Source organism: Trichosurus vulpecula, chromosome 6, assembly GCF_011100635.1.
Source record: "Trichosurus vulpecula isolate mTriVul1 chromosome 6, mTriVul1.pri, whole genome shotgun sequence".
Classification (NCBI taxonomy): Eukaryota; Metazoa; Chordata; class Mammalia; order Diprotodontia; family Phalangeridae; genus Trichosurus; species Trichosurus vulpecula.
This window is the reverse complement of record NC_050578.1, coordinates 203763532-203871769: the sequence shown is the minus strand read 5'-3', so window position 1 is coordinate 203871769 and position 108238 is coordinate 203763532. Positions and strand designations below refer to the sequence as shown.

The following is a 108238-nucleotide window of genomic DNA, read 5'->3' as shown; positions in this document are numbered from 1 at the left end:
AAGATTATCCTTAGCAAAGAAAACAGAGGCAATTACCTTCTCTCCTCTGTTCCTGTCCTGCCTGTCCCTAGCATCAGTCAAACTGAGACCTGGAAAAGACCTTAGCTTTAAAAAGCCAAGGTCCCCCACTGCATCCAGGGCCATCTCCAATGGTCCTCGTGAATATCAGGCCACTGGAACCAGATGGAATAAATAAGGCAGATGGAAGGAACAAGTTTAACAAGGTAGAAATTAGGTCAAGGCGCAAGAAACTAAAGATTGGGTGGTTTTATCATAGTATTAAGACTAGAGAGGGAGGAAAGTGAGGCCAGAATAAGCTTGGTAGACAGGAAGAAAGGGGAGGAATCTAGGAACTGAATGTTATGGTGAAGGGTGGAGGTGGAGCAGGTGGGTAAGGAACATATAAGGAGCAAGAAAGGAAGTATAAGATAGGTGGGATGATATGAGACTGGTTAAAGAAGAGAATTTCAGAGTCAGGATCTTAGGGATGGTGCTTTGATACTAAAATACATAAAGGGAGTCACTTTTTCAGGTTCATGGGTTAGTGTAAGAATGATTATATCTTAATAGGCTACTCAATTGTTAGTAACAAGTGAAAGCAGGGCTTTGGGCATGTTTGAATTCCAGAACCATAACACTAACATTTTAACAGCTTTACATTTGAAGTAATTATGGGGAAATTGGTCAGGTACCTTGTACTTTAACATTTAAAAAGATATCTGGTTTCATTGTTATGGATTTTCACTTTACTGATACAGATTATTGCACCTCTATGACTTAGCCAACAGTCTTCATCACCTGGTGGCAACCTTCTCCCCCAATCTTGGTTGGGTTGGTGAAGGTTAAAGAGACACACAGTCAGTTATCGGACCTTTGAAGCCTTTCCATTGGTTCAATCTGCTAGATATTATGCTCTGCTGGAATTTTGAGGAGCCAGGATCAATTCTAAGGCAGAATGAAGGATCTAAGAACTACTTTAATAAAGGCAACTTCCTTTTAAAGAGAGGAATCCTACTGAAGAGAGCTATCAGACCTTAGCAGTGTGGCCCCAGAACTCTTCCTGTATTCCATTAACACAGAGAATCATATTCATAGAACATTATTAGCTCTGGAAGGGTCTTTAGAGATCATCTAGTTCTGGTGAGAAAGCAAAGCACAAGAGGAAGGTTACACCACTGTTAAGTGGGAGAATTCAAGTGTTCTGGACCAGGACCCTTTTCATACTGCCAGCAGGAGGCCATGACTCTGATGTGTTTCTAAAAGAATAGTGTACTCTCCCAAATGAAAACATGACACTCTCCTTTTAAATTTTTATTTGGTGTTAAGTAACTCCACAAGAAAACAAAATCAGTTACTCTGGTGTACGTGAAATCAGAACAATACAACCACTTGAAGCAAAAAAGTAGAAACAAATCTCAGCCCAGGAATGGAAAACTGATACTTCAGTGCTATGGATCTGCCACGCGCTTCATCCCACAGTGCATTTCAGCATTTTGCCAACTTTTAATGCTGTTTTGTGTCTATCCATACAAATAACTAAAAATCACACTTCAACTCTCTTGCTGAAAGCTTCTGAGCCATTTAAGTATGGAAACAAGTAAAGACATAATTTGTTATTGCCCAGACCCTCCCTGTCCCACCCCCTTCCCTTTACAAGGGCTGCCTTTCTTCATCATGATGTGAGTCAAGTCAGCACCTCTGCCATTCGGAGCCCTTTCTTGTTAGAGATGCAGCTCAGTTGAAAAGAAACTGAGCTGAAGGTTGTATTTGAAATGTGTCTATTTGATCTTTGCTACCCTATTCACAATTTCTATGACAATATCCATTGTCCTAATTTGAGGAATTTACAAAGTCAATTTTTTTTTTTGCCTTCACTGTTCACAATTTTTTTTTCAGTGTAGGTGGTTAACAACCTTTTTTTTTTTTTTTTTTTTTTTTTTTTTAGGAAGCTCCAGAATAAAGTTACAGAAAAATTTATTCAAAGTTGTAAATAAATAACAACAAAAAACCCTTGAAAGTGTTAAATGATTTGCTGCAGAAATATAGACCCTCATATAATTCTGTTTATTTTTACAAGATCAAACCTAGCCAATTTAATCAGGGTTTCCAACAGCAAGGACATATATAACCTCCTCAAATGACTTTGCAACCTTAGACAGTGTTTTCCATGTTATCAATAAAAGGCAACAAAACCCAATTACTTAATCAAAATCAAATAACATTTTCAAAGCCAGTTCAGCTCACATTTCAAACAGAATTTGTATGAGTTCTTATTGCCTGTCAAAATGAATAGTTAAGCTTTCAAGTCAACATTGGACTCTCTACACTTCCTGATGTTCTAGACATGCTGCTATTGTATAGATTAGTTCTTAAAATGATAAGTTGGTAAAAACTTAGAATGTTTAGGTTTTGCAAATATTGCTCCTCCTGGCTTCAACATTTTGCATAATGTGTTAAAAGCACTAGGAGTTGATAGTCTCGTACAGATATAACTCGACGATGTATTGACTGTCTAGGTTAACAAAAGAAAATTTAAAAGCAAGTCACAGAAAGCAACCATCACTACTGCAATCACACGTGTATGTTGAAAATCATTACTCTGCACCCCACCCACCCACCCGCCACACACATAACCTGCCCCTAACATTCTCTCAGAAAACACAAAATGAACTACAAGATCTACTAAATTACAGCCACAACAGCGGCTAACTGCAGCAGCCAAAGATTTCTTTCAAGTGAAGTGTGACCTTTTTTTGCATATGAAACACTTTAAAATATGAGCATTTTAGATGAGTTAAATAGGCTCAAATTCAATACAGGATGCACTGCAGGTTACACTAAGGTAATCATTTGCAAGGAGACATAGTCCTTTTTTCTTGTTAAAAGATTTACCATCACAAATCCCTGTCCCCCGCCCCGCCCCAACCCCCATGACATTTTTTGGTGTTATATCTCAATGTTCATCAGCTTTATAATAGCAGGAAAAGGAAAGAGTGGTAGAGAGATGGAGGGAGAGAAAGGGCCTGAGAGAAGAGGTGGAAGGAAAGATGAGGAAAAGAAAAGATATAAAGGGAAAGGCAGGAGAGAGGGGAGAGGAGCAGGTACATAGAGAGAGAAGAAAGGGGGGGAGAAGATAGGGGAAGAGAGAGACTGGACTAAAAAGGAAAAGATGAGTACAAAAGAGAGGGAGAGAAGAGGAAGAAAGGGGAAAAGAAAGAAACAGAAGAGAGACTGCAACCCCCTCACATTGCCTCCACACATACCAAAAATTAAAAAAAAAAATCCTTGGCTTCTCCAGTTAGCAAGAAAATCACAAACCATAGAATCCTCTGTGGGTTTATTTAGGGGGGAAAATATCCTAAGATAGAAAACACAGTATTCTGTAAGTCTCTAAAGCACAACCTTGTTGTTCCTACTTCAAATTTACATGAGATTTTACCAAATGAAGACTAGACAAGTCATTCATGCTCTTCTCCTGCATTCAGAAAGGCACTGATAAATTACAGTGTTCAGTATTTATCTCCCAGTTCTTAGAGAACAAAGCTAAAATGTGCCAAAAGCTAAAGTCTCTGAATAGCAGAAGGAGTTATAGACACTGCAATGCTAATAAGATAATAGTGGTGAGGCTGCAATTACAAATGAAAATAACTGCAGTTAAGAGGCAAAGAGCAGTGATGCATCTAAGATAAGCACATGCACACCCATTCTTGAATTGACAACACAATCTAGTCTATTTCAAATAGCCAAGAATTGACAGGTTGGGGGAAAAAATGTTCCAAGAGGAGAGTGATCCTCAACCATAAAATAAGCAAGAAGAGAAAGATAAATACGCATCTGAATCAGTTACTTGAAGAGGAAACCCAAGTTGTTGTTTTAGAGTAACAGGTTTCACAAAAGGAGTTTTCCATCATATATTACTTTTTTAGACAATTGGTACTACTCTGCAGTTTCATAGATGAGTTCGAGAAAAAAGCTCCTCTTCACAAGGATCAACCCATTCACTACCACCTTCTGAGGCTGTGTCTTCAGAGTTGGAACTATCACTGGAATATAATTTTTTCCGGAAGCCATTTGATTTTGTTCCAGGATTTCTTTCTTCTGTACACCTTGCTTCATAAACAGAAGACACCTGAGAATAGATAAACAGTTTCTAGTAGGTCTCAAAGGCTATGGTTGAATAATCTGGTATTTTATCTGTTAATAAGGTTTGTTTGTGACATATTCCTTTTATACAGAGACACAACAATTTTCCCACCTCCCATACTCTATATAGGGAGAGAAGTCTGTGAAGAGCATAAAGCATCTTTGTTTCCACATAGAGTGCTCAGACCTTTGGGTCAAAGCTGATGGGTAGGATAAAAAATAAATGACAGAGAAGTGGTTTTGTAGAGAAAATGATTTGAATTGGCATTTTAACAGGAGTACAAAAAGTGCATGTATGGGCAAGGGGTTGGTGGTTTGGCAGCAGTGCAATTCTAAAAGTAATACTTACTCTATTAAAATCTAACAGATGCTCTCCATCGTTGGGTATTTCTTTAACATCTGGATATTCTTCCAAGCCCTTCTCTCCCTTGGTATTTGTATAACATTCTTATGAATTTTGAATGCAAGTGAACAAAAAAAGGAGGGAGAGTGAGAGGGAAAGACAAAGTTATTAAACAATTTTACATACCATTTTCATTATAATACTCATTTAAGTTACATTGGCAGCTCAGTCTTGGGAGAGTTCTGCCTGAAAAATTGAGTGGTTAATTGATTTGCTCATGGTTGTACAAATAGTAGGTACAAAAGCAGGATAGGAATCCTGGTTTTCCTTACCCCAGTGCCTGCTCACTATCCAAAATACTACACTACCTTTGGGACCATGATATATTATAGGATCATAAATTTAGAGGTGAAGAGGTCTCAAAGGATTTCTAGTCCAAACCTTCATTTTCCAGATGAGGAAACTGACTGAGGCCCAAGGGGTTTAAATAACTTCTAGTATCAAAGGTAGGATTTGAACCCAAGTCCTCAGACTTCAGAGCAAGGGCTCTTTCCACAGTACCAAATTCTAATAAGGCAATAATTTAGGCAATGTGGTAAATAAAGAAAATGAACTGTATCTATTCTTGGAATCTTTTTATTTTTAAAGATTTTTTGCCAGTATAACTATATTCCAGAGACATCAATGAAATATCAAAGTTCATTCACCTTTGCTCCCATTTTTACCATTACCTTTTCTATCTCCCCTAAAAAAAACAAAAACAAAACCTCTCTGAAAAATCATCCCCCAACAAATAGCCTTTATTTTACTGGAGTTACAGAACAGGGACAGAATTCTATTCAATTCAATAAATATCAATAAGGAATAATGGTAGTGTACAGTAATCGCCAAATCCCTTAATGGAAGGCTGTTTCAGGTATGAAAGGGGATTATAGGGACCTGACCCTATGAAGAAAAAGTCTGAGCTGTTTTTTTGTGGTCCTGGAAATAGAGCAACCAGGTTTCCTGATAGCTTTCAGGTACTATAAAAAGCACCATTATAATTTTCTGGGTTCTTATTGGGGGGAGGGGTGGCAGAGCCCTAATGACTCAACTATGTTTCATCATGGCTTTGAATAGAACTTAACTGTCCTTCATGGTCAGGACCTAGCTGCCTCATGCTGCTTCCTTAGGCATATATGGAACCACCACATTATGTCCTCCTGATGACTGGGTGCAAACATGTTTTCCTGTTCTTAGAGTCACTCCTTCTTAACCATGCCTAGTCACAGTACTCATCCACCCATTTAGGTACTGTCTGTACTGTAATAGGCGATTGTATATTTCTACAACTCTTGTAATGTATATGCTAAAAAATGAAAACAGCTGATGCTCCTTGAATTTTAGGATGTTTTAACAATACTATCTATATGTAAGAGTACTGTAACAGCATGGACATATTATAAAATGCCAATTAACTGTACAGGTGGAATAATGTTTATTTAAATATTGCAAAAACTATTTTACTAATTAAAAATATCTGTCATTTTTATTTCCCAGAGTAGCACTTCTTCCACTAATTCAAATTTACAACTTCTTCATACTTTAGTGGATGCTTTCATGGGTTGCTGTGGGAAAAAAAAATAGAATCATCCCATGGCCAACTTACTCAGCTGATGCTCAAGATAGCCACTGAAAGAATGATTCTTGAAGCCAGGCCTGAACTCAAAGCCTTCCCAGATTGGTAGGACCTGCCAGAGCTTACGTACTGTTGGCATAGCACAGCAAAAGCACAGCACCTTTATGTTTCAAAGGAGCACTTGAGAAGGACTTTGTTGCTGAACATTTTTATAAGTACCTCACTCTTCAACTCCAAAGCATCTCATAGACATCCATTAATTTAGCTTTCAATAAATTCCTGCAATTTAAATTTCCCAGAATTGGAGATGGTAAAAGTAAATGCCCAGTAACAGTAAGGAGGATTTAGGAACCTAAACAGTTGCCACGGCTAAGGGGAGACAGATAAGGTTGGGTGTATGGGAGCCTGTTATTTCATGACTACTCTAATCCAGTCCCTATTAGGAACGCCTATTTCTATAAGAATGCTTCACAATGCCAGGGTTCCAGGAATGCTTTTCCTCCCTGTCAAACATTATAGTGACTGAACTCATTATAACAAATTAAGCATAACTCATTCAAGACTATACACTATTATTAATTCAGTACAAGTTAAATTTGTATATAAGGGGTATGCTACTTTGCAGTTAACACTGCTTTAAGGATTTAATTACTACAAGCATGTACTAGAGAAATTGTATGTACAACCAGAGATGTAAGGTTAACAGGTTAATAATCAACTTCACCATGTACCGACTGGTGAAAAACCAGAATACTGGAAGAATACCAACAGAATCTTTATACATTAACATGGCGTAGGGGATAGGTTAATGGAAAAGCACTGGAAGAAGAGACAAGAACGTTGGATTCCAGTCCTATTTTTGCCAGAAATTGTGTGACTTTGGGCAAACCATGTCCTATTCTCTCAGCATCAGTTTCTCTTATTTGTAAAATGTGGGAGTTGAATACACCATCTCCAAAATCGCTTTTAGATCTTATATTCTACAGACATACTATGCATATAAAGATGGTGCTAATGACTTGCCAACAATAAAGGAATGTACTTTGAAAGTGTTGACTGAGCTATACTGTCTCACTTAGTGGTCTTTAATGGCCAAAAGCATATATTTCAAAATGCATGGCTAGGATTAAGGATGTAATGTGTGATTGCAGGCGAAAGAAAAAAAATTCAATTGTCCTACATAGGGATTAAATCTGCCTTACTAACCTGTTGCTCTCACCAACTAAATTAATCAGCTATAGCACAAACCTCCAGCTAAAGCATACAGAATTTTCAATAAAGTTATTTCTATTATACCATATGAAAGAAAAGCAACAGGTTTTTTTGCTGAATATCTATTATGTGACAGGCATAGTAGTTCATGCTACAGGAAATATCAACAATGTTAAGATATGGACTTTGCCCTCAAGGAACCTACAGTATAGGTGAAGACACATACATTAAATATGTGCAAAGTCAAATAACAACAAAAATTATAAATAACAGACAAAATAGAAGACATGTCACAAGGCAGGACACAATTACTTGCCAAATGGAGACTGTATATCCAACTTGAGCTATGTCAACCATGTTGCCAACATGCTGGATTTTGAGAAGTGGAAAAATAAGATTAACAAACTAAGACCCTGGGCTTTACTCTGATGATTAGTTCTGAACACAAGCTATACTTGTAACTTCCCTTCCTGACAGGCTAGAGATATATACAAAGGATATACAGAACCAAACTGTCAAACCAATTGTTATAGAGCAAAAATGGATGGGTCACTGGCAGAAAGACAGAAGAAACCCCATTACAATGTGCTAAGAAAAACTTAAAGGATTAAAGCACAGCCATTACCTACTGGGAACAAAGAGATAACATGATACTTTTGAAAAAGTTGCTTTATTGTGAGTAAGCTTGCAGAAAATAGCTATGGTCCTCAAGAAGAATATTTGTACAGACAGTCTTTGAGGTACAAGATCTAGATTCAAATCCTAGTTTCCCTACTTACTATGTGACCTTGGGCAAGCCATTTGAACTTTATGAATGTCAGTTTCCCCATCTGTAAAATGGGTGCGCATTTAATGCAATTTCTTTATAATATCTGTGTGAGTTAAATAATATAGCTATAGAAAAGGCTAAGTTGGGTGCTGATCTTTTCACCCTATGGCAAAAAGTGAACTCTGAGGGTGATGCACACACTATGTCTAGGGCCCATGTATGCTCTGTGTACACTCTATCTAGTTAATACTAGATGTACATTTCAGCATCAGATTTACTCATGTGCTCGCTATAAGACTGTTTACCTTCACACTCTGATCCAGGAAAAAGGGGAGAGTACAGCGCTTTTCCCCACCAGCACTGCTTCTCTTGATTGCCACTCATTCCTTGCAGATCAGTATTCAATATAGGAAACTGTTCAGATAAAAGCAAATATAGTAATGAATCAGCATCCCACAAAAGGGGCAGGAGTCTAGTATTGAAAACAAAGGAAAATCCTGGAAATTTTTCTCTGAGAAAATATTTTGGTTTATAATCACAAAATAACAAGAATAGTCATGATTGCTACCTACTGTATGAGAAAGATGTACCAGATGATAACAGATTAAGGAGAGGCAGCATGAGGTGCTGTTTATTAATAGTGTGAATGCTCATGAGTCTTTATTCCTCTTTGAACCTAGTTTAAATGTTCTCAACTATAAAATGGGCTAATAACACATGCAGATTTGTGTTAAGAAAGCACTTTGTTAACCCTAAAGTTTTAGTAAATGTTAGCTGCTAGGCATGCTTAATTAAAGGATAACTGGGGACTTCTTAGGGAGAAATAATTGGGGAAAAAGAACCTGAGGAATCGCCTGCTACTTTAATGAGTTAGGCACCTTCTAAGAACTAATGACAAGATAAGAACACTTTGAATACAAGCAAAAATTGCTCACTATAGGAAGAAATGGGTGTGTTCCAGTCACGTAAGTCCTGTCAGATTTACACAGATCACATTCACTTATAAAGCTGGGATTTGAAAATCTGCCTAGGTCAGAGATTTAGTCTTCACATGGTACACTAAAAAGCTAAGATAGAAATACTTCTTCCAATTCTGGTATGAGAGTATAGGGCACGTATAAAGTATAGGGAGAAAACTTAACCCCTGAAGCCCCTATAGTTTTAATTCTACAAACATTTATTAAAAACTTACTATTTGCAAGATATTGTAGTAATCACTGGAGACACAAAGATGAGAAACTACACAGTCCTTATCCTTAAGGAAATTATATTCTAATAGTGGGGCATGATATGCACAAAAATAAATAACACAAGGTAGATTGTAATGGAATAAAAGAGAGAGCAAGATGAAGTATTCTAGGAGAATTTAAGGAGGAAGAGATGATTTAACTTTCCATTCTTTGGCTGTGGCTGAAGAAGATGATTGAGTGCCATATTCAACTAAGTTATGAAAAAATTAAAATAAATTAAAGAAAACCTCAAAATATAATGAAATGATTTGAACCACATGATCTTATAGTTGGGAGGGACTTTAGATGTCATCCAGTTTAATCCCTACTTCAAACATGAATCTCTTCTACCTATATAATACCCACAAATAGTCATTCAATCTCACTGGAAGACTATGTTCAGCAGCCCATCCCTTACTTTGCACCAAGGTGATCTATTCATGTTCAGACAGCTCTGTTAGGAAGTTGAGAATCATAAGCGAATATCTGCATTTGTGCCTTCTTATAGTGCTTACATAAGGCTTTCTACATTAGTGTTCAATAAATGTACACTCTTTTCAAATCACAACTGTTTTCAAAAAATTTTTGAATTTCTATGTGACTTGACAAAAAGACCAAAAATATTTCAAAAACATGATAAACGTATTCTGCCTACTGAGCATGTCCAAGCTAACAGCATTTTATGTAGAGATTCTGTTTCAAATTTTAGTTATAAGTGGAAGAAAATAAAGAAGAACAAGAAATGATAAGGCATTTGGGCTTCACTAAATTTGTCAAATTTATTTGTAGCAGGAAGCTGACAAAAGAGAGGAATAAAACACTAAACAGATTAATAAAATTAAAGATAACAGATAATTGTTTAGTTTGTTCAAAGGACAAAAGAAGTATTTAAACTATTGTTACATATTCATGGGCTGATGCTATTTCACAAGTCTTCAAGTAAACTGCCTACCAAACAAGGGAATATGAGTAGTGGTTCTTAATCTGTTAGCTGTGAAGTTATTCTACAGTATCCATAAATAAGTTAATATTCCTTTTGTAGACTGAATAATATGCCATAAATGTATGTATTATTTTCAAATATGTGAAGATATCATTAAAATACAAATTCATTTAAAAGCATTACTGAATATATAATACTGAGTTCCTCATTACATAGAATTTCCCAATTACTGGATACTAATAATACAATTATCTTGTCAGAAATTTTTCATCTTAAAAAGGGATCATCCCGAGAACAGACCAGGAGAACCACTGGTATGGGACATTGGGAAGCTATTTAAGAGGTGAATTTAGTATAGTACTAGAATACGTATAAAGTATTGATTTTAAGAACTACTACATAGATGTACTACCATACTTAGGAAATTTGTGATAATAGTGGAGAGAACCTTGGCTTTGGAGAAAAATCCCACCTCTGATGTTTATGCTAGCTGTATGACCATGGGTGGTCACTTACCCTCCTTTGGATTCAGTTTCTTCTATAAAATGAAGGGATTTGATCAAATGGCCTCTGGATCTGTAAAATGAGGGGATTTCACCAAATGGCCTCTGGATCCCCTCTAGTTCTAGAACTATGTGACCTGTGGTTCCATGATACTTAATATCAGAAAACTGAGAAAAAGAAATACTATATAAAGTAAATATTTCTTTGAAAGTTCTTATACTGGAAACTGGATGCAAATATTAATACAATAAAAACCTATGGTGAAAATGTGAAAAACCAACATCCATCCATAGAATGCCTGAGTATCTGATCTCTAGTTGTAAAATAATTTGGCTCCATGGAGATTTCCACTACGAGGCCCTACTAGAAGACAGGTGTCTCTCCTTTTAAACCATAATCCATACAATCTCCTCTGAAATTCTTCTATGTTTTGTCTCCCATTCCCTTGTTGGTGCTGTACATATTCTTCATACTCTTGCCTTTCTGTTTTGTGAAAATGCACTACCTCTGTTTTGGTTTCTCTTACTTCCCTACCCAGCCTAAACTCCATGGATATTCATTTCAACAGCAGGCTTTTCACTATCAGAGGATCTTTTTTGCTCTGATGACTTTCCATCATTCTAGCCCTGCTAATTCCCAATCCTATATAACACTCACCATATGCATGTGCCTGGGTTTGCTAAGCACACTGATAAAATAAAGCAGAAAAATCAGGATTTGATCCACTATAAACTATACTGCATGGTCTTAGACTCTTAGTCCTTGCTTGATAACCCTTTCACATGCCATTTACAAGATCATCAGATCTAGAGCTTGAAGAGAATTTAAGAGATCATGGCAGAGGGTGGGGGGGCAGGGGAAGTGATCATCTAATCCAAATGAGTTATTTTACAGATCAGTAAATTGAGGCAAAGAGAGGTGAAGTGATTTGTTCCCATTAATACTAGTAAGTAGAACGGCTGGGATTCAAAACCAGATCTTTGGATTCTAAATTTGAGGTCTTTTCTACTACAGCTCATTGCCTCATGAACTCCCTATCCTATTCTCTTATAGTACCTAATCTTTTTCCCGTTGCCTCACTGAAGATGCTGAATGCTCCATAAATCTTAAAATACTACATAAATATAAGCTATCAAGGTCAGCAAGTCCTTTAACCCTCCATCTCTTTATTCTTATGTGCTTATATTAAAAAATTTCTCTGTCTTCATCCATCTTCTCTTTCCCTCTTGTCTCTGAGGAAGAAGTGGCCTTCCTGGCCGAAGCTGTCTCTTCCACCTGTACTTGATCCTATTGCCTCCCATCTCCTTTGGGATGTCACTCAATTATAACTTCCCTAGCTGTATTTTCAATACTCCTTTCTATTGGCTTCTTTCTTGTGTCATCCTCAACTTTCTTTTTTCCAGAAAACAAAAATAAAACCTTCCCTCAAGGACGACTCCCATTGCTCCTTCTTCCTTTCTCTGCCAAACTTGTTCAAAGGGTGGTCTATACTGAATGCCTCCATTTCCTCACCATCCATTTATATCTCAATTTCTTGAAATCCGGATTCTAATATTACCATTTGACTGGAAAGTGCTCTGGTATTTCCTCAGTCTTTGGCCTTATTTACTTCTCTGCATCATCTGAAATGATTTGCCATGCCCTTCTTGATATTCTCTATTTTCTTGGCTTCTGTAATATTTTCTGATTCTTTTCTTGTGCCGCTTTTCCTGCTCCACTTTTATCTCCTTTCTAACTTTTCTTTCTGTTTTAGCTCTTTGAACACAGGTGCTATCCCCTTCCCTCAAGGTTCTATCTTTGGTGCTATTCCTTTCTCTCTTCACTCTCCGTTACACATTTCATTAACCCAAATTTTCAACTATTATCTTTATGTAGGTGACTTCCAAACCTACATCTCTAGCTCTGACCTTTTTCTTGGGCCTGAGACTGCCATTTCAAAGAGCCTTGCTGTATATGCCAACTAGATATCCCAGTGGCATTTGAAATTCAACAAGTGAAACTGAATTCATGATTTTACCTTCAAAACCTATTTCTTCTTCCAAGCTTCCTTATTCTGACCAATAGTATCACTATTCATCCATGCTTATAATCTGAGTCAACTCTAATTCCTCCTACTCCCACATCTAACAAATCTAATTAGTTGTTACATCTTATTCCTTCTATGGAATTTATAACCCTTCTTGACTCATGATGAAGGTTACTGTCCGTCTCCAGAAAAAGAACTGGGGGAGGCTGAATGCAGAGCAAAGATACTTTTTATTTTTTTATGTCTGTGTTTTCTTTCACAGAATGACTTACATGGAAATGTGTTTTGAATGACTACACATACATAACCTATGTAAAATTGCTAGCCTTCTCAATTAAAAGGGGAGGAGAGGAAGGGAAGGAAAGAATTTGGAACTCAAAATTTGAAAAAAAGAATGTTAAAATTGTTTTTACATGTAATTGGGGAAAAATAAAATATTAAATTAAAAAAAGAAGATTCTATTCCTTCTTTTTCATTCTTACTACCACTGCTCTAGTTGAGGCTGCTTACCAACAGTTTCCTAATGGGTCTCCCTGACTCTAGTTTTTCCCCCTCCAATCCATCATATATATTACTGCCACATCAATTCTCCTAATGAAGCATAACTTAGTTCAACTCACTCTGCTACTCAAAAACTTTCAGTATCCCTCTTTTGTCTGCTAATTATAAAGTTGTAAGTCCATTGCTTGGCATTAAAGGCTCTTCAAAATTTAGCTCAAACCTACTTGTCCACCATATTTCAAATTCCAAGACCTAGCAAAACTCTGCTACAGGCTGACCTTTGAATATCAAACTTTCCCTCCTCCATGCTTTATTACACTGCTCTCTATAACTAAAATGCCTTCCCTCACATCTTTGCTTATGGCCAACCTAGCACAGAATCAAAGTAGCTCAGCATAGGAAGGATTTTCAAAAGACCATCTAATCTAATCCATACTTAAAACAAAAATTGCTTCCCACAACATATCTAACAAGGGGTTATCTAGCCTTGGCTGGAAGAACTCCAGTGAGAGATCATTAGGAAAGTTTTTCTTACATCAAGTCTATGTTTGCTACTTTGTAAATTCCACACTCTGTTCCTCATTCTGGACTCTGAGGCCAAAAAGAACAAGTTCAATTATTTTTCCATGTGACAGCCCTTCAAATACTTGAAGATAACTATCATGTCTCCATTAAATCTCTTCTCTAGGATAAATATTACCAATTTCTTTAATCAAACATCATCAAGTATGAACTCAAGGCCCTTCTCCAAACTGGTTGCCCTCCTTTGAGGGCACCACTTTATCAATGTCTACAACTGGGTACAATACAGTAGAACCATCACTTCCTTAGTCCTAGACACATACACATGCTTTCTCGTCTAGGACTAATACATCCGTGTAGACACACATGTACACACACACACCTACACATACTATACACTATATATACTACATAGTATAGTAATACATAGTGTAATATACATACATACAGAAATACATACATATAGTTACAGTAAAGCCCTTCCAAATCTAACTCAAACCTACTTTTGTTTTCTTGAGGGGGAGGCATTTAATTATTTTTATGCTTTTTTTTCCAAATTACATATAAAAGCAACTTTAACATTTTTTTAAATTTTGAGTTCCAAATTCTCTCCTTCCCCCCTCCCCACTGAGAAGGCAAGCAATTTGACATAGGTTATACATGTATAGTCATACAAAATACATTTCCATTCAAACCTACTTTTCCACTGTGTCTCATACTATACGACATAGGCAAAATTATATATACTACACATATTATTATATATAGTATGTATATTATATTGCACATAATTTTTATATATAGGGTGTTCATAAAGTCCATGTGCAATTTAAAATAGTTGTAACTTTGTAACTGTATGTGATAGAAAGAATCTGTAACAAGGATTAGAAAGCTTGATGTATCTAGTTTATTTTTGTCTTTAGAAATTTTATGTTTATTTTATTTTTAGAAATTCAACTTAAAAATTACTTATTTTTCAGGATTACTGTTGACCTATGGCTTCATTAGAAGAGAAAGTAAACTGTGTTCTTTGGTTGGCTGAACTAAAATCTACCACTGCTGTCCAAAATCTACCATTTTCTTGGCCTCCATGTTCGCCAGATTTGACTCCACTGGATTTCTTTTTGTGGGGGCATGTGAAAACTAATGTTTATTCAACCAAACCTTGATCTAAAGAAGACTTGCAAGCTGGGATAACTGATGTGATTGCTGGCATTACTGAAAATCAGCCTGAAAATGTTTTCCACGAACTACAGAATCGTATTACCCTTTGTATTAGTAATGATGGTGGATATGTTGAAAATTAACAAGAACAATAAAAACTTAAGTGTTTCTTCTTTCTTTTGCTTTTTACAGATTCTTTCTATCACATATAGTTACAAAGTTACAACTATTTTAAATTGCACGCTGACTTTATGGACACCCTGCATATAGTGTATGTGTGGAAGGAGAGAGGACTAAAGAAAGATGGCAGACTTAATAGAGACATGATAGTTGTCTTCAAGTATTTGAAGGGCTGTCACATGGAAAAAAGTATTAAACTTGTTCTTTTTGGCCTCAGAGTCCAGAACAAGGAGCAAAATGTAGAATTTATAAACTTACGCTTGGTATAATGAAAACCTTCCTAATATTCTAGGGGTAGCGTGTGTGTGTGTGTATGTGTGTGTATGCATGTGGCGCACGCACATGCATACACACACACCTCAGATCACCTTAGCTTTTTTGGCTGCTGACTTTTGACTACTACTGAGCTGGAAGTCCTCTATGACCGTGATGGAACAGTCCAGGATCCTGAGCCCAACAATCTTGGAAACAGCAGTTTCTCCCTCCTCTAGAACCACCACTGATTTATAAAAAGCACCTCCCAGGCACTAATTCTGCAGTACAGCTGTCATAGAGGGGAAAAATTATTATGGAGAGGGAGCTCGCCTCCCTCGTTACCATCAGCCACAACTGCTGACCAATTGCTAATAGTCAGGTAGACACAGGAGCCCTGGGAATGGCAGTACCTCCCAGACCACCAGTCTTGCTTCTAGCCCAGCCCTCACAGTCATCATATCGGGAAGTGACTGATGTGGAGAATGGGCCAGCAAGCCAGCCTAGCTGAAGCAGCAAGGCACCATATGCCAGGCACGTCAGATCACCACCACCACCACTACCTTAACCACCATCTTCCCTCAGACTCTGATGGGGACAGGCTTGGATCCTGAACTCATGAGTCCAGGGAGTAGAAATGCTTCCAGCCCAATGCCCTCAGCTAGCATACTTGGAAACAGCATCTGTGGAGATGTAGATGGCCACTGCTCCTGCTAGTGCTTATGGTCACTGGCCACAGTTGACCCAGCAATTAAAGTTCTTGCTGCCAAAGTCCTTAACACTGTCCAATGGTGCAAACATCAAAAACTGATGAGATTTTATCAGTGGAAATGATATTAAAGAAGGGGCACTAACATCTGCTTTGCTGATGCATCTGGAGGATGATGGGACTTTTCCATTCCATTTGTAGCTGAATTCTTCATTTGTGTTGTTTCCACCCCTTTAGAAAGTGAGCTCCTGGAGGGCAGGGACTGTCTTACTTTTCTATTTGAATCCCTACGGCTCAGCACAATCCATTAGCAAGCCTTTGATAAGTACTTCATTCATTCAATTGATCTATCAACAAGAATGTGTTAAACACTCATTAGGTTCCCAACACTGTAACCTGAAGATACAAGGAGAAAAGTGAAACCACTCCTGCCCTCAAGGAGCTTGTATTCCATCAGAAGACACAACATACACATATACAAATACTTACAAAATACATACAAGGTATTTTTTAGGGGAAAAGGACTAGTAACTGGGGGGTGGAGGATCAAGAAAGGCTTCATACAGAACACATGTCTGAGATGAGCTTTGAAGAAAACTAGGAATCTAAGGGGTAGAGGTGAAGAGGGAGTCTAGGCATTCTGGCTCCTATGCCAGTGCTTTCCCACTAAAGCGATGTATATATTATGCTTCATCACAATTTTAAGGGTAAACCTGGATATGCTATGACTCGTCCCACACCTTTTATGTTTTCAGAGGAACATTTTGTTTAACGGATTATCATTGGGACAGCTAGGTGGTACAGTGAGCACAGCACCAGCCTTGGAGTCAGAAGGACCTGACTTCAAATCCAGCCTCAGACACATTTACTAGCTGTGTGACCTTGGGCAAGTCACTTAACCCCAATTGCCCTGCCTTCCCCCCCTCCAAAAAAAAACACAAAGTAAAATACCATTAAAAACTTACATAAGAGATGTCACTAGAGGTGAGACTAATGGTAAATTCATTTACTATCTGATAATAGCCTTAAGAGATGGTTTATAACTTTTGTGACGTTACCACAAAAGGTTGGGAATATACTTGAAACAGGAATGGTGATTTCCTGGTCCGCAACAGATTTCAAAAGAAGAAATATAAATTAATAATTACTTGAAAAAAATGTTCAGCTGTCAATAATAGCCAAAAATACAAAATTTAAAAAAATTCTTAAGCAAAAATTCACACTCATCGAATTGGCAAAAAAGAAAGAAGCAAAAAAAATAAAAATTAAAAGTGGGGTTGTGGAAAAACAAGTATACTTACTCATTCCTGGTAGAACTGCAAACATGTAAAATCTTTTTGGAAGCAATCTGTCTGTACACAGTGAAAGTTACAAAAATAATCATGCTTTATGAGCCACCGTTACAGTGCTGCAAAGAGACTCTGAAAGTGTCATCAAAAGAGAGCTATCGACTCAACTATGTTACAGATAAAAATCATATAAACTGGGAACAATCTAAATTTTTAAAAACAGAAATAGTTCAATAAAATGAAGCCCATTAAATACAATGGAATACTATACAGCAATTAAGATAGTGAAGTATGAAAAATACAAAGACATCTGTAAAGACTTGTAATGAAATAATTTGGAGAAAAAAGGCAAAACCAGAAGAATGGCATACACACTATAAAAGTGAATGAGAATGAATGAATAAATAATCCTGATGGAAACTTAGAGTAACTGAAAAACTACTGTTATAAAGATGATACTTTGATATGGATCAAAACATAAGTAGTTACTAAGCAGCTAGATAGTTCAGTGGATAGGGGGCTGGGCCTAGAGTCAGGAAGACCTGAGTTCAAATCCAGCCTCAGATACTTATTAGCTGTGTGACCCTGGGCAAGTCTCAGTTTCCTCATCTGTAAAATAAACTGGAAGGAAATGGCAAACCACTCCAGTATCTTTGTCAAGAAAACTCCATGGACAGTATTGGCATACTTTGGTCCACAGGGTCACAGAGAGTCAGACATGACTTACAAGTTACTAAACAATTTTACTTGATGGTTTTGATGTTCAATGTCTAATATTTAATAAAATATTTAAATAAAAATAAATGTTCCAAACTGGATATGAGGGGAAAAAATTACAATCCCAGAACAGATATGACTTAGCTATTACCTGCTTTTTGTTGTTCAGTTGTTTCAGTAGTCTCACTCTTCATGACCTACATGGAGTTTTCTTGGCAAAGATACTGGAGTGGCTTGCCATTTCCTTCTTCAGTTATTATTATTGGATTAATTAATATATATTATCTGCTGGACAGCAATTACTGGTTTACTAGAAACCTTACTGAAACTATACCACCTCCTAGAAGCAATAAGTTCCCTAAGTTTGTTACCGTGTCATTTCTTTACTCCATTTTTGCCTGTTTATAATATGAATATATAATATCTTTTACAGTTTACATAATGCTTTCTTTATAACAACACTGTGAAGTAGGTAGCACAAATATTATGTCCATTGTGAAGGTGAGAAAGTGAGGGTACAAAGAGATGAACTGCAGCCCAGATCTTCTGGCTTTAAGTTCAGAGCTTTGGGCACCATTGAGAAGGAAAAGTTAGTTCTAGGTATCTGATTTGGTGAACAAGTCTGTTTTCATCCCAGACACGTACTTAAGAATCGTTCCGAAATGAGGACACACCAGCTCAGTTTCTGCCGCCCCCCACCTTTTTTAAAATCTTAGGTCAGTTCCCATATGGGTACCCCTTCATTTCCTTCATCATTCATTCTAATTGTCCTTTTTTGGACCTTCTCTAGCTTCATTTCATGTCTTCCTTCAGGTGTAGCAACCAGACTAAAGGAAGTATTCCAGGTGCAGATAAAGACAATTCTGTAAATGAGTAGGAAGTTTTATGTTGAATTTTGAATACCTTTCCTGATACCTAAGATTTTGTCTTTGAATTCCTCACTTCTTCATTCCTCAAGCCCTTACAATCTGATTTCTTTTTGACCCCAGCACTTGATTGCAACAGTTCTTTCAAAGACTGCCAAAGATATTTTGATTGCTAAATCCAGTGTCCTTTCTTCAGATCTCATTGTCCTTGACCTTTTTACAGATTTCAATGTCGCTGACCATCCTCTCCTTCTGATACTTTCTTCTCCCTTGGATTCAGTTACATTGTTTTCTCCTAGTTCTCCTATTTCTGACAGTACCTTCTTGTTCTTCTTTATTGGTTCCTCATTCTCCTCTTGCTCCCTAAGCGTCCTCCAAGGCTCTGTCCTGGACCCTTTTCTGTACTTTTATACTCTTGGCAATATTTTCTGCTCCTACTTTTCAACATTCACCTCCATACAAATGATTCACAAATTTATATACCCAACTCTAATCTTTTCTTCTAGTCCTTCATCTCCAATGCTTTTTAGACACCTATACCTTTTGGTGCCAGGAGAACATCCCACTCCCACGTCCAAAAAAGTGAAATCACTATCTTCCTCCTCAACTCCCTGTTCTATCCAACTTCCCTTTGGTTGATAGTACCACCCCATTCTCCACAGGAGAAACTTCAGTCATCTATAACCTCTCTTCCTCACCATGCACATATAATCACTGCCAAAGTCCGTGAATTTTAACCTTGACAACATTTCTCAAATTCGTCCTCTTCCCTGTAGTCACATGGGCACTGCCATGACCTCTCAGTTGGATTACTGTAATAGTCCCTGGATTATTGTATTAGTCCCTTTGCCTGATCCGACATCCCTTTTCTAGCCTCTATATGCATCTGTGCATGCTATACCTTGACCTTGTAATTCACTCCCTCTTCATCTCTACATTTTAGAATCCTTCACTTTTTTCAAGTCTCAGTTCAGGTGCCACCTATTCTTTTCCCTTTCTCCTATCCTCTATTATAATCAATCTATGTGCAAATCATACCACCCTTCCTCCCACCCCCATTGGGATGTAAGCTGCTTGAGGGGAGCAACTACGCCATAGTCTCTAGCATACAGTAGATGCTTAATAAATCCTTGAAGAATATTCTCCAGATTTTTAGCAAAATTGAGTTAAATTAAGAAGAGGCATACATTTTCCCAAACAATCGAATTCACTTAATTCTTAAAATTTCACAAAGTCCTTTAAAAAAGTCTCCTGTAATTTAGTTATAAAACAAATATAACTAAAGTACACACATACCTAACCTTGAGAGTAAGAGATGGCTCCCTGACTCAAATGTCTTCCCACTTCAGTCCATCTGCCAAACTGATCTTCCTAAACTACACTTCTGACCATGTCACTCTTCAACTCAATAAACTCCAGTGGCTCCGTCTCACCTCCACAATCAAATATAAAATCTCATATGGCTTTTAAAGCCCTTCATAACCTAGACCCTTCCTAGGTAAGTTTTCTTACACCTTACTTCTTAACAAATACTCTGCAACGCAATGATACTGGTTCCTTGAACAAGATCTTCAAGCTCTTGACTCTATGCACTTTCACTAGTTGTTCCCCATGTCTGGAATTCTCTTCTTCATCTCTACCTCATGACTTCCTTCAAGTACTAGCTAAAATTCCACCTTTACAGAAAGCCTTTCCTGATCTCCCTTAATGTTAGTGTCTTTCCTCTGCTGATTAGTTCCAATTAATCTTGTATACATCTTATCTGGACACAGTTGCTTACAAGATGTCTCCCCATTAGACTACAAGCTCCTTTAGAATAAGGATGATCATTTTGCCTTTCTGTGTATCTCCACCACTTGAAACACAGTGCTTAATAAATTCTTTTTGACTGACTGAATCCTGAATTTTCTTCCACGTATCACAGAAGAAGGGAAAGAGCTTGACATTTGAAGAAAGGTTTGCACCCTCAAAAAAATTCCCTTTATTAAGAATTTTTTAAAAAGGGGTTTATCTTTTGGGCTCTGTAAAGCTGACCAGGTTTCTTTTGTGTGACATATAGAAAAGACACTGTCCTAGGAGTAAGGAGACCTGCGTTGTTCTCTTTGCTCTGTCACTAACTGGTTTATAAGACCTCAGTGTATTTCAACTTTCCTGGGCACTGGCTTCCTCATTTATAAAATAAGGGGGTTAGGCTAGATAATCTTTGAAGGTTTCAATCAGCTCTATGATTCTGTTGTTCTAAGCTGGAGTGTCAAAGGCACCCAGAGCAATTGCTCGTAAGTCCTGTAAAGATATAAATAATTGGATGATTCCAAAATGTCTACTTGACATTTGATTGGTAGCTAAGGCCTCTTCTAGAAAAATTAGGACTTCTGACAAACTTAACACACAGATACAATGACAAACTAGAAAGTATAATGTGGGGTCTCATTCTTCTTTTCTTTCCATTGTGAAGCCAAATGAAATACTAAATCCATGAGAAGAATATGAAACATACAAAAAATGGTTGAATAAGATGAATAAAAAGAAACTAATATCACTCTATGTCCCCCATACTACTTCAAATGTCAGTTTTCCCATGCAGTTAATGTTATTTAGTTACTTTGCTTTAAAATACAGTTTTAGGAATTCTAATGATCCGATGATGGACTGAGAAGTTAAGACAAATTCAGTGAGAAAAAATTAAAATGCAGAAAAAGCAGGTAAATTATACAGGATACAAGAAAGCTAAAGATGAGCTCTAAAACAGACATGGTATAGTGGAAAAAGCACTAGATTAGTAGGCAGGAAGGCCATCATTTTAACTTCAACTTTATTACTAATTAGCCATGTGGCACAGTCAATGTCATACCCCTCTGAATCTCAGTTTTTTCATCTATCAAATAAAGGAGGTGAAGTAGATGGTCTCTCAAGTTCTTTTCAGCTCTAAAATTATATTTGATATTGTGATACTGAGGATTACCAGGGACCAATTCTTGATCTATATACTGAACTTTTAATATTGACATTTGAATTGTTACACAACATGAAATGCTTAAAAGTATAGTTTAACACAAAGGTATTGAAATTCTGATGGGATCATGATCCTTACATACTTAAATTAGATAGATTTAGGTGAATGAGCAATGAAGCATAAAATGAAAATAATACAAATTGGCTAATACTCATATACCATTCCAAGGTAATTAAAAAAGCACTCAGAATTAGTAATTTAAAAAAATAGAGCTTATAAGATCAGGTGGCAGTGAGTTAATGAACTAATTTAAGAAAGTAATTGTATTTCAAATACAAAAGATGAAAATTTTATTAGTGGACCTTAAAGGATGTTGATCTAAATTTCAAAACTCTCGGTTTTTATCTATGACAGTTCTAATTCTTAAATCATTAAGTATCCAGTATGGAAAAACACATCATGACAATAATATAAAATGTAACTTTAAAAAAGAATCAGTTTAGTATTTTAAAAATAAGGCATAAACTATGGCAAATTCCTGATGCTAAGAGTTGTCATTGGAGAGTAATATTAATAGAGATTATATTAATAATAAACATTAAGAAAGAATAATAGTAATTTATAATGGTTATGAAATTTCAAGTATTAAAATATTATTTAATCTAGATGAACAGAAAACAAAAAGTGCCTGCTTTTTCCTCTAGATTATTCTCACCTTGTTAGTACGTAAGTCCTTCTTTGGCCATGTCACTGTTGCTTAACTAGAAACTATACAAGATTTCTTTGTTTAACACCTAACAATGGCTGCATAATGAACACTCACCTATTCTCTTATTACAGCTGTGAGTATACACCCAATTATTTCTCCAAAAAACTGCCATTATGGAGGGCATAGGAATCGCCATGCTTATGGATGCTTTAAAAAGTAACATGACAATCTATCTTTTTGTAAAGCAGATTAAAGCCTATTATTAACCATTACTATGAAGAATCAATTGGATTTCAAATCATTTCTTGGTAATATATTAGTAGGAAATGAGAACTACCATTAATGAAATACAGTAAAATATATTAACAGGAATTTCTTAAAACTGATGCAAAATTTCCCAAAATAATACGCAATAAAAATATTAGTAGCATTTCCCACAAAACTTTGTACAGGTACATAAGAATACCCTGACAAACATTATTAACAGGTTCCATCAAAATAAATGGGCAAGTGAAATATTACAGGGTGGCAGCAAGCTTGGACTGTCAGTGACCATTCTACCTGTGTCACAGATGACTAGATAAAAATGCTACATTGGAATTTTACACTATTATGAAGGGGTATGGTTATAAGCTAGTTACAGTATTATTACAAAAATGATGTTAGGGAACATCAACTAGAGTTTGATCATACTTTGGCTTTACTTAAAGAATATGTTCCTGAATATGTATGAGCTTTATTTCTATACAAACTGAATGTCTTAAATGTACACAGGGCAGCTTGCTATTTAAAGAAGCCCAGTGATAAAGATTTCTTTAAAGCAAAAGTACTTTCTGTAACACTAATAACCATCCATAAATATATCTATTTAATAAATTAGTTTTTATGTGTTATACTTTAAAATTTCAAAGATCTATGATTTTATCATAATTTCTTTCAACCAATACAGATTTATAGTCCTTCTACCCTGTAGATGGTCTTCATAATGCTATAGCTAAAAAAATTTAATACCTGGTTGTCAACCCTCTGGTAAACCTTTCTGAACTTAACTAGCCGATCTTTGTACTGAAGATGTACAATCCATCACCAGGTCCTTACTCAAAGTCTCTTTTGCTTGGTAGAACCTTCTAGAGCTTATGTTATGCTGGGATAATGGTTGACAACCCAGCATCATTTCTACACAATGAAGCAACAGAGTAGAACTTTACAAATTAAGTATTCTTAAAGCGATAAAAGCTGTTGTTAAGGTAACCTGTGACCTGTTTAAAATGCTGACATTTCCAACGGGGGAAAATAAACACAAATGAAGTCTACTGATGACACAAACCATACTAAGCCTCAGGTTAATTCTAAACCCACAAGGATAAAAGTTTTACGTAAGTGGAAAGATTAAATATTTTCAAATGATTTTGCTACAATATTTCTAAGCCTGCTTTTCAGTAACTATTAGTTGCCTTTTCAATTGCCTGATATCACTGTTACTAAATCTGTCACTCTATGACCAATATGAAAATGCTAACTTTGTATCCATGTATGCATACGCAAGCACATGTGTGCTGGTGCGCGCACACACACAAATACATACCTCTTCTAGCTCTCCTGAAGAAACAGGATTATCTTCATATGCAGGGAATTGACAACCTGCCTTACAACTGCAAAAGTTATTTATTTCTTCTTCACAAGGTGCCAATATTTTGCAATTCACTTCTGAGTTTTCTATATGCTCTGTTTCTAAAGATTCTTTCATGCTACACTCCAAACACTGATCTTGCTTTCCTATTGGCAAAATCCCAGATGATTCCTCCTGGGAATCCAGTGATGTCTGAGCACTTTTCTCCATTCCAGATTTTTTCAATCTGGGAAGGAATTTTCCGGACTCAAGCTCTGACTTTCCGTAGTAATGCCCTTCTTTCTCTGCATCTTCTTCCAGGGGTTTGAGATCTGCTTGTGGATCTTCAAACACATCAACTTGAGAAGGAAGAGTATTTGCCTCATCTTTTTCAGATTCAAATTCTGACTCACTTCCTCCTCCTGGAGACAGTTCAGATGCAGAAATTGGGCGAAAGTGAGTCCTTGGAGAAATCCTTATAGCCCTATATTGTGTTCTGTCAACACCACATATCCTGGGATGAAAAACTTCACTGTCTGAATCAGAGCAGAGGATTGATTTAGGTTTGAAACTAGGGCTGAAAGATGCAATCCCTTCTGGTTCAAATGAACATTCTACATGAAGAACTTGTGAAAATGGATTGTTTAGGTCAAAGGAGGAGAATGAATATTCGAGCCCAGGATCGTCGACTTGAAAGTTACCACAAGCTCCTAGTAAGTCTTCATGGAAGATAAAAGAAAACCCTTTATTTAATCCACTTTCCCCACTCTTAGATTGATCATTCTGTTCAAATGATACAAATGGTCTCCATAACTGCCTGTGACCTGGTGCAAAGCTGTTTCCTGGGGTCATAAAGACATCTGTACCAGCTATTGTCACTACGTCAGAAGCTGCACACTGTAGTAGGCTTCCTTTTGTGTGACTAGGTGGTACTACTGCCCATTCCCCATCACTATTAAATGTTTTGAGTTCTCCGTAAACTCCACCAAGAATAAATGCATTTTCTTTATCCTCGTTTACATCCCAAGGTTTGGAGGGTGTAGTATAATCGCCACCATCTACCTTAGATAGCTCACTTGGAACAAATGCTCTTTTCTCCAAGTTCTCTTTCTGTCCCTCCCATAGATGGTACTCTGATCTCTGCACTGCCTTATTAGGCTCATGGAGGGTTTCCATTTTAGCTTCAGTATCCAAACAGCAGCAGTAGTTATTTACATCTGTTGAAAACAACTCATCATCTATTCTTTCTATTTCTACCATTGCTACAGAATTCCTGTCTGTCATATTTGTCCAAATGTCTTTAATAACCCCTGAGCTGTAGCCATCTCCCGGTGGACTGCTATCACTACAAACTTGTGTAGTTTCATAGTCTTTACTTTCTGTTTTTTGTTCTAGCTGAATACCACAGACAGATTCTAGTTTAGATTTTTTTTTGAAAACCAAATTAGACATCTCTCCTAAAGTTCTATCATTTTGCTGGCAAGTTTCTTCTTGCAAAAAATCTAGAAGTTCTTCATCTACATAATTTGAGGAGACTCTGGGAACTACATAATTAATATCTTCTGCATTAAACTGCGTGGATTCTTCAAACTGAATATTTAAAGTCTCATTGTCTGAACGTGTTTCTTCTGAGTGTGACCATGGACTACAAGTTCTTGTTGAAAGATTGGAACAGTGTTCATTTTCATCAAAGGCACTATTTTTGGTCCATATTAGCAACCTAGACTGTGTTTTTCCAAGCATATTAGCACTACTACTAGAATCTGTATTTTCATTTCCCAAGTTGAGTGTTTCAAAAGAAAATGGTAAAACAGAATTACTGCATTGCACTTCAAACACTGAAAAACAAGAGTTTATACCAGACCCTTCATTAATATCTGAAAAGAGCTCTTGATTGCCAGCAAGCATGTGTGAACTAAGCATTGTGCTGTCTAAGATAGGTGAGAGTCTAATAGGAGAATCACCTCCAAAACTTTCCCCATCTGCATCACCAGAGCTTGAAGATGAACAGCACTCCAAAAATTGAGCTAAATTACTAAGGTCTTGCAAGATTAACCCCTCAGCACCAACAGAGCTGGTAGAATCTGTCCATATTGCACTTTCCCCTTGCAACTCCATTCCATCTAACACTATGCAACATTCTGCCTCAAAATCAGTTTTCTCTTTACTCTTTTGTCGAATCATATTCAAAATCCGACTTTCTCCTTGCATCGTATCTGAGGCACCAGGATCCAACATGGATTGATCAATATCCACTTCATAGAAGTGTGTTAGTTCTGACAGATGAACATCATCCAAATATTTATTGTCCTCTTGTTGAGAACATAATGAGGTCCCAGTGAGGTCAATATCCTCATTTATAACTGCAGGCATTTCTACAAAGTGACCATCAATGAAAGTACCTGCTGCGAGGTATGTTTTATGAATATTATTGTTGCTAATACAAAGACCATGCACTGATTCTGACAATGCTTCTACTGCTTCTGATGTTAGATCACATGTATCTTGCCTGTTTCGGTATGTAGTCTCAAGTTTACTTTTTCTGCTCACAGGAACAAAATATTCTGCAATTGGTTCCGTATACCATAATGGCTCCTCTTTATATTCTTTTTCATTTCTGCTCTCCAAGTACAGATCTTTTCCTTCTGTGCTGCCAGGATCGTTTCTTCCAATTTCTTTCAAGTGTCTTTTGCCCCTTTTGCACAGCTGTTTGATGGACCCACTGCTACTGCTGCTGCTACTTCCAGCATGAAACTTTCTTTCAGCCCTTTCACTGGTCTTCACAGAAATCCTGCTTTGACCATTTCGCCCTTTTCTGTTTCGAATCTCTCGTGTTCTATGCCTCACTTTAACACATTTCATTGATGCTTTTAATTCTCCCTGATTACCACTTGAACTTGAGCCTGCTTCACTAGAACCTGAAGACCAGGATCGAGGACGAATTTTTCCTTCAGGTTTGTGTCGGGTTTGCTTTTTGTAGAAAGCAGGCTTCTCTTCAATTGTGCCATTATTAAACTTGTTCTCTTTCTCATTTTTATTTTTTTTCAGCTGGATTCGCTCATGTACAGTGCTGGACACTTCATTACTTCTCTCTTTAATGACTTCACTTTCACTATTGCAATCCTTGGGAGAGGATGTGTCTGTGGTAGCTGGTGGAGCTGTGGATGATGAGGATGAGCTAGAGTAAGAGCAAACTTTAGATTTATTCCATACGGTCATGATTTCTTGCAGGCAAACTGGTTTCTCAGAAAGTGGTGGAAATGCTTCGTAGTACCTAAAAGTAAAGAAACTTTGAAAAATTAGCATTTAAAAAAAGATAAGCACGATTAATTCTCCCTTATCTGGAATGGCATCAGAAAATTGGGTATTCCAGTAAAAGGGATGACCTATATACCACTTACGAATAACCAATTTAAGGAATTAGAATACAATGAAATATAGTTAAGGCTAAATCACATAAGTCCTTCTGTTTCCAGTCTTTCACTAGGTGAAGAGTACAAAAGAAAAGATAAGATAGTCTCCATCCTCAAGGTGCAGCTTAAAGTTAGACTGAAGTGATAAGACTAATACCCATGAAGTAATGGTGAACAATACAATACAGACTATCATCAAATATTCTAGAGTAGAAAGAGATCACCCAGGGCTAGACTAAGCAGGGAAAGTCCACATGGAGGAGGTGGGACTTGAGCTAGGCCTTAACAAATAAGTAGAATTTGGAGTAATAAAAGGGGAAGACATGCTAGACAAGAGAAATATAAACAAAGCTATTGAGATAACTATTGTGTAGTGGAAAGAACTCTGGATTGGATTCAATGGACCTGGCTTTGAATACCAGCTCTGCTACAAGGTCCATGTGACCTTAGATATGCCACCAACTCTCCTGGCCTCAAGTTTCCTCATCTGTAAAATGAAGAGGTTGAACCAAATAGCTTTCTAGCTCTAAATCTCATGATCTGACAAAAGCATGTCATATTCATGAAGCTTTTAGGAAACCCGCCTGGTTATAATACAATTCTTATGGGGCCAGTGGTACAGTAGGAAACAAAATAGAATAGAATTCCCTTACTGAGAGACTTGAAAGCAAAGCAGAAAAATTTTCTTTTTCGATAGTAAGAAATTGGAAACCAAGGAAGGTTTCTGATTAGGACAACAAAGTGAAAAAAGCAATGTCTGAGTAATATTCATCTGGCAGGAGTATAAAGGACAGATAGGTAAGGGACAGAGTTAGGGAAGCTACTTTAGTAATTCAAGCATGAGGTGATGAGATATAAGGTAGTCCACTAAAACATTACTGACAATTAAAAATCATTTTAACACAATGCTTTAAAGTTTACAAAACATTAGTCTTATAACACCCTTGGCAATTCTTCCCATCTTGTAAATAGGGAAACTGAGGCTCAGAAAGCGAAATGACTTATTCATAATCATACAACTATAAGATCCAAATCTGGGATTTGAACCCAAGTTTTTTTTTTTATTTCAAGCTTGGTGTTCTTTCCACTATACCAATCCCACATATAATCTCTTTTTTACTTTTTCCTCAAAGTATTGCATACAGTGCCTGAGGGTCACCACTCAGCAACTAAATTTCATTGATCTCTGACTTCCTCACAGCCCCTAACACAGTATTTTGTACACAGGAGATACTTGAACATTGGCTGAATGAGCAAATTAATTGTACTGTAGGGCTGGAAGGTTGGACAATAGCATACTGCATTTTGAAAAGTATAAAGCAAAACAACTGCACACATTAACAAGTCACAAATAATTTTTAGAAAGGTTTTTGATTTTCTTCAAGTGTAATCTCGAGAATACTAAATCTTGGTGATGGAGCAGCTGGCTGTAAGGCCGTACTCAAAAAGAATTCATTGCTGACTCGTTGTCAAGTTGGAGAACACAGTCAATATTTTATAGAGACTAGGTCTGGAATTTAAAAACGAACAGAATTATTAAAATGAGTGATTTTTCTCTTTTCACAATTGCAAAGATGAGCTTTTGCAAGATCTTTAATGATGATCTAAGCTTCTCCTGCTCTTTAAATGTGTACTCTGTATGTGAGCTTTTCCCTTTCACAGTAGGATGAAATCATCTGACCAACAAATACATTTGAGAGTAGGTTAATATGAATGGACTTCTGAATGCAGTGGTTTTATTAGAAAACTCATTCAACACAGTACTTACTTTAATCATGTACTGCACAGCCATTGAGTCTTATGACATAATCTGATGGATGCAACTACAGTGATGATCAGGTGATCTGGTTCTATGTCAAATTCTACTAAAGACTTGCCATATCACCTTGGGCAATTTGGACTAACCCTCAAATTCCCTATTTGAAAATATAGAATAATACTTCTCTTTTATCTAGCTTTGATCTCTATTCAAGATGAAGTAATTGTCTGAAGTATTTTGATTCTCTTGGATGAAAAGGAAATTCAGAGCTGAAGTAGGTATAAAATATTTTGTTCTGCTTTTTAAAAAACATAAATGGCTGTTTCCACACAATTAAACATAGCTTACCTTAATACTTAACATAGAAAACATGAAAAGAAGTATGTATATATAAACAGGGCCTCCAGGAAATGTGAAAACTAAAAACCACACTTTTTCTTCCCTATTAATTTGGTTTTAACCAACTTAAATTCACATTTTAAAAACAAAATAGGGGCAGCTAGGGGGCGCAGTGAGTAGAGCACCGGCCCTGGAGTCAAGAGGACCTGAGTTCAAATCCGCCCTCAGACACGTGACACACGTACTAACGGTGTGACCTTGGGCAAGTCACTTAACCACAATTGCCCTGCCTTCTCCCCTCCAAAAACAAACAAAAAACCAAAATAAAATTCCACATACATTTCCACTTGATCCTTTGCCGTGGGAGATATTTCTGCTTCTGGAGAAGGAGATCCCTCTAATTTTTTATTAATCTTCTCTTCTGTTATAAAACAAAAAAATTTTTATTTCACTTTTTAAACATTCATTTGCTTATATTTCAAAAACTCTCAATTAGGAGTTACATAAATTATTATTTATCTAGAACATGGTTATATTTTCTCTACTTAAAAAGCAACAATAATTAAAAAAACACTTGTCATGTTTGTCAAGGGCTATCTTCTTGTGCCAAAACTGCCATTAATTAAAGGCCAGAGATTTTCAGAAGTTGTGTCTGTTACTAATTGTGTATACACTTGTATATTTAGATAATATGAAGTCCTTTGAGTTTTCCTGATATAAAACTGACTTAGAGATTTAAGACATAGACATCTGTTTCAAATCCTGGAAATGTTATTTCACCATTTTGAAATCCTGAAGACACATGAACTTTACAATGCCAGATATTGGCTAAAATTAACCAATTAAAATGTTTAAGGAAATGTCTTAATGTGACAGGTTAAGAGTTACTTAGTGTCTAGGACAATACAGACATTTTATTGCATTAAGTAGCAAAAGGGACTTCCCAGCATGACTCCAGTTGTGTCCTCTGATAAAATGCCAAATATTACTGTTGTTTTAGGCATGAGGCAAGAATACAGGTAGCAAGTATGGGAAGTCAGTAACAATAAGAAAAACAATAGGACAAAGAGCTCCTTAGCTTTGTGAAGAACCTGTTCCTTCTAATACTTGCAAAAGGAGTCATATGGGGTGTGTGCAAATGCATGCACACACATGTATGTATATCTGTCCCCTGTACTGTGGGGACTCATGACATATACACATATATCTCCCACTTCCTGATACTTTAGTTTGTCAGATTCCAAATTACTTCTAAAATGAAACAATAAAGTTAGCTGTAAAACTAAATTAGCAGTTAATTTATCTTGGTTAAGAAAAAGAAACCTTTTGCCACTCCAGGTCATCATGCAAACAAAATAAAATGGCTGCCAACAACAAGAACGATCTGGGTTCTGGGGCTTTCCTAGATCGGCATGAAGAAGATAAAGGATCTAATTTCATTATCACTATCTATTGTTGAAAACCATAGACAGCACGGTGCTGCATTGTTGATTCACTGACAGCTACTTATCAAAAAGAATTTGTCTATGCTTTCCTTGATTGGTAATAACAAGGTAATAACAAATTTAAGTTCTTAGATCTATGAACCTGCTGTATGTTAGAACCATTCATTGCAAATATGAGTCCCTCACCTTGCTTACTCTGAAGGTCTTTCAGTCTGGAGCAGAGCTCCTCCACTAAAGTTTCAATCCCAGAGCTCTGTATAAGAACAGAAATAGACAAGTTATGACCAATTATAAAGTTTGGAAAATTATAGTATTTGTTTTGATACTTACTGATACATAATTCTCACAAGTCTTACAAATAAATAAATATATATATAGTTAGCAATATGTTATCTTCCTAGTATGTCTAGCCCATTTAAATTTGCTTGGCCTCTTGCTGGTGAAACCTGCCAACCCAAAAAGCATGACATTCCCTTTGCTGGACACCCCTTCCCAGGAGCAGTGAGGGGGGTGACCTGGTCAGATGCTGAGCTCAACAAGTGCATCTGGAGGTCTGGGGAGAAGCTTGGCAGGGATATAAAACATTCATGAAAGGCAGCATCCTGAAGGGTCTGGTGCAAATTACTTGCTAAAAAAAAACCCAAATAAATGATAAACTGGGAAAGCATATGACTTGAAACCTGGTATTCAGAGAATATTTTATCATGTCAGATGATACATTCAAATGGAATAGAATGAACTAGAAAAGTGTGGCCCCAACATAGCAACCTTTGCTCAAAGTAAATGACAACAATACCACAATCAAACAGAGAAAATACAATGTTTTTATGATAGATTTTACACATTCTCTTCATTATAGCCCTATTCCATGATGCTAAATAGGAGGAGAAAGAGTATAACATTTGGGTTCAGAAGACTGTATCCAAATGCTGTCTCTTTTCTAACAACATGACCTCAGGCAACTCTCTGAGACTCAATTTTCTAATCTGTAAAATAAGGATGATAATATTGGCACACTACCTACCTCACAAAGTTATGAGAATCATATGAAATAAAAAAAAAATCTCCTGAAGGCAGCCTGATTAAGTAAAGAGCAAGTGAATCAAGAAGCATTGGCTTCAAATCCCCCTGTGAGCCAAGCAATGTGATCACAGGGAAAGTCACTTACTCCCAAAGGCCCATTTTCATTGTCTGTAAATTGGGAAAACTTCATCTACCTAAAGGTGTTCTAAAGATTAAATAACACAATGTATATGAGGTATTCTGAAAACCTTAAAGCACGCCTGGGCTGAAAACCTTAAAGCAATGTATAAGTGTCAGTTGTTATTATTAAAGAACATGATCTCATTCACTGGGCAAAGTAAGGCATTATATAAATAAAATATGGATAAAATTATATGTCCATAAAAAGTATACATTGTATCTTTCCATTTGTCATGTAATAAGCATGATAACCAAAAAACAATTTTTTTAAAGACCCAGCCCCTGACTTCTAGAAGCATACAATTAACTTTTGGTAAAACAAAAACCAAAAAGCAACAAACAGAATACATAGACAGCAGAACAGAAACTTTAAACAAACATCTGACTGGTCAGTAGGTTATTGTTATGTACATTCAATTAAAATATATAATTATAAATCTATTATTGAATTAATTGCATTTTAAGGGTGATACAATTAGGAATAACCGGGAAGGCTGAGGGTAGACACCACACTAGAGAAAGCAAAGAGAAATCAATAGCTAAAATCTTGATGATATGGGGAGGGAAAGCCAATTTTTAAAAAGTCAAGAAACTAGATATCTGTTCATCAAAGAATGTGTAATATGTGTGACTACATTTCTTAAAAAAACAGGGAGAAATAAAATCCAGAAAATTTATAAACATAGGTAGATAGATTTCTAAAGAAGTTGAGTCGTTAGGCTTACATCTAAAGGATAAAAGTCTTATTTAAACTACAAGTTTAAACAGGTCTTCCTAGTTTTAAAACAATTAGAACAAGCATACATGACAAAGCACTTCTCTAACTCATCACCATCACTGGAACCTTGAAGGTCTAAAAATAAAACTTTACACCATTTGCTTAACTTAAAATGACTTAGCACTGGTATTAAAAATAACCTAAATAAGCAATCATACAGTTACACAGATTAAGAAGCTAGAAATGCATTACGATGAAAAGATGAACATTAAAAATCAATAGTTACATTTCATGTGTGAGATGTAATAGATTTTATAAGGAAAAACAGACAGGGAGAAAGGGAAAAGATCCCCAAATCTTCCTCTCACTTTTACTCTGCTGCCCACTAAAGACCATGAAAAACCTAAAAGAAGAACCTGTGGCTGACGTTAGCACCAAATGTTGCCATCACTCCAACTTAATAATTCTGTATGAAAAAATTGGCTTACCATAATTTTCAAGGAGTGACAACTTTTGGAATTACACTCCATTTCCTCCTGATCCTGAAACTAATACTTGTGTCAGCTGACATGCTGCATTCTGTTCTGTAGAGCACGCCTGGGCTACAAAACAGTCTCTGGGGCAGAATGCCAGCCTCTAGAGATCGCTTATTCCTCTGCTTTGGCATTCTCAAATGCCTGCAGCTCAGTGTCACATCATCTCAGAGAGGTTAAATGTATTCAAATGATTTTTATCACAATTGATTGAATGTTGATATAATTGTTGGTGACATCACAGGCTTTTGCTTCATACTGTTTGTGAATTTAAATTTAGAACCAGTAAACATTGAATCCTCAGTGCAGATCAAATCATAGTTTTATTTAAAGTCAAAACCAACATCCTCCCTGCCAGGCACTAACATTGTCTTACTACTATCAAAAGCAATGAAAAAGTACTTATCTTGTATGTGTAGGAGGAAAAAAAGGGCAGAAATTCTAATACAGTGTTGCATTTTACTCTAAGATTCTCCACGAAAGCAAAGAGTCAGAGTTGCTTGAATTAAAAGGTATCTTAAAATTATTTAAAGTATCCCTTCCTTAGAGAGGGAAACTAAGGCCCTAAAAGTTAAAATAGTTTGCTCATAGATACATAGCCCCTTAGTGATATATTTGAGATTCAAACCCAGTTCTTTTGACTACAAGTCCAGTTGTCCTTTATTTTTTCAAAGAAAATTATAAAAATAGCCATGAAGTTACAAACATTTCAAGATAAGGAAGAAAAGAACAGGGAAGAGGAATGACTATATAAGAAATGATGAACTGCCGTCATATTTTTTTTAAAAGAAAAATATATAAATAATCCCTGCTTTCACAAAATTCATCCTACTGCAGGAGATAATATGTAAATTACTAGGTAAATAAAAGATGATATAGAAATGAGGGAAATTAGTCTGAGAGGGAGAGGCACTAGTACCTTGGGGACCAGGAAAGACCTCCTGCAAAAGGTAAAATTTGATCTGAGTCTTTAAGGAAGACAGAGAAGCTAAGAGGCATAGGGGAGAGGTACAAAACATTCCAGGCAAGGGGTACAGCCAGGCAAAGGCATAAGGTCAAGAGATGGAGTGTCATGTTCAAGGAACAGGCAGTGTAGCCTGCTGGTTGGATGCTGTGAGAGGGAAGAAAACAGGAAAGGTAGGAAGAAGCTCTGAGGGTCTTTAAATGGCAAAGACAGTTTATATGTGGTCCTAGAGGAAATGGGGAACCATTGGACTTTAATGAAGAGGGAAAGGTTGCGATATGGGCAGACATTGGGTGATATGGGAAAATCATTTTGGCAACTAAGTGCAGTTTGGAATGGAGCAGAGAGACTTGGGGCCAGGAGGCCTAGGCTATCGAAACTGTCTGTGCATGAGGGTACAGTGGCCTTGCACCAGGCTGGTGGTTGTGTTCACAGAGAAGGGGGAATATACAGGAATTGCTGTAAAGGTTAACAACTACAAGACTTAGCAAGACTGGACATGTGGGGTAAGTGAGAATGAGGAGTTGAGGATGACGTGGAGGTTGACTGCCTAGGTGACTGGGAAGATGATGGTGCCCTCAACAGTGACAGAGAAGTTCAGAGGGAGGGACTGCGAAGAAAGATAATGAGTTCTGTTTTGGACATGTTGAATTTGAGATGCTTATGGGACATCTAGTTCAAGATGTCCAAAAGGTAATGGTGATATAAGACTGGGGCTCAAAAAGAAAAGGTGCCCAGCAATAGGGCTAGGTATATAAACCTGAGAACCAACTGCACAGATGATAATTGAACTCATGAGAGCTGAGGAGATCACCAAGTAAAAGAACATGGAGTGAAAAGAGAAGAGACCATGACATAGTCTTGGGGGGCCACCTGCTGTTAGAGATACAGATGAAGAACCAATAAAGAAGAATGAGGAGGAGTAAGCCAAGGAGAATCAGGAGAGAGCCAGAGGGAAGAGGGAAGAGGATCCAGAAGGTGATGGTCAATTGTCAAATGCTACAGAGAGGTCAAGGTGTGAAAGTAAGCAATTAAGAGATCACTGGTAACTGTGGGGAGAACATTGTCAGTTGAGTAATGAGGCTCCTTTCCCTCTGTGTCCCTTTGAAAATGCTTTAATTAATCTTTCATTGGTACGTGGAAACTCCCTCTTCTAGTGTAGTTCAGCAACTCATAGGTATCTTTCTTTTAGCCAGTCACTGGAGCACTGAGAGACTAAGTGATTTGCTCATAGTCACACAGCTAGTACGTGTCAAAAGCAGAAACTGGACTCAGGTGATCCTTACTCCAAGGGTGGCTCTGTTCCCACTTTTCTACATAATATACACTTAATACACTCTACATAGTACACATTCATAGCATATACATAAATAAATAAATGTTTGTGGTTATGCATTATGATATACCCACAAAAACTAAACAAAGCGCTTGCTTCTCCCTTTAAGTGCCTTATGACCTCACTATACTTAGTGAACACGTTCATACAACAGTCAGTAATCCACAGCAGAGCCAGTCTCCTGCCTTGCCTTCCAACAGTCTCCTGGTTGGTTTTTTTGCTCCTGCTCTTTCACCTTCAGTCCATCCTCTACACAGCTACCACATTAATTCTTCTGAAGCACGGGTCTGACCATGTCACTGCCCCGCTTAAGAAACTCCAGTGGCACCCCATTTCCTCCAACAGAAAATACAAACTATACCTTTTGACATTTAAAACCCTACACCAGGATTGTCCAAAATGCGGCCCTTGAGGGCCCCAGTGCAATTTATGCAGCCCACCTACAAGCACAGAAATTTACATAAATGCTTTAACCAAGCTACTGCAGAGCTCTCACTAAAATGGCAAATCAAAATATATTGTCTACTGTTTCAATAAAAAGCTAAGATTGGACAGCCCTGCCCTACACAATCTTGCACTGTGCTACCAGGTACTTAGATAAGTTACATTTAAAAGTTAAAGGTAAACTGGCTTGGTCATACTATTTTTCAATGAATGCAAACAATTACTCTCTAAAACTCATCTTGGAACTTACTCATTTTTTTTCCTATGTGTTTTGCCCCCCATCACCCATCTTCTTTCCTTGCATGTGTATTTGTGTTTCTGTCCTCCACAGCCTAACCTGGGTGTCTATCCCAACCTTCCCTATATTTTCTTCCTCTTCATTTATATCCCATTCCCACTACATGTTTCCTTTGCCCCTTCCCAAATCTTTCCCCCCTCTCTTTCTTCTGCTTCTCTTTTCTCTCCCTAAAAATATCTTCCTTAACGGCTTATGATATGAAAATGAATAATATATTTGTTATTTGTAATCATTATTGAATAAAATTTTAGTGATTCTTTAAAAATTAATTAAATGTTTAAAATTTCTCTACTCAGAAATATTAAATTTCTTTTTTATGAATGTGGCCTTGGAAAAGAAAACTATTTCCCCACTCTTAATGATATTTGCCCCATTCTTCCCCAAAGCTCACCTTTTACCATAGTCTATTAAAATACATAATTAGATTTGGCTATTTTAAGAGATTATTTTATAGAATTACACATTTAATACGATTATTTCATGAAGGAAAAATTATTTCTAACAGAAATACAAATGCCAAATTCAACTAAAGGCCGAATTAGATCTACATCATTGTGATGACCAAAGTGAAAATATTGAAAGAATTACTCTGCAATAAATTTCCTGAGGTAGCAAATCCTGGAATGCAAAATTGACCAATATCTCTCTTTTTTTCTGGGGTGAAGAGCAAGGTGGAGAACTTTGTAAAGAAGCCCAGGGGAAAGATCCCAGGAAAAGAATCATGAGCTCTAAAGCTTAGACAAATTACTTAACTTTTCCAGGTCTCAGCTTTCTCGCCTGTAAAATAAGGGAGCTGGAAAAGATGACCTTTAACATGCCTTCTAGCTCTAAATCTATGGTACTAAGGATCTAGCTTTACCTAATACAATGGGGAATAAAAGAGAAGGAAGGCAGGACTAACAGTTGGTTTTGTCACAAATACAATAAGTACGTTAACAAGCTAGGTTGTTATTAATATGTGAAACTCTGGTATCTACAGGCTTGCAAAGATACCCAAATTACATCCTTTCCAGCAGGGCTGTCCAACCTTAGGTTTTACTGGAACAACAGACAACACACTTTGATTTGCCATTTTAGTGAGAGCTCTGTGGTAGCTTGGCTTCGTTTACTAAAGCATTTATGTAAATTTCTATGCTTGTAGGGAGGCTGCATTTTGGACAGGTGAGTAGCTGGTGACAGTTGATGCACTGGAAAGAGGCTCAGACAAAAGGTCAGGAGAAAGAAGTTTTAGGTTTTAGTTGGATTTATCATCTTGAGCAAGTCACTGAGCCTTGTTGTCTCAGTCTCCTTTTGTGTTAATTGAGAATATTATTTCCATCTGACAGATAAGGAAACTGAGGCTCAGAAGTCAAATGACTTATGAGTTTCCACATGGACAAAGTGTTAAAGCCAGGACTAGAACCTGTCTTCTTACTCCCTGTTTGCAGCTTTGCTGGATCTCTTTATTCCCTCTCCCCTTCCTGTCTTTCTTTGCCTTTTCACTGTCTCCTTCTTGAACATAGCTATGACCTGGTCCCAAACAGGACTAGCAACAGCATAGCTCACTTCAACTTCAGTCCTGAGGCAGGAGGCCACAGGATTATCTAGCAAGTGCAGACAGACCTTCATGGCCTGGCTAAAGTCCCAGATGTAGAGACCTTACAGGACTGCTAAAAGAGCCATAGCCATCTGTTCCCTGGTCCCTCATTCAACATACCAGCTAATAAAGGAAGAAAATTTTCAGTGAAAAGAACATAAACTATGTCTCTACTATTTTATATGGGATGTGCTATTTTTAAAAATACATTACTTAAAGTAGAATAGGGAAAATATTAATTTTAAAAATTTATATTACTTAATATTTTCTGGTTCATGTGATGCTATTTTAGTTAGACTTAATGTTACTACTTAATGTGTTACCCTGCGCAATCCTTTTTTATTTTAGAACACCTTCCTGGGTCTTCTATATTATTTCTCCTTTGTGTAACCAAGTCTGACCACTAGGTGTGCTACCGGAACATATCATTAAAAGAGATAGTCTCACAAATTTAAAAGGACCTGTTTATAGATATGTCAGGCTGCTTATAAACTTGCCACCTAGGGTACCAGAATCTATTTGTCTGGAGTCCATTAGCTCACCTAGATAATGAAGTATGAAGTACCTTTATGCTAGAGGTGTATGCTAGTGCATGCATATAAATGTGTGTGCATGTATACTCATGCTCCTGAGGGGCAGAGATCGGGAAACTGAAATTTAAAATGTAAAAATCATTTTTAGCTCCCAAGGTCAAAAGAAACAGGCCACCAACCTGGCAATAGTTTGTCACCCCTACGTTACAGTATTAAGAAAGTTGAGGGAAGGTGGCCTTCAATACATAATGCAGGTAATCTGTAGTTTACTAATTTTCACAGTATTTGCATATATCTGTGTTTAGTTCAAGTCATTCACTAAGTCATGTGTATGTAAAAAAGACTGTGATGAAATGTATATATATAATTTCCTTTCAACATCAACAACTACACAAACACACACACACACACACACACCCTTGTTGAAAGCGAATTATCCAACAGAGGAAAAAAATCCAAAGACATATAACTAAAAAACAAAACAAAACCAACTTCCCTGCTTTTAAAATCAAGAACAATCTTTATTTAATTTACAAAAAGCTAAAAGTAATATTATAGTTCAACTGAAGGAAAAGGAGACACTTAGAAAAGAGAACTAGAAAAGAAGCGGCAGGGGAAGCAGCAATTGCATAACAGACCAGAGAAGACATGTAGGGACAAAAAAAAAGAGTAGGGAAGAAATAGCTCCGGCCCACCTACTCCTTCTCTAAAACTTTTGCCCTTATAGTCTCCATCTAGCACCAAGGAACCAAAACCCTATGTCTCCCTATGATTCCATATGTGGTCAAAATCTCTCTAAAGAATATCAGAATTGGAAGGGACTTCAGAGGTCATCTCATTCAATCTATACTTAAGGAAGGATCCCTTTAACACTGTGTGTGTTCACAAGTGGAAAAAGAACCCATATGTACAAAAATATTTACAGCGGCTCTTTTTGTAGTAGCTAAGAATTGGAAATCAAGGGGATGCCCATCAATTGGGGAATGACTGAAGAAGTTGTGGTATATGAAGGTAATGTGCTATAAGCTATTATGCTATAAGAAATGGGGATGATACGGACTTCATATCAACCTGGAAAAACCTACACGATATAATGCTGAGTGAGCGGAGCAGAACCAGGAGAACATTATACACAACCACAGATACATAGATTCTGTGAGACTAACCCTGATAGACTTTGCTCTTCTCAGCAACACAAGGTGCAAAGACAACTCCAAAGGACTCACGATGGAGAATGCTATCTACATCCAGAGAAAGAACTATGAAGTATGAATTCAGACTGAGGCCCACTTTATGCATGTCTTTTTTTCCCCTCTTTTGTTTTTGTTTTTGCTTTTTTTTTGGTTCTGTTTCTTTCTCATGATTCATTCCATTGGTCATAATTCTTCTTCACAACTTGACTAGTATATAAATAAGTTCAATGCGAAGTTATATGTAAAAGATATACAGGATACCATGCCAGCTTGGGAAGGAAGAGGGGAAGGGAGGGAAGAAAATCTGGAACACAAAATCATGTAGAACCGAGTGTTGTAAACTAAAAATAAAAAAAAATAAAAAAAAACATTGTGTGTGTTCAGTAGTTTTTTAGTCATGTCTGACTTTTCATGACCCTATTTTGGGTTTTCTCGGTAAAGATAATGGAGTGGTTTGCCATTTCCTTCTCCAGCTTGTTTTATAGAAGAGGAAACTGAGGCAGACAGAATTAAGTGACTTGCCCAGGGTCATCCAGCTAGTAAGTGTCTGAGGCCAGATTTGAACTCAGGAAGATGAGTCTTCTTGACTTCAGGCTGGCACTCTATCTACTGTACCACCTTGCTGCCCTTATCAAGTCACTAGAATCCACCATCTAGTGAAGCCCAGTCCTTCTGTGATAAGAAGTGTCACTTGCCACTGGTGCTTTTAAGACATACCCCATCGACAAATCATGTTAGGAACAACAGCCCTAGTGTCTGTTATCCCATTTAATGAGACTGCTATCTTAGAATAAAGTACTAATAGGAAAGCTTCCCATGGTGTGAAAATCAGTATCTTACCAATAAAACTCTATCAGATACTTAAGCAAATACATTTGTTGATTCTATAATAGGAAAGCTTCCCATGGTGTGAAAATCAGTATCTTACCAATAAAACTCTATCAGATACTTAAGCAAATACATTTGTTGATTCTATTTGGAGTAGTAGTACTAAAGGGCAATTTCAGAAAACCTAACTTGGCCAGATGAAATTAAGCCAAAGACCAGAGATTCCCTACCCCACGACATAAGATAATAATAATAGCTGACCTTTACCTACTAGTGCTTTAAGATTTACAAGAAGTTTTATGTAAACTCATGTACTAAAGTAGTTGCAGAGAATTTTAAAGCTAAAAGGGAACTCGGAGGTCATTTACTCTAACATTCTATGTAAGAATAGTTTAAACAATATTCCTAATAAGTTATCACACAATTCTTAATTAAACAGCATGGGAAGCGATCTGTGAGGTAGCCCAATACAACTGTGACTAGTTCTGCAAAAATTCTTCTTGATATTAATCCAAAATTGTATTTCTTATAACAAAAAGGCCTAAAGGATTTGGCTTCATTTAATTTACTCCTCTCATTTTACAGAGTAGGAAACTGAGGCCCAGAAAGAGGAAGAGACTTCAACAAGATTACACAAAGGTAATAATATGAATGGTAAGAATAAGAATAGTCAATTTACATTTATATAGTTTTTTAAGGTCTGCTAATCTCTTTACATAATGTCCAGAATCTCATTTGAACTCCACAACAATCCTGTGATATAATAGACTAATAGGCATTATTATCCATATTTTACAAAAGAAACTGACATCAAAGACATTAAATGAACTGACAGTGGTCACAACTAATATGCTTCTGAAGTAGGATTCAAAACCAAATCTGCTCAACTTGCAGTCTAACACTCTAACCATAATGATGCCACATTCCCTTTCCAGGTAGTGTGCATCTGAGCATAGATTAAAAATCAGCTCTCCTAACTCCAAATGTTGTCCTTTGGAGCCAAATAGCAGCCCTTCAAATACATGAAGACAATGGTCATGTACCTCTCAGGGTTCTCTTCCTTAAGCTAAACAGCCTTAGATTCTTCAGTTCTTCTGGTTCCCAGACATTCCTCTGGTAAAGCTCTAGTTTACTAATTTCCTCTTATGATGAGTTACCCAGAATAAAACAATACCTTCGATGTGGTCTGACTACTATGGGCTAGAACAGGTCTATCAAAAATCTTTTGTTATTACAATACTTAAAAATATGACAGAATTGAGACCCAGAGAGGTTAGTGATGTGAACACCCCCCCCCCCCCCGCCCACAAACTAGTGCCCTTTCTATCACATGAGGCTGCTGCCTCTTCTATTAATGTAGGCAAGAACTGCACTATTTTGGTTGCCACATCACACTGTTAAGCTTGCATTCCACAAAAAGCCTTAAACCCATGAGCTATTTAGTCAGATCCTTCACATCCTGTACTTGAAGAAGTTGTTTCATTTTTTAAAAAACCTAAAATGTAGGCCTTTCCATTTATCCTATTAAATTCCTTTCTAATAAATTTGGTTCACAGTGACAGCCCACTGAGATCTTTCCTAATCCTGGTTCTGTCTTTTAAGGTATCAGTTATCACTATCAGCTTTGAATAATCTGTAAATTTTGACATCTTCATCCAAGTTAATGATAAAAATACTGAACAAGACAAGACTAAGAACCAAGCCTTGCAGCACACCATAAGACAGCTATAATCAAAGACACAGACTATGTGACTGAATTCAACCAAGAGGTATTTGCAGTGGCTCCTGCAATTTGTGCAGATTCATAAGAATACTATGAATATAACATGGCCCTCCTAATCAATATATCTAGAGATGACTTATGGTTAAATTCCACTCAGTATAGAGCTAGATTCTAAATAGCTAAGTTATAACACTTGATTTTTATTGAAGACCTAACATCCCTTTATATGATACGATAATTCTTGGGCTTTCATTCTTTTTGTATGACAGGCTAGTGGGGGTAGGGGGTGGGGTTTATACACACACATGCACATACATCTTTTTTCCTTTTTTTTTTTAAATACCTTTTGGTTAATTATTTCTGAATATAGAGGGGGTTTCCAACCAGTGGGCAGTGGCACATTAAAATCAGTGGCAGCTATGGATCCTGATTCTTATATCACCTTGACGTTTGAATGTAGTTTAGCAAAATGCTTTTCTTTCTTACACTACTGCATTACAAACAAAAAACCAAATCCCCAGAATGGTTGATTTTTCTATAGAACTATGAAACTGACTTTCCCCTTAAATGTTTTTTTAAAGTGGTCAAGACCCACTACAAAGGCCGATAAAGGAAAGTTAAGCACATTTGCAATGTTCCTTAAAACTGGAAACAGCTCTAGGGGAGAAGTTGAGGCTGAAAGGATAAATATCAGATACTTTCCCAATAAAAGGGATTATACATTATCCTTATTATATGCAAATTGGCTTTGTAGCCCTGGGCAAATTACTTAACCTTACCAGGCCTCAATTTCTTCATCTATAAAATGAAGACATTGGATTAGATCATAGGATCATAGATTTAGAGCCTGATGGTACTCTATAGGCCATCAAGTCTAATCCCCTCATTTTACAGATGGTTTTTATGTTTTTGGAAAACTCAACAGTGGCCACTGGATTGGAAAAGATAAGTTTACATCTCACTCCTAAAGAAGGGCAATGCCAAGAAATGTTCAAATTACTGAACAATTGTGCTCATTTCACACACCAGCAAGGTTGTGCTTAAGATTCTGTAAGCTAGGTTTCAAAAATATGTGAAATGAGAATTATCAGAAGAGCAGGCTGGTTTTTGAAAAGGCAGAAGAACTAGAGACCAAATTGCCAATATTCATCAGATTATGGAGAAAACAAGGGAGTTACAGAAAAACACCTACTTCTGCTTTATTGACTACACTAAAGCCTTTGTGTGGATTGCAACAAATTGTGGCAACTCCTCAAATAGATGGGAATACCAGATCATTTTACTTGTCTCCTGAGGAACCTGTGTGTGGGCCTAGAAGCAATAATTAGAACCGAACATGGAAGAACTGATTGGTTTAAGACTGGGAAAGGTGTATGACAGGGCTGTATATTGTCACCTGCGAGTAGATTAAATCAGCCAATACTTAAAGAAACTAATTCAGGCTATTCACTGGAAGGTCAAATACTGAAGGTGAAGCTTAACTACTTCAGCCACATAACAAGAAGATGGGATTCACTGGAAAAGACCCTGATGTTGGGAAAGATTGAAGGCAAAAGGAAAATGGGATGACAGAGAATGAGGTGGATGGATAGTGTCATGGGAACAATGAACATAAACCTAGACAGACTTTGAGATAGTGGGGGACAGAAGGGCCTGGCATACTATGGTCAATGGGCTCACAAAGAGTTGGACACAACTGAACACTGGACACAACTGAACATCAACTTATATTTTCCTTTTAGTACTGAGTTTCTTCAATTTTTCATTTGGTGGCTACACACTAACATATACTTCAGTTACACTTTGTACCTATTGCCTTATACTCAATTTTAAATTTTATATGTCTTGTTTCCCCAACTAGATTATAAGCTTCTTGAGAGTAAGGACCATGCATTATACTTTTTTACATACTCAGAGTACTTTTTTTGGCCATAACCTTCATCTTACCTCCTTTGCTTCTATTCCTGAGTTGTTAAATGAAATTACAAAAACACAATGACTGAATCTACTACAAAATCATGCCATCTAACTTCACCTGGACCTTCACCAATGCACAGCAAAATTCATCTCTATTACACTTTCTCCAAAGGGTGTTGCAAAGCCCAATCTGACCACTTGGCCTTACTTCCTGCTTTTTTTCCAAGAAGATTAAGACTATGTGCTGCGATCTTCCTTCCACCATACCTTAAAACTTCTCACTCATCTGTTCTTCCTTCCTTCCAGTCTCAGAAGACAAGGCAGGAGTAGCTCTGAATAAGGAAACTGTGAAGGTAACTTGGAGGGTTTTGAACTTGGAAAAATGGTCCAAGATTGAATTAGTGGAGGAAAAATGTGGGAGAATCTAAGAAGGTGAAGAACAACTTGTCCTAAAGTAGAAGAGCTCAATCTGAAGAAGGCAAAAGATTGAATAGAAAAGACCTGCAGAGGATTCAAGAAAGAGTATGAGTAGGAAAAGGCAAGTTAAGTAAAATAAGTTGATAATTAAAATAAGAGGTTAATTAGAGAAGGGAAAAGACTTTAGGTATATCCAGAGCTTCCCAAAGTGGGCAATACTGCTCCCTGGGGGGATGCTAGAATGATGGGGGGGGGTGGCGCAGTAGTAGCCTCAGGTGCAACTGGAAAGTGTTGAATAAAAACAAGAAGGTGGTGGAAGCACAAGGAAAGAAAAGAAGAAAGTGTTCCTATGAACACTTCTGGGAACAGCAGGAGAAAAATCATAGAAGCGACAAAGTGTAGGGCATCTTGAGGATAGGAGGGCAGGGAGGGAGAGGATACAAAAAATAGTCCTTTTTCTCTGGAGCTTGGGGTGCAGAAAGGCATATAACATGAAGGAAGGCTGGAGAAGTATGGAGGTGACAGCTTGTAGAAGGCTTTGAATGCCAAGCAAAGTAACCTAAACTTTACTTGGTAAGGAGCAGATAAGTGACATGGCTAGATCTAGGGATACTTCATTACTTCAAGAATCTCTGATTTTGTGAGTGTTAGCACTCTCTGAGAGATACAGATCACAACCTTTCCATAACTGTCTTGGAGAGTTACTGTGGTTGAAGAAGCTGTCATGTTGTGGCCAACCTGTGGAGAAGGCTTACCAAACTTATCAAGTCTGGTCTCTTGAATGACAGACATGAAGTCTTTCCTAAGGCCCACACAAATCCCTTCTAGTTTGAGGAAATGTAGAAGCTACCAGTTTGTATACTACTGGCATGATCTATGGGAATCCAGGGTTCACTTTCATGCTACAAAGAACTAGAATAGGAATTTAATGGAAATAATCTATATATAATAATATATATCATGGCAGTAATATGAAGGATGGTACGGAGGATGGAATAGAAATGAGAAGACCGGCAAGAGTACAGATAGGTAGTAAGGAAGGCCTGTTTTCGAGTGATAACAGTAGACACAGAGAGAAGGGAATGAGTAAAAAATGTTATCTAGGTGGAATAAACAGATGGTAACTGAGTATGAGACGAGAGTAGTAGAAGAGACAAAGATAACACCAAGATTTCTAATACTGAAGTATTAGTGGTAAATAGTGGCAGCAAACATAGTACATTCACAAGGGGAACGGTTTAAGAGGAAAGCTAGGTTTTTTGGACATGTTGATTTTTTAGGTGTTGGTAGACTTTTAGGTGGAGAAGTTCTAAAGACTCCTGGAGATATATATCCTTATAGCTTATATATATATACACACATACATATATATGTGTGTGTGTGTGTGTGTATGTGTATATATGTGCATATATACACATACACACATATAAAATATATATATATGTGGTATATATGTGTGGGTATGTGTGTGTATACACACACAGATACAGACACACACACACTAAGGATAGACCCTTGAAAAATTTCTACCTACACTGGATCTGGAAGAGGATGAAGAGGATGAAGGAATGGTTAGACAGGGGGAAAATCAGGATAGTATGCTGAAAGCAGAGGAGAGAGTATCCAAAAGAAGGGATTAGTCAATCAGAGAGATTAATGAGAAAAAAAAACACTGTAAAAAGGACAATGGATTTCACAATTATTAGGTCTCTGAAAGAGATTTCAATAGACCAGTGATGGCTAAAACCCAAAATCACAGAATATGAGGACTGAAAGGGACGAAGAAAGAGTACATGAGTGTAGGGGGAATTAGAGGTATCTGACATAGACTAACTTCTTCATGTATACCAGTAAAGGAGAAATTAGAGAGGGGATTGTGGCTACCCTATGCAATATCTCTTGATTTTGTCTTTTTCTTTCCACTCTTATTACAAACATTCTCGTTCAGGCCTTTATCAAGTCTGCTTTGGAGTAATAAAATGCTTTTTAGCTGTCATCTGTACCTCTAACCTGTCCCTCCTCTGATCCATCCTTCATACCACCACCAGAGTTATGCTCCTAAGGTACAAGTCTGATCACATCATTCACCATGCTACACAGAAACCTTTTAATTGCTCCCCTCTGCAAACCAAATAAAATTCAAAATTCCTTAACAAGGCATGTAAGTGTTCCTCTCTCCCACCTACAATCTAACTCCAACTTACTTTTTTCACTCTTGCCCTTAGTATATTTGGCATTCCAGCTAAACTCGACTATCTATTATAGTCTATTTATGCATAATTACATTCTGCCCTCTTATGGCTGCGCATATGCCCACACCACCCAAGTCAACAACCAGCACTACCCCCTTGTATTCAATGAGCACTTTATTCTCCTCATAACAACCTTCCCAGCTCAAGTTCACCTCCTTCATGAAACCTTTTTTGAGTTCCCTTCTATCAATTAAAAACATAGATGTTCATGAGAATTTCTTGTTCCTTCACTAAATGATATTCCTTGATGGTGGGGACTGTTTTTCATCTTTGTATGCCTGGCACAGGGCACAGTCATTTAGCAAATGTTTGTTGAGTTGCCCTGAAGAGATCTGCAGTCATATTTTCAGGGGCGGGGCAGGGGAGTTTTCAGTAAGTGAGAAATGATGGAAGAAATATTGTAGGAATAATTTGAGGTCACAGAGGAGTTAGCCTAAAACACATTAAGAGTTTCTTTTTTATTACCAAAACTTAAATTTACAATAAGAAAAAGAAACATACTAGAAACTTAAATATTGAAACTTAGGTATCAAATAAGAAAAAAAGTATGTCATGTGCATAGCAGAACAAAAGAGGATTCAAAATATATAGCAATAAATTTCCATTTCAAGAAAGCCTGTATAATAAATACTACGTGTTGTGCCGAGAGCTGTCCATCTTTGTTTCCTTGTAACACTGGGAGTTCCAAAGAGTGTAATGGGTTTAATTATTGTCTTTGTACAGATGACTTCCAAATCCCTATTGTCAGCTCCAGTCTTTTTCCTGAGCTCTAGTCCCACATCGCCAACTGTCTATTGGAAAATTCAAACTGAATGTCTCAAAGACACCTCCAACTCAGCATATCTAGACAGAACTTCTCTTTCTCCCCAAACCTTCCCATCAAAGAGGGTAGGATGGCATGAAGATACCCAGGAAGTAGCAATATGGCAGGTCTAGGTCAGGCTAGAGATAGTGAAAGCTCACCAATCAAGACTTTAGAGTCCAAGGGTAGAAGCAGAATGACAGGCTGGAGAGCAAGAAGATGGCATGAAAATGGCTTTGGAGCAGCATTCCTGCAAGTATACTCCCTCCTCACCTCTGCCTCAGTGAATCTCTTCTTTCCTTTAAGATTTAGATAAAGGACCACCTTTTAAACAAAGCCTCTCCTGATCACCACTATCTACTGGTGCCCAAACTATCTTGAATTTTTTTGTTGTACTTATTCTGGGTACATACATACATTCCCACTAGACAGATATGGAGAGAGAAACAGAGAGAGAGAGAGAGAGAGAGAGAGCTGTATATACACATCTATCTCCTTCTATCCATATCCTCTATCCAACCTCTGTGAACAGAGGCTGTTTGATTTTTTGCCTATCTCCAGTCCCTAGCACAGTTCTTAGTTTTGTGTAGGTGCTTAATAAATGTTGGTGACTGACTATAAGAGAGAAAGGTGCAAAAAGAAAAAAAAGGGTAACGTGGGTCTTGGGAAGGATCGTTAAGTAAGATATGGATGAGATTATATCAAAAGATCCATGTATTAAATGGAAATAAAACTTACCTTCCTTGCTTACCTCAGAGGGAAGATCCAATGAAATGAAAAAGTATGTGAAGTCACAGAGCAAAGTCCTGTTTCCCCCCACTAACTTGCCATATGACCTTGTGTAAAAGTAAGTTTCTAGCTTCAGTTTCCTCATCTCTGAGATGAAGGATTCGGACTAGATTTCTAAGGTTCTTTCTAGTTCTAAAATTTTCTAAGTTAAAAGTACTATATAAATAAGACAGTTTTATTTTCTCTGTATAATAAAAGTTTAAAAATATCTGTCAATTAAAATCTTTCATTAACATCTAATTTTATTCAATAAAATAACACTTCATTTGTTTAATATGTAGTTTATTATTAATCTTATTATAATTAATCTGAATTAGTTGGGGTTTTATGTATATATAAATTGACATGTACACATATTCCTGTATTTGCATATTTAAGTAGATACACACCATTTTCTTGGAAAAGATTCTCAATTTTTAGTTATGTTGCATTCAACTATTTAGTAAATACATTCAAGGAATAAAAAGTCTGAAATTATGTTCAGGTAAAAAAATATTTTAAATAATTGTGTTAGTGCACTGGACAATCTAGCCAAGGAAGGCATTTCAACTGCAGTGCACCAGATTGCCTTTCTTGGAATGTGGCCTGTTACTGACTGAAGGGATCAGACAGCTGTTCTTTGTGAATCAAATGCTTAGCCTTGTGAACTAATTAAACTGCAAACTACTCTTCATTTCAAGAAGACACTTAACTCTTACATTTACAGTCACTACAAAATAAATGGGCTAGCAAATTAAAGTGAAAGGAAATACCTTTTTTAAAAAAATACAGAATAATGTCCATATTACTGTTAATTGTTTCATCAAGAAAAGGGTTAGGCACCCAACCTGTGATTTCACTGGACTAAGAAATTCATAAGTGAGGAAATTTCTTCTTCCAAGGTAATTCGTACTTTTTCTACGATTTATAGTCTTAGAGAGTTGCCAGAGCACTGAGAGGTTAAGGGACTTGCCGAGAGTCACAGAGCCAGTATTTGCCAGTGGCAGGACTTGCCTGGCATGCAAGCCAGGTCCCTACCCACTACTATGTGATGACTCACAGCACAGCTAGTAAATTGCAAATGATATCTGCAGTGTAAGTATTGAACAACGAGAAATTTATTTTAAGAAAAGTATATTAAGAGTACTATCCTCATTTACTGACATATATTTATATGAGTCAAAGCACATGAAAAAGTCAATTTTTATGTGGAAGCAATAAAGCATAATCTTTGTTTTTATCTCATGTGCCTAAATATTAAATACAAGTAAACTGGTCACTGGAATGTAAACCTTTATAAGACTATTGTTTTCTATCCTTCTATCCTTAGCAACTACTACCTAGACCAAGTGGGAGGAAATGGGCAAGAGAAGAGAGAACTTTCACAGTAAAAGGGTAGTCCTCAACTCCAAAGAACACTCCCTCCCACCCCCAGTCTTGATCTTACTATCAACGTAGATTAGAACAATTGTGTCTAATAGGTTTGTGTTGCTCTGCAACTTCTATATCCTTCTTAGTTGCTACTAGTGAAGTGAGTATTGGTTAAAAGAGGAGAAAGCCCCTAGAGGGTCAGACAAAATCCACTTACCTGGAAAATACTGATGACGTGCATATATAATGATATGTTTTCAAATCCTCGTTCCCTGAAAGCAACAATTAGCCACAAAGAGAACCTACAGCTAGTGTTTCTAGGCTGTCCAGGATTAGAAAATCAGCACTGACCCACTAAGTTACAACGCCTCCTTCAAATCTCTTTAAGTGCCAATGGCCAATTAAAATCAAGCACATGTGTATGCTACTTGATTATATTACTGTATTAGACTAAAACCAACAAGGTCAAATGCAAGTTTATGTCTTCTGCTACACCTAGTAAGGAATGAAGAAAAAAACACACCTACATTCAACATCAGTTATGCTCAAGGGTATAATAGTAGATTACCATTAACATATTTCAGTTGTATTTTATTTTACATTATGAAGTGGTGGCAGTCATTTAGTTTGGGAGCTATGGTAATCACCAAGGTATTTTTGAAAGTAAAATCAAGTTTATGAAAGTCAAAGGGATTACTAGACTATGCTGTCTATTCATTGGCATTTTGCAAGTTGAACTTGCCTATGTGTCATCAAGAATGTTTTTAAAAAACTTTAACTGAAATCTTCTAAACTATTACTATAATTAGCTGCTTCAAATGAAGCAGTTAACCTTAGGAAATAGACAGCAAATACCCTATTCAGTTAAATTCAGCAAGCACTTATTAAGTACCTAGTGTAAGGCAATAAGCCAGGTGCTAGGATTAGAAAGACAAAACCAAAATGGTCCTTGTCCTCAAGGAACTTTTTTTTTGTGATTGTGGTGGGGAGCAGTAGAGGAATAGAAAACAGTAGTTAAACAAGAATACAAAACAAGTAAGAAAAATAAAAATAACTAGGGGAATCTGCAGGGGACATCCTTATGACAATGGCTAATATCTCAGGTGAGCATGTCTGTTTTATACTCTGCTTAACAGTGATAATCAAAGTATAACTGAACAAAATTATCTATTGTCATATCTAACAAGGACTCTCATATGGATCTTTACACATACCTAGGAAATACCAAATTGAAGAAAAGCCTCTAAGGCCACTACTTTGTACTGTTATAGGGAAAATAACTAGGGGAATAAGCATCCAATGTGAAGTGTCACTTTACTTCACCCTTGAAGGAAGCAAAGGACTCCAAAAGAGAAGGAGCACTGGTCAGGCATGAGACAGAATGCCAGGTTTCCAGAGAAAGAGCAAGTAGGTCAGTTTGGCTTTGAGTGAAGGTGAGTGGTGGAAAATAAGGCTGCCAGACTATGAAGGGCTTTAAATGACAAGGCAAGGAGCTTGCATTTTATGCTAGAGGCAATAAGGGGTCACTAGAGAGTCTCATGCAGGAGAGGGACAGGTGTACAGATCAACCTGAATGTAGAACTTGGTTTAATGTTCAACCTCATGTAACATCTATATTACTTTGCAGGTTAAGGTTTTCAAAGCTACCATTTCAGAAACTATATCCTTCTAGACATTATATATTTGAAATTGATATAAACTGCCACAAGTAGTTATGGCCACGTGGACTGGGCAGTTGGGTTTCTTATAGGCATAAATAAAACAGTATTAATATAGCACAAAATCTCCTATAACTTATTCTGAAACATATTTTCATCTCAATTGTACTCCGTCATAATTCTATAGTCTTGATTTCATCCGTGTGTATATATAGCAAAACACCCATGCCTTCTATTCTATACGATAAATGAGAAATTGAAGGTGTCTCTATTAAATCCTTTATGGGGAGCCTGCCAACATGCTAGATACCATCCTCTGGGGCTTTTAACATTATGTGGGTACCAGTGCAGGACTCTATACCATAATCCATTTGATTTTCTTCTAGACCATTTTCTGATTCTGACCTCCTGGAGGATAGCTTTTATGCCACTTCTCATTAGAAAGGCATTCTGGATAACTTTGCTATGGCCTATTTACGCCCACCAAACGCTTGCTTTGAGTTATCCAAAGATTTGATTCTTTGAAATTTGTTATGTCCTATGATAAGCCATATACTTTAACTGGAACCATACTGGTATTTTTTAAGGGGGGGGGGTGTGTTTCAGGGATCAGTTTAGGGCTGTTAGTGTCACATAATTTCTTGAATGCATGCTAGTCTCTCTTATTTAGTTATATTTGATCAGTGTTGATCCACAGTGTCTGTCCAAGATATATGTTACTGACGGATCAGCTCAATGGACTGTCCATATAATTCCATATCACTTTTGGTCTACTTTGATTTTCTTATGTGGATTGTTAGGCTGAACACTTGAGTGGTTATGTTAAATGATATAATGTTATCTAAAGTATTTTGCAAAATGTTAAAGCACTATGTAAATGCCAGCAGTTATAATTATAAATAATATTGTCATTATTATTATAGAGTTCATTTGAGAGGCTCAACAGAATTACAGGGCTTGATACTATTAGCATAATACCTTATAAAAACAGGAACAGCTAGATGTACTCACCATCTATTCTGTTTGGGCTCTGCAGGGGGACATCCTCCATGACAATGGCTAATATCTCAGGTGAGCATGTCTGTTTTATATTCTGCCTAACAGTGACAATCAAAGTATAACTGAACAAAATTATCTCTATTGTTGTATCTAATAAGGACTCATATCGATCTTTACATATTACAAAGGAAATACCAGAGTGAAGAAAAGCCTCTAAAGCTACTACTTTGTAATAGCAAAAGTCTTTTCACAGATTCATAGAATTTCCTAGTTGTAAGGGATCTCAGGGGCCATCTAGTTTAACTATCTTGTTGTAGAAAAAAATTTCTCATTACAACTGATAATGCTACTCACCCTACATATATAATCTATTGTCAAATCTTGTCATTTTCTACCTTCTCAACATCTCTTATATATGGCCCCCCCTGTCCTCACATAGTCACTACCTTAATTCAAGGGCTCATCTTCTCCTGCCTAGACTACACTAGCCTTCTAAATTGGTCTTCTTATCTCAAAAGTCTCTCCTTACTCTAATCCATCCTCCATTTGGCTGCCAAAATGATTTTCTTAAAGCACAAATGTAGCCATGTCACCCCCTTACTCAATAAACTCAGAAGGCACTCTATTAATAATCTCTAGCACCAAATATAAAATCTTCTGCTTGGCATTCTAAGTCCTTTACAGTCAGGTCCCTTTGTACCTTTTTTCAGTCTTCCCTCCCTTAAAAATGATTTTTCATATAGTCTGAGATCTAACTCCACTGGCCCACTTGCTGCTTCTCACATAGGACTCTCTCCTGTCTCTCCTTTGCACTGGCTGTCGCCATACTTGGAATGCTTTCCCCAATTGGCTCTGTTTCCCACCTTACCTGGCTTCCCTCAGTCTCAGCTCAAGTCCTGCCCTCTTTAGGCCTTTCCTGGTCCATCTGTCCATCCCCCTGCCCCCTTCCCCTAAGAGGTAGAAAACACTGTTCTAGGAAGTGGGGAGGATGAAAGTTAGATAAAACATAGCAGATCTTTGCCTCAAGGAGCTTACACTCTAGTATGGGGAAATGCTGCACACAAATAAGTAGTATAAGTAACTAAGTCTATGTATTTGAGAGAAGTAAGAGAGATCAGAGAGTAATGATTAAAATATTAACATTTATTTCAATCTTCAAGTTTTCAAAAACACTTTACCTATATTATTTTCTTTGATCATTACTAAGTGGGCTTCATGGAAAAGGTAACATTTGAGGTAGTAGGATTAAGGGAGACAAAGGAGGTATTCTAGGCACAGAAAACAGTGTGAGCAAGGCCTGGAACATGCTCGGGGCTTTTTCATGGAACAGCAATCAATTCATCATCAAGCATTTACTAAGCATCAATCAGGTACTCCATGCTGGGGATGTAAAGGCATTTACATTCTATAGAGAGAGAACAAATGTATACGTTAAGTATATATAAAATATATGGAAAAACAGTCTTTGGGGGGCATTTGCTGCTGAGGGATTCAAGGAAAAGATTAATATAGGAGGGGACACTTGAACTGGGTCTTAAAGGAAGCTAGGGATTCTAAGAGTCAGAATGGATAAGGGAATGAATTCCAGGGATGGGGGACAGATGATCTATGCAAAGGCACTGAAATGGGAGATGGAATGGCATCTGGGAAGAAGCAAGAAAGCCAGTTGAGCTCGACCACATGGAGTACATGAAGGGGAGTCATGTGAAATAAGTTAGGCTGGAACTAGGTTTTTAAAAATATGAAATGGAGGAGTTTATATGGGATCTTAGAGGTAAAATGGAGTTCCTAGAGTTTACTGAGCAGGGAAAGTAATATGGTCAGACTTATATTTTAGAAATATCATCTTAGCATTTGTGTGGAGAATGGACTAGAGAAATAAGAGGGTTGAGGCAAGGTGACTAATTCGGAGGCTAATGCAACAGTATAGGCATGAGGTGAACAGGGTGGTAATCTGAGAGAAATGAGAGAAATGTGTCAGCAGAAACTTCAAGACTTGGCAATTGATTGGCTATGCAGGGGGAGGAGAGTGAGAAGCTGAAGAGGAATCCAAGGGGCCAAGAAGGTTGGTGATATGTTCACAAAAACAGAGACATACAGAAGACAGATGGGTATGGTGAGAAAGTAATCTAGTTTGGCCAAGTATATTCAGTCGAGGGGAGTATTATGAATAATGCTGAAAAAGTAGGGTGGAGGACTCAGAATGCCAGGCTAAGTAATCTGGTCTTCCTCTGGTAGACAAAAGTGGATCCTGAAGGTTTTTTGAGCCAGGAATGACATGACCAGATCTGTGCTAGTAAAAGAATAATCTGGAAATGGTGTGAAAGAAGGGTTACAGGGGTGGGGAATCTGTGGCCTTGAGGCCACAAGTGGCCTTTAGTTCCTTGGGTGCAGCCTTTTGACCCAGTCCAAGTTTTGCAGAATAAATCCTTTTATTAAGGAGATTTGTTCTGTGAAGTTTGGATTTAATCAGAGAGCTGCACTTGAGGACCTAAAGGGCCACATGTGGCCTTGAGGCTGCAGGTTAGGAAGACTAGTTACAAATCTAATGCAGTAGTCCAAGTGATTGGTAATAAGGTCTATACTATGGTGGAAATAGGGAGTCTAGAGATCAGGAAACTGAGATGAGAAAATGTGTAGGAAAGTTGGAAAGTAACTAAATGTAAATGAGTAAGTATGAATAGCAATACGCTAATACCAAGGTTTCAAATGTGAGAAAAAAGGTCATTGGTAATATGGTGGAGAGAAATGGCAAGATGGGAGCTTCATAATTTTAGCATTGTCAGGATCCTCATCATGCCAAGACTACCCTTATCTTTTTACTCCTCTCTTTTCACTATTAGGAGACCCCCCTGTTTTCCAGAGCTAAGGCCCAGCAAGCAAGTTGTGCCCTGAGCTTGACAGAACAACAATCCTTTGAGCTCACCCTCTGGATGAACTCTGCCTCCAGTAAAGTACCAGAATTGTTTTGCACCAGCACCAGGTGGTCCCTGAGCTCAGACAAACACCTGCAGGAACCATGTGCCAGTCATGAAGCCCTGCTATGAATCAAACTTGCCTCATTGTTGCAGTTACACCCTCATTATCACAGCTACAGCTCATGGTGTAGCCACAACTAACTATCTATCTATCTATCTGTCTGTCTGTCTGTCTGTCTATGAATCAATCAAGGTTTAGCCTCATTGTCTTAGGTCTCCTTCTATTTTATTTTTTAGAGTTAACAGTTGGGGTATTACCTCTGTGAGCTGTTTGGTATTTTCTTCAGAGTTAACAGTGGTTGCATAATCTCTGTGACTCTTTGGTCATTTATTTTCAGGGTTTGACAGCATATTACTTCAGTAATCCAATACTCCAAAGGATCTGTGATCCCAACCATTCATACCTTCTTATCCTGTGTAATTTTCTAACCTAAATGTTAGCATTCCATCCCCGACCCCCCCCCCCCCCAATAATTCAATTACCCTGGTTCAGGTCAGAATGGAATTAAATAATAAACTCAAAAATGATCTTTGATACAGGTTATCCTAAGTGCTCTTGAAACAATTCTCTGCAGTTCACTTTTCATTTCTATAAGAGGCTGGGTAACAGGAAGAAAAGGAGATAAGGCATTTGCACTATTCATGAGGATTAACTGTAGGAAATTTTTCTATAGGTCCCACCTATTCTCCAATTCAAGATTCTGTGTAAACAGCTTTGGGACTTGCTAGGTAGCTACTATATTCAGGACTCTTGGGAAAGTAAAAACTGAAGGGAAAGCACCAATTGTTAGAAGTTCTTCCTTATGTGATGGAAATCTGCCTTCCTATAATTTCCATTCATTGCTCATAATTTTGCCCTTCTGGAGCCCAGCAGAATAAACTGAATTGGTCTTCCACATAATAAGTCTTTAAATTTTTGGATCATGTCCCCAAGTCTCTTATCCAAGCTAAACATACACAGTTTTTTCAATAGATATAGGTAGCTAGGTGGCACAGGAGATTAAGAGTGCTGGACCCAGAGTGAGGAAGACCTGAGTGCAAAACTAGTCTCAGACACTTACTAATTGTGTGACCCTGGGCAAGACATTTGCCACAGTTTCCCCAATGGTAAAACAGAGATAATAACAGCACCTGCCTCTCAGGGTTCTTGTGAAAACCAAATGAGGTTATTGATGATAATATTCATATGGCATGACCTTCTTCTGCTTACTTCCTTGGTTACCCTCTTTGGAGAGGCTCTAGCTCCAAATATTCCAGTTGGGAGCTGATCAGCTCAGTGTAGAATAGAACTATCACATATAATTCTACATGCTTTACAGATATTAAGGCAACTTAAGATAGAATAAGCTTTTTTAGTTGTATTTTGTTGGTTTATATTGAACTTACAATCAACTAAAACCTCAGTTAACATGAAATACTGTCTAGCCATATGCTTTTTAAAAAAATAGATATAAACTCATTTGACTTCCTATCTTACACAAATGTATATTTAACAAAATAGGCAACAGGCTTCCAAAAATCAATTCATTGTTTTGTGATGCTGAAGGGCCTTAGAAATTCCTTTTGAAATAAAACATAAGAAGTCTTGATTACTTACCATTATACAATAATCTTATAATATCTCTCAAATTCAAATGTTGTTATGAAACATAAGTAAACATGATGTACTTAAAAAGCACTCCAAAATCGTAGACTTACTTCATCTGAAGCAGAGCGAAGACACTGGACAGCAGCCTGTTTTTTCATTTCTTCTAGAGTTAGATCTGAGCACTTCTTCTTACTCTTTCCCCATTTCTTATATGCTCCTTTTTCCCAGCCCAGGAAGATGTCATTCTCCTAAAATAAAAGGCAGTAAGGTCAAATGACCAAGGTTAAACAGAATATTACATTACCTTTTGTCATATTTAAATACCACATTCATAAGTCAAAAACATTTATACTATTAACCATAATTAAACCAAAAGGAACCCCAGGAAACAGCAATCACAATACTCCAGAACAGTTCATTACTATTTGTCTCTACTTTAAAAATAAAAGCAAACCCTTGAAAAAATCTTCAGACATTTGATAGATGCCAAAAATCACCTTCATGTTTAACCTTAGAACTTGCAATATTTTTACCTGCACAATAAACCTGCTTCTACCTATATTCCCTTCTGTTATCTAAAAACCTATTCACATTTGTAAATATTTTACTACAATAACACACAGTGCTTTATGCATTACAAAGTACACTATCTTACCTGATCACCACAATAACTTTATGCAATAGAAAATGAAAGTACTATTAATCCCATTTTATAGTTGATAACACTGGGGTTATCAATAGCTCAGAGAAGGTGAGGGCCTTGGTGCGGGCCACAAGGCTAATGAAGAGCAGGGAGTCAAACGCAGATCCTTCTACTCCAAACTGGGGGCTCTTTCCATTATACCACTGGGGTTTGCCTTTGGGTAAAAGTAATTTTTTTTAGTATACATTACAAATCAAAATATCTCTCTGCTTTCTTACACCTTTCTTAATCTTTGATAAGGTTCATAATATATCATAGAAATATTATATAAAATTAGATAATGGCTCTGCCTTCAAGCATCTTTCAACCTAAAAAGCAGAGAGGCTAAACACAGATATATGTAAGAGTATATGCATTATGTATGTGTATGTGGCATTTTAAAATCAAATCTATTTTCCTGGGATGATACATGTAGGACTGGAAGTGACCTTAAAAGCCACTGAGTCCAAACTCTGCAGTGAGGAGAATAGCACGGATGATAGGAAAAGACTTTTAAAAAAGCCTTGGATTCTAACTATGGGGAATGAAATTCCTAATTCATCCCATTATAGTCTTGTCAACTCAGAACTATAAACATTGGTTTCATGACAAAGAAGTGAAACAAATCATTAGATTACTATGGAGGAGGTAATATTAAGTTTCAACAACTGTTGATCTATAATCATTTCTTTTCCTTTCATGAGGAAAGTTTAATAGATATTATCTAACTGATACCCTAAAAATCACTAGTTTTCTGGGTGGATGTTATTTCTATTTTCTGACTAGAGGTTAAGTGACCAGATATCAATGGTACATTTCTGCTTCCCTTGACAGTCATTTAAAACAATCTTGAAGCCTGTTATTTGTTATTTACAATTGTGGGAGAGACAGGGGATCCCTTAATAAGGAACTAATATAAGAAAAGGTAAATCACATGGAAAGCTGAAGGTAGTGGGGCTGGTATCTGACAGTTTCAAATTTCCCTGCTGCAATCTTTCTGAAGTCCACTTACCTGTTTATATGTGTTCTAGTAAATTCATGTTCTATATAGTATAACGGAGATTTGAATTACAGGCATGAAAAATGTAGATAGATTCTGTGAATTTAAATCAATGAAGTCTTCCCAGGACTCTAATATCCTATAATTTTAGGCATATCTGTCCTATAATCCACTATTACAAGGCTAAGAGAAATTCTCTGCCAAATACAGGTTTTCCCCTACAAGTCCAAATTCTCATGAAATCTAAAACCTAGTAGAAAGTAAAAAAGTGAGTTTTTATTTTGTCTCATTTAGGTCTAACTGTCTGCCAAGTTTCCTTAAACTCTGGCATTTAGATGCATGTTACATTGTTGGAATGTATCAAATTATGTTTACTAAAACTTAGTAATTTTGAAAAGAGTTAAAATTTGCTATTTAATTTTCTTCTTCTGCAAAGAATATTTGAATTTTTCTTTCAGAAATTTTGCAACCCTGATGACTTTGTGATTTGCAGGGGTTTTTTAAAATTTATTTTACCAGAACACAAATACAGAACAGAGAAAAGAAACAAAAACATCATAAACTTAAATATTCAGGAATATTCTTTTTTTTTTTTTGCAGGGGGAAGGCAGGGCAATTGGGGTTAAATGACTTGCTCAAGGTCACACAGCTAGTAAGTGTGTCAAGTTTCTGAGGCCAGATTTGAACTCAGGTCCTCCTGACTCCAGGCCAGTGCTCTACTTACTGCGTCACCTAGTTGCCCCCAGGGATATTCTTAAAAGAGAAGAAACCATAAGAAAGAAACAATATGCTTTTACAACATTTCTTTCCTACTTATAACCTTCTTTAGTTTCCAGCGTAGATCTTCCTAGGTGCCATGTAAAGTTCTTAGAACTAGACGTAGTCAGGTGATCCTAGTAAAGTAAGTATTTACAAAGCCAGGTGCCTAAAGGTAGAATATAATTATGAATGAAGCACCAAGGTGGAGCTATGGCCAAAAGTTTCACACTGTTAATTCCTTTTCCATGTTCAAGTGAATTGTTGGATCTACTGGTAAGTACTTTTCCAGTGCCTATTTGTTGAGGCTGCAATGAATTGTTCTTATAATCTTAGGATCTTGGAACTGGAAGAATCTGTACAGTTTATCTACTCTCACCTACAGATGAAGAAACTGAGACCCAGTGAAGGAAAGTGACTCAACAGATAGGAAAATGGGAGCTGGAAAGGGGAGGAAAAAAAATAACTTTCTGCAGGTACAGTTAGCATTTAAAGGAAAATCTTTTTAAAAGTATCTCTCAAATAACCCCTACCCAAAAATAAAGAAAAATATATTATCTCCAAAAATTTACACCCTCACTCACACTGGTTTAGTTTCAGATTAAATCAAGTTAATAATACTTTTCTGTTGCAGTTGGAAGGGACTTCATCCAGGTCATCTAGTTCAACCCCCACCTACCAGTCTATCCATCACATTTCAAGCAAGTAACTCCCTATTCTCTCTCTCTCTCTCTGTCTCTCTCTCTGTCTATCTCTCTCTCTCTCTCTCTCTGTCTGTCTCAAACAAAAGCATTTATATATGATTCTAAAGTGACTGAGAGCCACAGGATTTTACTGAGTTGTAGTGGGACATGGTCACACCCATATGACTTTTGCAAGCTACCTGAAAGATGGACTGGAGTGGGGAAAATTTGCGGTATAGAAACTAAACAGAAAGCTATTTCAATAGTACACATAAACAGTCACGAGGAAGAAAAGTAGAGCAATGGTTGTGTTGAGAGAAGGGAAGGGAAGGAGAGACAGAAATGACAAAATCTGGCAACTAACTGAATGTGGAGTGAGAGTGAAGCATCGAAAGATGACAGTAAAATGGTGAACCTGGGTACCCTTCCTGCCCTGGGAACATAAAAATTTACAAGCTGAAGGAGCCTGAAGTCTGACAGTGGAAAAATGCAAGTGTGGGAAATAATAAAGGATAGGTTCAGGCAAAGTTCTATGAGAAATCTGAAGGGGGGGGAAAGATCATTTTCATCTGGCGGGTACGAACTGTCAGGGAAGAAGTGGCACCTGAGTTGGAACCTGAGGATATTATTTAATGGAAAGTGTGGAGAAGGGATATAGGAGAAGATTAGGAAGTGAGGGGAAAAACAGGCCATTCCAGGTAAAGAGGCCAATGTTATCAAAGACATAGGCACAGGAGAGGACAGTACAAGAAAGGGGAATAGATGTTAGCTCAGCATGGCTAGTGTACCAAAAAGGCTAGAGAGGGAGGCTGGAGCAAGTCTGTGATAGATTTTGAATGCTGTGAACAGGATCTAATCTTAATTCAGTAGGCAATAACAGAAACCTTTAGTTGTTGCTATGCATATATCCAAAAAAGGTCAATGAGAAAAAAAAGGCCCCATACACACCAAAATATACTGAGTAGCACATTTTGGAGTAGCAAAAAGAACTAGCAACAAAGCAGATGTGAATGGCTAAACAAAGTATGGTAGTGAATGAAGATAGAATATTACTGTGCTGTAAGGAATGATAAATATGATAAAAAAACAAAGAAGCATGGGAAAACTTATGAACTGATGTAAAGCGAAATAAGAAGAATTGGGAAAACAGTATAATGACCACAAAGATGATATAAATGGAAAGAACAACAAAACAATCAAAATGAATGCTGTAAAATTGTAATAATAAGCTTGGTTCTGAAGAGATATGAAAAAGTACCAACCTACAGAAGTGAAGGACTATGGATGGAATAGTGAACGTAATGTCAGACTTTTTTGACTTGTAAAGATTTGCCTTGGTAAAGATTTATCCAAATCTTTACAAAAGAACACATATATACATGCACTATCCTTGGAAGTCTGAATTAAGTGGGCATATACATTTCTAACATTAAGCTCTAATTTAGAAGGTTCTTCATATGTGCCTTTAAAGGCCAAACACCCTAGTTTCTTTGGAATAATCTAAATCAACTGTTGCTACAAACTGCAAAATTCAGGACTACAATTTACCAGAAGAATTTAGAAAATTTTGCCAACATTTAGCACGTATACAGAAACATTCTAAAGCAAATGGATAAATTCAAATGTTATCAGTAAGGATATTTCCAAAGGAGCAAATCCAAGCCTCTCAAGTACTCAAGGTTATTACTAAGAACTTGAGGGAAAGTCCTTGCTGGGTTTTCTTCAAGAATTCTAACTGAAATGTTTTAGGTTGAGGAAACTTTAATAAAAAAGTTTTTGAAAGGGAGCAAAAGACACATTCCAACCTCTTGGCTCCCTTAAGTTGTCTTAATTTAAACACAAAAAAATAGTACTGTGGCTATTTATACATGTCTTTTTCTCAGGAACTCAAGGCAATTTCACAGGCATTGCCACATTTGTCCTTAAAAACTACCCCCGTACAAATTAGAGGCAAGTGCTATTCTGCTGGGAAAACTGGGTGTTAAGTTCAATACTTTCTTTCTTGTCACATAGCAAGACTCTGACAGGACCAAGTCTCCTGACTTGGCACTTCTGACGGTCAATGAGAGGTTGTTTCACAGAACAAGTCACGTATTGCTCAAAACGAGTTACCTCACACTAGGTTTTGAGTCAAAGAGTCATGACCCCTCTGCCTAGATGGAAATAAAACACTAATTACAGGCACATGCTGCCAAGAAGTTTTGCATCCTAATCCGAGCTTCAGATTTGCTTACCCCAGCTCTTCAAATCCCTGAATCAAAGATGCAGAAGTTGTGTTTTGTAATAAATATTTCCCAAAAGGAAACTGGATAAGATATGCTAAGAAACTTGGATTTTATAACCTGGTACAGTTCCAATTCCTATGCAACAGGCCAGACATGAGGTCCACTTTTTACATCTGCTGGATGGGTTATTCTTCCTTAGGCACAGATCTCTTCATGTTACCCTACCTAGCTTCCAAGGCTTCCACACAACCTTCTGAAGAATCCTACAATTTCTCTAAGTCTCTCCTCACTCCAGTCCATCCTCCACTCAGCTGTCAAAATGATCCTCCTAATGCACAGGTTTGACCATGTCACCCTTCCCCCCAACTCAATAAGCTCCATGGCTCCCTCTCACCCTCTGTTGTTTTTCAGTTCTTTCAGTTATGCCTAATGCATTAGGGGTATTCTTGGCAGAGATACTGGAGTGTTTTACCATTTCCTTCTCCAGCTCACTTTACAGATGAGGAAACCAAGGCAAACAGGTTTAAATGACTTGGCCACGGTCACACAGCTAGTAAGTATCTGAGCCTGGATTTGAACTCAGGTCTTCCTGATTCCAGGCCCAGCACTCTATCCACTGTGCCACTTAGCCACCCTCTAGGGCCAAATATGGAATTTTCTGTTTGTCATTCAAAGCCCTTCATAACCTACCCTTTCCCCCCAACACTCTGCAATCAGTGACTATGGTCTCCTTGCTGTTCTTCCATAAGACACTCCAATATCCTGACTCTGGGCATTTTCACAGGTTGGAATTCCCTTTTTCCTCATCTCTGCCCCCTGGCTTCTCTGGCTTCCTTCAGATCCAAGCTAAAATCCCACCTTTTACTGCAAGCCTTTCCTGACACTCCCCCGCCCCCTAATTCTCGTGTCTTCTATTTTGGATTACCTCCACTTTTTTCTGTATGTATCCTGTTTGTACAGAGTTGTTTTCATGTTGTCTCCTCCATTAGATTGTGAGCTCTCTAATTAAGGTCAGGGACTGTTTTTTGCCTTTCTTTGTATCCCCAAGTGCTTAGCACAGGGTGTGGCACATAGTAGGGCTTAATGTTTTTGACTGACTTGGCTGAAATGAGATCCTTCATCCTTTAAGAGAGTTGGTCTAACACATATAGATGATGTCTAGGTCATGATTTTGACAGATTTTGCAGATGGGTAATAAGCTTGGCTCAAATTTTAATAGAGAATGGGAACAGAATGGATTTTTAGAATTTTTTTCTAAAATTTTCTCAATGAACTCAAACTTTTCTCTGAAACAAAACCACATATTTTATGCCAATATTCTTCCAGTGATGCTTTATGACTGCAAATGATAGAACACCACAATTTCCAAAGACCCAAATCACACGTAACCCAAAAGACAACAGAGAGATATATGGGGGGTATAAATAAGCTGTAACTTAAATGCAAGAAACAAAAAATAAATTAAAAAAAAAGACAGGATTTAGGAGAGGTAGAACTGGAAAAGGAGGTGGACTAATTATATGAGTAAAGAATAAAAGACAGACAATCCTCATACTATAATGGTACTTGGATAACTTTAAGCAACATTTAGGTACAAAACATGATACAGATTTACTGGAGGACATAGACGAAGACTAGAATGAAAAGATGTGGATAAATTATGATATTCATTGTTGAAAGACATAACTCCATCAGTGATATCACAGATCCACTGAGGAAATGAAATATAATACGTCTCAGGATAACAAACTCTGTAAATTTACTATCAATTTTACAAAGTATTCCATTATTTTTCTAGATTTAGTTTTTTCAAACTTTAAAGCATCTTTATTCATGTTCATCCTATCTCAATAATTTTATAAACTTCAAAAATAGTTTCTCTTCTTCCTACTGTGTGTTCATCTCTGCAGAGTGATATTTTAGCATGTTCTCATAAGGACATCATTCGTTCACAATTTAGAGAACACTATTTTAGGAGAATTAATTGTATTAAAAACCATGTACAGTCAATTAGCAGCCTTTCTCCATCTTTGTTGGATGGTGCTTGTGGTAAAATGAGACAGAAATGGGGAACATGGCTTTTTTGGTGACAGAGAGAGACATAATCTAGAAAGCAGCAATACATACATATTGAGACTGCCTGAAGGGAAAGGAATACTAGGAGGCTGGGATCAGACAGAGATGCTGGGAAAAGGTCAATTTCTTCAAGAGAAGAAACTTTAGTCTCAGATTGATGGTTCTCAAATTTGTTCCTCTTATTTCATAACCCATTCCCCCCACCTACTGAGAATTCTACCATTGCCTTTAACATCACTAGTTCATGTTCGCCTCCCACAAAAAGTCTTTTTTCACTTGGAGTCTCAACACCAAATGTTCACAAGTTAGCACCCCAAATCCCAATCTTCCTTTCAGCAACAGGGAAAATTAATTGATTCCTTTTACACAAACACACACACACACACACACACACACACACACACAGAGTCATTTATATATCTGGCCCTTTCCTCACATTTCCCTCAGCACTGAAACCTGAGAAGAGGGAGACATGTTTTAGTATCTGTCCTCTGGAATCAATTTTAGTCACTGCATTTAATCTTGAATTCAAATGCTTTTCACTGTTGCTGTTTCTTTTTTAATTGACATTACTGTGGTCATACATATTGTTCTTCTTGTTTTTTTCACTTTGCATCAGTTCATACAAGTCTTCATCAGGGATCATTTTAAAGGCTCAGAATAAGGTAATAGTATGTAAAGTTCTAAAAGGTGAACTAAGGGCAGTTTTCCTTTCAAACAGCTGTTCGGAATTCTGCAACTCTGGTTTGAAGAACACTTGTATAGGGTTTGTTATTGTTGTTTGAACCAAAAAATAAGTTATAGCATCTTTATTTTCTTATTGTTAGGGAACTGATTTAGAGATACAAACTAGGATCCAGGGATAAATAGGCATTTCTTTAGATATAAAACTAAATGCTGGGATGGGTCTTAATCAGAATTTTTATAAATCATTTGAAAAAATGAAGTTGTGGATGTTTTCTGGGTAGTAATATGCCAAGCTAATGGAAATAAACCACAGATCTACTCCCAACGATGTTCCCCAAAACAATAATGCTGGGAACAGTTAGTTACATAGCAACAATCTTATAAAAAGGATATGTATGTATGCACCCTAAGGACTCAAACTCAGACTAGAAAAGATCCCTCAACTCTTACTTATCACAATCCCCCAATTTCTCATTTTCTGTCCCCATCTTCTTTGCTCTCTTCATCTTTGGCTATCATATATGCACACTTTGAGTTCTGCTGAACAACCATTTTCTGACTGGCTGAACTAACAGTTGTCTGCCCAAAAAAAGGTTTGCTACTATCCCAATTAAAGATGGGGTTTTGTTACAATGCATTATCAGCAATATTGTGATGCTACTTTGATTGGGGAAACTTTATACAGGGTATTTTCTGTATGGAGAAGTCTCATGAGACAGTGGCTAAGAAATGGCAGATGCCCCTAAACCTTTGTACTTAGGGAATGCCTTGTAACTGATGACTTTATGTTATGAGTAAGGAAAGGGATTTTGAAGATTGGTCCCTAAAGAGACAGGTGTAATGTGCTCATACCAAATGCTAATGTTTTCTGTTTAGATTTCCTACTCTTCTTAAGGTTGTTTAGGTTAGCCTGTTTGACTAGAGTAACTGTGGGTCTAAATTCAAATGCCAGTCTATGAAATCTTAGGTCTTTGACAGGTAGCAGAAGAGAAGAATGTCACACATTTGCAATTTCAAAAATTGTAATTTATGAAAAATTTTACTTACCTATGGAACTTCTAATAAGAAAAATTCAGTCAGAGGCAAACAGAAAAAGTGGTCTAAACAATGGAATAGCTTTCTGTAATATAGGATATGAATAAATGCTTTTTGGTCATATAACTTTAATAAGGTAATATGGTTTTGTCATTTCCCTTTTCCTATCTTGAAAAACATTCTACAGTTTGCTAAATAAGCTAGAGACACTCCTCATCTACTTTAAATCATCAACGTATAACATGAATATAAGGAAAATAGCTCTAAGATATCTTAATGCCAGAGATTACAAAACTCATAATATATTTTACCAAAGTTTTCTTAGAGGAATCTTTAATTATGTCAAAGGTTTTTTTTAAATCCCCAAATCTGTGTACTTAAAAGATTTTAGCAAAATATAAATCAACTAGTCAATTTCTTTAAATATCTCGGCAGCACCACAACAAAAGAAATAGGATAATAAAGAGAAAAAAAATTTAAACTCTACCCAAAAATTCTCATGAAACAACAACTCTTCCTTTTGCATATTTTTTTGAAATAAAATTTAAAAACAAAATAATTCTAAACACTAGAAAAAGAATCCTAACTAGCATTAACTGACGCACCACTCTCCTAAACTGGTAGGTAAATTTTAAAATAATATGTCAGTGTTAAAATATAATTCCAAAAAAAAAAAGGATCATTTTAATATCAAGGTGACATTTTTATTGAGTTTCAGAAATTGTTTCCCTTAGAGTATGTGAGACTTGTATGCTAGGTTAACCAACTAACTAATCAAAAAGTATTGAGTGCCAACTACATTGCAAGGCACTCTGTTAGGGACTAGTAAGAAAATATTCTTGGTGTGCTACAAATTTTGGATTTCCTTACCACCCTCTTACTAGTTCTTGTCCAAGAAGTTAAAGTTGACATTCATCACACAAAGAAAAGAGAGGACAGGTCTCCTTCCTTTCATATGCACACGTGGGCGTATAAAAGTACATACACACAAACAAAAAGCATGATAGGTACAGACAGGCAAATGGAGGGTCTACATTAAGTCAATTTTCACTCTGTTTTGTTCTAAGTCCACACCCGTAAACTTAAAAAGACTGAGAAATGCTAGCATTTGGTATATGATTATAATACTAGCTAAATATATTATTAATTACAAGTACCTGCTGTAATTGTACTGAGAAAATGTTTAAGTACTATAAAAATACATCATATTCTTTAAGTCAAAAACAAACAAAAACAAAATCAAAGCTGAATGCTTAATAAATAGGTAGAAAATCAGACAAAATTATGATTATATCACACAAACCCGCACATAAGCAAAGCCAGCGAAAGACATAGCTAATATGGAATGTATGTACAAAATAAAAATACTCAAACGCAAGAGGAAACATAGCCAATGAATATATTCAACCAATATTTCAAACTGATTATGGAAACAGTGACAAATTACAATTCTTTAAAATCTTAATCAAAAGTTATTTAAAATGGAAGTATCATGATTATGAGTTCTAAATTTTTTTTCTTTTTGAGCTAGGAAATAAAGCTTCCTTTTATAGCTTTAAAATACCACACAATGCTATAAAAAAAAGCTTCAATAAAATGATTCTATTAGAAATAGTCTTCTTAATAATAAGAAAATTTGGCACTGGAACCACACATTCGTAAGACAAAATTTTCTTAAAATAATGCCTCCAGATGTCCACTAAGTATGTCAACTCCTTCTTCCAAAATCTCAACTTCAGACTAACTTCCCACTAACAAAAGTAGGCAGATAAAATAGATTCTTGTTCTCACTATTTACGTGACTAGATAAATTACCTAAAATATCTGGGCCTAAGTTTTGCATTCATAAAACGAAGTGACTGAACTAGATCAGGGATTAACCTATTTTGTGCCATAGACCCATCTCCCCCCACCACTGGCAGTCTGGTGAAGACGATAAAGAAGCCCTTCTCAGAATAATCTGATATAATCTTAAATAATTGCAGGAAATGCTAACTGTCATTTAGAGGTTAGTGAAAATAAGGATGTATTTTTTTTCCCATCCAAGTTCATAGACCCATGGGAAGTCTATGAATCCCAGGTCCATAGACCCCCTGGACTAGATAGATGGCTTCTTAGTCTAAAGCTATGATCCTTTCCCTAACCAAAGAGGCAACTAAAAAGCCTAGCCAGAAATGAAGCATCAAGAATGTGTTAATGTACCCTGAAGAACAGATATATATTAGAAAAAAACAAAATCTTAGGTTTAGAAGGGATTTTAGAGGTTCCCTAAAATTCTATCTCCCATCCAATATATGAATCTCACCTAAAAGATCCTTGACACTTGGTCATTTGGACTCTCTACCTAAATCCACCTAAAAAAAGAGAAACTTACTATCTCAGAAGGCAGTAAATTCCATCTTGGTTAATGCTGCTAGCTAACTATAATAATATTGTATATAATGTATGCCAGTATATAATGCTGCTAGCTAAATATATAACCTAATCACAACCTCTCCTTGTCTTTTCATCCTTTGTAACTGTATCTTACAAGGAACAAAGGCAATAAGACAGGGATGAGTCCGTTACATCAAAATCTGCTCCCCTATAATTTTCACTCATTGGTTCTAGTTCTGTCCTCTGGAGGCATATTATAAAGTATAGAAGCCACATTAGAAGTATAGCAAGCCTTAGTGCTTTAATCACTAATAGCTTAAAACTTCACTAAGACTTCTTTAATACAGTTTTGAGATTTAAGTTTCATTTTTGGTGGGGGTAAGACTTTTTGTCAAGGGAAAACACAAATCACAGATAAAACCCCCAAAGTCCCTTAGGCCTTTCCACTCCCCCATAAGGTTCTATTAAAAAATATGATCTTATTTTAAATGCTTCTATGGCAGTAATTCAGAGTACATTCGCTCACTGATAGAACTTTATTTCACTTCTGGCTAAAAAGCAATTACATCTTTCACTTCCAATGTGTCTGCTTTTGTGGTAGAAAAGAAGTCTGAAATTTTGTTTGGGTACTTAGAATTGGTAAATTTTTTTTTTATTTTAAGCTCAGCACATCAATTAACCCCAGCTGGGGAAACCTATTTTTAGATAGAAGGAATCAATTTACATAGTGAGTTATTCAAGGTTGGGATAGGATGGACAAAAAGACAGGAAAGAAATGACTATGTTTGGCAAAGTACATTGGTCAGCCAAACCTGAGAGTTTACTGATCCATAATGCACACTGAATTAAAAGTAGTTTAGTTTGAACCTTCTACAAAAAAATTAAAAATTTAATTTCAAGCAACGAGCATTTATTTTAACATGTATTATTTAACACTAAGTAACTTATGGTACTTCATGTTATTTAAGACTCTTAATGTTAACACAATATATCAAGGATATGCTATAATCGAGTATCAGAATACAAAGTTTTCCTAAATGCTAGGAAATATTTCAGAACAAGAAATTCAAAGGATCACAGCATCACAGACTTAGGCTGAAAAGGACCTTAGCATGCATCTGACTCTACCCTCTCATTTTACAGATGAGAGAACTGAGGCCCAGGGAGGTGAAGCCCCAGGTGACACAGGTTTTAAGTTGTAGAGCAGGGACTTGAACCCAGGTCTATTCACTCCCAATTGAGCACCCTTTCCATCATCCCAAGTGTGACCTCCCAACAACACATATGTAGAGACAACAACAGTTTACTTGCAAGAAACATCTAAAATATGTAAATACCTGTTCCTGTAGATCGTAGTCATAGCTATCATGCAGCAGAAGACTGAGGACATACCGAGTATAAATCATGGCATCAATGCCACACTTCTCTAGCTCTTGTCCCAGCCAGGTCTGCACTGGGCCCAAAGCATGAAGCAGAGACATTTCAGAAACAGATACAGGGCCTGGATAAGAGCTTGAGGAGCTTTCAGATGGCAAACCATCCACAACAACTGTACAGAGAGGGTGCATGAATCTAGGTGGCTGGCATCCTTAAAACGTGAAGCATTTTCTGTAGTTGATATCCGTTGGTATCTGGAGGGGATTTTCACTCCAGTAAACAGGAGAGAGGCTTGACTTCTAGGATAATCATTTATATTTGCTAGCAGTCAGCTGTCTAGAACTGAACTTCCCTCTTCAGGCATGACCAGTGAATATACTTATCCTAATAGCAACACATGTAGATGTGTTTTTCTACCTTAATTTCACATTGAGGCCAAATGTGAGTCTCCGGCAGAACCTACAAAAATGAAGAAAAAAAGTACAAATGTGAATACAAGGACAACACATCAAACATTTGAAAATAATTTTAAAAATTCAAATGAATGAGTTCACTTTACTAAAGTAGCTTTGAAAGTAATCCTTCGTAAATACTACTAGTCTTCTTTTTCATTAAACTTAATTTTTAAAAAAGAACAACCCTTGAGAAAAAGAATATATTTAGATTTGTTGAAGGCCACATGCCCAAAATATCAACTTAGTAAGGTGGGGTGTGTGCTTAGTAATTCAATTCAATAAACATTTATTAAATGCCTACTCTGTGCAAGGCACAGTTCTAGGGCCTGGGGATATAAAGACACAAATGAAACAATTCCTGAACTCAGCGAGCTTACAGTCTAGGGAGAATCAGGGAAATAAATAACATGTACATAATAAAAAGTATTATAAAAGGTAACTTGAGGAGAGAGAGAAAATACTAACAAAAGGAGGCATGAGGGAAAGTCTGCCAGAGGCAGTAATACATAAATTGAACCTTAAAAGAAGATGAGGATTCTGAGAGGAAAAAATGAGGAAAAGGTACATTCCAGATGAAGGAATCAGCAAAGTTAACAATGAAACCTTCCCTAATTTTACCTAATCAGAAATTATCCCCCTGCCTTTGGAGGTAGCTAGGGGCAATCAGTGTAAAGATCCTCGGGTCTGAAGTCAGGAAGATCTGACTTGAAATTCAGCTATAACACTTAATTTTCTGTCAGACTTAGTTACCCTGTTAAATGGGAATCATAATAGCACCTCCTTCACAGGGTTATTATGAGAATCAAATCAGTAACACTTGGAAAGTACTTAGCACACTACCCATCAGACAACAGATGGTTAATAAATGCTTGTTCCCTTTCCCCTCTCCCCTTTCTCAATATGCTCACAGTACCTTGTTTCTAACGTCTCATATGCTCTTAAGGTCTCGTTATCATTAGCTACTATAATTACTCGAGTAGCATCTCTTCTACCCTACATTATATTCTCCTAGGAAATAAGGACTGATTTATCTTTATCTCTCCCCAAGCACCTAGGACAGTGGTCTACACACATTAGGTGCTTCATAAAAGTATACTATTGAACTGAATGCTTGTTTTGCTATATTGCTAGACTAAAAAATGTTAGCTTTTATCTGCATTGCTGAATTAATTGATCAGGCACTAAAACATTAGCTTATAATTTGAAAAGGTATGAATACAAAACTAACTAGTAATTAGCTAACAACTCATAGAAATAGTACTTAAGCTTGACAGACATTAAAGGACTTTGTTGCCTGGCAGGTACTATTTATTTATCCTTTAGGCAAATAACACGGTATCAAGATTACTTTATAAAATTAAGGAGAAAGCACATTCATTCCTGAAGAGGGTAAGCAGAGAGGAAGAAGAGCTATATCAGCTTGGCTGCTAAGAGTAAATGTTCTGATTTCCTAAGGCAAGCTTTCTCACGGTTTGGCAAGGGCTGTCTGATGATTTCCTTTGTTTCCCCTAATTAATACCTCTTCAGTAAAAACTGGGGTCAAACTAAAATATGGTCCCTATCAATGTCAACATTTATGATAAAGCCTAGTAGAAGATGGATAATTAAAATAGCAATTTGTATCCTAAGCAGAAAGAATGTAAGTTGTAAGCTTCATACCACACCACCTTAGCTTTATATAGTACATGCTTGGATGATAGGAGGGTTATCACGAAGTGATCATTTTTCAAAGAAGCATTAGTAATTGTTAGTGAAAGCATCAGGTGAGAGAGGTGAACATTCTACAAACATTTAAAGCTAAAATTATTTGTTAGAGGTAAACACACAGAATTCTAAAAGTCTTTTGCAATAGTATACTAAATCTGAAGATTTTTTTTTAAAGAAGAAAGCATTACTAAATGATTCAAAGATCAACTGCAAAAAAGAAATCAATTTTTGCCACTACCATGTCATATATGCTAAGTTTTGTTTCATTTAAAAACAATATGCTCTCTCTTCCTGAATTTAGAACAAATCTAGATACCTTAAAGAAAAGTTTATATATGTCCCATGTATATTTCCAGATGGCTGTCAGAGTAAAGCCTTTTTCATATATCACTAATACAGGTAATCAAACATTAAAAAACAATGTTTCGAAAAAAGCTTTTAAAACCAAGTAAGAAGTAACATTTAATATCACTTTTACTACTTTAAAAATAAGTATTTCACAATGTAAACTGTAAAGTGGAAAATGGAGGTCTAATTTCAGACAAAGGTAATCAGAATAGAATAATCTCTTTGGCCCAATTGCTAAAAACTTGATAAGAATAAATCTGATGTTAAAAGACTACTTGAGCATTCTTCCTTACATTTTCATCAGCCTTTCATATCTCCTTTATTGCTTTAGTCAAGCTTTTAAGAGTCTCTATTCCTACTGTTGTAGACAAGTAGGCAAATCATTAAGGGGTAAAATTATGTGGAGAAAAAACCCAATTATTTCCTTCTCGAATCTTGGGATTGTTGAACGAAGGATATCCAAACTGGAAGTAAGGAAGGGTAGAAAAGAAGCATTCATTGTTTATTAAATGCAAAGCACTAAAACAAATTATATTCGTTAGAAATTCTGATGACACAGTTCAAGTAAACACTGACAGAAGGAAAATAGCCTTGAGTCAACTATTAAAGTCTTTTCCTGCTAGAGTTCCCTCCAACATTAGATCCATTTTGCAGATATGGGGTATTTAAAGTTTTATCCAATGAATAAGTACATTAAAAACCTAAATGTCTGAAAAATCATAGTCATTGTGGTTGGACACCTAAAAAACATTATCATTTAACAGTATCACTCAAATCTTAAGATTTTTTTTCTCCCATCATCAGGAGAAAAAAAGATTTATACTTTTCCTCAGCTAAGTGATTTAAAGGAGAAAAAAAAGCAAAACATGCATATAAAACAAAATATAGAACAGAAAATTCGTTCCTAGAATTTACTTCTGAGAACATTCTAGCCCCTCAACAGTGTACTCTTTCCCTACAATTCATTCCAGATGTTCATATTTCTTTTCTAATAATATAAAGATAAACTAATAGATATGTATTTGACTATATGCCAAGAGGCACTAGTAGAAAATGCAGACCTTAATTTGTTTTCAAACCTGGGCCATAAAGACCATAAAACATGAAAGTAAAAAGTATGGTGGATTAGAATTTTTTTTCCTTGTCCAACAGGTGCTATATACTGGCAGTGCTTAAAGTGGGTACAAATAACAGGTATGGTACTCAAAGACCAGCACTAAGCTTGGCTTCTTCTTGCAGAGCCTCTGATGATGGGCCAAAATAACTATAGATCCAAAGAATGCACAAACCTCTGAGCAAACAGTTCTGGCTAGACAAACAAGTTCTTCCAAAATCAGACAATATACCTGGGCTCTGGTTACCAAGTGAAGAGGCCCACATTCATCTAGATCTGGAAATTGCCTTTCAGTTGTGAATGGACACCAAATGGATAACCTAAGAACTTCAAAATAATATTGTTCCAGGAACTTGCCTCTGGCGCTACGGTCTACTATTCCATGAGTACAGGAACTTATGGTAGCATGTGGCTGGCCTCTATGGGGCAAGCCACCTTTCATCCAACTGGTAGAGTTCAAAAATCTGCCTAGCAAATAACCAAATTTCCTCTGTACCACTATTTAAGCTAAATCCATCCAGGATATCTGACATTGATATTTATTTTGTTACCATTAAATATTAAGTATTTTGTTATAGTTTGTAACTTAAGAGGAAACTGAGACCTATTGAGATTGTATTCTTGCCAATAAAATCACCACTTTCTTGTCATCATTTCAGGTAGGATGTACCTAAGCACCTTAGCAAGACAAATATCTTTAAAAAACATATTTAAATGCTTAAAAGCTATGTTTATATATTAAATTCTTATTATTATAACATCTATCTCCTAAAACCCTACTCTGCATATTATTTATTGTAACCTCTCTCTCCTAAAGCCCTCCTCCGAGGGGATACAGGGCTGGAGGAGGAAGCAGCATGGGCTAAGAATCAAACGATCTATGTTTCAGTCTTGGCTCCCATACTGACTAGGCAGGTAACAACTTTTCTACACCTCAGTTTTTTCATCTGCACAGTAGGCATAATTATAGCTGCCCTATTTATTTCACAGGATTGCTGAAGATTAGATATGCCAAAGCTCAGACTATAAATGTAAACTCTTACAATTACAAATCACTTTGCTCAATTTAATTTAAAACTGGATTAGATGACATACCAAACTAATGTACTCTCTAACTCAAAAGGCTTTTGAATACCTTTGGGGCACATTATATTTGCCTAAAATATTCAAAAATGCTTCCATAATCTGACCAACTGAAGCTATGTTTGGTAAATTTCCATATATGATACTATTAGGACATAAAGATAATTCAATTTACTGGGGGGGGGGTTAGTTTAAAAAAAAAAAGGTATCCAACCATGGGATTGGAAACTTTCCTTTAGTTTAAGATGTTAATTTTCTCTTTTAACATTGAAATAAAGGGAATTGTAGTGAATCCAAAGCAGTTTTGTCTATGTGAAACTCCACTTTAATTCTGGGGGTAAATTTGGATTGTAACATATGAATAGACTGTGATATCAAGTTTCATTATACAGTGAGTTCCTAAAGTCTGGACACATAGGAAATGTGGAGTTATTGCATCGAGTTCACATGAATCTTGCAAAGTGCATCAACCTTTGCATCACAAATGATGGAAATCATATTGAAGATGTTATTTGTTAATATTCCAATTAAATAAAATGTTGAAAATCTCATTCATTTCATTTCTTGAAAATATGCATTTTTGCCTATGTATCCAGACTTTAGGGACACCCTGTAATTCTGTGATTGAATGTAGACATCTGTGCCATGAGCACAGGGCTTCATATATACACATAGCACTATAGGCCAGTCTGAACTTTTAAAAATAGCCTGGAGACTGGGAAACCCAGCACAGACTATTGCACTCTATGGCCTATATGAGTCCAGTTCTAAGACTAGCTTTTCAGCAGCAATTTTGGATTAAAAAATACCTCTGGAGGTGACAGAGGAGGGGCCAATGACTTAAGCAATCTCAGGGAACTCTGTCCCAATACCCAATCAAGCAATCTTCCTATTCAACATTCAGGCCAAACTAACAGAATAATCTCACTACTAGTTTTATCTTGGCTTAGAAGTGATAGAGTATGGTTCTTTCAATTAATGTCCACCATAGCTCCCAGAAAATTAAAACTATTTCAGAGGCTAGGGAAGAAACCATGCTCGGTCTATAATAGATAGTGCCCCAAAGGTTATATATTACAATTAGAATATTACTGTCTGGTTTTACCAGAGAGTATTAAACATTAAAACAAATTTAAATTATGTCAGTCTGTTATCATAATCTAGTCCTTTTTTTAAAAAGTTTCAGACTGATACAATTACCACTAAACTGATTCACCTTTCATTAGCGAGAGGATACATGTCATCTGCTGGACTTAGAGTCAGAAGAGACCTGCCAAATCTCTGACACTCACTGGTTGTGTCAATCATGAGTAAGTCACAACCTCTGTGAGCATTAGTTTCTTCATTATTAAGTTGAGGATAATAATACCTGTAGAACTAACTAATAATACTAATATTGTAAATAATAATAATAACTGTAATTGATGATGATGATGAAAATAAATATAATGGCTCACATTTATATAGCACTTACTATGCACCAAGTACTGTGCTAAGTGCTTACAATTATCTCATTTGATCCTCACAACAACCCTAAGAGGTAGAAGCTATTATTATCCCCATTTTACAGATAAGGAAGCTGAAGTAAACAGAGGTTAATTGACTAATTCAGGATCAAGTAATGTAGGAGACCAAATTTGAACTCAGGTCTTCCTGACTCCAGGCTCAGTGTTCTATCCACTTTGCCAATTAGTTGCCACTAGCTGACCCCAGTAATATAATTAAGTGATATAATATATATAGTGTTTGCTTTACAAACCTTAAACTGCTATTTAAATGTCAGTTATTGTAAAACACCCAGAAAACAGTTCATTCTCCTACTCCTACTCGTTGCCCCATCTTATTTATACTTTTAATCTGCTTATTAAATCTTTGCTTCACAAATATTCCAAAAGATAAGCTAGAGCCCAGCCTGGATGAATTAATGCTAATTTCTTTCTTTCTTTGCCTTTTTTGGTCCAGAGGCATAATTTCATTAGTATATAGAAGTCTCACTGAAGAAATTCTCTCTAAACCAATGCAGGTTAGCAATTTTCCTGTAATTAAAGTCTAAGATTAGAAACTAGTAGGGTCTAAATAATTAAGACTTTTCTTGGGCATTCTGTAATCTTTACCCAAATCTAATCTCCATCAAAATGTAGTGATACTTTCCACTTCATACTGTAAATCTGAAACAATTCATAAATTATAACTTTAATGTGGATTAGAAATTTTGCCCAAGTGTTGATTGGTTGCCTTCTTATGTAGGTATAGAAATCACCTCCTATAACTACAATTTTCCCAAATGGCAGGGAGTATCACCACAATTCAACCTTTTTAAAGCAGTAAGATAATCTTATCAATTTATGTGTTTAGATGTTGTCAAGTATCTGTGTAGAGAATTATAAGAATTTTTATTATGTCTTTACGTCATAATTGCCTGAAGGCATACAGTTCTAACATTATGATGGAACTTTGGGAAAATATTTGTTGGTCAGTCATGTCCCAACTCTTCATGACCCTATTGGGGGTTTTCTTGGCAAAGATACTGGAGTGTTTTGCCATTTCCTTCTCCAGCTCATTTTACAGATGAGGAAGCTGAGGCAAACAGGGTTAAATGACTTGACCAGAGTCACACAGCTGTTTAAGGCCACATTTGAACTCAGGAAGCCAAGTCTTCCCCGACTTCAGGCCCAGCACTACATCCATTGCACCACCTAGCTGCCCTTGATAAAATATACTTTGGCATAAATTCCTACAAGGTTCAAGTTTATGCAAATGCTATGTAGATTCTGTGTGACAGTGATTATAATATTTGGGTAGTTTATTATTGTTTATTTAGCCTTACATTTAAGTTTTGTAGGAAGGAACTTGTATTACTTTTTAATCTAAATGTTACAAAAGCAAAGAAACGATGTGTTCTATAGTAACAAGAATACTAGGAAATAGAAAACTAGATTGTTTTGACAATCTTCTTTTACCTTTAAAGGTAGCTAGGTGGCATGGGGCAGTTGATAGCAGACAGAATACAGAGTCCAGTGGATAGAATGCAAGGCCTGGAGTCAGAAAGATGAGTTCAAATCGAACCTCAGACAACAGCAGTCTGACTCTGGACAAGTCATTTAACCTCTGCCTGTCTCAGTCATGCTCCTTAACTATAAAATGAGGACAATAATAGCACCTATCTCCTTAGAGTTGTTATAAGGATCAAATGAGAGAATATTTGTAAAGCACTTAGCATAGTGCCTGACACATAGTAGGCATTTAAAAAATACTTGATTCCTCCCTATCTAAAGCTCCAAAATGTGTTAAAATTCTAAATATTCATAATACCATAGCTTTAGTGGTAGAAGGGACTTTATCTAGACCAATTTCTTCATTTTACAGCTGAGGAAACTGAAGCAGAGAGATAAGAGAGGTTGAGTGACTTTTGCTCAAGGTCACATAGGGAGAAAATAGATCAGGCTTTGGACTCACAGCCTCTGACTCCAAAGTCAAGGGTTTTTTCCCCCGTGTACCACTTTATCTCTCTTAATTTGGCCTCCCTAATATCAGACCTCATCAAATGAACCCTCTTGACCCAAAGGTATCCTATGGTCTGTTCTCGATACCAATTTTAAAAGAAGCTACAGAAAAGAATTTCACACTTTCCTTTCTCTTCTCATAATCAAATACACATCAGCAATGCCCAGTTCTTGCTCTAATGAAAATAAACACAAGGGACTGAAATACTTGAGAGATATGTAACCTCCCCCTCCTCCCCCCCGGCCCCCGCCCCAGCCAATTCTGAAAAGGCACTTGGAGCTCCTCCAAACTACTGGGAATCCCCACCATTGTTGCTGGAAAGTGTGGGACAAGAAACAATATCTTAATATGCACTAATTATATATGATTCTTAATGCAGCCTGATCATACTCAAATTTCCAAAAATGAGAAAATACTGTGGAAGTATTTTCTTGAAATTTAAACTCCACATTAGGGTAATTTCTGCCATTTCAGTTCAAGCAAGCCTTTAACTATACGCTCCTGGGAACTAACAGTTGATTTCCCAAACAGATCAACTTCTGAGACCTCCCCTAGCAGAGCGATCCAGTTGTGTATATGATAAGACAAGACCAAGTTATCTAATTCATTGGTAATTTCAAAATAAGATCAGCAAAATTAGTTATTTAATAACATTTGCACAATCACATAAAGATATAAAAATGAATTTTAAAAGTAAAAGTATTTGAGAAATTTTACATAAAATAATTTAACCTACTTGAATTATTGACCAGTCATTAAGGGAACCAGACAGCTAAGCAGTTTTCAGAATGGTGCCCTGTAGGGCAAAATAGGAAAATGGGACCTTATGAAGAAAACTATGGGTTTACCTCTTTCAGTCTATTTTTGCAAATGTAAACTGCTATACTCAAAGCAACATTTAAAAAAAAATAACTTTGAAATCACGAGCAAGTGAGTACAATCAAATACAACATCAGATCTTTTTCAAGGTACATACATAGTACCCCTTTCCTACACACTTGCCTACCTTTTCCTACACCCCAATTTGAGCCCATAGTATGGCACAGAGTCAATCACTGCCATTATAATCCTTCTGCAATTATGAAAGTATCCACAATCAAGGATTAAGATTTAGGAAATATTTTCAAGGGGGAAGGGAGAATATATGATCCAGGCTTGATTTTCCTTGTAAATTTCAGTTACAGGTCAAGTCCCATCACAAAGGATCAAATGCCATTATAACCAAAATTTCACCATAATCAAACTATTTCTGAGTTCCAGATGATGTCCTAAGTAACCATGCTTTGCTAATTTCAGCACATTTTATATTACAAGTAAATCTGTACTACGTTGTAACCATTCTTTGTTCATATAATAATCACTAGCAAAATAACAAAATGTAAATTTAACATTTACTTTTATAGCATAGAACAATATAAATATATGGATTAATCAGGGAGAACCACATTAAACCAGTTTATGTTTGTCAGCTATTTTAAGATGGCTGTGTTTTACACACACACACACACACACACACACACACATTATCTAGTGGACAAATGACAGGATGAAGAAGAGGAAAAGGATAGTCCAACTGAAATAAGCAATTGTCCCCAACTTCATGTCTACTTGATGCTACATTAATGCTATGGCAATATTTTAGAGCAAGAGTCAAGTGTTTGACCTGTACAACTACAAATATTGGTTTTCTACTCTAAAATAAAATTTCATATTAAGGCAGTAGTGGGAGAGTCATCACAAACCAACTTTTTTGCATTGATTCTTTAAATCTATGTTTAGATTTGAACATAAAAAACTGACAATACTTAATTCATTAGCAATTAAAAAGTGTCGTGAATCAGTTTTCTGAAACTCAAGACTTCCACATGAGGGTATTTTTTTTTTTTTTGCCATTTTACTTAAAGCAATCCTTAAAAATGTCTTCATCTTCATTCCTACAGCTTATACTGTATTAAGCTGTGACAAATTAAGTGGCTTTTTAAAAAAATTATATATGCTTCCCAACAAGTTTTTGTTCTGCTTGGCTTTCATATCCCTTGGTTAATGGTAACAAATTAATCTGATGGTGATGACATAGTGAAAAAAGGCGAAAAGCCATAGGATCAGGTAGGAAGTAAAAATGAGATTTATAGTGGGACCAAGGAACATTTGGAGGTGATGGTTAAGATATTTTCCTAAAACTACCTGAATTTCTGCAAAATTATAGTCCTAGTTTATAAGCAACTACAAACCTGACCCTGCCAACCAATGGAATTTGGAGGAGTATACAAGGTGTCAGAGCTGTAAGGAACCTTACAGACATTCTATTAGTCAATGAAACTAGAATTTCAGCCAAATTGTGACATTTAGAATATTAGTAGTGCAAAAGAATTTAAACACTAAAGAACACAAGTGACAAAGTTAGACGATCAAGATACAAAAACAACAATTAGGTAGCAAATAGCAATCCCAAAGAGTTGAAGAAACTGCTTTTGAAGATGGTTAACTGCTTCAGAGCCTGGAAAAAGACTATGAAAGCACTAACACCTGAATGGCCCAGATAGAGACCTAAACTTCTCTTTGAAGCTTTCCCTTGAATATTTCAGCCTACTTGGATCTTTCCCTGCTCCAACCTCTTCTAACATTTATTGCTCATCCCATCCTCTTAGGCACTTAATTATAAACTCTTGTATTCTATTTTATGTGCAGACATCCCTACAATGAGATAAAGTTCTTTGGGTAATATTTATTTTATAAATTTAAACCTTCCTTCACTAGCTAATAATTGTTTAATTGAAAAACTTCCTAGATCTAAATTTGAGAAGGAAAAAAAAATCCAGAATTAAAGATTTGCTAATTACTGCTGAATACTCAAAGAATTGGAGAAAACTGAAGAGTTAATCTCGTCCAGTTCTATGCCTTCAGGAAAGTGAATGTCTAATTCAGGAGTGAAGAATGGATAAACTATAAAATAGAGCTGGCTGTTGGCTTAATGTTATGCAGTGCTTAAGTCAATTACCAAGAGTTGACAAAGAACTACTTTTAGTTAATCAACAAGCATTTACTATGCCTGACCTACTACCATATGCCAGACATTCGTTGTTTTAGACACTGGAGATACAAAGACAACAAGTGAAATAGTCCCTACCTTCAAGAACCTTAGATACTCTGTTTTATATGTGTACATCTCTCTGAAGTGAGATAAAGCCCACTGTGCCATTTTTAAAAAATGAATTTCAGCCCCATCCACACATACTGCCCCAACTACTAAAATAGTTGACTGCCTAGTAAACTATGGGGGGGGGGGCCGAGAAGGGCAAGAGAAGGAATAATATGTACACATATAAGAAAATTCAGTTAATTGGAAGTCTTGGGGAAACACTAGGAATTATGGTTATGGCCAACCAGTTTAGAATTGAACCAAGCTTGAAGAAAAAAACAACCAACTAAAGAGCTGTGTACAGTGCTTTAAATGTGGCAAATTGGTCACAACAATCTAACAGAATGCAGATTAAAGTAGTAGAATTACTTAAATCTTTGCATGTTTTTTTTTAAAAGTACATTCCAATATCAGTGTGTTTATTTTCTCCCACAGTGGTGTACATTTCCCACTCATTCTCAATGCTTTATACAGTAAGCCCTCAATAACTGTCTGTTGATTTGAATTTGAAATAATTCCTAAACCTTTCTCTACTGTATTTATATCTAGTCCCATCCTACCCTAACCTGTATTGCTTTATCTATGTACCATCTTGCACTTTTTCCTAAGGAAGTTCAATCTGATTTAACTGTATCATTCCCCATTCATGAATCCAGGATCTTTCCTCCTTTTATTCCTTTTCTGTTTTTCACTGGTTCCCCCACCTTTATACTGAAAATAAACTTCACAATAGGTTTCTTAAGGGGCTCAATTTGTAAGGATTTGCAAGTTCTGCAAATGAATGCTCAAATATTCACCTTTTGGTGTCCAAAGATATTTTGCATAAAGAAAAAGACTAGCAAAGGTAGAAATAAGTAAAGGATATAACAAAGCATAGAAGAAATAAGAATAAAGAAGAGAATATAAAGAAAATAGATGCCTAAAAAAGTTGACTAAGCTAATAATAAATTAGAATCTTTCCTAACTCCTAAATGACATTTAATTGCTAGATCTGAGAATGCAAATACCAGGACAGATGGTTAGGCTTTCATAAATAAGAATTCTTACCTGTTCAGTTTCTGCATCTCAGTGAATGAAATTGGAACAGAAGGTGTTGTTCATCCTCCTTAGCAGATGGACTGGTAGCAGAACCAATCTATGTCCAGAAGAGACAATCCATAGCCTACTCTGGAATTCTATCACTTAATAAAGTATTCAAGGGCTAAGTCTAATGATTTTAAATCTGCAAAAAGACACAGCCAGGCCACCAAATCACAAGGAATTATCAGCCTACAACTGTTTCCAATGACATTCTAGAAGTATATCAAATTTAACCTCCCTTATAAGATATATCTAAATAGTAATAGTGGGGTGGAAATAGAAGGTTGTCTTCTCTCTCTGGGTCTCTAAAATACGCAAAAGCATACTAAATACAAATGTCTTATCCCTACCTAACCATTACAAATTTTTAAAGTTATATGCAAAAAAGCATGATAACTGAGACCATGTTTTCAAGGTCTAATTCACACCTATACATAAAGTAAGACTTCATGGCATTCAATTTTTAAAAGCAAATTATCAAGAATGTATAAAGAAAATGAATGCTAGATGGAAAACTGAATGTTGGTTATGCTTGGAATCTGTTCCTTAATGGCTCTAGAACCATAACCACTAAAGGCATGCACTCAAAAACTGTATACTTAGCTAGTTTCTCATGCTATAAATATTCTCTTAACTTCTACTAAGTAACCTCATAAAAGGATATTTTTAAAAGTAGCCCTAATTCTTAGGAAGACCTCTCAAATGGCTCTATAGAATGAAAGAATTCCTAAATGTATTATTATTATTATTATGACTGAGATTATTCTCCCCAAACAATCAACCAAGAACTACTAAATATCTGAATTAAGTTACAGACATATAATATACCTTATATTTAAGAGATAAGAAAGAAAAAGAAAACACAAAGATTCTTTATATTAAAACTTTGCTGAAAGCTGTCAAGTTATGGATAGAAATGAGACTTTCCTATAGAAGCAAAACAAATGAGATCCATATCTGTTCTGTCCAAATACAGATCCAAATTAAAGTATAAGAGGCACAGCTCTCATTCCATCTGTATAAATTCTTCTCAGTTAACAATGTAATTAAGGTCAGATGCCTACAAGCTTAAAAGTCTAAAAAGTCTATGAATGGTCTCTATGTTCTTTAATATTTTTAACTGGTACTAGAAAAACTAGTTCAAGCACAGACTAACTACTGTCTTATTCCTGAACTTTGCTTGTACCTTAAGATAAGTTTGCTTAAGATAGTTCTGATCATAAAAATCTGTGTAAAATTTCTAGATTAGATTACTTTCTACAGATTGGAATTTTGAGACCAACTTTTGCTAAATGTGTGGCTGATCTAAATCTATTATGGGCCAAAATTGTTAAGCAAGGGGAATTTACAGTTCACCAAAATGTTCTAAGCACAAAAACTATGCTTTATATTACCAGAAATAGGAGAGGCTAGTTTATGTGATGGATAGGACATGTCTCTATCATACAAGAATGGGCTGGGAAGGTAGACAATTCACACAGATCACTAAATCAGAGACCAAGTTATTTTCTGATTAAGACAAAAGTATACTTAAATTGCCTTATTGTCTGGACTTCAGAGGTAACAAACTGATGCTTCACAGCTATTAAATTACACTAGAAATGTAAAACCTTTAAAGGCATTGCTTTTGCACAAATGATGAAGTTACAGAATCTGGACCTAAAAACTAAAAAACATTGTGAAATAATTTTTTAAAAATTAAAACTGGAGCTTAAATTATGTGGAAGAATCCTAAGGCTATACAGGCTTCTCTCTAAAAGTGAAGGGGTAACAAGGGTAATACGTGAGCATGATGAGACTATAAACTTAAGACATACATTTTAAATCCATAAGCTCAGAGCTGGATTCCATGAGAAGCACACATTTCCCAACAACATAACCACGCTTATTTTTAGCATGCATAACTGTAACAATTAAACTTATCTAAAACCTTACTGAATGTATAAAAATGGAAAAAGATCACAAAGTTTGTTAAAGTTGACTACGTAAAGATACTAGGTATCATAATTCAGACACTATGTTCTAAAACATGCTTGTCAAAATGATGCAAGAAAATGTCTCAGTGAAATTTCTACTCCTTCCAAATATATTAGAACACATTGTCAAAAGTTTTTTAAAATTTTATTTCCAGTGTTTAATGAGTACAATTTAAGAATTTTTTTTAAAAGCTAATAAATTTGGCAGCTCACTGGCAGGGCTGTCTTTCAAATAATAAACTAACTCCTAATATAATTCTTCAAGATAGGCTTTGGTAATACATAAAGATGTATTTGCCTAGTTTTCAGTGATGCCTACTTCAGTGAAGAACTTCCACAAGCACAGCTTAACTATCTTGTTGGTTAGAGGGTCAGGAAAAAAACATTGTGAAATTTTAAATATTCTAGTTTCAGTTGAACAACCAATCCATGCAGGTAAAAATTCAGAGAAAGGATTAACTAACTTGTTGAAATCAGCTCAACTTGAAATACTCAGAATGAAAGTTACTACCAAAACACTGAAGTATATAATTTTTGAAATGTATGGTCTTTTCATTTGTGGGTTTCATATTTGAGATATTCTATCAACAAATTTTCTATTTCATTAAATCAACTCTTTAGGACAAATTCTAAGTATAAGCAAGCTATTCCTGTGCTCTAAGTTAGACAAGAAAGGTATGTTAACTTTTTCAAGCTATTGGGGAGTTTTTAAAAACAAATGGAGTCATAATTTGAAGGATAATCTAGTAAAAATTAGAAAGTTAACATTTCCCTAAGGCCTAATTTATAACCAAGGAATAACTTACTTCAAGTCTACGGTTCTTATAGTAGTTGTAAATACCAACAAAAGAGTAACTTAGGCCTAAAACCAGAGATTCTAACCCTTTCTCTGGAGTTGAACATCAGACAAACCTAAGTGATAGTTTAGAAATGTAATTATTTAATTGTTTAAGTAGACTTATTAGTCTTTTACAAATTCTGATGCTTTCTCCTATACATACTTGTAGCTTTTTTCCCTTCCTTATTCCGTTTTAAACCTTCCTTGACTCACTTTTTCAGGTTTTAGGTATTTGGGAGCCTCAGGAAAGTAGCTTACTTAAGATAATCCCTTTTATAATTCATAAATAGAGCCTAGCGCTGGCTTGAAAGTTATCTTTTCCCAAGTAAATGAAAAGATAAATATTTCTTTAAAAAAATAAACACTGCAAATTTTTTTTTAGAAAAGACATTTTAATAATGCTACATTTCAAAATACAGATTTAACATTTTATTGATTAAATTGCAAACAAAACAGGTTACACTTTGGACTGGCATGCTGTATTATGAGGAAAAAATATATCAATACAATTGAAGCAGTATTGTAAATCAGAAAGCATTTTAAATTTGAAACAGCACTACAAATGCAAATATAATTAAAATATACCTTGACAGATACAGACAAAAAGAAAAAAAAACTATCACATGACTAGATACTATATGCCCCAGCAAGTAAAAAATGAAGAAAAAAAAAGAGATGGAGAGAGAAGGTAGGGATAAGGAGTACAGAATGGGTAGAGATTATTAGCTATTCAAATGCTAAGAACAAAATAAATTCTATTCCAAAATGCTGCCAAGTGAAATAATGCATTATCTTTCTCTTGTAAAGGATTCTCAGTCAGATTCTTTGCCATTCTAAACTTTAAATTTTAAGTTTAGAAATGTTGATTGAATAAAACATCAATTTCATATACTTCACCTTAAGTTTAAGGTGAATGTAAATGTAACGTGAAAGGTAAATGTAAAGTTTGCCTTAGCTTTCAAGGAAAAAAAAACTAAGTTATTCACCTCAAAATATCAAAGAAATTGGGATAAAATGTTTCATTTTCTTCTAAAGTTATGTGGTAAAGTGGAAAGAGCCCTGGACTTGCAACCATAAGGACAAAATTTAGGTCCTGGTATTGACTTTGTGTAACCTTAGGGAAATTAGTTAACCTCTCAGCCTCAGTTTTTTCATCAGTAAAATTAGCATAATAATAACTCACTACCTCAGAGGCTGTGAGAGTCTAATACATGTATAAAGGGCTTTGTAACCTTGAAATATTTATAAAATATAAGCTGCTATAATTCTGCAATATTACTGAAGATTTAATGATGCAAAATGTTTACTAGAATAAATGTCTACAGTTGGGCCACAGATAAGTTTACACCTGGACACATTCAACCTATTCAACAATTTCCTTGATTCTCTTTTTTTATTAGTTTAAAACATACTCTGATATCATCACTGACTGAACTTGCGAAGTGTTATTTTGTTAGCTGTTCTTCCTATGAGCTCATGTTACACCAATCCTATTAAATCTGTGTTAGAACATAGGACAAATAACACAAAACTTGAAAGCAAATTTCCTTTATATGAATGATAATTAATGGTAATATTTTGGACTTTGTAAAAAAAATTATAGTAATTTGAAGTTGGTCTAGTTGCTTCAAATCTAATGTTTTTGATTACTAAAATGAAAAAGGAGCTGGTTTGGGAGTTAGAAATTTCTTTTATGTGTTATATGATACCATAACTATCATAGCATAATGAAAAAAGCACTTGACCAGTATTCTGAAAGACCTGGATTCTAGTTCCATCTCTTCCATAAACTAGCTGTGTGATCTCCTTCACTGGGTCTGTTATTCATTTATAAAACAGCAGGTTTGAATGAGAATCTCTCAAGATTATTCTAAGTAAGTATATTTATTGATCATTACTGTAATGTAGGGAAGTCATTCAGCAATACTCAAATTACTAACAATTTCTTCATAAATAAAATAGGAATAATACTGCCCTTATTACAGGTATATTATGAAGATGAGTATACATATAAAAGTATGTTGACCTACAAGTTTTATTTCACATTAATATGGTAATTTACTCTTTTACTCATAAGATCATAGGATCATAGGCCCAGAGCTGGAAAAGATCTCAGAAGCCATCTAATCCAACCTCTTAATTTTACAGATGAGAAAAATGAGGCCTAGCAAGGTTGTGACTTAACCAAATTCAAATAAGTAGTGTTGGTAGTATAACGTCTACCCTTCAGCTATCACTTCTTTGACATCTTCAATCAAAACCTCTTGCTAGGATAGCTTCACCGGGATATTCTGCTCCAAATGATTTAGTTTACTCAGTCTTAAACTGCCCCCCCCCATATATCCCTCTTCCATATCTATTAATTCCTTCAGCGAGCATATATTAAGTGCCTAATAGGTATCAGGCACTGTGCTGGGTGTAAGGGACATAAAGACAAAAATACAAATCTCTTGTCTTCAAGGAGCTCACATTCTGTTGTTATCAGTAGTACAGCCATTTTTCCAGCTTCTGAGGCTCAAATCTTGGAATTACTCCTTCACACTCTAGATCCAATATCTTACCAAGCTTTGTCACTTTCCTTCCCTAATTGGGCACTATCTCTGATTTGCACTATTCTCCATTGTCACTTGTCTCATTTTCTCAGATCTGCATTATAAGAGCCTTTTAACTTATCTCCCTACCTTTAGTCTTTCCACTATTGAATGGGTCCTGTCAGACTCATCTTCCATTCTTTTTATGATGTTGCTCTTCCTATCAAAAAGCTTACAGTAATTACCTACTTATCCTACTCCATGAAGTCAAAACCCCTTGGCCAGGATAAGGCTCTCATGGTCTAAACTCACTTTCCAAATACCTTCTTCTTCTCATTCCTCAGTCCTAGTAACATGCTTTAGTAAAATCCAATTCTGTGACTGTTTTATTTTTGTCTTTGTATCTCCAGAACTGAACACACTGCCAGGAATGGAATAGGAACTAAATAAATGCTTATTGATTGATTTCTCCTTTCTAAGAATATTTTTTCTGCTCTCTTCTTCCTTCTAAATCCCACATGCTCTTCCTAGACCAGATCTTTCAAGAATCTTCTTTGACTACTCTGGCTCACACTCATCTTCTCCACACTCCTATTACACTTTACTACTACAAGGTGGTATACTCATTTTCCTTTTCCTGTATGTCCCAGGAACACAGTTCCTGGCACAAAGTAAGTGCTTAATAAATGTTTATTGAATTGTTAGTTTTGTGTTCCAAATTCAGATTTTAAGTTTTTTGAAAGCAAGAAACACATGTAATATTTCTATATCTCCACAGCACCTAAAATAATGCTGTCAACACAGTAATTGCTCGATGTTATAATTAATTTAAAAAAGAGAAACATTTTATGATACTGCACTATAATCATAGTCAAGAGTTATTCTTATCCCTTTCAAAGGTGGAAGAGCTAATCAGCAGTGCAGGGCAATGGCAAAAAAGTTCACTGAAGTAGTACAGTAGCTGGTATAGCAGTGAAATGGCTAAATCTTGCTTCAGTACTCTTAAAAATACAGGGGAAAATGTGATTAAGGATTAAGAAATGAAAGACTTGTAAATTATTAAAATATCCCAAGCATATACGATATAAAAAATTTCTTTAAGAAGAAAGTTAGAAAGTGCTAGACATGAAAATCACTGAACATCACACAAAAAAAGGCACTATATCTTAAAGCAGTGAATGATTGCTTACTGACAGGGGAATATAGCAAGATCACCAACAAGCTGTGCATAGGTAAACAATGAAAGCAAATTAGAAGAAAAAATATTGATGATATTGTACGATTACAACAACTCTAGCACGATGTATTTAAATAAACTGTTAGCCATGAGAAATGGGAAACACATAAACGTCATTAATTCTATGTATCATCAATTTTGAAGATGCTTAAATTTCACAATTAGGAGGTGAAAAGAGCCAAGAAACTGCCTCAGTCACTTAAAACTGATTTCTTTGGCAAAAGAAAGGAGGTCAAGGGCAACTCCAATTTAGAGTAAAAGGTCATCTTCAAAATACCTTTTAAGCAGTAAAGGAGAAAACAAGTCTGCAACTTGGCATGAGATCCAACTAAACTTGATCACATTAATACACGTTAAGAACATTAATACATAAAACTGGAATGACGAAAACAAATGGATGCAAAATAGAAAAACATTTGCCAGCATTTCTATAGAGATCGATACTCGTCAATAGCACTAAACAGACACATTTGGGATCTTAAATTCTAGGTACTTGGTGTATAAGCTCTTTAAGAGCAGGGGCTGTTTCAATTTTGTTTTTGTAACTCAGGACTTAGCACAGTGCTTAGAACATACTAGGTCTTAAAGGAAGGTCTTAATGTTTAATTAAATTGCTATAAAAGAAAGGGGAAACAGCACTTAAGAAAGTGATGTCAAGAAGAGTAAGCTGAAATTGACCAAATACACACAGAAGAAATCTGAGCTAGAGACTAGGCAATTTTAAATACATCCAGGGATTCAAGAGGGTAATGCCAAAAGAATATAAAAGATCTCATATGATGGTATTAAAAAGACATCTGTAATCACTGACTGCTTACCTTCTCATCTCTATAAAATCTTTACAAAAAAAAAGTCTACATGTGCATCAAGATTACCCTTGGGTATGGGTATGAGAAAGGAATAGAAATTATTTCACAAACTCTCTGTAAGAGATCACATTTTTACATTCACCTGACTGAGAGGGGTAGACATAAGACCCCACTGTGATAATTACATGTCTAGTACCAAAAAAAAAAAAAAAGCAAATGATTGAGTAGAACAAAGATTCCCCAATGTTAAGATAAAAGATCCCTTGATAGAGGTAGCCACAGAGATAACTTTATTTAACAGATGATCCTTTAATCATCAGTATCAACCAAGGCATAAAACAGGAAAGCACAAGCTCACCAAATGTGTTCAATGATGTTACAGAAGATGATGTCCTGCTCAGATTCCAAATGGAAGATGGTAAGGTTCTTCAGATGCTCCAGTTTGCAGATGAGATTGTACTGAATGCATCAAGCCCCAGAACACTAGAGACCTCCCTGATGAGACCCACAGCCATTCAAAAAATGTCACAATGGTTCCTTCAAAAAAAAAAATAAAACCATGGTCCAAACATCACCAAGGTTCCTAAATCCCGAACTGGTAACCTAAAGATTCTAAAGTTTCTGTTACATTTTTATTAACTGGCATATACAAAAAGATTTTTTAAACTTCCTTTATAAAACTAATAGTTTTATTTCAGTGTATTAATTGTTAAACCCTCTCCACCAACAAAAATGCTACAATCATATTCAAACTTAGTTGTGAAACACTTGGGACACACGTAGGTTTCTTAGAACCATGACAAATTCTATCTTTGATGTAATGAGGAAACACAATTATAAGGAAAGATGGGTCTTATGCAATATTGCAGTATACAATCACCTTCTCTTCTCTACATCCATTAAAAAAAACAACCCTCCTGTGTGGTAAAATTTATGTGTGCGTATGTATACATACATACATACATACATACATATATAGAGAGAGACAGAGAAATAGAAAGAGACACAGAGAGAGTGAGAATGAGAGCGTCAGGATCAAAAGCAACAACAATAATTGAGTCAATACCACTACCAATACAAAGAAAAGCATGACCTCAAAAACCAATGAACACAAGAGCCAAAATGTACTTCTAATCTAAATCCAACAAAATATCAGATTAGTTCTAAAGTAGAACTTCTCTCTCTTGTAACAGGGATAACCTAGAGTATTTTGTGACCAAGACTGAATGCTTAGCAAATGTGAAGCTGCAGCCACAAAGGATTCCAAATCACATTAATTTAAATGCTATTCTCTGAATTAAATTAAATTAAAATATTGTTTATCTAATATTACTACCTTCTGAATACCTCAGATTAACGCAAAAATAATAGCAGCAGTATTCTCTAATAATAAACTTTCATTTTTAATGGTATCTAATGATTCATCATGGTGTCTCTTCAAAACATAAATACAAAAATACCCCCCCAGCACTTTGTAAAATCAAATTTAACTGTGTCCATTGCTCATTGTAGACAGAAATCTTCTCAATTATAATAATGTTCCAAAATCTCAATTCAGAGAGCAAAAGCAGTGACTGGATAAGATATTCTTTAAGGAAATGGGGCATTCATTAGACAGTAAGTACAATAAGAATTATTAGAAGCAAACATCAGGCTACATAGCATCAGTATGTCAAACAGAAACAATTTAACAAAAAACAATGGGCCAAAGCTTTTAGTTTTAACTGAATGAAATGATATCCCAAACATTGTTTTCAGACCTCTTCAGCTTTTGTAATAGTGCGGGGGTTGTGAGTGTCCTACAAACCTTAGGAATGGTAAAAGGGTCAATAGCTGATAAATACAATTAATCTAAGTATGGACTGATCATTACTACTCAATAAATTAAACATTGTCATTCTCACACTCTGAAATTATGGCTTTCTCACACATGACACTCCATTTCCCATCTCTGTGACTTTGAATTGGTCATCCCCCATTCCTGGAATGTACTCCCTTTTCACTAAAGCCTCAAAGAGTCCTCTTCCCTTCTACAAGCACCTCCAGCACCACCTTCTCCATGAAGAATCTGCTAGATCTCCCTCTCAGATTATTTTCTATTTAACTGCTTCATATTTATTTTATTTATGCTTTATATGTATTTGTCTTCACCATTAGGTTACATGTAAGCACCTTTTAAGTAGATCTGTCAGTCAACAATTCTTTATTAACCTCCTACTACATGCTGGGCACTATGCTGAAGATACAAAAAGAGGTAAAAGAAAATCCTGGCTCTCAAGTCTAATGGCGGAAGCATGTCAGTAACTATGTACAAAGAAGATAAACTGGAGATAATAGAGGGAAGGGACTGGATTTAAAGGGGATCAGGAAAGTGTTCTTGTAGAAGGCAGGATTTTAGCTGGGACTTGAGGGAAGCCAGGAGAAAGAGAAGAGGAAGAGAATTCTAGGTATGCAGCCAGCCAGTGAAAATGTTTAGAGTCAGGAGATGGAGTTTTTCTAATTTGAGGAATACCAAAGAGGTGAGTGTCACTGGGTCAGAGATTTCTAGAGGTGGAGTGGGAATGGTCTAAGAAGATTGGAAAGGTAGGAAGGCGGCAAATATGAAGGCTTTGAACATGAAATAGACATTTTACCTTCTGGAGGTGATAGGTAGATATACGAGTTTATTGGATAGGGGAGTGACATGGTCAGACCTTCACTTTAGGAAATTAACTTGACAGCTGAGTGAAAGATGGACTGGATTGGGGAGAGACTTGAGACAGGGAGACCAAACAAAAGGCTACTGAAAAAATATAGGCATGAAGTGACTAGGGCCTGCACCAGAATGGTGGCAGTCTCAGAATAGAGAAGGGATGTATGAAAGAGATGTTACAAAGGTAGATACAACAGAACTCAGTAACACATTGGATGGGGGAGGGTGAAAAAGAGTGAAAAGTCCAGGATGACACCTACTATGGGAGCCTGGGTGACTAGGAAGATGGTGGTAACCTCAACAGTAATACAGAAGTTGGGAAGAGGGGAAGGTTTGAAAGAAAAGAAAATGAATTTAGTTTTGGACATGCTGAGTTTAAAATGACTATGGGACATTGAGGTCAAAATGTCTAATAGGCAGCTGGAGATTTAAGATGAGTTCGGCAGAGAGGTTAGGGCTGGATAAGGAAATCTGAGAATCATTAGCATAGGTAATGAATCGATGGAAGTTAATGAGATCACCAAATAAAATAGTATAGAAAGAGAAAAGAAGAGAGGATTGGACAGCTAAGCTTACTGCGCATGATCTGAATGAAGGTCTAGCAAAGGAGACTGAGACAAGGTGGTCAGACAGGAGAAAGAAAACCAGGAGAGAGTAGTATCATGAAAACCTAAAGAGAAGAGAATGTGAAGGAGAAGAGGGTGATCGGTAGCTTCAAAGATAGGATAGGATTGAGAAAAGGCCATTAGACTTGTCACTTAAGAGATCATTAGTAATTTTGGAGAGAACTGTTTTAGCTGAATGATGAGATTAGAAGTCAAACTGTAAAGAATTAAGAAAAGTGAGAGGAAAGGAAGTAGAGGCATCAGTTATAGATGGCCTTCTCAAAGAATTTAGCCACAAAAGAGAACTATGGAACTTAGTTACCAGGGACGGATGGACCAAATGTGATTTTTTTTTGAGGATGGGGAGATAAGGGGATATTTGTAGGCAGTAAGGAAGCAGCCAGTAGCCTGGGAGAGATTGAAGGTAAGTGTGAAAGTAGGGATGACAGAGAAGGTAACCTACTGTGGAAAACAGGATAGAATGGGATCACACTTGTGCATCTAAGTGATTTGCCTTAGCAAGAAGAAGGGCTACTTTTCCACGAGAAATGGGTGAAGGTGGAGACAGTAGAAGAAGGCATCTGGGAGATGTGAGATTAGGAGGGAAAAAGAGGAAGTTCTCAGGGAATGGCCTCAATTCTTCAGTGAAATCAGAGGGGAGGGAGAGGGGGAGCTATAGGAACTTTGAGGACAGATGAAAAGGTTAGAAAAACAGCTCTGGTGAGTGAAATACTGAGTTCATTAGGAAGGTGTAAAAGGATTGCCTTGGGGCCATGAGGGCCCAATTAGATTATGTAACAGAAGTTTGATACCTAAGGTAACATTACATAGATAATAAATTTATCATATTGCTTCATTCACTATTTTTTGTATCTCCATCATCTAGCATAGTACCTAGCATTTATCAGAAATGTAAATGCTTGTTGACTAATAATAATAATGATGATGATAGTAATAGCTTACATTTTTCTAGCACTTTACATATATTATCTCATTTTATCTTAACAATCCTGGGAGGTAGGGATAGGGAAGTGAATAAGCATTTATGTAGCACCTACTTTATACCAGGCACTGTGTGTTAAGTGCTTTACAAATATTATTTCATTTGATCCTCACACAATCCTTCAAGGTAGATACTGTTATTATCCCCTATTTTACAGCTGAAGAAACTGAAGCAGAGGAGAAGCGACTTTGGGTCACACAGCTACACCTGTAAGTGTCTAAGGCTACAATTCGCATTCTGGTCTTCCTGACGTCACTTCGCCACTTAGCTGCATCTGCTAGATGCTATTACTATCCCTACTTCACGGATGAGGAAAAGAAAGCTCAAAGAGGTTCAGTGGCTTGCTCAAGGTCACCTGGCTAGCAAAATATCTTTCCAGGCAGGACTCAACTCAGGCCTTCAGGACCCCAACCCAGCACTCTAGTGACCTAGCTGAACAAATGTTTATGAAATTTTAAAAAAAAAGGTTACTTCCCCAGTGAAAAGATGATATTTGAAGGTAGGAACAGGGTTTCCCATTTTTTATATGACTTTGGTATCATGGTCTACACAAAATGGATATTCAACAACGTTAGCAGATTTTGTAACTTCTGCTAGCCATGCCACCTGGGGTTCTTAGTAATCTGTTCTCCAATGAAACCTGCTGTTTTAAGGTACCTCAATTATTTTTTGGATTATTTAATATTCCAAGAGGATCAATGTCAAGAGCAGCAGAAAGATTAAACAATATTGTTTGGTCCTCTGCTTGGTTTGCCTACCAAGAGCTTCGTTTTAAAATCTGTAAATTGAGAGGGTTCAGTCAGACTAGATAAGTTCCCTTTCATTTCTAACATCATGACTTCTTTGAAAACCAGTCTCAGGTGTCAAGAGAAGAGGGAAAGGGGGTGCTCACACGTTTTATTTGAAATATTTGGGCACCATTCCTTCAATTCGGAAGAAAGAGGATTAACAAACTCTGAAAAATCCCATTGCCGCCACCTCTTCACTGACTCTTCTAAACTCTTTAGAGTCTGGCCCCTAATCTTATCATTCAACTAAAATTACTCTTTTCAAAGTTACAAATGATCTCTAAATTACCAATCTATGCCTTTTTCTCAGTCCCCATCCTTCTTGACCTTTTGGTAGCCATTCGACACTTTTAACCACCTCTAATCCTAGATATTCTTCCATCTGGGTTTTCAAGAAATTGCTCTCTCCTATTTCTACGCTGGACCTGACTGCTCCTTTCTCAGTCTCCTTTGCTGGATTATCATCCATGCATACCCCCAACTGTGAATGTACCCTCCCCCAAATTTTGCCCTAAGCTATCTTTTCCCGCAGTACTCTTACTTTGTGATCTCATTAGAGTAGTTCAATCATCCTATCTCAATCATATGTAGATGACTCCCAGATCTATACATGCAGCTCTAGCTCTACTCTCTTATCCTGAGCTCTATTCCTAAATCTGCAACTGCCTACTGGACATCACAAACAGAACATCATACAGTCACTTCAAACTCAATATGCCCAAAACAGGACACATTATCTTTCCCTCCCACACCTACCCTTCTTCTGAACTTTGCCATGTCTCCACATAAGTAGAGTACCAATATCCTTCCTACTACCCAGGGTCACAACCTTGATATCAACTCTTCACTTTCCCTCACCCCACACAATCCAATCACTTGCCTTTCCTACCTCCATGAAATCTCTTGCACATGTCCCCTTTTCTGCACTCATATGTTCAGGCCCTGCCTGAATAAGTTCACCTCTTGCCTGGAATACTAAAATAGCCTCCTAAGTGGCTCCCCTATTTCAGGTCTTTCCCCATTCCAATCCATCCTTCATATTGCTGCCCAAATGACTTGTCTAAGGCTCAGGTCTAACCAGGTCACTCCCTCTCCATTTATTCAAAATCCAGTAGCTCCCTATTACTATCTCTTGAGTTAAAAAAAAAACACTCCTCTGTTTAATATTTAAAGATCTTTAAAATCTGGCCCTATGTTACTTTTTAAAATTTTCAATCTTTAAAAGTTGAAAAATATTTTACACTGATTTTTGAACTGATGGCTAATATTCAACAACTCTTTCCAGAGCTCTTTCCTTCACTGTGTAGTTCCATTAGTTTTCCCAATTTGAATTTGGGCTTCTTGAGCATCTTGACTTTTTGAGCAAATATATCATGAAGAGGGTAAACTGATTGGCAAGTCTTTTCTGTGTCTTTTCCAATGCTTTCTACAGAATTAATTTTTTTACTTCTTTCAAATCATTTGTCTGCACTTAAGTGTGGGTCATGATTTCCATCATTTTCTTGTGAATTTGAAAGACCTACTGTTGCTGACTATAAGAGGTTTCATGGATCTCGCTATACTTCTTGGTAAAAATACACATAAAAAAGGCAGTGTAAGTAGCCTTTAGTGGTTTTGACATTAACATGAGCTTAAATAATGGTTTACCATTTTTAAAAAATCACATCTTGTCCAAGGAAGGTCCATTCCATGGAAATGAGTCAAATAATTTTTACCCTGCACATCTTTAGTAATCAATTTGAACTTACAAAAAGCAACCTCATAATTCTGCAGATTAGCATGGCTAACTTCGGAAGTAATTCCCATTCCTTGAGTCCTTGTGACCAGGACCTTTGTACACTACTGCCTTGGAACCATACTAATCTTTCTTTAAACCAACCACTTTCTTCTTGGCCCCCTTTTTTACCCACTTTGGTGAGTTACTTATTCTTGAAACTTCCATGATCCCCAAAAGCCTTTTCAATGCATTTAGCACAGCGACTGGAATACAGTGGATGCTTATTAAGTGCTTTTTTAGAACATCATTTGACTGTCCTGCATGCCTGGAATGCATGCACCTCTTCCTCTTTCAATTCCTGGTTTCTCTCAAGACAACTCCAGTGTCACCTTCTGTGTGAGACCTGGCCGGGCCCCCCTCAAGCTGCTAATTCCATTCCCTTCAAGGTTACTTTTTTGTTTTTCTGTACCTATCCTTGTACATGTTGTTCCCCCTCCACCACCCCCAACACTACCATTCTTTAGAATGTAAGCTTCTTAAATGCAAGAACTATTTTTCTCTTGTGTCTTTGTATCCCCAGCACCTATCACATTGCCTGGCAGAATGAGTGTTTAATAAATGCTAGATGACTAAAAATATGCTATAAGAGTACACCCTAAGTATTTATTCATTTATACTTATATTCAATATTTCAAGCATCTGTGATTTCATGTATGCCCTTAGCAAAATAAGCAGAGTCAATTATTCTTCCGATTTTGATATAAGCATCTCAAAATCCTTCTAACCAATGGTCTTGAGAGTCACTGTAGCTGGAAAATTCATTCTCCTCTGACTACCCCTGGCATCTTCAAACTTGGTGAGACGAGCTCTTGGACAAAAGACATACAGACCACCACTAGGCCCAGACACCTTTCAAGGGTGGTAGAAACTGCCAAAGTTTGAGCCACACATTTGATAAAACCATTGAGAACCCAAAGAGTACCTGCTTTATGCACAGCATTGCAACAGGCACCAAACATTCCATGAAGGCATTTTAGAGCTAGAAGGGGCCTTACAAAGCACTGAGTACAAACTTCTCTTTTTTATTACAAAGGGTCAAAGAAATCATCTGGCCCAAGAAAAGAAAAAAGATAATAAATTTATTCTTAAGGGACATTTCCCACTCCAAACATTTTAGATTGTGTTCCTGGAAAGTACTCTAACCATTGCCCTATGTCATTCTCTTCCTCACCTCACTTCCTTAATCCAATGTCATAGCTTTGCATAGTTCCAAGGCCCTTTAAATAGAGAAAGAACCCACAGTTGTCCCACAGGACTCTCTATGAATTGACTCTGGAGCTTGCCTTGCCCTTCATCGAGGGATTCTCAACTTATTAAAAGATGTCCCAATTCATCCAGTAAAGCTCAGTAACTAAGCCATTCCTCCAGAATAGAGGAATGCTATTAGAGTAAACCAAATGAAATCTATTGGGAAATTATAGGTTGAAGCAAGCTGCCTAGAACAAAAACACTTGTGGTTTCCAGAATTATCTCAAGGATTTAGTTCCAGATGCCCAAAGAGCTCAATGCCATTGATTAGTCTTTGAAAGCATAAAGTTGGCTATATAAAAACCAAGAGGCATAAAACTAGCCATAAAAAAGAATGAGAACTTCCAACAATGCCAGACAAATAACCTGGTACATGGTGGTAAGAAGTATGCAAAACCATTAAAGGAACTAGCTATACCAAGTCCAGAAGAGAACACAAAACTGTGACCTGATAGTTATCCTCAAATATTTGAAAGGCTGCCATATAGCAGAAGGAAGAGTTGTCCAATGTTGTTCCAAAAAGCTTTGTTTTTTAGCATTAAAAAAAACAAGAGGTAAAATTAAAAGAAACACATTTTGGCTCAACATAAGAAAAGTTCACAGTGAATATAGTTGCCAAACAGTGACCTTACAGGACCTGAACTCCATTTTCCTGGAAATGTTTGCCCATTGACCAGAAAGTCATCTGTCAGAGATACTAAAGAGGGGATTTCAACAAGGAAGTTTTGCTGGATCACCTCAAAAATCCATTTTAACTTTAAAATCTATGCTTCTTGGTAACTACAGTGGTTTAACTGCTTCCTTTTTCATAAAACTTTCAAATAAACAGCAGAATATTGAACATTATACAAGATCTAAACTAAGGAATCCATCCTCTTTGAAACTTACATTTTGGGAAATATAACAAATTTAATCTTTCTTTGATAATTCAGAAGGTATTTCAATGTCACCATTATGAATATTATTTTACAAACTGAAAAAATATAAATTAAATTTTCTAGTTTTTTATATTAAACAAAAAATAGCCTGCAAAGTAATTACCATCCTAAACACTACATCTATGCTCACCAAATTACTTACTTTTCACTCTCTAGCAATCTTCACACAGTCACACTAGAATTTATTTCAGCAAACATTTATTAGGTATCTACTATGTGCAAGTCACTAATGACAGATACAAAGAAAAAAATACAGTCCCTAATTTATAACATATCAGGAAAAACAATACACCATAAAAAAATGAATGTAGATTGAGTTGAAAAGGGAGACTACTGACAAAGGGGTAAGGGTACAAAGTGGGAATCAGGAAAAGTTTCACATGTGGAAAAGTGGCACCAGAGCTAAACTTGAGAGAAGGTAAAAAATCTGAGGGGCAGGGATGAGAAGCAAGTACATTCCAGTCATGGTGGACAACTTGTAAAAATGCCAAGGAAGAGGAAATGGAATGTCAAGTTCATGGAACAACTAATGACATGGTTTGCATGGAATGTAAAGTGGGCAAAGGGGAGTAATGTAAAATAAGGTTGGAAAAGTAAGTTGAACTAGGCTATGGAGTTTGTATTTCCCCCCCTGGAGACCATGGGGAACCACTGAAAGTTTTTGAGCAAAAGAATAACGTGATTAGATGGATACCTTGGAATGATCATTTTAGCAGCTGTGTGAAAGGGAGATTGTAGACGGAGGATACTGGAAGAAGATCAGTTAGGAAGTAATTATAATAATCCAGAAGAGAAGTGATGACGGCCTGAGAATAGAAAAAAGGGGACAGATTCAAGATGTCACGGAGATAAATTAAATAAGAATTGGCAACTAATTAATTATGGTGGGAAGCTGGGGGGAGCGGAGGAAGAGGAAGGATAAAAGGGAGAGGGAAAAATCAAGGATATCCCCAATATTGCAAACCTGGAAAAATTGTTCAGTGCCAGGGTACCAAGTTTTGCAGCAAGTAGGGGGCTAGGGGGTTGGCAATATGTCAATAACATGACAAGGACTCAACCAGCTGCTGTTATTAATCCTCCCACAACCTCAAAAAAGCATAGGTAGCCTTACAATACCAAGGGGACACTGTCTAGTTTTCAGTTTCTGCTATAACTATTCTGACACTGCTACCATGTGTAAACATATATATCTATATGTATATATACATATGTATATATGTATATGTAAAGCATCCCTTGGATTTGTATATTCCACATGGTTATATCATTAAAAGAGAATTAGATTACAATACTGTCTCAAGCCATATAGAGAAGCTCCAGTAGAAGGAGCATTGGGTTAAGAATCAGCAGACCTGGGTTGGAATTTTAATAGGCAGTACCAGTTTGACCTTAGACAAGTCACTTAACCTTTTTCCTCATTTGTAAAAGGAAAGGATTGTATTTGATTATTCCTAGTTCTTTTCTAGTTCTAAATCCATGATTCTATGATCTTAAATATCCAGAAACTTCTTCCTAATGCTTCTTTGTCTCACTCCCATCCTCATCAAGAATTCAGAATCACATATTATAAACTAAGCAAACAGAACAGATGAACTCTCTGTTCTGTAGGAATTTCAAATAAAAAATATGTGAACATGGAGAAGTATACATAAGGTCATATGAAGAGACAGAGCTCTAGAGCAATAAACTAACTCAGTACCAAAAGTTAGGCTTCCCCAAGTCTGCTCAGAATGAGACAGGGTTCCCCTAAAACCCATCTCCACCAATATTCTTCCCCTCTCTTCAAGGACCAGCTCAGTTATCACCTCCTCCATGAATCCTTTATGAATCTGAATCACCCCCACCTCCAGCTACAAATAAGTCTCATCCTCCTGAAGCTTGAGCCACTCACTCTATTGACTTCTAAGATTTATAGATTTAAAATAATTATAATACAACAATATAACATAATTTAATATTATCTATAGACTTAATAATTTTCTAATTTTTACTCTATTTATGTAAAATGTTCAACATTCCTTCCCCCAAGACTAGACTGTAAACTCCTTGATGGCAGGAAGGCAGGCATAGTTCATCTTTGTGGCTCTCTGATTTCCACAGTATTAGTATTTGATAAATATTTTTGAAACACTTATTACCTAAGTTTTTCATAATTTATCAAAATATTATAATCCAGTTTGTATCCTCTCAACTGAGAAGTCCTTGACAGAACTCATACTCATGGTGCTTGCAGTATAATGGGGAGATAAGAACAAATTCAAATAACTCAAAAAACCACAATACAGTCCGAATGAGAAGCTGCCAGAAGATGTGGTGCTAGGAGAGTGATTGGTGACTAGCTCTCCCCTTTCCATCATTCCATCTATTGCCAAAATGCTGGATATTATACGCAGAATTTTTAATTTATCTCCTTCAATAAATGCCTTTCCAAGCAAAACAAGTTTCATCTAGTTAAACTTTTGGTGACATCAAAATTCCCACTTTATTACAAAAAAAAGTTATGTTCAGAAAACCTCTGGGGGAGGAAAGAGGGGAAGAAGAGAGAAGAAAAGATCATATATGATGGGATAAATGAAAGTAAGAGAGTACTAACTCTGCATTATTTCTTAGTATTCCTCACTCTTCCACTTCAGCAGGCATTCATAACTAAAGAGCATGCCATTATTAAATAATACTAAGTACCTACTTGGACATTAAAACCTAAATTTCTATTCGACTGAGTTATTTTAGTTTAAAAGTCACAATGAATTAGTCATCTTTATTTGCACTGCAGAGTTACCTATGGATGATCTGACTTATTTAGCTCAGTTTTATTAGGTGGATTCTTTCATCAGAAATATAATCCTGTGAAGGTTTGGCTCTTTTCTGGAGCTGTAAACTCTCAATTATCTATAATAATAGGAAATAGGAGTATTGCTGTAATAAAAAATAATCACAAAGCCTCCTTTTCTCCATCCATTTCAACCCCATCTCCAACTAAACTCTTTAGAACAGTTGCTATTAACAAATTGCAAAAAGGATACTTACTGCTAATGAGCAACATAATAAAAGCTTAGCATATGAAGAAAAATTAAGAGCCTCGATAATCTAGATAGAAAATGAATAAGCAGTCCCTAATATTCATGAGTGGGTTGTAGGAATTTTAAAACTGCTTTGAAAAATGTGAAATTTCTCATCACACATAAACTTCCTAGTTAAATTCTTAGAACTTCTACAAATACTGTTAATTTGCTAACTACTGGCAGCTAGATGGCTAACTACTTCAATCTTTGGTGCAGAAGACAGTAGGATTAGACAAATTTGCCAAAGGTGGGGTACAGGGAGAGTAAAAACAACAAACTTACATAATAAAAGAATCAACACATTTATTACTATATGTCCCAGTATACATTATTACATACACAATATAGCTTCCTTTAGTGTGGGGATCCCAAGTTTTGTTCTTTTTAAAAAAGTAAATTGATCTTTTTTCTTTTTTAAAAAGTTCCTCTGAAAAAAAAAATAAAAAAAAATAAAAAATAAAAAAATAAAAAGTTCCTCTGTAGAAGAGTTATTAACCAGTACTGAAGAAAACAAATGGCCCCAGGGCCAAGAATACTTTAAGGCTTGCCAATCACAAACACTAGCTGTGTGACCCTAGGTAAGTCATTTAATCCCTTTACATACTAGGCCAGTGGTATCAAACTCAAATAGAAATGGGAACCACTAATTTGTACATAAGGATCCTATGGGCAACAAAATAACTTGGTTTTACAATGTAATGTTATCTCTGTTTTACTGTATTTTTATTTATTTTGTCAAATATTTCCCAATTACATTTTAATCTGATTCAGTTGCACTCTGGAGTGTAGTACAGCTGGTCGAATTCGGCCTTGCGTTTGACACCCCTGCTATAGGCAATTCTCTGAGACTATAAATTGTACAGAATAAGCTGACTTGCATTGGCAGAGGGACCTTTCTTATAGTGTTCCCTGAACAGTTAACACAAAATAACCAATTCTCTCCCGACTGACCCCTCTCCAATTCCCTACCATATATAACAGTTTAAGGAATTTATTACCCTTCTGATTTTCATATTCCACGGCCAAAAAAAGAAAAAAAATCCTTGGAACAGAAAGATGTCTTCAATACTATTCCCTCTACCTATTTTCTGAGGAGATACTGGGGAAGTATGCCACCAAAGGGTGGGGGTGGGGGGGATAACCCTATCTCAATTACCTGGTTAATGAGCAATTAAAAGAAAAGCATACAGGTTTAAAGGTGGAAAAGCTTTTAAGTAACTAAAAATTCACACTTGACTGAAATTTTGTCAGCAAAGTCAAGTAAAATCTTATCAAATCCCATTTTTCCATAGGTATGGCCATCTTCGAATGACTAGATGAACTATATACAAATTTAGACAACAATTTAGGGTCAGACAAAAGACCCAACAGACCAAACAAAAAAAAAACACCCACTTGTTCCTGCTTTTCACACATGTAAAGCAAAAACTTTACCAGAAATGAAAAAAATGGAAGTTAAAAAATACTCAACGCACACAAAAAACCCCACCCAAATGTCAGAAACAAAGGCAATGATACACTCATCATTTAACTTGTCCTCTATGAGAGACAAACCTAAAAAGATGATCAGTGGAAAATGGACCACACTTTCAGAGGTACTGATTTAAGGCCTTAAAATTTTTTTGCTGCTAGCTAAATATTATGGGAATATAAATTTATTTTCATTCTAGTTACAAGTAAAACTACTGAAAAAATTGATATAATATATTCCATACACGAAAAATTTTTTAATAATCTGTTCTACCAGTATGATCCAGCAGTACAAATAATTAAGTTGTATGCAGTAGTAAAGGATGCTAATTTCATCATCATTTGCATATTCTTGATGCATTTTCATGCCAGTAAATTTTAGGCCCATATTTACAAAACTCCCCAGGATGGAAACATTCAATAACTAAAACTCTGAAAGGTCAAATTTAATTATATCCCCCTCCAAAAAAAATGTAGTCATGTTACTTTCTTAAAGCTTTCCTTGTAAAAACCCACGTTTAATAGTATTTAGAACCTCAGTTTAGATCCAAACCCAATAAATCAATGTTTCATATTATGTAATACTTCATAATATTTCAAAGTACATTAGTTTTGATTATCCGATTTGATCCTTAAAACAACCTCATGAAGGAGGTTGGGCAGATGTTAGTCTCAGGTTATCCATGAGGAAACTAAGGTTTAGAGAGGTTAAGAGACTTATTTCAGGTCAAAAGGTTAGCAATAATTTCAATCCAAGGAAAAAGCACAGAAAATTATGGTAAGGATAGAAACTGGGCCTGTGACTTCATTGATACAGAGAATTCTCCAATGAGGCAACTCCCTCTATGTTAGCATCTTCTTTAGAATTTAGTCTTAGAGAGTTGCCCAGGGTCACACAGCCAGTAGGTGTCAGAGGTGGCACTTGAACTCAGGTCTTCCTGGATCTGAGAACAGCTCTTTCTTCACTATGTCCACATGTCTTTCTTGACATTAGAGTACCCAACTACATAAAAACAATCATTTGTGAAAAATACTTCTGTAAGGCAGAAATTAGCGTTATTACAGAAGACCTAAAATTGAATTTTCTGGATATTAGTTCTAGCTTTCCAGAACTTCTACATAAAAACTATAAGGTAACTATCTAGTACAGTTGAAGATAGAGGCAATTTTCTTTTTGTCCTTCCCTAGTACCTAGCACAGAGTCTCAGACCTAGTAGGCATTTATGGAAAGCTTATTGAATTGAATGAAAATATTTTCAAATGCACCATATTAGTAAATCTTAGGTGAAATATTTGCTTTGTAACATGTATTCAAATACGGTATTTCTTGCTTCTTTAGAGTGTCAGCAGCCAAATTAGGATTTTCTGAAAGAAAAATACTCTATTTCCGACCGTCACAATTCATAAGCTTATTGTGAAATAAGAACCAATAAATATTGTCCAGGGCACCACATTTCTAAGGGTATATCGCTTACAAATTATTCAGCAAAATAACAGTTCAGCAGGTAACTCTAGGATTTAAAGAATATCATCAAAAATAAGGTGAGGTAAATGATATTACAATCCTCGCAACAGCATCACCCAATGGGGGGGAAAGAGATCCTCAATAAGACTCATTCGAACTTTGTTCAAGTAACTAGTCTGAGAACATTTGACCTTCAAAATGCAGTAAGGCAGGAGACCAATAGACTGTTCCTTAAATTCTTCAAAGGTTTTTTTTTTAAAGGTATTTTGGAATGATTTCTGTAACTCAGAAATCTGGCATGTAAATTTATTACTCGATAAACAGTTTTATCTACAAATCTTATTCTTCAGTTGTCCCTACTCCTCGTTTCTCTTCATTGATATCCCAACATCTGAAATCATGCTTTTCTAGTATCACTGCAAATAGGTAAAGTCAAAAAAATACGAAACTGGGTGAATAGAAACTTCGGTTATATCTAAAGTATCTAATCCAGGAAGTAATTTACAAAAGCTTAGTATGGTTAAATAAGTCCTAATAATCTTATTCTCCTCCCTTCTAAAAAGTGCACAGCTTGACCCAATGACAAAAAGGCTGTCGACAGAAAGAGGAGAGGCAGAAATGGATCCTACTCCGAATTGGTGGGGAAGAGAGCTTACCAATACAATTTAGTAGACACCTTTATTCAGTAGCACCACAAACTGCGAGCTAAATGACTGTTGAGTAATGTGTAGTTATTTCAATGACGGCAGATTTTGCTTTCTCCAGGCAGAGACTCTAAGAGCTCTTTAAAAGTCGATTAGAAATGAGTACTCTTAGGAAGGATCGAAAAGGGGGCAAAAGCTACGCAGGAAGATCCGATCCTTCCGAGCGACTTTTTGAAATACTCTCCCATTAAAACAGCGCAATGAGTTTGACTTTGTTAGTCTGTCACTTCTGCATTCAGCTGTAACCTTCGCCAAACCTTGTGCCGCACCCCTTCTCCCCCGCCCACTCAAGGCCCGCCCAAATAGAGAGCAATTCCAAGTCACCATAGGACACAGTCTCCTGTCAGTCAGGCCCCCCCCCCCCCCCCGTAGCAGTTCCTCCAGCAGCTCGCTCTCCGCGGTTTCCCTTCAATAGGCCCCTAAAGGACAATGCTAAACGGGAGGGGGGAAGGAGGGAGAGGAGAGGACCCGGGGGGAGTGCGTCCACCCGGCCCAACAGCTCAGCGAACGATCTCCGCCGCTCCTTGACAGCGCACCCATTAATTGCAAAGTCATCTTGGAGCCAAAGGCTCCCTGCGCTGTTTACCCTCCCTCGCCTTCGGATGCCCGGGGGCACCAAGGGCTCCGGGGGAGGGCATCTCTGCCCCCCCACAGGCCCCGGGAGGGAGCAACAACGCCGAGCCTCTCTCGGCGGGGTCCAGAGGCGCCCCTCTCCCTCCCTCCCTTCCCTCCTGACCCCCAGCCCCGACCCCACTTTCCACGCAAGAAACGGCCTCGAGTCCGAGGTTAGCCCATTGTGGACGGGCAGAGCAGGACCGGCCGAGGGGACTGAAGGGTCCGCCGGCCGCTGACCCCCCGCCGGCGCAAAGCGGAGCCGGGTCCGCAGAGGCTGGGCAGCCCCGGGGGCCGCTGTCCAGGGCCCCTCCGCCCCCCTTGGCCGGCACCGGCTCCCGCCTGACGCACCAGAGGCCCTCGGCCATGGGCATCATCCCCGACCTTTCCCGGGTCCCCTCTCCCGGCTCCTGAGGCCCCGCCGCCCCCGGGAGGCCGGGATGCCCATCCTCCCTCCGGGCCCCGGCGGCAGGCCCGCAGGGCCCGAGGACCAACGAGCCCAACCGTCCCTGGCCTGGCCCCGGCGTCTCGCCCGCCCCCCAGGCTCCCGCCCGCTCCAGACGGTACCTGCCGAGGCTGCGGGGAGGGCGGCGGCGGCGCCGGCGGGAGCGGCCCACAGCGCAGGCTGGCGGGCGGCCTCTCGCTCCGACCGAGACCCCCGTCCCGCTGCCGAGCGCCCGACCGGCCCTGGCCTGCGCCTTACGTAAACCGGCGGCGGCGGCGGCGGCGGCGGCAGCGGCGGCAGCAGCTCCGGCGGCGGCTCCCAGCGCCACTAGGCGGAGGGGAGGGGAAGGGAGGGGGCAAGGGAAGAGGGAGGGGGACGGGGAAGCCTCTCCGCTCGGTTACCCGGCAACTGGCCTCAGCGCCCCGCCAACCAGGTGATAGCTCCATATCCTTCCGCTCAGACACCCGGGATTACATCAGAACAGGGTCACATAGTCCCCTCCCCCTTTAGGGCGGAGAGCGAGCAGAGAGGAAGGGAAGGAGCGGAGGAGAGGAGAAGGAGGGAGGCAAAGAGGGCGTGAGAGGGACGGGAAGCCAGAAAAGGGGACGGAGGAAGAGAGAGGGTAGCCGGTGTAAAAGGGACGGCTGTGAGAGAGAAAATTTGGGGCGGGGTGGGGTGGGGTGGGGTGGGTAGAGTGTAAAGAGCTTTGCAGAATACACGGGGAAAGAGCCAAATTTTCTTACACGGGAAATAAATGTGCAGAAGTAGGTAGAATGAAAGCAGAAGAATGGGAGATACCCTCCTTTCTCCCCTAATTCTGCTGTGCATGGAGAATAGCAAAACTAGTAGGGACACGGTATGGATCGCTGTCTTTCTGTAGCCCACCCTCGTGTCTGGAGATTAGGAGAGGGAGCGGGAGCTGTCAGTTTGTGCAGCAAACCCCACCTCTGACTTCATTCATTCGCCTCTCCAATGAGACTTTTGTACTGTCCCCCCACCCCACCCCCAGCCCCACGCCCCCTGTCCGCCACCAGCCCCTTCTGGCTGCTCTGCGTCCCCTCTCCTCAGTCATTACCCGCGGGAAGATCAATAAACCGACAGGAATGACAGCTCCCACCCCATGATCAGGTGTGTGTTACAGAATTTCAAGTGCCTCGCTCAGATGCTTCACCTGTGAGCTCCCCTCTTCTTTATCCTAGTAGAGAAGACGGAAGAATATATTTCTTAAACCGGGCTGAAAAGCAAAACTCAAAGGGTTGATGTTATTCATAAAGAAAAATGAAAGTAATACCGAAGGATAGGAAAGTGAAAATCCAGTTGGCAGATAAGAACTAACCTTTCCGTGACCTGCAACCTCTGACCCTCCTATTGTTCCAAGAATAGAATTTTCAGAGCCTG

At 36.9% G+C, this 108238-nt stretch overlaps 1 protein-coding gene and 1 pseudogene across 4 annotated transcripts; both read right to left on the bottom strand.

The window, feature by feature from the left end:
- Positions 1 to 3156: 3156 nt before the first annotated feature.
- Positions 3157 to 107103, bottom strand: KIAA0232 (KIAA0232 ortholog). Of its 4 annotated transcripts, XM_036763051.1 has the most exons (10): positions 106963 to 107102; positions 90390 to 90568; positions 70171 to 70669; positions 57424 to 57561; positions 31401 to 31467; positions 30109 to 30190; positions 24235 to 27532; positions 8391 to 8499; positions 4493 to 4590; positions 3157 to 4129 (listed from the first exon to the last, which is right to left on the bottom strand). In XM_036763051.1, exons 3-10 carry the CDS (start codon positions 70399 to 70401, stop codon positions 3950 to 3952), a joined length of 4203 nt encoding a protein of 1400 aa, XP_036618946.1. In that variant the 5' UTR covers positions 70402 to 70669; positions 90390 to 90568; positions 106963 to 107102; the 3' UTR covers positions 3157 to 3949. The 4 variants fall into 4 exon arrangements, with proteins under 4 accessions (XP_036618946.1, XP_036618949.1, XP_036618950.1 ...); XM_036763052.1 differs by lacking the exon at positions 8391 to 8499 and having other exon boundaries at positions 4043 to 4129; positions 106963 to 107103; XM_036763054.1 differs by lacking the exons at positions 70171 to 70669; positions 90390 to 90568.
- On the bottom strand, positions 96388 to 96925 carry LOC118854888 (annotated as a pseudogene).
- Positions 107104 to 108238: the final 1135 nt, after the last annotated feature.

What these genes read in the sequence shown, in the direction of transcription:
- KIAA0232 (XM_036763051.1), bottom strand. Translation starts at nt 70,401, where the DNA reads ATGCACCCTCTCTGTACAGTTGTTGTGGATGGTTTGCCATCTGAAAGC. An exon ending in GCAAAGGATCAAGTGGAAAT is followed by an intron (nt 27,533 to 30,108) that starts GTATGTGGAATT and finishes CTTTACTTTTAG; the next exon opens with GTACTACGAAGCATTTCCAC. An exon ending in TCCTGGATCAGAGTGTGAAG is followed by an intron (nt 4,591 to 8,390) that starts GTAAACAGTCTT and finishes AAAATTCATAAG; the next exon opens with AATGTTATACAAATACCAAG.